Raw genomic sequence first — 103776 nt, 5'->3', positions numbered from 1 at the left:
CAATTGTTAAGAACTATGAAGGCAAGGAAAAATTGAAACATGAATCCAAGGATAAGTAAAAAAATAGCTCCTTGAGGAGCATATAGCCTTTAAGAGCAGGTAGGAAAGTTAGAAAAGTACTGTAAAACCAGGCTGCCTGTTAAGTATTGTAAAAGTGATATAAATAAAATGTTCTAGAAGGGCAGAGGAGGGAGAAATTCCCATAGGGCCAATGGGGCAATCATTGCTTCAGAGAGGAGATATTTTATACCTTCCCATATCCTTCCAGCATAGGATGCTGGACCTTGTCTGTTGTAATACTAATATCCCACATTTCTATAGTGCTCTCAGGTTTACAAAATGCCTTCTCGGAACAGCCACATGAGGTTAGGTGGGCTCAGGAGACAGATATTATATTTGCTTCAGGGAGCCACTTCGCCCAAAGGCATTTTTGTGAATTAGTAGCTCTGTATGCACCGGTTTGAAAAGGGGTGATAGAATATCTTGCCAGGGTAGTAAGATCCCAAAGAAAAGTTTGGTAGTGAAATCATGAGAGAAGCAAATGAACAAAGGCCAGGGCAGAAAAAGAGAAATCTAGATGAGGAGTGATGGGTGGAATGACTGAAGAAGGAGCAGAGGAGTAGCATTTATATAATGCTTTAAGGTTTGCATAGAGCTTTATAAATATCTTATTTGATCCTCAACTCATAGCTAGTCAATATTTGAGGTAGAAATAAAAAGACGGTTGGAGATCAAAAAGAAAACCAGGCACCAAGCTGGGGAGTGGGTGAGCAAATGCACAGGAATCAGAGCCTTGAGAAATGCCCACTTTTTTTGAATGGTTGATTTATCCCTCTCCTGTTGAAGGAGAAGATACCAAGAGGTTAACTGGAAATGAGGTAAGTATTCACAAAGGAGAAAAGTTTAAGGGAGAATGTAAAGCAGTCATTTTGGAATGATATCTAATTTTATTTCTTAATATTTTAATATCGGATTAATATCAGATTTTATTCTAGGTTACTAGCTGTTACTTTATTTTATTAAATACCTTTGCTTTTAACTTGTAGTTATCAGGCCTTCACCTTGATTCTTGACTATCTCTGGATCGTGGCTCCAGCCATCATCTATGCTTCTTTTTTTGTGGAAAACTTGAACTCTGCCCACCCCCTCCCCCAGAATCCCTGCTGTGATTTTGCCTTATTTTACTCAGCTATTAAGCCTGTATATGATGTCCTGGCAGTCTCCATAATAGGCTGCTGCTCCAGAACTCCTTTATGTGTTTTTTTCTCCCATTAGAAAGCAAACTCCTTGAGGGCAAGGAATATATCTTGCTAGTTTTTTCTTTGTATCATTAGTGTAACTGCTTAACAAATTTTCTATCTATTAAGTTTGGTTAAGCAAATGAAACATATATGGGGACTCCAAAACAGTGAGTTTTAACCGGAGGAAATACCCAAGCAGTAGTGGAGACAAGGGGAAATAGTTCAAGAACACTAGACAAGAGCGAATGACTGGAGTTTCAGAGTGGGGGTTTTGCTGGACTCTATTAGGAAGTGATATGAATTAGTTGGGAGATGTATCCAGAGGTTCTCACTGTATTTAGAAAGATGATGGAGGAATCTGGAAGAAAAAAAGAGGTTTGTAGATTGATGTTTTAAAGAGATGTTCTAAAGCTGTCAATTGACCATTGTGAATTCTACAGAGTTTCAAGTATGTAAAGCACTGTGTGTTTTAGCAGTGAGTGAATCCTGACTCCAAAAAGAAATGCTAGTCATCTGGTATATCCTAAAGAATTGTTTTACATTTGGTGGCTGCCATCAGCAATCTGTGAAGCTCTTACCATTATCATTAAGCCTCTTCTACATAGTGAATATCAATATTGTAGGACAATCAGCTATGAATGACTTGGCTATTATCATCAATGCAAGGATGCAAGATGATCCCAAGAGACTCATGATGAAAAAGACTATCCACTGCCATAGAAGGAACTGATGGAGTCTGAATGTGGATGAAGCATTATATTTTTCACTTTAACTACTAAATGATTTCTTTCTTGAATGTGTGATGTCTTTTTTAAAATCCCTTACCTTCCATCTTGGAAGCAGTACTTCTTACTATCTCAGCATAAATATATATATATATATATATATATATATATGTGTGTGTGTGTGTGTGTGTGTGTGTGTGTGTGTGTGTGTGTGTGTATAGATATAGATATAGATAGATGGGCAATTAAAGTTAAGTGACTTGCCCAGAGGTATGCCTGAGGTCAGAATTGAACCCAGGACCTCCTGTCTCCAGGCCTGGCTCTCTATCCACTGAGTCACTTAGCTGCCCTAATATCTGTCTTCTTGCACAACATGACAAATATGGAAATATATATTTTATGATAACATATATATGTATAACTTATGTTGCTTGCTCCCCGAGAAGAGGGAAAAGGAGGGAGAAAGAATTTTGGATCGCGAAAATGTCAGAAAATGAATGTTAAAAATTGTTTCTGTATTCAATTGGGAAAAATACAATAAAAATATAAAAATCATTAAACATCTTAATAACCTGGTTCACAAGTATTGTGGTTGAGAAGAACTGGCAATAGAAGGAAATGAAGGGACAATGAGACCTGAACCCTTTGGCACCATTCAGATATCACTGAGCTGTGAAATGTGATGAAGCTTCCCAAGATTTGGCCAGCCCTCTTATCCTCACAATAGTACTTGTTTCTACAGAGAGATAGGATCATAGATTTAGAATTAGAAGAGAACTTGGCAACTATCTTAATCCAGTCCTACTCCCTTTATTTTACAGTAAGGAACTGGGTTCCAGAAAAATATATACAGCTTGCCAGATGTCTACCAGCAATAAGTAGCAAAGCCCCAGGATTTGAACCTGAATCCTCTGACTCCAAATTTCACCTTCCTTTCATTGTGCTGCCATCTTGATTCATTTTTGCTATACACTGATGCCAGCCTAAAGAGCTAGAGAGCAGTTAAAAAAATTTAAACCCTTACCTTCTGTCTTAGTATCAAGTCTATCAAGGGGTAGGTAATTAGGGTTAAGTGACTTGCCCAGGGTCACACAGCTAGGGACCAGTTTTTTTTTAACTAAAGAACAGAAATTGGTTTCATCAGCCAGTAGAAGATTCATTCACAGTACGACTCATTGTCCCATCAGCAAATTGAAGTAGCCTGTTAGTAATCAGTCCTAAGATTTTGTGTAAGGACCTCAGTTTCAAGTTGGCATGGCTAACAAGAAAAACAGTATGGTAGAGTAGATAGAGAGTTATTTGGAACCAGAAAGAGCTGAGTTCAAGTTCTAACTCTCATGTGAGCATGAGAAAATTGTGTAATCTCTAATATTCCTAGACACTGAGACTTTAAAATTACAGAAAAGGTGCTGACTTATGTTAGTAGAGGGAATTTCCCCAGCAATGAATTCTCTATTCCAATGACTCTCTCCATGGAGTTGTTGAGGCACTTTCAAGGGGTCCATAAAGCCAAATTATTTTTATGAGGACAAGATGTTTTATTTCCTAATACAGTAATTACTGATAGATATAACTCAAATAAATAAAACAAAGTGTATAAAGGAGTCCTGAGGACAAATATTTGAGAACCACTACTCTATATCAGAGGCAAAATGGGTTTTTGTGAAAGCAAGTGGCAGGCCAAATTTGGCTCTCAGGCTGTAGCTTGCCAATGTCTGCTCTATATCAATAAATTCATAGATCCAACCCCTATCCTTCTAGCCAACAATCCAATGATACCTGCCAAGTTGGATGCTTTCTACAGAGATGAACAATGGCATTAGCCAACTATTACTAACATGGATGGAGCCATAGAAAAGCCCTAATTATCTGAAGCAGTGTAGATTCCCAAAGAAGAGGAGAAAGGAATTTATAACATACAGGGGTCCCAACCATTTTCAGATGAAAATATAACTGAAAGTTTGGGATTTTCCAAAAGAATATGCTGTTAGACAACACCAGTTTGTTGTACTGTATCAATTCTCCTTACCCTATTTGTTCCTGGATGACTTAGCTGTAGGATAAACTATATCAGTGATGGTGAACCTTTTAGAGACAGAGTGCTGGACCTCACCGTGGTCCCTCCCCCAGAGCACATGCATGGTATCTTCTCCCCACCCCAGAGACAGAGTGCCATGCCCTGACCCCCATTATCCTACACAGAGGAGGGAGGAAGCAATCCCATTGGGTTGTTGGGCAGAGGAGTGGGTGAAGTGAGGAATGTCCTCCACAAGTGTAGAGAGAGGAAGGGGAATGGCCTGAGCACTCTGCTCCCCTCCAGTCTGTGTGCCACCCACCTCATCCCCTGTGTGTTCCTATTGGACTGTTGGCCAGAGGAACAAGCGGTGTGAAAAGATGTTGTTAGACTCAATGAAGAGGAAGAAGGGAGAAGCTGCCCAAGTCCCTCTGCCTTTCTAGTAACAAACTCTGGGGGTGTGTGTGGAAGGTGGCTATGTACCCACAGAAAGTGCTCTGTATGCCATCTTTGGCACCCGTGCCATAGGTCCACCATCACTGAACTATATGATGGAGTTCCACCAGAAGTAACCGGGGCCAACAAATAGGGTTGTAAATCTCAGAGACTCAGGTTTCACTTGCCAAAAGGGCAACATATTGTCAAGTGAGTGGTTGGAACTATGGAATGTCATACTGTAGCAGACCATAGCAGATCTAACATGAGGCACAAGAAAGCAGTTAATGCTATCCAAGATATGTTTCTTCCTATCCATGAAATCACTGTATGAAGATTTGGGATATTTCATCCAAGGAGAGCTTTGGTGCTGGTACCAAAAAGATTTTACCAGCCTAATATAACAGTAAAGGTAAATAAGAAGTCTGAGTCCTAAGCTTGATGTGTTCAAGAGAATATCCTGCTAATGTATACTGTTCCAGCAACCCTTTGGAGATTGTGTATATAGTCTTCTTTAATCTCTGGAAAGAGATGGGAAGAATATGGCTGTTATCTTGATCATTTCACCTAGTCTGTGCAGATGTACCAAACTAGGAAGCAAGAATTTGTCTCCAGATGCTAAGTATTTCTTTATGAATAGCTTCTGTCCCAGGATCCACTATTGAAATGATGAGATCAAGCAAATTAAGAAGGTGCTAGAGTTGATGGGAATTTAGAATAGTCAAGGACTATACCTTACCATTCCCAAGAAAACTTGAAATTAAAAAAATTATAATGTTTTAATTTTTAAATAAATTTTTTTAAAATTTAAAATTTAAAAATAAAATAAAAATTTTAATTTAAATTTAAAATTAAAAAATAAAAAATTTAAAATTTTTAAATTTTAAAAATAAAAAAATTTTTAAATAAATTTCTTAATTTTTTTGCTTACTGTCTCACAAAGGAGGGAGGAGAGAAAGGGAGGGAGAGAATTTGGAACTTAAAATTTTAGAAAATGAATGTTAAAAATTGTTTTTATATATAATGGGAAAAAAGAATATTATATAAAAATAAAACAACTGTAGACAGTTTAAAATTTTTCTTAGTTTTTAATTATACATTACTGAAGATCCTGGGATCTCTAAGATTTGAACAAAAGGCTCAGTGAAGGATATATATACACACACACACACACACATATACACTGCCATTAAGACTGGCACTATAGGCTTTATTCTCTGCTTGGTGTCTGGGCAAGAAGCAAATTTACTTGATGATCTTTGCTTTAGAGTCTTGCAAACAAAGTTGGGGAAAGACACAGAAACTTACAACCAGTGCAGCTCTCGGTGAGAGATCAGCTGAAGGAAGCCTACTGCCCAGCTATGTCCTCAATTTAGAAAAACTCAGAAAAGAATGAGCAGGGGCATGACTCTTGAGTTTGCTGGCAGGAACTCCAGCCAGGAGATAGAGTACCGATAAGAAATCTCAGCATCCCAGGAAAACACAAGATAATAGAACAGTGAGTGGAAAGCTACCCTGAACCAAGTAGCTTAAAGACTGGGCAATCTGCCCGTATACAAAATAGCCCTGGAGAACAGCCAGGACCCTGCAAGGACAATACATCACAACCACCCATTGTCCACAGGGGAGTTAGTCAGACTCCCTGGAGATCAGGAGGACAAGAATGATGGAGAATGGGTCAAGTGGACTCTTAGGAGAATTATTCTGCTACTTGCAAGTGAACTCTTGGAGCCAAATGGTAGTTCTTTGGGGAAGATCTAGATTATAATTTTGATGAGGAATTGCCAATGGACACCCTCATGAAGCTCAGGCGAATCATGTGTGACTACTCTTTCACAAGGGACTCTCTGGCCAAATATCCAGGATGTGAATCCCAGAATCATCTACTTGATACTTCAATTGAAGAAGACACAAGGGAATGGAGATCATCTAGAGGCTGACTCTGGGCTGTCTGTTAGGCAGTCTTAGATCAGTGAAGGAATCAGAAGTTAAATTCCAGGAGGATGAAAAGTGAGTGGAAGATGAAGAAATGAAGGCAAAGAGTGTAGTTAGCTTTTTCTACAAGTTTCACTATAAAAGGACTACAGCTTTGTATGATAGTAGGGTCAAATAAAGTTCTTGTGGGGGTTTTTAAACCTTTACTTCTGTCTTAGTAACAATTCTAAGGAGAAAAGTAAGGGCTAGGTAAATGGGGCTAGTGACTTACCCAGGGTCACACAGCTAGGAAATGTCCGAGTCCAGGTTTGGTGCTTTATCCATTGTGCCACCTAGTGGCCCCAAAGTTGTTTTTGGGGAGCTCTGGGAACTTTTGTAGGCAGAAACATTTAAAATTTTTCTCCTTCTCTGTCATGGCTGCTACTGCTACTCCATTATTATACAACTGATACTGGAAAGGGTGACCCAAGATACTGTGTTATCAGACTGAGCCAGATCTCAATGAGTGCCAGAAGAAGGTAGAAGGAATGAAAAAAGAAACATTTTTAAGATGAAAGCAAGTTTGTTAACTATGGAGCAAGTGTTCCAGAGAGCATAGTGGAAGGGGGAGCAGATCTTGAATGGGATGTTGGAGGGTGGGTCAAGGTTGTATTGAGACAGGCTGGTAATTTGAGTGTTCAGGGCCTCCCTCAATATCCATCTTGGGAGGAGTCAAGCCACTTGACCTTCCAATCTTAGGGATGATGTGGTCTGTGCTTTACCAGGCCATTTCCCACCCTGCTATTAAGCCTATCCCCTCCTCCTTGCTTTCTACCTCTTGCTCTAAGAACTGTAACCAAGCCAACATTTCTGTTTCCTCTAAAAGGGGCATGTCATTGACTGCCTTATTGTTTCATTCACGATCTTTGTTTCTTCCCAGTCCATAACTTCCTTCCTTGGCCCTCATGCTGCCATATGTGTTTTCTCCTCAACATTAAAAGGTAAGTTCACTGAGGATAAGGACCGTCTTGCTTTTCTTATTTGTATTCTTCCATCTCAGCATAGTGTTTAGCACACAGTAGGCATGTAATAAATGCTTCCATGTCTTGAACCATTTCTTTCATGTATCCATTCATTTTCATGGAAAAAAACCAAGAGGTGAGAAAGAGTGGATGTTCTAAGTTGTTGTAGAAGACCACTCAAACTTGGCAAGAAGGGACATCTTTTCCTTAGATAATGGAGCAAAGGAAGAGAGAAGTGAGAAAAGAGGGAGAGTGATGAGGTAGCCGGGGGGAATAATGCCATGAAATCCAATCCTCTTGTCTTATAGAGGTGCATACCAGCTGTGAAGATGGAACTAACTCTCCCCTGCCCACTTTTAAGTTTAATCACCAGAAGCATATACACCCCCACTTTATACTTCTGTCAGGGGAGGTCTGTAACCCACATGCTAAAGTGGATGACAACTCAGAAATGACTGACTGCCCCCTGGGCAGTCTTAAGAAATTTTATAAATTACAATTGGTCCACATAAAGTGGAGGAAGGCACAGGAAGTGACACAAAGAAGGGTCTTTAAAAGTAATTGCAGGGGACAGCTGGGTAGCTCAGTGGATTGAGAGCCAGGCCTAGAGGTGGGAGGTCCTAGGTTCAAATCTGGCTTCAGACACTTCCCAGCTGTGTGACCCTGGGCAATTCACTTGACCCCATTGCCTAGCCCTTACCACTCTTCTGCCTTGGATCCAATACACAGTATTGACTCTAAAACGGAAGGTAAGGGTTTAAAAAAATAAAAGTAATTGCAACTTCCTGTGAGGGAGTTTTTCGAGCTGTTTTGAGGCTGTGGAGGCTGGTGGAGGATCATCTTCTTCAGAATGGACCTTGGGACTCTCCCATTTGGTAAGGTTGCTCTGAGATCTTCTCCTCTTGAATTTTGGATTGATGAGTGGAAAAAATTGACCTTCCTTTCCTGACTTCTGGAGAGATTAACACCAGATAGGCCTCCCTCTTGGAGGAGGCCTGGTGGGTGAATCCCTTACTTAATTTGCCCCTGGGCCCTCAGGCTGGGGCTTCTGGAGCCCTTCCAGAGTAGAGCCAGGGGCTAGAGAAAATATTTAGGGTGATAAGCCAGACTTCTCACTCTGCCCTCTTTCACATTTCTCTCCTTTCACTCTTTCCCTCTATTTTATAAATAAAACTGATAAAAAGTCATTTTGATTTGAGATATATTAATTTCAGCGACCACATTCTCATATATTTAGTCCAAACTTAATTTTTAACTCTTACACAGGGCAGAGAGAAATAAAGAGATTTGTGCAAGATCACCCAGGCTGTAAATGCCAGGGTTGGGGTCTGGAGCCAGTTGACCTTCCTTCCAGTCGAGTTCTCTTTCCACTATTACATGGCACCTCTTATTTACCTTTAACCCTTCATCCTCACAAACAGGCCAACCAGGACTGTTTGTTCAAGCTGTCCTTTGCAGTCCAGGACTAGTGGCTCTGACAGCCCCCTCATCAGGAACATGGACATCTGAGGGTAGAGAAAGCCACAGGGGAAGAAGAGGCTGATCTGTGGCATAAGCTTCCCGTCCTTTGCTTCTCCACCAGAGTTGGGAAGAAAGGAAGTCTTCATCATAGTGGCTTAGGAGAAGCCCACTGCCTTCCTTTGCCCACTGACTAACAAACTACAGAAGAATGAGGAGAGGCATTTTGTTGCCTCATGTAGGTGTGGTCACCATACCAGGGCCCTTCTCTTGCTGACTTTCCAAGTCAATATTTTCCCTTTGGTCACTGAGAAAATGTTGTAAATGCTGAAATGAAAACTAAAACTCAAACCAAAAATAAGGCTCATTTGCGGGTGGGTAGAATCTGGTATGTGTCTAGCCCTGAAGTTGTGTATTACTTTAAGTCCTGCCCTTGGTTTTATTTTTTAAGAATAAAATTAGTGCCATAATGGAGGGTGGCCAATGTGTCTGTCCTGAGAACGAGGCTCCCAGAACCTTTGTGTCCCAGAGAAATCTTGCTCTGCCACTTTCCCTTCCCCCCACCCCCAGCAGAAGGAAATAAATAGGGCAACTTGTTTCTCTTAAAATACATTTCTTCAATGTTAGGATCAATAAGCCAGCTTACTTAAAAGGATCCAGATGATTTCATCCTTGTAATTACAAGTTTGACTTTTTCAAATCTTCCTCAGACTCCAAATAGGCCTCTTTGTCATGCTCTGAGATTGCAATTTGTCTATGTCTGGGCCAAAGAGGAAAGAGGCAGAAGGGTTGCATGGTGTGGCAGATTGAGCTCTGGTCTGGGAGGCAGCAGGCCTGGGTTCTAATCTTGACTTAGCTATTTCCGTGCAGTGTGCCCTTGGTATCAGTTTCCCCCTTTGTAAAATTTGGGGAGAATGGGGGGCTCTGGAAAAGGTAGCATAGTGGATAGAGGATTGGACTTGGAATCAGAAAGAAGAGTTCAAATCCTGCCTTAAGTACTTACTAACTGTGTGACTTTGGGAGAGTCATCTAACCTCTGTTAGTCTCATTTTCTTCATTTGTAAAATAGAGATGCTCATAATAGCAGTTGGGGGAGGGGGGAAGCTAACTGGTGCAGTGCTAGGCTTGGAGTCAGGAAGACCCAAGTTCCAAATCAGATTCAGATACTTATATGACCTTGGACAAGTCACTTAACCTTCATTTGCCTCAGTTTCTTCATCTGTAAGATAGAGATGCTAATGGTAGCACCTGGGGGCAGCTAAGTGGTACAGTGCCAGACTTGGAGTCAGGAAGACCTAAGTTCAAATCCATTCTCAGTCACTTAACCTCCATTTTACCTCAATTTCCCCATCTGTAAAATGGGTATAATAATAACCCCCTATAATAAACCTACCAGGTTTATAGTGAGGATCAAATAAGATAATAATTATAAAGTGCTTAGCACAAAGTCAAGCACATAGTAGGTACTATATAAGTGTCAGCTCTAATTACATTATTATTACTATCATAAACTATTCCATAGGGTTGTCATGGAGAGCAAGTGAGATAATCTTTGTAAAGTACTTAGCCAACCTTGAAATGCTGGGAAAAGTGGGAGCTATAAACTCTAAATTCCCTACCAGCTGTCCCAAGATTCCTTCCAGCTCTAACACTGGACCAGTCCATAGAACCAGTGAATTAGGTCATACTTCCCCTACTGCTCGCACCCAGTCAGCATCAGTTGGTGCCCTTGTGGTGGTTTTTATTGATAACATCATGTCGCAAGGTAGGGTGGGAAGGGCCTGTCTGTGCTGCTCCTCTTCCCCTGCTGTGTGAATGGCTCCTTTGGTGAAGAAAAGTGTCCCAGTCCATATCTGTGTCCTGCACACACTCCACAGCTCAAGGCTGGTAGCAGACTTCCCAGGAATGTTGCATCCATTCATTCAGCGCAATGCTCCCGCTCAGTGCAAGGACTCCCTCCAGCAGACCATGCTCCTTCTTTTCCTGAGATACTCTGTCTGTATGTGGTCGATTGTGTTGGACTCTTCATGGCCCCATGGACCAGAGCATACCAACACCACCCATGGGGTTTTCTTGGCAAACAGAGCAGAGGGGTTTGCTTTTTTCCCTTTCCAGTAGATTAAAGTAAATAGGGTTAGGTGACTTGCCCAGGGCCACCCAGCTTGTATGTGTCTGAGGTCAGATTCAAACTCAGGTCTTCCTGACTCCAAGCCCAGCACTCTATTCACTGGGTCATCTGGTTGCTTCTACTCTTGTCCATGTCCTTCCATAAATCCTTCCCAGGGATCCACTCTATGGGTTGCACATAGTGCTTAGAACATAGAAAATGTCTCCTTTATCCTTCCCTCTCCTCCCTCATGTCCTCTCTGGAGCAGGGTGCCCATCTGTTACTCTCTTCTCTCTCACTATGTGACTAGTCCTGCTAAAAACGTGTTAGTCTGGAAGAATTATTAATCTTTTAAAGAAATAGTTTTCTGGAATAAATTGAGTTTCTTCCTCCATGAGTGGGTCAGACTGGGATGGTATTATGGCATGGAAGAGAGCCCTGGATTTCAGATGAAAGGATCTGGGTTTGAATTCTTTTAAAAAAATTCTTACCTTTTGTCTTATAATCAATACTGGGTATTGGTTCTAAGGCAGAAGAATGGTAAGGGTTAGGCAATGGGGGTTAAGTGACTTGTCCAGGGTCACACAGCTGGGAAGTCTCTGAGGCCATATTTGAACCCAGGATGGCCCATCTCTGGGCCTGGCTCTCAATCCACTGAGCCACCCAGCTGTCCCCTCTGGGTTTGAATTCTAAGAGACTGAGACTTGCTAGGTTAACTCCCTGGTCGAATATCCTGGCCATTATGACCATAGCAGCAACAGACAGCTTCAAGACATCAAGCAAGGGCAGCTAGAGAGCACAGGTCTGGAGTCAGAAGGACCTGAGTTCCAATTTGGCCTCAGATTCTTCCTAGTTGTATGACTTTAGGCAAGTCACTTAATCCTGATTACCTAGCCCTTGTCCTCTTCTGCCTTAGAACTGATGCAAAAACAGAAATTAAGGATTTTAAAGAAAGACATCAAGCAAGAAGGTCAACACAGTGTCCCATGAATGTGAGAATGCTATAAAGGAGGCATTAGAAAAGGTCTTTGGGTAAGAAAACTCTCCTGGCCTCAGAAATTTTCCTCCTAGTGACTTTTATTCATTGTTCCCAGTTCTTCTTTCTGCAATCAAACAGAACAAGTGATATCCTTATAATTAAGGTATTTAATGGAACCTGAAATCTGCATACAGAAGTTGGTTGCCCTAGCCATTGGCAGCTCTTACCTGGGGCCTCTGAGACAAAGACTAGAATCATAAAAGATCAGAGGCATGGAGTGTTCGAGCTGGAAGGGAGCCTAGAACAAGGAGCATGAAGGCTAGAGTGACCTTTAGAACCTGTCCCAAAGTCCATTGGCATGGGACTCTCTCCAGATTCTCCTGGAAACAAGAAATGACCTTAGAACACAAAATATGAGAGGTCCAAGGGATCTTAGAGAATTCCCTCATTTTACAGAGTTTATGCCAGAAGCTGTTGCCCCAAAAGGTCAGAATCCATTCTAGACCAAACAATTTAAAAATACATAAGCAGAAAGTATAAAAAGACTTAAAGACCAGGATATAAAGTAGTTTCACTGTAGTACCTCATCAGGCTGGGTCAGGTCCAGGTCAGATTTAAGGTAGGTCTAGATCATTCCCAGGTCAGGTCTGGGTCAGGGCTACGGTAAGTCTAGATCATGTCTAGATCAGGATGAAAGCTTTTAGTGGAGCAGCTTTAGGAACATGCTGCTTCTTGCCTAAAAATGTAGGCAAGCAGTTATGTCAGATGGAGAGAAATAGGGATGGCTCTATCAATTTCGCTACCTTTGTCTTTGAGGGAGAAGTGGGGCTGGCAAGATGAGCTTGGGCTGGGGGCATTCCATGCTTATTTATCAGGCCATATGATAGGATGTTGGGTGCAGAAAAGCCAGAAAACTGATGGAAACACTGTTTATCAATTCCAGGCCTGGACCTGAAGTCAGGCTTGGAGCCTATAATGAATACTTGGGATGGAAATCAGGGAAAGAAATGGAGTTGGGATGTCACCAACAGGGAGGGGAGAGAAAAACAGGTCAATGAAACAGTTTGGATTGGAAACAGAAAGGAAATGAGAGGAAAGCGTTGAATTATTCATCCTTGCTTATCGATCCATTGATTTCTATGTGCAGGTCTTAGTATATTCTCCTTGTTGTAATGCTGAAAGTGGAGAGAGCACTAAATGTGTTTGAGAACTCAAGGATATAGGAGTGTGCTGGAAAGAGAGAGACAGAGACAGAGAGAGACACACAGAGAGACACAGAGAGAGAGAGACTGACAGATAGACAGACAGGGACAGAGAGAGAGAGAGACAGAGTGACAGAGAGAGTGACAGAGAGAGACAGAGACAGAGACAGAGACAGAGAGAGAGTGACAGATAGACAGACAGGGACAGAGAGAGACAGAGAGAGAGAGAGAGAGTGACAGACAGACAGGGACAGAGAGAGACAGAGAGAGAGAAAGAGATAGACATACAGGGATAGAAACAGAAAGAGACATACACACAGAGACAGAGAAAGAGAGGGAGACACACATACACACAGAGAAAGACAGAGACAGACAGAGACAGAGACAGAGAAGTAGTTTGATTCTGTGAGGAAGGAGAGTGATGGACTTGGAAGCATTTCTAGTCCTCACTGTAAAGGAATGGCATGACCTTGAGTAAGTCCTATGCACTCTCTGGGCTTCAGTTTTCTCTTCTATAAAATGAAGGGATCTAAGCTTGAAATCCAGTAGTAAATCTCCCAATTGACTGCCAAGAACCCCTTTGTGTGCCCTTTTCCCCTTCTGTGTTAATCTCTGTCCACTTTAGTTATATCTGGTGTTCTCCCATTCTATCTGCTCTCTATCAAGTGTGCTCTCAGAAAGAACTCTATTCTCTCACTGTTCTCTCTTTCAGAGTGTTCCAGTTCATGGCACCTGCCTTGTCACTCAGAGGCTCTCAAAATCATTAGACTAACAAACTGGTGTTTGCTATTGTTATTGTTCGGTCACTTCAGTTGTGTCTGAACGTGACCCCAATTAGGGTTTTCTTGGCAGAGATACTGGAGCACTTTGTCATTTCCTCCTCTAGCTCATTTGACAGATGAAGACTTTGAGGTAGCAGGAGAAAGTCACACAGCTAGTTAGTGTCTGAGGCCAGATTTGAACTGGGGAATAGTCTTCCTGACTCCAGATCCCACATCTTATCCAGTGTGCCCTATCAATGCCCCTGTGGTTGCAATTAGCAGAAGACCTTTATTACTTTTTGTAGACTCAGACAAAGGATGGTATCAGGTAAAATTTGAGACACCGCAGATGAGGTATGGGAGAACAGAGGTTAGAAAAGAGAGGTTTAGGGAAAAGGATGCCATTATTTGCTAGAGGTAGAGGGGAGAATATTGGAGGAGATCACTATATCTCAAGTATTATCTTCAGGTCAGGGAAGTAGGAAGAAAAGAGCAAAAGATGGTGCTCCTCCTTGGACTTGGCACATCTAGGTCATGCCAAACTCTCCTTTGGTTCTGGACAGCTGTTAAGACCTCTAGAACCAGAGGAAATTATAGTCAGAATAGCAACCATCACCTCCCAAACAACTGGGTAACAACTGATGCTTCCAGATACTGGGCAGAGAAGGGGCACAACTCTGAATATGGCAACTCTGTGAAATAGGTAACAGCATTCTAGGGCAGACCTAACAACAGGTGAGCATCTCTAGGTTTTATAGGGAAGAACAGGGCCTGATTCAGATACATCCAATTGGTTCCTCACTTCTGATGTTACAAGAAAGAGATACTAGAGAATGATCAACCAAGTCTCTGTTATACCGTGGGACATGGAAGGTTCTAGGTATAGAATATTTCAGGTAAGTCAGGGAAAGAATGGAGTCTAGAATAGAGGTAGTCTTTCTCAAAAGAGAGGAGGATTAAGAAACCAGACAGGTCACCTGGAAAGCATTTGGAGAGGGATTCTTTTGGGTAGAGAAGGCTTCCTGGGTTCTTGTAATAACATCGTATTGGCAGCTCCCTCCTTCTTTATAGAGCAGAACACAGAAATTTGCACTGAATGGCACCTAAGAACACAGAATGTTATAATAGGTCACAGAATGTTAGAACTGGAAATATCCCTAATGCATAGAATGACAGAAGAAGAAACCTCAGAACATAGAAAGTTAAATTTGGAAGGGTCTTTAGAATATAGAATTTTGGAGATGGAAGAACAGAAGAACACCTCTTATTTTACAGAGGGAGAAATTAAACCCTACCAGTCAGTGACTTGTATCAGGTTCCACAGCTAGTTAGAGTTGGAATGAGGCTTAGAAAGAGCATGAAGGAAAGCAAATACATGAGATACCTAGAAGAAATTGTCTTTCACCACCTTTGCAAATGATTGTGTAATGCTTTGTGAGTGGTTCATTTCAAAAGTTTGGGGCACCTCGCCTATAAGACAAATCCCTTAGCCTGGCATTCAAGGCTTTGCTTAATATAGATTTTACCCACCTTTCCTTCCACTCTTTCCTGTAGATACTTTACACTTCTGTCAAACTAGAGGTTTCATTATTCCATTTTCCATCTTTTTCTTCTCCTCCATTTATTCAAGCCATCCCCCATTCTTTAATGACCATCTCAGTTACTACTTCCTCCCTGAAGCATCTGAAATGTCCCTACTATCCCCTTCCTGCAAGGCAAGGTATTTCCCACATTTTCCTTCTTCCCTCAACTAGGAGCTAATATGTATTATAGTTATTTCTTTCTTTGGTTTTTATCTCTGCCCAATAGATTGTGGTATCATGAAGGGCAAGATTCTTTTTATTCATCTTTATGTCTCTAATACTTAATTTCTTATGCCCTTAATATATGTCAATTGCCTTAAAATATGGTGCCTATTCAATCAAATTGCTTACCATCTTAGAGAAGGGGAGCAGGAAGAGAGGAAGAGAGAGATTTTGGAACTTAAAATTTTAGAAAATGAATATAAAAATTGTTTTTGCATGTAATTGGGAAAAAGAAATTATATTAAAAGTAAATTAAAAGGCAAAAATGAAAATAAAATATGGTGCCCAGATCTCAACCCAGACCAGGTAGGGAATGGCTAGTGCAAAGCATTGTTATCTGGCTCAAACATTTTTCTACTATGGCAGCTGCCCCTGGACTGGGGTGGGGGGTGGGGGAGGTCTGTAGTCTTGTCACAGATTCCCAGAGCTATTTAGACTCTCCGGCTCCTTCTGATTTATTTGCTGTAGAAAAGGTTGGATTCCAATTGAGATCTACAGATGGATGGCTCCTATGTGGTAGGGCTGGGTAGGGTCAGAGCCTGTCTGTCTGGGATTATATATGAAGCTACCCCACCAATGTAGTTTCCAAATAGCATCATTAATATATAGAATCAGAGGGATACTTGAACTAGTAGAGACCTTAGGACAGAGTCCATCAGAACTGTAAAATTTCTTAGAATATAGTGTTAGATCTGAGAAGGATCTTTAAAGATCATTTAAATCTCTGTTCTGTGCTTTTAAAAGTGAGGAAACCTCTGTTTCCTAGAGAAAGCAATCACTTGCCCAAAATCATATAGTAAGGGGTTGCGCCAATATTTGAAACTTGGCTATCCATCTATATTACTTCCTCCCTCCCTCCCTCCCTCTCTCTCTTTCTTTCTCTTTCTCTTTCTCTTTCTCTTTCTCTCTCTCTCTCTTCCTTCCTTTCTTTCTTTCTTCCTTCCTTTCTTCCTTCCTTCCTTCCTTCCTTCCTTCCTTCCTTCCTTTCTTTCTTTCTTTCTTTCTTTCTTTCTTTCTTTCTTTCTTTCTTTCTTTCTTTCTTTCTTTCTTTCTTTCTTTCTTTCTTTCTTTCTTTCTTTCTTTCTTTCTTTCTTTCTTTCTTTCTTTCTTTCTTTCTTTCTTTCTTTCTTTCTTTCTTTCTTTCTTTCTTTCTTTCTTTCTTTCTTTCTTTCTTTCTTTCTTTCTTTCTTTCTTTCTTTCTTTCTTTCTCCTTCTTAGTGTCAATTCTAAAACAGAAGAGGGGTAAGGGCTAGGCAATTGGGATTAAGCAAGTTGCCAAGGGTCACATAGCTAAAAAGGATCTGAAGCCAGTCAGATTTGAAACCATATCCTTCTATCTCCAGCCCTGGTGCTCTATCCACTGAACTACCTAGCTGCTGTAAGGTAAGGAGGTCCTGCTGTAATATTGTCTGACGTCATTCATTCTAACACTGTTTCTAAGTAATGGATTGCCACCTGTAATACCTTTTTGCCTAATGTGTTTCCTAGGTGGAGTGTGACCATACAGTTAAAAATAAATGTACCATTAGACATAAATACAACACCCTTTCCCCAAGTTTATAAAAAAGTATGGGCAGGATTGCTTTTGGTGTTCATAACAGTTCTAAGAGTTGGTCAGGGTAACATACTATTCTTCCAGTTTAATGAGGGAGGGACACTGAGGTCTCAGGCATATTGTCTGTAAAAATGAGGGAGTTGGACTCGATGATCTCGAAGGTTCCTTGAAGCTCCGATTCCTATAATCCTATGACCCTATGATCTTCTCCTTCTGGCTGCCACCAGCTTCTCTCTGCCAGGCAGCAGTGAGATGCTCAGGAGCTACCCTCATTAGACTGGAGCCATGAATCAGCCAGCGACTGGAGCTGTCAGCCTCCTGACCCACCCCAACCCATTCCCCCTGGAGGCATCCATCCCTTCCCCCCTCCAGCCCTTTTGATGAATTTTTTCTGCCACATTTGCTAATTTCCTGAAACACTTTTCTTCTACCTCAGGTCTACTTGACTCTGCAGTGAATTGTAATGGCCTTCCTGCTCCACTCCATCCATTTCCACTCTCCCAGCCTCCTTGAAGGTGGTGATGTAACCTCAGATACAAGCCTTGCAGAGGGCAGTTGGTGTGGCCTTCTTACAGCCTCAGGTTAAGACATGGGACATGGAAGGATTATGTTACTGGATCCAGTGTTGCTGGATTAAAATTGGCCAGGGGCTGTCCTAGGATATACTTTACCCTCGCTCCATCAGTATCCTTGGAGTTCTCCTTTATAAAAAGGGGCATATCAGGATCCACATTCTTTGGGCTGCAGAGGGCTGCATGCCTTTTTATTTAACCCCTTCATACTCTGATCAGACTATTCTACATGATGTGGCTGGCTGCTTCTTTTCCAAAAGGTTCCCATTTGCCCCCAAGTCTCCTAACTATTCAGGGATGCTGGGCTCTCGAGATTCCTCTGAGCAGCTTCTCTTATGGGAATAGTGATATAACATCAAGGACTGAACTACTTTTCCATTAATAGTCATAGAATATCACTCCACATTTTCCTAGAGTACTTTGAATCTCTCCTTTGCCCACATCTTATTCATGTTCATAGATTTAGAGTTAAAGAGCACTTCTAGTGGTCTAAGATGTTGGAGGCACATGAGAAATCTTTTTGGCTGGGAAGAGGAGAATTCCTCTTTCAAGGAAGTAAAACCCTAACATGGGAAGGCTGGTCTAGATGGGACATTATTGGGATTTCCTATTCAAGAGCCCAAAGGGACCTTGGAATACTTTCTCATCTTATTTTTAGAGATGAGGAAAGTGAATCTCAGAAATGGAAAGTGACTTGTTCAAGGTGACACAGTTAACAGCTGGCAAAGTTGAAACTGAACCTCTGGTCCCCTGACTTCAAAAATAAAGGTCTTTCCAATTCTCCTCCCTATTAGATTATAAGTGACTTGAGGGCAGTGACTATTTGTCATCTTTGTATCCTCCAGGCTTGGCATATCACTATACATGCTTAACAAACATTATCCAATGGAATTGAATCTCAGGGCAGGAAGGAATCTCTGAGGCAGCTAAGCAAGCAAGTGTGTGAGGAAGAATCACAGAAGAAGAGAGACTACACAGCATTTCAGGAATAATCTTCATTGCATTAAGAGAATCTTGATGGGGATGCATTTGTCATCCATATTTGAAATTTTGAAAATTGAAATTTGTCACTCAAGAAAATGCTTTGCAGATTATTAAGGAATTCCTTTCACAGCTCCTGTGCCATGCATGATCATCCAGGCTCTGTTCCACCCAACCCCTACCTGTTATAGATAGCAGCACTTTAATATTTGGAAAACACTTCACATATTCTATATGCAACATTGAAATATTAAATATTCAAATATTCAACACTTCTCATTCAGTCTTTACAATAGTTCTGGGGGATTAGTGCTATTATTATCCTCATTTTACAGATGAGGCAAATGAGCCTTGGTGACATCAAGGTAGCCCAGGGTACCAAGCTAGAAAGTCTTTGAAGTCAAATTTGAATTCAAGTCTTCTGGACTCTTGGCCCAGTGCTCTACTATGCCACCTAGTGGCCTCGACTGAAGTATAGTGCTACATTTCCTTATATGTTTACTTTGTATATTTTTTTGTATTTCTTTATCTGAACTTGTTCCTTCAAATAGAATTTAAGCAGGGACTGATTGACTCTTTCTTTGTTTCTTTGTTTCTTTCTCTCTTTCTTTTTTCTTTCTTTCTTTTGTTCTTTCTTGCTCTTTCTCTTTCTCTCATTCTCTCTTTCTCTCCTTTCTTTCTTTTGTTCTTTCTTTCCTTCCTTCCTTCTTTCTTTCTTGCTCTTTCTTGATCTCTTTCTTTTTCTCTCTCTCTTTCTTTCTCTCTTTCTCTTTTTCTATTTCTTTCTTTCTTTTTTCTTTCTTCCTTTTGTTTTTTCTTGCTCTCTTTCTTGCTTTTTTCTTTCTCTCATTCTCTCTCTTTCTCTACTTCTTTCTTTCTTTTGTTCTTTCCTTCCTTCCTTCCTTCCTTCTTTCTTGCTCTTGCTCTATCTCTTTCTTTCTCTTGCTTTCTCTCTTTCTTTTCTTTCTTTCTTTTGTTCTTTCTTGCTCCCTTTCTTTCTTGCTCTTTCTCTTTCTCTCATTCTCTCTTTCTCTCCTTCTTTTTTCTTTTGTTCTTTCTTTCCTTCCTTCTTTCTTGCTCTTTCTTGCTCTCTTTCTTTTTCTCTTTCTCTATCTCTTTCTCTCTCTCGCTTTCTCTTTCTTTCTCTCTCTCCTCCCTTCCTTCCTTCCTTCCTTCTTCCTTCCTTCCTTCCTTCCTTCCTTCCTTCCTTCCTTCCTTCCTTCCTTCCTTCCTTCCTTTCTTCCTTCCTTCCTTCCTTCCTTCCTTCCTTTCTTCCTTCCTTTCTTCCTTTCTTTCTTTCTTTCTTTCTTTCTTTTCTTTCTTTCTTTCTTTCTTTCTTTCTTCTTTCTTTTCTTTCTTTCTTTCTTCTTTCTTTCTTTTCTTTCTTTCTTTCTTTTCTTTCTCTTCTTTCTTTCTTTCTTTCTCTTCTTTCTTTCTTTCTTTCTTTCTCTTCCTTCCTTCCTTTCTTTCTTTCTTTCTTTTCTTTCTTTCTTTCTTTCTTTCTTCTTTTCTTCTTTCTTCTTTCTTTCTTCTTTCTTTCTTTCTTTCTTTCTTTCTTTTCTTTCTTTCTTTCTTTCTTTCTTTCTTTCTTTCTTTCTCTTTCTTTCTTTCTTTCTTTCCTTTCTTCCTTTCTTCCTTTCTTCCTTTCTTCCTTTCTTCCTTCTTCCTTCCTTCCTTCCTTCCTTCCTTCCTTCCTTCCTTCCTTCCTTCCTTCCTTCCTTCCTTCCTTCCTTCCTTCCTTCCTTCCTTCCTTCCTTCTTCCTTCCTTCTTTCTTTTCTTTCTTTCTTTCTTTCTTTCTTTCTTTCTTTCTTTCTTTCTTTCTTTCTTTCTTTCTTTCTTTCTTTTCTTTCTTTCTTTCTTTCTTTCTTTCTTTCTTTCTTTCTTTCTTTCTTTCTTTCTTTCTTTCTTTCTTTCTTTCTTTCTTTCTTCTTTCTTTCTTTCTTTCTTTCTTTCTTTCTTTCTTTCTTTCTTTCTTTCTTTCTTCTCCAGTCACTTATGCTTAGTAGGTGTTTAATGTTTGTTGAATAAATACACTGATAACATTTCTGAAATTCTTTTCCAGTCAGATAGTGTCTATTTTGACACCTTAGGGAGGTCAGCCCTTTCCTGGGTCTTTCATGGGGACAAAAAATGTTAGAGCTAGAAGGGAACGTTAAAGGTCTAATCTAACAGGATCCTTTTGGTCGTTGTTGAGACTGAGGCCAAGAGATGAGAAAGTGACTTCAAGTCAACAAACCTTTATCATGTACTTTTATGAAAAAAGCATTGTGCTTGGATTAGGGATAGAAAAGAAACAGTTTTTGCTGTTGGAGTCAAGAATACAACTGGAACATAAATAAGGAAAGTACAATAAAATAGAGGCACTTACAAATGGTAGACACCAGAAAAGTTTCCCAGAGATTTTGAGTGAGTTGAGCCTTAAAGGTAGAGAAAGATCCCCAGGGTTAGGGATGGGGAGGAGCCATTCCAGGGGCAGGGGGCCTGCTTATTCATTGACAAAAGTGAGAAGTAGAGAGTTAAGTTCAAGGGAATGGCTAAATTGTCTGGTTTGTTTGGAAGGCAGAATTCCTGAAGGGGTATGATATGAAATAAGGATTGGAAAAGTCGGGGGGACTCGGATGATGGAAGGCCTCCACATTTGTATTTCATCCCAGAGGCAATGGAGAGCTCCTGAAAGTTTTTGAGCAGAGAAGTGACAATAGTGAAAAACTGTACTTTAGAAATATTATTTTGGTAGCTGTGTGGAGGAGTGGTTAGAGAGAGGAAAGTCTAAGAAGCAGGACACTTCTTAAGTTTTATTACAGGACAAAGTAGTTACATCAAAACCAAGGGAGAAGGGAGGGGAATGGTCCGAACATCCAGGAGGAGGTTATTGGTGATTCAGGACTAATTAAAGATCAATATATTGATTTGGGATTCATCTACATAGGGATGATCTTTGAACACATAAGTAGATGGGATCACTAAAGGAGATTGTGTGTGTGTGTGTGTGGGGAAGGCCTGCCCAGAAAGAGCTTTAGGCGATAGCCACACTAATAAAGCAGGTTGTTGTTTATTTATATCAGTTGTAAATGATTCTTATTGACCCTATTTGGGGTTTTCTTGGCAATGATACTGGAATGGCTTTCCATTTCCTTCTCCAGTTCATTTTATAGATGAGAAAAGTGAGGCAAACAGGATTAAGTGACTTGTCTGGGGTCAGATTTGAACTTGGGTCTTCCTAATTCCAGGCTGACCACTGCACCAATGAGTTGTTCATTCTTAGTTTTGAAAAGGACCAGTGACAGAACGGAGTGATGACTTGCTCGTGATTTGGATTTAAGTGAGGCAGAGTCACACAAAGTCATCAGCCTCACTCTCTCTTCTAGAGTCATTGAAGTCCAGGAGTAAGACAAAAGTCAGAATGATTGGTGATGGGCCAGGATGCAATGGAGGACTTTGTGTCTTCAATGTCTAACCAAGTCCCAGGGACTCCACAAACCGCTTTCATGGACATTGGAACAAATTGTTCTCATCTGCCCATTCTGCCAGGGGAAGTCTTCATGTGCTTGGGGTAGACATCCCCCAATTCACTGATGGGTTTGAGGCCTGCCAGTTACTATCCACCTGGTCTAGCCTGCCCTCCAAGAGAGTTTTATTGGGCTTTGCCTGCTGAACATGATACAGCTTCTTGGAACTACAGCTGAGAATAGGATGGGAGATGGACATCAAAGGTGGATGAACAACCCTGAAAAAAAAAAAGAACTTGATAAACCCTCACACCAGAGGTGCTCATCCTACCTGAACATCCCACATACTCCCAGTGAAGCAGGAGGCAGACGATAACCTAGCAATAGAGCCTGAGAAGGAGCAGTCGGAGAGGTAAGGTGAGAACCAGGAAAGAACAGTGTCCTAGAAACCAAGGGAAGAGACAGTGTTCAGGACAATGGGGATGGCCATAAGTGTCAAAAACTGCAGAGAGGAGCAAGAGGAGGAAGAAGGCCAAAGATTTTGGATTTGGCAGGGAAGGGATTATCTGAAGCCTTGGAGAAAGCAATCGCATTCCCATGGTAGGTCTGGAAGTCAAATGGAGCGAGATTGGGTATTGAGCCAGGAGCATGGATGTTCCTCAGCCTCCTCTCCTCCAGTCTGGCTGGGATGAGAAGAGACATAGAACAATAGTTTCATATGATGGCACAATCAAGTAAGACTTTTTTAAGGTCAAGGTGGCCCGGTCCCAGAAGATGAGAGACTGGAAATAAAAGCCAGAGAATGATTGACAGGACAAGCTCCTGGAAGAGACTTGGAAGGAATGGGATGAAAAGCATAGGAACAGGGGTGGACTTTGCTAAGAAGAACAGCCACCTCTTCTTCATACTTGTCAGTGAAGGAGCAGAGGATGGGTGAACTTGTAGAGGGATTTCAAAGTGTAGAATAACTTCAATTCAATAATTTTTTCCAGTTAATGAATTTTTAAAAATAGACTTTAATCGATCTTTTGTTTTTACATGCTTATATTCTCCCCTCTTTTTCACTCCCAGAGAGCCATGCAAATTTTTTTTAAAAACTAGGAAGAAAAAATATTTTTTAGCAAAGAAATCATAACATTGAAAAAAACTGATGTCAAATGTCTATGCAATGTTTCTTTTCCTTAAAAAGATCAAAACTCTTACCCACTGTCTCTGAATTGATAACTAAGTATCTGTTTAAGGGCAGGAGGGCAAGACAATTGTAGTTGAATGACTCGCCCAGGGTCACATGGTTAGGATGCATCTAAGGTCCGATTTGAACTCAGGACCTCCCATGTCTAGCCACCTAGCTGCCTCAATGCAATGTTTCAAATCCAAGGACTCTGACTTCTAAAAAGGAGTAGAAGAAGGTGCCATTTTATGTCTCTTATCTGGGGCATCAAACATTGGGGCACATAGTTGGTTTATACTTTGGGGGTTTGCTCTGACAAATAGTGCTTCTGTGAATATTTACATACAGATGGATCTTTTCTTCAGTCTCTATCATCCTTGGGGTCAAATCTTGAAGAGATACTGTTGGATCAAAGTGGGATCTAAAAAATTTTTATTGTATAATACCATTGTGTCTTTCAAAAGGGCCTGATCAATTCTCAGTTAAAGATGTTTTTAACATAGCAATATTTCTCAAGTTTTTAAGCATGAATCAAACTTTGGCATTCTTGCCTTTCTTCTTTTTTTCTAACCTCTTCTTCTTTGCTTTCTTCGTATCCACATTCCCCTGACTGCCACAACTTGTTTGAATCAATAATCCTCATGGTTTATCTTTAATTAAACTAGCTCTGAAATGCTTCTTTCTCCCAAAGAACTTTCAGCATCTTGGGCTCTCCTGGCACCAAGGCTCCACCTTGTCTCTCCCACCTTCCTCTGTTTGTCTCAGTGTCCAGGCAAGCCTGGAGATCTCTTTTTTCATTCTTGGTCCATACTTGGGGACCTAAATTTGGGATCTTCCTTTCTCCCAGACCCTGCCTCTCTCCATACCTTTCTTTGTTTTTCCTTTCTTTTATCTTTCTCCTCAGTCTCCCCCTTCTCCATCTTTCTTCACCTTTCCCCCAAATTTCCCCTACCCGTTTCAGAGAGCTCTTCCACCCTTTCCTCACATGCTCAAAAAAAAAATAGCCTGAATATATACCCATTGATCCAATCAGATAAATACAGCATGTTCTAAAAAGTTTTAGGGTAGTTTTAAAACATTAAGGCATATATAAGGCACTTTGCAACCTTAAAGTCTAATATAAGGATCAACCTTTTTTTTTTAACCCTTACCTTCCATCTTAGAATCAATACTGTGTATTAGTTCCAAGGCAGAAGAGGGGTAAGGGCTAAGCAATGGGGGTTAAGAGACTTACCCATGGTCACCCAGCTAGCAGGTGTTTGAGGCCAGATTTTGAACCCAGGACCTCCCATCTCCAGGCCTGGCTCTCAATCCACTGAGCCACCCAGCTGCCCCTTCAACTATGATTACATTGAGAATATATCTTTTCTCCTTCTGCATGGAGAGAATAGTTATTGAGTAAAACAACAATCCCACATTTATCCAATGCTTTAAGCCTTGTGAAGCTCTTCCCTAACAATTGCCCTATGAGGACAGGATGTAAATATTATTGTCCTCATTTTATAGATGAAGAAACATGCTCATTTAGCTTAATTTGTCCGATCGATTATCAATTAGCTAGTACACTGACATCCAAGCTGCTCTGCTGGACATTCAAGGCCCTTCATAACTTGGTGCCACCTTTCCCAGCCTTATCTCAGGTTACATCCTTGCACACATTTTATTTTAGAGAAACAGTGACATTTGGACAGTTTTTTCCTGGACAAACTATATTAACAAAGCTGTTGCTAAAACATACATGCATGTAAATATATTTGTTTTTATATTCTTATATGATATATTTTATATTTATTATATTTATATGTACATAACACATACATACACAAACAAACAGACATATATTTAATAAAGTCAGGAATGCTGTGGCTACGTAAATGGAGAATGAAGACTTCCTTGTATCTTCTAATCTTAACTTTAGTCTTGGCTTGAATGTATATGTATGCAAAGCCCAAAAGGATCTTGGGAATGTCTAACCCAAAGTGAGACAATTGCCTGGAAAAGGAAGGCTGTGATCCTGGCAAAAACACAAGGATTGAAAACAAAGGATTTAGTCTTGGCCTGGGGGATATTTTCCCCAGTTTTTGGTTTGCTGGTTGTTGTTTTTTTCAAACTGGGTGTGGTTGTTATGAATTAAGAAGGTGTTCAGGCTGCCTTTGTCAGGAAGAAGTTTTAGCCAGTATCATACAGCAGACTGGAAATACCATGTCCTGCAAGGAGACCTGAAGAAAAGAAAACCAAAGAAGACGGTGGTCTATCTGCCTAGACGTAGCCATGAGACTATCTATCACCAGAGCAGAACAGCGGCCAAATAGAGTGGAGGCCCAGTGAGAGCAGTAAATAACTTCAACAGTGAGTGATCTTATTGGGCTGGAGATTGAGTTGTCTGTCTATAAATACACTATCCTGGGGGTAGTTGGGTGGCTCAATGGATTGAGAGTCAGGACTAGAGATGGGAGGTCCTGGGTTCAAATATGACCTCAGACACTTCCTAGCTGTTTGACCCTGGGCAAGTCACTTAACCCCCATTGCCTAGCCCATACTACTCTTCTGCCTTGGAACCAATACTCATGTGGTATTGATTCTAAGTTGGAAAATAAAGGTTTAAAAAATATGCCACGCATATTCCCTATGGGTGAATGCCTTATATATGATCACCATGGGTACCCACCCTCTCCATTAATGGTCTCTCTTTTTGTGAGAAAGTATGCCCCAGGGAAGGTTTTACTGTAACTCTTCTCATTCTGCTATTTCATTAAATATCTTTGCTTTGAACTGTGTTCTCTAGTTGAAGATAAATCATAAGTACAGGCTTGTGAAGTGTGGTTTGAGTTGATTCAAATTTGTGGAATTCCTAACACTTGGACTGATTATTCTGAGGATCCCCTGTGTGAAAGGCACTACATCACACTTGGGCCCGAACCTTTCTGTTTTCCTTCAGATTTGTTGTTTTTGTTATTTCCATTTTCTGGAATGCCCACTCTCTACCTCTTCATCTATTGAATTTCTATCCATCCTTTAAAACCCAACTCAAATGTTACCTCCTCTATGAAGCCTTCCTAGCTTAATGACCTTCAAACCCTGGGAGCTCACATTGCACTTGTTGTTGGCACCTCTCTAATGAAATTAGTAAACTCCTACTTTGTTTTGCTGAATTTTGTTTTGTTTTTCAAAATGAGTTTATCTAGGCTGAAGTGGCTCTATCTCACTATTGAGGCAAGAGAACTTTGTTCTGCTCTGGGCCAGTTTTCCTCCTTTTCAGGCAAGCTGGTGGCCTTTCCCCCTACTTTGGGGTACAGAGGAGTTACCATTTTGGTGCCAGATAGTACAGAAGCCAGACTGATGTAGCCTATTGAAGCTCAGAACTCCAGAGCTATAGTGATCCACCAGTCTCAGTCTCTTCAGTAGTATATAATACCTGGCTGGTATACATGCTTACCTCTAATTTATAGTCCATATAATTTATAATCTATATAATCTAAGTCCTCTTAGCATGAGCTCTCAAAAGCTACAATCTGGTTCAAAGTATTCTTTGGGTGTTTTATTAAAATTTGATCTCATGTGCATTCCTTTTGCAATATAAATAAGGATTGCATAGTAATTCAAAGCAAAACGCATTTAACTAAAACAGAATAGCAAAGTAAATAAGCAAAATTTCACATATACTCTTTCAAAGTTCCTTGCACTATTCAAAGAAAATAGTATATGTGTAACCCAGATAACTTACTATTCCTGAATTACTATGCCCTACTGAAAAATGTCTCTGAAACTGTATCTTGCTATGCTACACAGTCCTGCAAATGCCTTTCTTCTCTGTGCTGCCATCTGAGACTTCTTTGCTAATTTATAGCTACTAGTAGGATCTTTCCTGTAGGGGATTTATTCATTTTTTTTTTGTGAGCTAACAAGGACTGATACCTAACCATATCTCTACAGTTCTCGTGGAGTTACATTTTTGAACCTAGTTGTAAAACTTTACATTTAAAATTGTTGAATTTCATCTTATTAGCTATAGCTTGATGCTCTAGACCAGTGATGGTGAACCTTTTAGAGATCATGTGTATGCCCCTCCCCTCTCCCCCCAGATAGGAGGAAGGAAGAAGCACTCCTATTGGGCTATTGGGCAGAGGGGCAAGTGAAGTGAAAAAAATGTCCTCAGACTCAACAGAGAGGGGGAAGGGAACAGCTCTGCCCTAGTTTGTCTGCAGGAGATGGTGTTGTGTGCCCTTTATGGCACACATGCCATAGGTTTACCTCCACATCTCTAGACAATCAAGTTATTTTTGGACTCTGACCCTTTCATCTGGTGTGGTAGCCTTCCCAGTTTCATGTCATCTGAAAATTTGACAATGGCATCTATATTCTTATACAAATAATTTATTAAAGATTTAAACAGAACAGGCCCCAGCACAGACCCCTGGGTCATTCCATTGGCCCTTCTCTTCAAATATTTGAATTGCTCTCATGTGGATGAAAGATTAAACTTATTCTGTTTCTATCCAGAGGGCAAAAGTTAGGAGCAAAGGGGTGGAAATTACAGACAGTCAGATTCAGTTTTGATGATGAGGTAGAGGCTCAGAAGCATGATTTGATAATTAGGGTTAGCTATAAGGGCTCCATGATTTACCTTGAGGATGGTTCAGTTTTAAGGTAGAAGTTCCAAAACTGAGTGGATTAATTGCCCAAGTGGAAGGTCTTTAGTGTCTTGGTGGGGGTAGTCTATGCTAATGAATTGGGGCAGATGGTAATAAGGGGAGGCATTGGAAAAGGTATAGGGTAGGAGGTGGCATCTACACTGTGCTTTGAAGGAAACCAGAGGTGGAGGTGAGGAGGGAGTATAATCGAGTCATGAGGGATAACCTGACAAAGGTTTAAAAATGGGAGATGGAATACTCTGTACAGTGAAAATCTAGGAGACCAGCATGACTGTGATATAGAGCACATGTATAAAGGGGGACTGATCAATGAGTATCCAGTCCTTAGTACATATTTACAATTGCCTCTTCTGGTGGAGCATTTCCAGATGTTACTCATCTAGCAGGTTGTTAGTGATGAGGAAGTATAGAAGAGTGGAAAGAGAATTATACCTGAGGTCAGGAGTTTCAGGTTCAATTCTACCTCCAATACTTACTAGCTGTATGACCATGGGTGAGTCACTTAGCTTCTTCAGTTTCATATAAAATGTACCTTGTACCTAGCGTATAGAGTTGTAAGACTCAAATGAGATAATGTACACAAATCTTGAAACATTATTTAAATGTTTGCTGCTGCTGCTACTGTTACTATTACTACTACTACTACCACTTCTACTACTACTACTACTACTACTACTACTACTACTACTACTACTACTACTACTACTACTACTGCTACTACTGCTACTACTACTACTACTACTACTATTACTAGTACTACTACTACCACCACCACCACCACCACCACTACTACTACTACTACTATAATGTGGATCTAGAACTTAGGAGAGTGGTAGAAGCTTGGGCCAGTCTTTAGACTTGGGAGTTATTTGAATAGAGATGAAAATAGGACCCAGAGCAACTGATGAGGTCACTGAGAGAACATAAAAAGAAGAGTGCCCAGAACAGAGTCTTGGGAGATATATACATTTAGTGTGTTAAGAACAGGATGTTAATATAGCAAAGAAAACCCTAGTAGGACAAGTCACACAAGAGGAAAACTCGGAGGGGAATGACATGCCCACCAAGGGAGGAGAGAGCATCGAGGAGAAGGTGGGTGAGTCAAAAGCTCCCAAGAAGTCAAATAGAATGCTTCTTTGAACTTTGCCTTTTCCAGTGTGTCTTATTTCAGAATGATAGAATTTTAGAGCTGGAACGGACCTCAGAGATCATTTAGTCCAATTCATAGCTGATTAGGAATTGTTTGTATTATGTATCTAATAAGTCAGATTCTTCTCTAAGACTTTTTGTTGAGTTGGAAATCCCTACCTCTTAAAGTGATCTTGTTTTTGTTCAGTTGTTTGAATTGTGGGTGTTTTTATGACCCCATTTGGGGTTTCCTTGGCAAAGAGACTGGAGTAGTTTGCCATTTCCTTCTCTAGCTCAGTTGACAAATTGGGAAACTGAGGCAAACCCAGTGAAGTGACTTGCCCAGGATCATAGAGGTAGGAAGTATATGCAGCCAGTGTTGACCTCAAGAGGATGAGTCTTCTTGACTCCAGGTCTGGCACTCTATCCACTCTGCCACATAGTTAGTTGCACCCGTCCTAATGTAACTTCTTCCCTTTTGTGATAACTATTATTGTCAAGAAGTTTTCCCTTTTATTGAGCTCAAATCTTGCTGCTTCTTCTACCCACTCCCTATTGGGCTAGTTTTGACCTCCATGGCTTATCAGAATAAGCAGTCCCCTTTTTTCAGACTGAAAGTTGTTTTGATACTTGAGGACCACCATCACCTCCCACTCTGAGGCTTCTCTTCTCTGTACTAAATATCTTCGTTTCCTTCAACCAGTCCTCCTTTGTGTTTCTAGTCCTTTACCATCCTTGTCATTTCCATACTCCAGCTTGTGGGTGTCCTCCCCATCTCATCATCCTCCATTCTCTCTGCCTGTATTTAAGTATCTGATGATAATTGATCTGAACCTGAACTACAAAGGCTTGAAAAGTAAAAGAATCTGAAGTGAGAGAGAACCTGCAAAGTAAGAGAATGTGGGATATTTCCAGTTTTCTTTATGATCTCAAGAAGTCTGTAAGATAACAAAAATGTCACTTGGATCAAATACAAAACATAAAGCTTGTGCACCAATAATACATTGAATGACAGAATGGTTATGTTAAAGGAAATGATTAAAACTCTGGCTTCTCTGCAAAATTGGAAAGCCAAGGGACCCGAAAAGATCCTTAATTATTGGCTCAAAAGCTTCACAGGGGCACATGGATTATTAGCAAGACACTTTATGAGCTTCTTCTAATGCCACTTTTAAAAAGAATATATCTTATTTTACCAATTACACGTGATAAATTTCTACATAAGTTTTCTGAAATTATATGAACCAAATTGTCTTCCTCCCCCCTTTCCCTCTCCCTTCTCAGAGATGGCAAGCAATTTGATCTGGGCCATACACTTATTATCATGCATAGCATACCTCCATATTGTTCATTTTTGTAAGAGAATAATCAGATAAAACCAAAATCCCAAAATAAAAATACAAACAAGCTAAAGTGAATAAGTGTATGCTTAGATTTGCACTCCAACTCCAACAGTTTCTTCTGGATTTTTTTTAAACCCTCACCTTCTGTCTTGGAACCAATCCTGTGTATTGGTTCCATGGCAGGAGAGGGGTAAGGGCTAGGCAATGGGGGTTAAGTGACTTGTCCAGGGTCACACAGCTAGGAAGTGTCTGAGGCCAGATTTGAACCTAGGACCTCCCACCTCTAGGCCAGGCTCTTAATTCACTGAGCTACCCAGCTGCCTCCTCCTCTGGAAATTAATAACACTTTTCTTAACAGAAGTTATCACACATCTATTACTGAAAGACGAGAACACCAGAACTTCAAACATTGGCCAATCAGGTATTATTATGTACTTTACACAAAGTATTCACAGCTTGCATCACTTTGTATCATTAAAATAAAAACCAAAACATCCGAAAACAATGTATTAAACAAAAAGTATGTGCCCCAAAGTCCAGGGCTATAAAGAGCAACTTCTCATTGGTTAGGTCATTATTGAACAAGCTGTTCCAAGCTGGCGTGATGTTGACATTCCTCTGATGACCATTTAGAAGCTCTTGATTAAGTTCCACCCTCATGGCCTATGCATGTACTGCAAATGTGTACAATATGCTGAAGACGAGTGCGGATTCTAGAGTATTTGATGTCCTTGTGCTCTTTATTTAAAACAAGCCACCAACAAGATAATGTCAAAGGTAGCGCATATAAAACTTGGCATTTATCAGAGAGACAGTATAAGGCCATTATGGTTCTTCATAAAGCCATTATTTTCTCTCCTAGAGGGAACTATATATGTCTTTTCTGTGGTCTAGTTTTTATTTCATAATCATAAACTTAACTCTGTTGTCTAGCCAGACTTGTGGAAGGAAAAGGGAAAGGAAATCCAAAGAGAAGTGCAGCAAGTGAGAGCACAAGGATTACTGGGTGGAATTAAGAAAGAGCAGGTGGAATGCAAGGGTGCTCTCTCCAGCTACAGAGGAATGTTTTGGTGGTTAAGGCAAAAAACAAAACAAAAAAACTTTATTAGAGTTGTCCGTTGTCAGCAATGGTGGTGATCTTCGTGCTGGTCTTGCCATCCTGAACTGGATTGAAAGACTCCATAGCTGTCGTAACGTTCATGCCTTCTTGCACTTGGCCAAAGACCACATGCTTGCTGTCTGATCAATCAGTCTTAGCAGTACAGATGAAAAACTGGGAGCCACTTGTGTTGGGTCCAGCATTTGCCAGAGGCCAGTATGCTTCAGGATGACGTTCTCCCAGTGCCATTATGGTGAGTGAAGTCACCACCATGGCACAAAACCCCAGGAATGATTCTGTGAAAGCAGGATGCCTTGCAAGGAACCAAATCCCTTCTCTCCAGGGCTCAGAGCACTGAAGTTTTCTGCTCTCTTTGGAACTTTGTCTGCAAAGAACTAGAACGTAGCCCAGCCCAGGGGTTCCTTTTCGATGCAGATGTCCAAGTACGCATTGAATGGCTGGGCTGGGCACCATGGCAGAAGCAGAGGTGGTGGGGCTTGGTGTCTGGTGGCCCTTCAAAGAAGAGAACTCCCAGTGAGGGCATCTGCTAAAAAGCCTATATATATATGTCTTTAAAATTAAAGGGATTGATGGGGTCAGCTGGGTAGCTCAGTGGATTGAGAGTCAGGCCTAGAGATAGGAGGTCCTAGGTTCAAATCTGACCTCACACACTTCCCAGCTGTGTGACCCTGGGCAAGTCACTTAACCCCCATTGCCTAGCCCTTAACTCTCTTCTGCCTTGGAGCCAATACACAGTTTTGATTCTAAGATGGAAGGTATGGGTTTAAAAAAAAATTAAGGGGACTGGGGGCAAGTAGGTGGTTCAGTGGACTGAGAGTCAGGCCTAGGGGTGGGAGGTCCTCAGTGTAAATGGGGGACTCAGACACTTCCTAGCTGTGTGACCCTGGGCAAGTCCCTCAACCCCCATGGCCCAGTCCTCACTGCTCTTCTTCCTTAGAACACAGTAATGATTGTAAGATGAAAAGTAAGGGATTAAAAGAAATAAAATTAAAGGGATTGAACCAAAACATCTTATTAATAACTTGATGTACATGATTGACACGAACCATACGGTTCATGTCAAGTGAAGTCAAATCAACTGGAACTGCACTAAGTATGGTTCCTTCTCTCAGGAGCCTGTACTCTGATGGGAATAAAGCAAAGCATAAAAGGGAGCTGAAAGCGGGGGAGAAGGGAAGGTATCCATGCCAAGGCAGATGGGGCAAAGCCTAAAGAGTGAAGCATGGCTAATCTGGGCTCTTCCTCACCAATGGGAGGAGGGAGCTGGAGAGGAAGAGGGAGAAGGCAGCCCAGGTCTGCGGGCCAAGCTTGGCAACTGAAGCGTGGCTCCACCAACAACATTAACGGCTCATCTTCACCTCCAGGGATATCAAACTATTCGCTGGATTATTTCATACATATACAATCCTTAATATGCACCAGGGGAAAATAGAGTCTGAAGACTTTGAATTAGAACCCAGGGGTTATGCTGAACCTGTGGAGGATGGTACAATGATTCCCTCACCTATCCTGGGAGTTACGTTCCAGAGACATCTGCGACGAGTGAAAATCCGCGAAGTAGCGGCATTATAGTTCTATTATTACTTATATCTATTTTTAAGGCTTTATAAGCGCTTTCCATTCTCCTATAAACCTTTCCCACACTCTTTTTTAAAAAGCCCTTACCTTCTATCTTGGATCAATACTGGGTACTGGTTCTAAGGCAGAAGAGCAGTAAGGGCTAGGCAATGAGGGTTAAGTGACTTGCCCAGGGTCAAACAGCTAGGAAGTGACTAAGGCCAGATTTGAATCTAGGACCTCCCATCTCTAGTCCTGGTTCTCAATCCACTGAACCACCCAGCTGCCTCCTCCCACACTCTGATAAACCCTGAGTCAATCAACGCCCAGGATATAGAACATAGCGCTGTGCTTGGTCACCTTTCATACTGTCGGGGCCAATACAGAAACGTCCGCTTTGCTCTCTCGTCCTCAAACTTGTACGAGCAGTTGTGGCATGTCGTGCTGCATTTTCATTGTGTACAGTATGGCATTCATCCACCTAATCCCATAATATAGAGAAAACTCTGCAATACAGAATTAGATTCTTTTTTTAAACCCATGATACAATGAAACCACAATAAGTGAACCACGATATAGCGAATATAGCGAGGGATGACTGTACTATCTACAAATTACTCCATCTCCTTTTAGCAAGACACATTCAGCCTACAGGGGAAAGATGTGGTGAAATATATTAAGAAACTTCTGGAGGGGTAACTAGTAGCAAGGAGATAGAGCACCAGGCCTGGAGTCAGAAGATCATGGGTTCAAATGTGACCTCAGACAATTCCTAGCTGTGTGACCCTGGGCAAGTCTCTCAACCCCAATTATCTAGCTTTTACTGCTCTTCTGTGATACTTAGAATCAAATTTAAGACAGAAGGCAAGGGTTTAAACTAGAAAAAAAGAGAGAAACATTAATTTTTCTGAATTCTAGGGGAAAGAAATTGAAAGCAATTAGCGCTGATCCAATACCAGTATATATATATTTTAACCCTCACCTTCCCTTTTAGAATCAATACTGTGTGTTGATTCCAAGGCAAAAGAGCAGTGAGGGCTAGGCAATGGGGGTTAAGTGACTTGCCCAGGGTCACACAGCCAGGGAGTGTCTGAGGCTAGATTTGAATCCCAGGACCTTCCATCTCTGGGACTGGCTCTCAATTCACTGAGTCACACAGCTGCCCCCTCAAAACCAGTATTAAAGTGTACTTTTGATACTTTAAAACAGACTTGGACAAACATTCTTAAAAACCAAACATCATATAATACTAACAAAACACTGGACCTATAATAGCCTAAGGCGGCTATAGAAGGATGAACACTTCCTCAAAAGAAGAGGAGTGACAAGCATTCTTAGAACACATGAAAAATAGGTCAGAAATCTACAGAAATCCTAATAATGCAAACAGCAGATATCACTTTATCTATTCATTCATTTATTCATTCATTCATTCATTCATTCATTCATTTGTTTATTTATTTGTTTAATTTTTAAAAAATAACCCTTATCTTCTGTCTTGGAATCAATACTATGTATTGGTTCCAAGGCAGAAGAGTGGTAAGGGCTAGGCAATGGGGGTTAAGTGACTTGCCCAGGGTCACACAGCTAGGAAGTGTCTGAGGCCAGATTTGAACCTAGGACCTCCCATCTCTAGGCCTGGCTCTCAATCCACTGAGCAACCCAGCTTCCCCCCAGAAGTGGATCATAAATCCTTATACCACAAATATGGACCTAAAATATTCTCAAGGAACCAATCAATTAGCTATATTGGAGTTGAATTATTATCACCAGTCATACTGTTACTCTAAATTGCCTGGACACAATGATGACCTACAAAAACTTAAGGAACGAATTTTTAATTTGTTAAGAAACAAAGGGAAACAACTGGGTGGTTCAGAGGCTTGAGAACTAGGCCTAGAGATGGGAGGTCCCAGGTTCAAATCTGGCCTCAGACACTTCCTAGCTGTGTGACCCTGGGCAAGTCACTTAACCCCATTGCCTAGCCCTCACTGCTCTTTTGCCTTGGAATCAACACACAGTATTGATTCTAAAAGGGAAGGTGAGGGTTAAAAAAGCCCTAAACTATAAGTAAATTTGTCTCTGGTTGGATAGGTGCCAAAAAATTGATCCAAGTATTTCAGAAGAACAATGAACTGGACCCAGAATTGAGAGGCAGGAGGAGAGACCTGTCTGAGCTCATAGTTGGTAAGGGAAAGTGAGGACTAGGAGTCGAATACGTATCTCCTGACAAGTAAAATTTGGTATGGCAGGAGAGTAGAAAGAGAACCTTATAGGTAGAATATCTGTCTTGAGGGTCAGAAACTTACTCAGTTGTTCAATCAACCAACAACCATCTATTTATGTGCCCGCTGCTGGGTTAGGAGATTAAATAAGGTCAACTGAAGATTTCTGATAGAAGCACAAAGAATAATTATGAGAATAGTTAGCATCCATGCATTGTTATAAAGTTTACAAAGCATTTTATAAATACTGTCTCATCTGATCCTCAGAACAACCCTGGGAGATCCCCATTTTACAGATGAGGAAACTGAGGCATGGTGGTTAAGTGACTTGTCTAAGGTCATGAAGATTTGAACTTGGGTCTTCATCACTCCAGATCTAGCACTCTATTCATTGTGACACCTAAAGAATGAAGTGATCCTTACTCACAAGGGACTTACAGTCTAATTGGGGAGATAGCAACATTAAAAGAAATACACATACGTGCACAGCATAAAAGGGCAGCTAGATAATGTAATAGATAATATACCTGAGTTCAAATTTGACTTCAGACATTTATTAGCTTTGTGACCCTGGATAAGTCACTTTACCCTGTTTGCCTTAGTTTCTTCATCTGCAAAATGATCTGAAGAAGGAAATGGCAAATCACTCCACGTCTTTGCCAAGGAAACCCCAAATGGAATCGCAAAGAGTCAGACCCTATTGAAACGACTGAACAGCATCATATAGCAAAGTATAAAATCAATAAAGGCAAATATATAAAGTAAATACAGCTTTTACATTTTTCATTTAAATTATTTATTTATTATTTTTATTTTTAAATTCTTATTAAAATAAAAACTTTATTATTTCTTAAATATTTCTTAAATTTATTTAGATTTTAAAGTTTATTAAATTTATAAAATTAAATTAATTTAGTTATTATAAATTAAATATTTACCAAGGGTATGCTCAGCACTCTGCTAAGTATTGAAAATATAAACAAAGGTCCAAACAGTCCTCACCCCTGAAGAACTCACATTGTAATGGAGGAGACAATAGGTTGTGCAATGGATGGAGTAGGAAGATCTGAGTTCAAATCACACCTCTGGTCCTCACTAGCTTTGTAGACCTGGCTGAATCACTTAGACTCAGTATCCTCAATTATAAGAAAGATAAGTCTAATAATAACATCTATTTCACAGAGCTGTTACAAGTATCAAATGAGATAATATTTGTAGGGTACTTAGCATAGTATCTGACATATGAATACTTAATAAGCATTTTTTCATTGAAAGAATAACTTAAAACAGCATTCAGTAATTTAATTTGTGTTGTTGTTGTTTAGTCATATCCAACACTTCTTGGCCTCATTTGGGGTTTTCTTGGCAAAGATACCAGAGTGGTTTGCCATTTCTTTCTCCAGTTCATTTGACAGATGAATAATGGAGGTAAACAAGGTTAAGTGACTTGCCCAGGGTCATGCAGCTAGGAAGGATTTCCTGAGGTTGGATTTGAATTTCTCAGGATTTCCTGATTCCAAGTGTAGTGCTTTATCTACTGAACCATCTAGCTGCCCAAAAAGGGACAACTAGGTGGCACTGTGACTAGAGCACCAGGCTTGGGGTTGAGAGGATCTGGATTTAAATCTTGCCTCAGACATGTCTTAGCTGTGTGATCCTGGATGAGTCACTTAACTCTGCAAAAACAAAAACAAACAACAACAAAAGAAGTATATATAAGAGATACACAGAGGAAATGGAAGGTATTCTTAGAAGGAAGGCACTAGTCACTGATGGGAATGGGAAAGGTCTTCTGCCGGAGGTGGGATTTTGTGGCAGTTAATTAATAATAACCGAGGAAACAATCAGAGCTCATAGCAAGGCAGGCATAATTAACGGGTCAGTGGACACCCCAGTCAATCCAAGGACCCTGAATACAGAGTAAGACAGATTTTTATGTATTCAAAACAATTAATCAAATAAAACCAATTAATTCTAAGAAAACAATCAACCAGGATACAAGCCAGGATACAAAATTGGGTAATCTGATTTCTAATTGGAGGAAAGATTAGGGACTTTCCAAGTTGGGAGGAGGAAAGAGTGAGTTTCAATCGAGTTAGGAGGGGGACCAGTAGGTTTCGGGGTCTTTCTATTCCCAGAATTGAGATATGCTGATTAATTGCATCCACCTGCATCTATGAAACAATAGATGACTTATACTAGTTTCTCATGGATGATCTGCAGAAAAACAAGATGTGGGAGAAGACATGTGGCGGCAAAGAGTTGGATGCAGTCAGTGTTCATGAGTTAGAATCTGACTGATTTTCTTGATTCCTACACCTAATCAACTCCATTAAAAAAAAAAAACAACTTTACTTTCCATCTTGGAATAATTACTATATATTGATTCCAAGGCAGAAGAGTGGTAAGGGCTAGGCAATGGGGGTTAAGTGACTTGCCCAGGGTCACACAGCTCGGAAGTGTCTGAGGCCAAATTTGAACTCAGGACCTAGTCTCTAGGCCTGGCTCTCAATCCACTGAGCCACCCAGCTACCCCCAATCAGCTCCATTTTGTAACTGGCCTTTGTTCTATCTCTTCAAGTGATTTTTGTTTCCTTTTAAACTTAGAGTGACAACTCTAAGACAGAAGGGCAAGGCAGAGGCAATGGGAGTAAGTGACTTGCCGAGGGTAACACAGCTAGGAAGTATCCACTCAGCTGCCCCTATCTCATCCCATTGAACTGTTTACAAGGAAACCAGGGAAACGAGGAGGGAGGAAGTACATAGTGAGAGCATTTTAGGCATGCAGGCTAGACGAGAAGAAAGATGGTGTGTTAGTCAGAGCTGAAGCAAGGTCTTAGACTCTAAGCCAAAAGTTCTTTTCACCATATTAATTTCTTCTCAAGCAATTAAACTAGGAGTTTGCTGACTTACTCTTAAAGCGCCTTCCTTGCGCCAGGCCTTGATGTCTTCTCTGACAACCATCCCTTCCCCATTACACCGGTGCCCAATTAGAGATAAGGGTCATGTTGGAGGGAGCATCCTGGGGTTTTCTAGAAGCTTTGGGAACACAATGATTTTCCCTGTATGGGCAGGCAGGAGAGGAAGTTTTCCAGTTGGGCTCTCATGTGCTCTGAGAGGCTGGGAGAGACCACTTCTACCCAAAGCTATCCTCCACCACTGGTCGCTTCTCTAGGTCCTCCTTTGGAAGACTGTTCTCAAAAAGAGAGGAGGGAGCAGCTGGGTGGCTCAGTGGATTGAGAGTCAGACCTAGAGCCATGGGGTCCTAGGTTCAAATCTGGCCTTGGATACTTCCCAGCTGTGTGACCCTGGGCAAGTCACTTAACACCTATTTTCTAGCCCTTACCACTACTACCAATACACAGTAATGATTCCAAGATGGAAGGTAAGGGTAATTAAAAAAAAAAGAGGGGAGGTCAGAAGGCACTTTTCCCACTGTTTCCCTGATGTTGGCCTCTGGGAAGCAAAGCAGTCTTTGACTTTACAGGGCAGCCTCACTGGGCTCAAATGAACAAGGGGTCATGAATGGTGGTGTGGGAAGAGGCAGTGGGCTTGGCCTTCTAGTCAATTTATTTTGGGCAAAAGGTAAGGATACAAGTGCCATTCTACCATGAAATCTTTCAGGGCTCATCTGCTGATGGTCTGTGGTTCCGGATCTAAGTCCTGATATTTCCACCTCCCAGCTTGGGCAAGGACCAAGGTCCATTTTCTGGTCATCAAATGGGGTAGGCATGGTGATGAGTTAAGTCATCTCTATGGACCCTTCTTCTCCTGGCCTTCTCGCAGACTCTCCATTGACAGATATGGAACCTGGTGTCCTGAAGTGGCCAAAGTCCGCAGCCCTTTAGGAGTTAACTCTTTTTGCAGGTGAGTTTGCTGAGTTGCTGCCAAACGAGGACTAGTCACTTAAAGCTGGATGCAGCTAGTGACAGTGGCTATCTTCCGCTGACCAAGGTCCGATCCAGGGATCTGCCATTGGCAAGGAGGCCAGCTCGGATGAACACCCACCTCTTGCTTTTTATTTTTATTTTTAATTTTTTTTGCCAGCTCCCTCTCCCTACCCTTCTCCCCAAGTGTCTCATTAAGAGCCTTGAGATTTATCAAATTGACGCTGGTGGAATGAGCAGCCCCGAGTAGCCCTGAGCAGCCAACAGTGTGGTTTGTTTCTCCTCCCTGGGTTACTAATGGAATGACAGCTCACATTCTGCATTTGGTCTAATTGGACCTTCCCGGAGCCTCCTCTCCTCTCTCCCAGGCATGGATAATTACAGCAGCTAGAGAGAGGGGAGGGCAGAAGGCACTTCTCCCAGTGCCTGCCTGACATTGGCCTCTGGGAATCAAAGCATTCTTTGACTTTAGAGGGTAGAGCTAAGCCCCATTGGGCCCAAATGGACAAGTGGGCATGAATGGAGGTGTGTGAAGGGGCAGTGGGCTTGGCACTCAAGGATTTTTTTCCCTCCCAGCTCTGCCACTAACTCATTGTGAGTATTACCTCTTTGGATCCTAGTTTCTTTAGCTGTAAAATGGGGGCAACAATACTTGAATTACAAGCCTCTGAGGGCTCTAGATAATGCGTGTAAAGTGCTTTGAAATCTTTAAAGTTTTACAAAATGCCAGCTATCATTTTCTCAGAAGGGATGTATGCATACTTTCTGGTTTCATAGTATAAAAAGAGTTGCACTTGGAAATTGGGCCAGGGCCTGAGTCCCAATTCTATCCCTTGCCAGCTGTGTGACTTTAAACAAATCACTCTCCCTCCTCGGACAGTCACTTCCCTTCTTTGTCAAATTGGGAGAATAATCCTTGTTCACCCTACTTTGTCAGGCTATGGTGAGGGAGCTAAGTAGAGGATCCTAGATACAGAAGGAAGAAAAATGAGCATTTACTAATAAGCACCTACTATGCATGAAGCACAATGCTAAGTGCTTTAGAAAGATGATCTCACCTTAATCCTCACAAAAGTCCTGGGAGACAGGTGCTATTACTATTCTTCTTTTACAGTTGAAGAAACTGAGGCAGATAGGGCTTGTGTGACTTTCCCAAGGTCACACAGCTAGTAAGTATCTGAGGCTAGATTTGAACTCAGGTCTCCTTCCCTCCATGGTGGTGTTTGCTCTAGTGCAGGGTTGGTGAATCTTTTACCAGTTCAAGTGCCCAAAGGGCAAATTCAAGCTGTCTATGAGCCCCCAATTACTGGAGAAAGTCCAGGGAGAAAATACATGCTTAGGGTAATTGGACAGAGGTGTGGGACATGCAAAAAATATCCTCTGGCACTGAGAAGAGGGGAAATGGAGCAGCTCCCTGAATGCCAGCAGTGCATGTGTCCCATAGCTTCACCAACGACGTTCTGGTGCAATGGACAGGTGAGTTATTATTGCAATTTGGCTCAGGATTGCACTGGGACTGGAAGTGAGAGAAGAACAGCTATCAGTGAACGTCCACTTCTTTTCCCTCAAAGGAAGAGCTTGATGGAAATCTAAACTATTAGAAATATGGAAGGGACCCTGGAATACTGAATATTTAGAACATGGATTGTTAAGAACATTGTTATTAGAACCAGAAAGGACCTCAAGACACAGGCTGATAGTATAGAGAATGTCAGAGCTAGAAGTTAAGAACACTTAATACTAGAATCAAGAAAATGTTAAATGGGAAGGGGACCTTGGAGATCCTTTCTTCTTTCTCTCTCATTTTACAGATGGGGAAATTGAGGCCCAGGAAGAAAGTAACTTAAGACACTAAACTTTAGGAAAGACCTAGGTGTTTCTGGCCTTGTTCAGCAGAGGATGAGATAATGAGAGGCATAAAGACCTGAGTGTGGGCCTCTGGAGGAGGCTGTCTGAAAAACAAGTGAGTGGAATGGCCAGTGAGAGGATGAAAGGGAATAGAAAACATCACAGAAGCCCCAAAGTCAGCCTGGAGGTGCCTGAGAGGATTGGGTGGACCAGCTAATTAGCAATGACACCATCAACAAGGAATTAATGAAGACTCAGATTGGAGAGGTCCTGAACCCATTCTGAAAGGCCTGTCTTGGTCGAGGAAAGCAAGGAAGAGTTTTTAGAACAATGAGATGCTGGGGAAGAGCTCAGGGCTTCTCCTGCTGAGTGGGAGGGGGTCAGATGAGGCTGGGACCTCTGTCCGTCACCAGCCTTCTTAGGGAAATGCCACCTCCGTCATGGAGGCAAGGCCAGTGGGTCTAGAGGCAGGCAGGAGGGCAGGTGGCCCCGGAGCCCGTTGGGCTGAGCCATTTCAGGTAAATGGATTCCCCGAAGCCTTTCTGGGTTTCAGGAAAGACAACAACAAGAGTCCATTAAGCTTCTTACATCAGACTCGTTCTCTCTAAGGGCTGGCCCTGGGCGGGAGCTTCGGTAAAAAGCTGCCTTATTAGTATCCCACACTGGCCCTACAGGGGATGGAAACCACATATTAGGAGAGAGTGAATTGTACTCTCTGTGTGAGGGAAATTGGGAGCGGAGGAGTGGGACTGAGCCAGGGACACGGTGAGGCTTCATTTAACATAAGAAATGCTTCTGGGCTAGCAAGTGAGTGGACCTATGACCAGAGGAATTTCTAGGGAGCAGCAGAGTCTCTTGGAATGGATGGATGGGATCCAGAATTGTCTCTAGGAGGTACAAGGCTAAAGACCATCCCCTCAGAGTTCAGACTTAAACGCTTTTAGAACTGGGAGATTTTACAGACCATGGCACCAAGGTCTTATTTTACAGATGGGAAAACTGAGGCCCAGAGGTAGGGAGTGACTTGTCCGATGTCATACTTTATCAGTGGTGGTCTAATTTTTATAAATTGTTTTTCACTGGATAGAATACTGAGCTTTGAATCAGGAAGATACATTTTTCTAAGTTCAAATCTGCCCTCAGACACTTCTTAGTTGTTCTTAATCCTGTGATGGTAGGTACTGCACGTATTGCTTTCCCCATTACAAATGAGGAAAACTGAGGCTCTGGGCAGTTTTCATGACAGGCCGCCCAGGTCATGAAAATATTAAGCACCAAAGCTGGGGTACAAACCCAGCTCTCCTGACTCCAACTCTATCCCTCTTTCTACTATCCCACTTTATTATTATTTGTGGAGTGAATGCTGGCTGTGGCTAGGACTGCTCCCTACTCCCCCAAACAGGATTATGAGGTGGCCAGGCTTCTTGCTGGGGAGTGTATATATGACTCTGTTTAACATCAGCTGCTCAGGCTACTCTCTTCCTTCTTACTCTATCTCCTAAATGGGTATCCAGAGAGAAAGCTGATGGACTCAGAGTATCAGATGAAAATATCTTCCAACCTTCCTTCCTTTTCCTTCCTTCCTTCCTTCCTTCCTTCCTTCCTTCCTTCCTTCCTTCCTTCCTTCCTTCCTTCCTTCCTTCCTTCCTTCCTTCCTTCCTTCCTTCCTTCCTTCCTTCCTTCCTTCCTTCCTTCCTTCCTTCCTTCCTTCCTTCCTTCCTCTCTTACCTTCTGTTTTAGAATCCATACTAAGTATTGATTCTAAGGCAGAAGAGCAGTAAAGGCTAGACAAGAATTAAGTGACTTGCCCAAAGTCACACAAGCTAAGAAGCAATTGAGGCCAGATTTGAACCCAGGTTTTCCCATCTCCAGGCCTGACATGCTATCCACTGAGCCAACTAGCTGCCTCCTCTGGGCATTTTCACTGGCTGTCTCTCATACATGGAACAATCTCCCTCCTCATCTCTGCCTCCTGGCTTCTCTTAAGTCTCACATTCATTCTAAAAGGAGCCTTTCCTGTTCCTACTTTATGTTAGTGCCTTCCCTCTGTTAGTGATCTTCCATTTATCCTGTGTGTGGCTTGTCTGTACACAGTTGTTGCATGGCGTCTCTCCTATTAGATATGAACTCATCCAGGGACCTTTATTGGGGAGGAGGCGGGGAGGAGATTGTCTTTGTGATACTAACACTTAGCACAGTGTGTGGCAGATAAGTAGATGCTTAATAAATGCTTATGGTCTTGACTCTCCAAAGCTCCCATTGCTCATTGGGCACACCTGTAGGACAGTCCTGCCCTGAAGCTATAGAATTTAGAGCTAGAGGGGGCTTTACTGCTCATAAAACCACCAGTTGATAACTGGGAGGGACCTCAGGGGGCAGGGAGTGCCTAGAGCTTTGGATCTGGATACAAGACAGACCTAAGTTCAAATTCTGCCTCAGACACTTACTAGGTATATACTATTGGGCAAGTTACTTAGTGAAGATGCTCAGTCTCAGTTTCCTGATCAGTAAAATGGGGATATTAATGGTACCTATCTCATAGCCTTGCATCCAGTATAAATGAAATTTTATATATAGTTGTTATATATTTCATACAACTTGTGTTTGTATGTAACATATGTATATATTAATATGTAACATTAAGAACATAATTGCATATCATATATAATTAATAAATGCTTGCTGACAATAATGCTTATTGCCTTAAAATCCTCTCTGACACAGTCTAATATATGATCATAGATAATCACTTTACTTCTCTGTGCCCTCAGCAATTCTCTGAGACTATGCATTAAAGATGAGTTGCTAGTCTATATCAGAGAAGGATGGGACCCTCCCAACAGGCTGATCACATGCCCATTGAGACCATTCCATGGCCTCCATTTTGGAGATCGTTAATGAGGGCCAAACCCTCCCCTCTCCCATTTTTAACTGTTTAATTTTTTCTTATTTTAGTTCATTTTCAATGAACAAATATTTATTTTTCTGGAAAAAAAGGAAAAACAAAAACAAAACAGATAATGAATGTGCATAGTCAAGCAAAACAAATTCCACATTGTCCATGTCCAAAGAGGTATGTTTTATTCTGAATCCTGAATCCACCACCTCTCTATTGGAGTGTTTTATCATTGCTCATCATTTTAAAATTATGTATATACATATGTATATATATATATATATATGCACACACACATAATCTTAAACTCTAAAGTGTCACAAGAACTAGCTATTGGGGGGGGCAGCTGGGTAGCTCAGTGGATTGAGAGTCAGGCCTAGAGACGGGAGGTCCTAGGTTCAAATCTGACTTCAGACACTCCCAGCTGTGTGACCCTGGGCAAGTCACTTAACCCCCATTGCCTAGCCCTTACCACTCTTCTGCCTTTGAGCCAATACACAATATTGACTCCAAGACGGAAGGTAAAGGTTAAAAAAAAAAGAACTAGCTATTAGAGACATCTAGGTGGTTCAGTGGGTTGTGTAATAAATAATAATAAGGGACTATATTGATTGGTAATTGATAACTAGAAGATCAGGCAGTTATATTCTTTCTTTGGTCTTTCCCTCCTCCCTCTACACCTCCCTTCCTCCCTCTTCCTTCCCTTCATCTCCCTCTTGCCTCCCCCCTTTTGGTGATTCTCCTTCTGATTTCTTTAAATCTACTCAGGGATGAGTTTATGATGTGTCATATGAAATACTCTTTCTCTTCTCTATCTTAAATAAGGGGTTTATTTGGGGAAGACCGGAAGGGATAAGGAATGGAGATAAGAGGGTTGAGGATTTCCCTAATACTACAACGAGTCTTAGGTTGGAGAATGTTGGAATATACTTCAATTGAGAGAAATGGCTGATAGGTCTGGAAGTCCAGTCACTATCATCAACAGAGCAAGTCAGAGAGATATATGGACTGTTGTCCTTCTTTCTTCTGCCTTCAAAGTCTCAAGACCACCTCCTTTCTGTCTTCAAGGTTAAAGACATAACCCTTCAGTTTGTCTCTTCTCTTCTTCCCTCTTTCAAGGCAATCAGGGTCCACCAAGCAGTTGGTTTGCCTCTAACTGTTTCTCCTGGTAACATTCCAAATCAGAATGCATTCATTTGACTGACAGGTCATCAGTCTCAGCTCTTCCATGCTTTGTTACATGCTTTTCCAATCTCTCTTCCACAAATCCAAATGCAACTAGCATTTTTTTAATGAGACTTACCCTTTAGATATATATTTTATTATATTTCTAACTATCTCATTCTTAACCTTGTACTATATTAAATATTCCTTTACTCTCCCAAAACAACTTAATCTATCTTGGCTTTTCTCTGTCTACCTAATTCTATGCTAAGTTTGGGCATAGGAAAGTGGTTTAGGTAATAGGGATTTTATACATGAACATAGTTTTTTGAATATAATAACAAATCATATAACAATCTTAAACAATTTCAACAGAATTTTGAATATGTAATTGTCTTATCTTCTAATGTCTATAAATTCAACTACATAAAATTTTCTATTACTAACAATTGCTAATCTAAAACCATAATGTAATCTAACTTCTATATTTAAGTAGTTTTATATCTGTCCCTACTTCCCTAAGACTTTGAATAAATTTTCCTAAACTGTCTCTATCGTTAGTCATTAGAACATTAATAAATTATTCTAATATAGTTAGTTTGTTAGTGCATTAGTATTCACATATGTACATAGGTTGTATCTATACAGATTTACATATGTACAAATATAATGTTGTTCTTGATTTCTATGCAATCATATACAAATAAATTTCTGTCTGAATTTTCCACAGAAATTTATATATCTGTGAATTTTGTGTTTTGCAACTAAGCCTCTATTGTATACTTACCATGAGATTTCTTCCTTCATTGTATTTCTGTGTAGCATGTGTATGTATATATGTGATGTTAACATGTATGTTGCATTCTTACATAACCTCATGATCACAAGTCCAAAATTTCCAAAGTCCTTCCATGTCCTTTGATGTTGATTGTAGAAAACTACGTGTCTTGATCTCTCTTCATCTGTGCAGCATGCCACTTTTTGTCTGTTGTCGTTCTTAATTGTAGTCCTGTGTTCTTTACTATTCAGGAACATACTGGAACAATCAGGGACATGCATGTGTGTAAGGTTTTTACATGTGCATGTATGTAAGATTGAAATTTTCATTGTGCATGGAAGCAAGCCGAGTTCTTCATGAGTGCTTGTCAGATTCATTAGTTATTCTTCATGTGTGGAAGTAAGCTTTCCATATGATCATCTTCATGAGTGGGTGTATGCACAACGTATAATGCATACGTTCTTAGATTTTTTTAAGAATATGAATTTGAAGTTTTCTTATCTTTCTGATGTTTGAATTTTTCACAAAAGGATTTATTGTTTGCTGTCTTTTAGGTACATCTTGGAGATAGAGTTTGGATATAATGTATTTTATTTGATGATGGAGTTATGTTTTCATTTGAAATAATTGTTACTTTCTTTGCTGTTACTATGGTTGGCAGAGACTTTGTATAGATTACGTGGAGACTTTTCCTTGGTGCTAATCTTTTAAAATGTACATTTTCTTTTTGTCTGTTACTGACTATATTTCTTTCTGGAGCTGTTTTATTTGCTTTTGCAGAGCTTGTCTGTTATCATTTTAACATGTGTGATGTTCTCTTGTCTGAACTCTCTGTTGATTCGTAGTCTTGTGTGCTTTCCTTTCATAGGGACTTTTATTGACTTTTGTTAGAGCTAGTCAACATTATGGGTGTGATGCAATTTTACACGTGAAGCCTGGAACCATGGATCTTTTTGATCAGCCTTTACAGATGTTGGGGTTGTCATTACGACCGCTGTTCGACCGATCCATCTTGGTTCTGTAGGAGATTCTCTATTAAAGTTCTTGACGCAGACCTTATCACCTGGTTTTTTTATCTTATGCAATGAAAAATCTAGTGGTATTCTTTGCACAAGCAAGCCCAGTTTTCTTAGTTCATCTAGTCTACCTTGTATCTGTTTTAAATACTCATGAAGTACACATTCCCCTTTTAACATGGACAAGTCTGATGGCTTTACTGTCCTACCATGTCAAAGTGGCTGACCATATAGCATTTCAAATGGTGATACATGCAAGTCAGTCCTAGGTCTAGTTCTTATGTTGAACAAAGCAAGAGGCATAACATCTGTCCATTTTAAGTGCGTTTTCTGAACAGAGTTTACCTATTTGTGTCTTCAATTCTTTGTTCATATGCTCAACCTGACCAGAACCAATATCTTTCTTCCACAGTTGAAAGCCAGGCCTCAAGACAGGAGGTCCTGAGTTCAAATTTGACTTGAGACACTTTCTAGCTATGTGATCTGGGCAAGCCATTTAACCCCAATTCCTAGCCCTTACCTCTCTTCTGCCTTGGAACAAATACTTATCTATTCTAAAATAGAATGTAAGAATGAAAAAAAAAAGAATATGGGATACTAATTTCTACAGATGAGATTCTGAGGCACAGAAAGAGGAAATGACTTTCCAAAGCCTCAAAATATAGCAACAGAGCTGGGATTTGAACCCAGGTCTGTGATTTTAAATCCAAAAGCCTCTCCAGAGGTCCAGAACTCCTGGTCAGGGATACCCTAACCAGATTAAGATGTAATTGGGAAACTATTTTAAATACAAATAAAAATATAATACAACATAGATAATGTTAGTTTGTGGTGTTCTGAGTCAATATGCTGACTGACAAGGTCATTTGAATTTGATATCACTGCTTTGTACTATATTTCACTGCCAAATTGGGTCTGATTCTATGTCAGCCCTTTCATTTTATAGAGGTTGTCCCGAGACAACATATGTAAAGTGTTTTTCTAACCTTAATGAGCTGTATAAGTGCTAGCTGCTCTTATTATTGTTGTATATTATTATTTTAGCAGCTAGGTGGCATAGTGGATAGAATGCTAGACCTCAAGTCAGGAAGACTCATCTTCCTGAGCTCAAATTTGGCCTTGGACACCTTCTAGCTGTTTAACCTCAGGAAATCACGTCACCCTGTTTGCCTTGGTTTCCTCATTTTAAAAAATGAATTGGGGAAGGAAATGGCAAACTACTACAGTATCTTTGCCAAGAAAACTCCAAATGAGAGCACGAAGAATAGGAAATGACCAATAAGTGACTAAATAGTTATTACTATTATCATCTATCAAACAACAGCTATTTTCATTAGATTTTTAAACATTACGCCAGCCATCAGGCTCTGCATGTCTTGCCCGCAAGGCAGCATGGTGCAGGAAAATTAGTCAATTTGGAAGCAGGATACCTGCCTATTCCTTCTTGGATTAAGGCAAACAGAGATTAAGTGACTTGCCCAGAGTCATACAGCTAATATATATTTGAGGCTGGATCTGACCGCTGACTGTACCCCATTAATGTTTTGTCATCTTCATTATGGAGGGAAGCATTTATACTACTATGTTCCAGCCACTTTGCTATTTTTTGTGTGCAAATATTATCTCATTTGATCCTATAGGAGTAATGCTGTTCATTGCAATTAATCTGACTTCAAACATCTCTTAGCATTTTGTATATATTGTAAGGGTTAAAATAGGGGTTTTGACAAAATATAAAAAAAACAGCTTTTAATAACTCAAGTTTTAATGAGAATATAGTAGAGTTGTAAATTAATATTATCCCTTTAAGCCAGAGAAAAGAAAATTTCTAGCAGCTTTTAACAATTATCAATTTGGTTTAATTAAAATAGAGATAGTAAAAGAATATAGTAAAATGTATATAGTAAAGGAAGGAAATATAAGAAAGAGGTAGAGAAACAAATTGTTCTGATGCTTATACTAGTTCTCTTATAACTACCTATAACTGCCCATAACTACTATCTAAAGCTACCTATATCTACCTATAACTGCCTATAACTATTGCTAATAACCGCCCCATAAAGTTCCAACCCAATCCACTCAATCAAAACCAACCCAATCAGCGTTTAATCCAACCCCAATTAGATCTGTCAATAAAAACCAGCCACCTTCCAAAGAGTTCAAGGAAGGGGAAAAAACTCAACAACCCAAACCAAAAGTCAAAAACCCAAAAGCCAAAAAGTCCTCTAAAGGCTAAAGCCAAAAGCCCTCTCAGTAAGCTCAGGCCCACTTTACATTCCAGCAACTAAATCCTAACCACACCACCAGCAACCAGCCCCCAAAGACCAACTCACGCCCAGCAGCCAACTTCCCCGCAACTGCTAGCCCTAACTCTCAGCATCTGACCAACCTAACTGTCAGCAACTGACCACTCAACTTACTGATGCTTGGCCCCTTTTATAACCTCCTTCTACCTCACTTCCTGTCTCTATGGTTTCTCCTTCCTGACTCTATGGTTTCTACTTTCTGTCACTATGGACTGGTTAATCCCTACACATCTCTATGGTAAGAAGACCTCCAGGTCCCCTGTTAAATTAAAGAAAGGGATTAAGAATTCCCTTTTACAGTATTATTGTTGCCTCATATGTTGTTCTGTTGGGTTTTCTTCATCCTGGATCAGTTCATATGAGTCTTCCCATGATTCTCTGAATCCTCGCATTCTTGATTTTATAAAACTCTGGAATTTTCCATTATATTAACATGCTACAATGTGTTCAGCTATTTGGGGACCCCCTTACCAAAAAGTTTTCTTATTGGTGCTACATGATGATAATTGTACTATTAGCATTGTTGATTAAGAAAACACAGAATGTCAAAAGATCCTTTCTACCAGTGATGCTTTTAACTGAATTCATATTTTATTCATCATAACATTATCTAAATACATTTGAAAAATAGTAGTACATATGCATCCATTAGAGCTAAAGATAAAATTACAGTACTTGGGGGAAGCATTTTTGAACCCCTTATAATAACTCTTGTATTTTATGATGTGGGAGGGTGGTTCCTGCCCCTTCCTGTCCCCCTGCCCCATCCTATGATCTTCAGAAGCCTGAACCTCATTGTTTAGGAACAATTGTTTAGTGCATGATGAATTGATGTTCTAAGAGCCCTTCCAATTTTAACATTCTATGATTTTTATGAATCATATTTCCATGTACATTAGGGCTTATTGCTATTTAAAATAGCCAACATTTATATGGCACTTTAAGATTGGGAAAGTGACTTGGATATATTTTGACATTTCATTTTTACAACAACCCTATGAGATGTCACAACAACCCTTCAAGGTCAGTTTTCCAAATATGATAATCCCTGCTTTATAGACTTTATAGACTCTCTGTGGTTTTTAGGACTCCTACAAAAGAATTTTGTTTTTATGAATCCTTCAAATGATTGGCTAACATGACAGTAAAGGAAATTAATAATTGTTGGAAGGGATGTGGCAAAATTGGGACACTAATACAACTGCTTGGTGGAGTTGTGAATTGATCCAACCATTCTGGAAGGCAATTTGGAATTATGTCCAAAGGGCTTTAAAAGAATGCCTACCCTTTGACCCATGCACATCACTGTTGGGTTTGTACCCCAAAGAGATAATTAGAAAAAATACTTGTGCAAAAATATTCATAACCATGCTCTTTGTGGTGGCAAAATATTGGAAAATGAGGGGGTGTCCATCAATTGGGGATAGTTGAATAAATTGTGGTATCTGATGGTGATGAAATACTATTGTGTTGAAAGGAATAATGAACTGGAGGATTTCTGTATGAACTGGAAGAACCTCCATGAACTGATGCAGAATGAAATGAGCAGAAACAGGAGGACATTGTACACAGAAAGTGAAATAATCGAATGTAACAGACTTTGCTACTAGAAGCAATGCAATGATCCAGGACAATCCTGGGGGACTTATGAGAAAGAACACTATCCACATCCAGAGAAAGAACTGTGGGAGTAGAAATGCAGAATAAAAACATATGACTTATCACTTGTTTACATAAGAACATGATTTGGGGTTTTGATTTCAAAAGATTGTTCTATTGCAAAAATGAATAATATGGAAATAGGTATCACGTGATACATTTGTATAACCCAGTGGAATTGCTTGCCAGCTCTGGGAGGTGGGAGGGAAGAGGGGAGGGAAAGAAAATGAATCATGGAAACATGGAAAAATCTTTTTAAAATAAATAAATTAATTAAAAAAAAAGAAAATGCTCAATTTACATATCTCCCCCCACCCCAAGAATCCTGCAAATGCTAATGCTTTACTCCCTGATTCCACAATCAAGACAAACTGATGGTCTCCTTATTCTTCACTCTTGGTATGACTTTTCCCACCTGTGGGCCTTTGCACCTACTGTCTCGGCACTCTCTTCTACCTCATGGAATCCTTCTCAATCCAAATACCACTTTCTATATGAAGTCTTTCTTGATGCTTCCCTTCTCTCCAACTTCTTTTTAAACACCCTTACTTTCTGCCTCAGAATTGATATCAGTTCTAAGGTAGAAGAGTGGTAAGGGCTAGGCAATTTGGGGTTAAGTGACTTTACTAGGATCACACTGCTAGGGTGTATCTTAGTCCAAATTTGAACCTAGGACCTCTTGTCTCCAGGTCTTGGCTCTCTATCCACTGAGCCACCAAACTGCTCCTGTTCCTACCTTCTTGTGACCTTTCTCTTAAATCATCTTTTTTTTTTCCTATTTGAGTAAGTTTATTTAGAACATTTATTTAGAACTTATTTAGAACTATTTAGAATTTAGAACATTATTCCTTGGTTACAATAATCACATTATTTCCCTCCCTCCCCTCCACCCACTCTTCCCACAGCCAACGCACAATTACATTGAGTATCACTTGTGTCCTTGAGCAGAACCGATTTCCATGTTGTTGTTTACACTAGGATGTTCATTTAGAGTCTACATCCCCAACCATATCCGTTCGACCCATGTATTCAAACAGTTGTTTTTCTTCTGTTTTTTTACTCCCACAGTATTTTCTCTGAATGTGGATAGTGATTTTTCTCATAGGTTCCTCCAAGTTGTTCAGGGTCATTGCATTGCCACTAATGGAGAAGTCCATAACATTCGGTTGTACCACAGTGTATCAGTCTCTGTGTACAATGTTTTCCTGACTCTGCTCCTCTCACTCTGCATCAATTCCTGGAGGTTGTTCCAGTCTCCATGGAATTCCTCCACTTTATTATTCCTTTGAGCACAATAGTATTCCATCACCAACATATACCACAATTTGTTCAGCCATTCCCCAATTTAAGGGCATCCCCCCATTTTCCAATTTTTTGCCACCACAAAGAACGCAGCTATGAATATTTTTGTACATGTTTTTTTCCTTATTATTTCTTTGGGTTACAAACCCAGCAGTGCTATGGCTGGATAAAAGGGCAGACAATCTTTTATCGCCCTTTGGGCATCGTTCCAAATCCAAATTGCCCTCCAGAATGGTTGGATCAATTCACAACTCCACAAGCAATGCATTAATGTCCTGAATTTGCCACATCCCCTCCAGCACTCATTACTTTCCTTTGCTATCATGTTAGCCAATCTGCTAGGTGTGAGGTGATATCTCACAGTTGTTTTGATTTGCATTTTTTCTGATTATAAGAGATTTAGAACACCTTTTCATGTGCTTATTGATAGTTTTGACTCCTTTAACTGAAAATTGCCTATTCCTGTCCCTTGCCCCTTTTTCCATTGGAGAGTGGCTTGATTTTTTGTACAACTGGTTTAGTTTTTTATAAATTTGAGTAATTAGACCTTTGTCAGAGATTTTTGTAATGAAGATCGTTTCCCAATTTGTTGCTTCCCTTCTAATTTTGGATGCTTTAGTTTTGTTTGTACAATAACTTTTTAATTTGATATAATCAAAATTATTGATTTTACATTTTGTGATTTTTTTTTAGCTCTTGCTTGGTTTTAAAGTCTTTCCTTTTCCCAAAGATCTGACAAGTATACTATTCTGTGTTCACCTAATTTGCTTATAGTTTCCTTCTTTATATTCAAGTCATTCACCCATTCTGAGTATATCTTGGTGTAGGGTGTGAGATGTTGATCCAAACCTAATCTCTCCCATACTGTCTTCCAATTTTCCCAGCAGTTTTTTTTTTTTATCAAAAAGTGGGTTTTGGTCCCAAAAACTGGGATCTTTGGGCTTATCATAGACTGTTCTGCTGAGGTCATTGACCCCAAGTCTATTCCACTGATCCTCCATTCTGTCTCTTAGCCAGTACCAAATTGTTTTGATAACCACTGCTTTATAGTACAGTTTGAGATCTGGGACTGCAAGTCCTCCTTCCTTTGCATTTTTTTCATGATTTCCCTGGATATCCTTGATCTTTTGTTCTTCCAAATAAACATTGTTATATTTGTTTCTAATGCAGTAAAGAAGTTTTTTTTTGGTAGTTCAATGGATATGGCACTAAATAAGTAAATTAATTTGGGTAGGATTGTCATTTTTATTATGTTAGCTTGTCCTACCCATGAGCAATCAATGTTTTTCCAATTGTTTAGATCTAGTTTTAATTGTGTGGAGAGGGTTTTGTAGTTGTGTTCATATAGTTCCTGTGTTTGTCTTGGCAGATAGATTCCTAAATATTTTATATTGTCTAGGGCGATTTTAAATGATATTTCTCTTTCTAATTCTTGCTGCTGAAATGGGTTGAAGATATACAGAAATGCTGATGACTTATGCTGGTTTATTTTGTATCCTGCAACTTTGCTAAAATTGTTGATTGTTTCAACTAGGTTTTTGGTTGATTTTCTAGGATTCTTTAAGTAAACCATCATATCATCCACAAAGAGTGATAGCTTGGTCTCCACACTCTCAATTTAAATACCTTCAATTTCCTTTTCTTTTCAAATTGCTAATGCTAGTGTTTCTAGTACAATGTTAAATAATAGAGGTGATAATGGGCATCCTTGTTTCGCACCTGATCTTATTGGGAAGGCTTCTAATTTATCCCCATTGCAGATGATGTTTGCTGATGGTTTTAGATATATACTGTTTATTATTTTTAGGAAAGGCCCTTCTATTCTTATGCTTTCTAGTGTTTTTAATAGGAATGGTTGTTGTATTTTATGAAAGGCTTTTTCTGCATCTATTGAGATAATCATGTGATTTTTGTTGATTTGCTTGTTAATATGGTCAATTATGTGGATGGTTTTCCTAATATTGACCCATCCTTGCATTCCTGGTATGAATCTTACCTGGTCATAGTGAATAACTCTCATGTCTTTTTGCTAGTATCGTATTTAAGATTTTTGCATCTGTATTCATTAAGGAGATTGGTCTATAGTTTTCTTTCTGTTTTTGATCTGCCTGACTTTAGGATCAGTACCATGTTTGTGTCGTAAAATGAATTTGGTAGAACTCCTTCTTTGCTTATTCTGTCAGAGAGTTTGTATAATATTGGGATTAGTTGTTCTTTGAATGTTTGATAGAATTCATTTGTGAATCCATCTGGACCTGGGGATTTTTTCTTAGGGAATTCTTTGATTGCTTGTTCAATTTCTTTTTCTGATATGGGGTTGTTTAGGTAATTTATTTCTTCCTCTGTTAGTCTAGGCAATTTATATTTTTATAAGTATTCATCCATATCACCTAGATTGCCATATTTGTTGCCATATAATTGGGCATAGTAGTTTTTAATGATTGCCTTAATTTCCTCTTCATTAGAGGTGAGGTCTCCCTTTTCATCTTCGATACTGTCAATTTGGTTTTTTCCTTTCCTTTTTTTAATTAGACTGACCAGTACTTTGTCTATTTTATTTGTTTTTTCAAAGTACCAGCTTCTAGTCTTATTTATTAAATCAATAGTTCTTTGACTTTCAATTTTATTAATTTGTCCTTTGATTTTTAGGATCCCCAATTTAGTCTTCATCTGAGGATTTCTAATTTGTTCGCTTTCTAGAGTTTTAATTTGTATGCCCAATTCATTGACCTCTGCCCTTCTTAATTTGTTAATATATGAACTCAAGGATATCAATTTGCCCCTGAGTACTTCTTTGGCTGCATCCCATAGGTTTTGAAAGGATGTCTCATCATTGTCATTTTCTTCAGTGAAGTTATTGTTTCTACGATTTGTTCTTTGACTAACTGGTTTTGGAGAATCGTATTATTTAATTTCCAATTAATTTTTGATTTACCTCTCCATGTACCCTTACTAATTATTATTTTCATTGCATTGCAATCAGAGAAGGTTGCATTTATTATTTCTGCTCTTTTGCATTTGTTTGCAATGTTTTTATGCCCTAATACATGGTTGATTTTTGTGAATGTACCATGTGCTGCTGAAAAGAAGGTATATTTCTTTTTGTTCCTGTTTATTTTTCTCCACGTCTACTAACTCTAATTTTTCTATGATTTCATTCACTTCTCTTACCTCTTTCTTATTTATTTTTTGGTTTGATTTATCTAGTTCAGATAGAGGAAGGTTCAGGTCTCCCACTAGTATAGTTTTTCTATCTATTTTATCCTTGAGCTCCTCTAGTTTCTCCTTTAGAAATTTGGATGCTATGCCATTAGGTGCATACATGTTGAGTACAGATATTTCCTCATTGTCTATACTGCCTTTTATTAGGATGTAATTACCTTCCCTATCTCCTTTAATTAGATTTATTTTTACTTTGACTTTGTCAGATATCATGATTGCGACTCCTGCCTTCTTTTTATCAGTTGATACCCAATAGATTTGGCTCCATCCTCTTACTTTCACCCTATGCATATCTACCTTCCTCATGTGTGTTTCTTGTAGACAGCATATGGTAGGGTTTTGGATTCTAATCCACTCTGCTATTTGCTTGCGTTTTATGGGTGAGTTCATTCCATTCACATTCAGAGTTATGATTACTAGCTGTGTATTTCCCAACATTTTGATTTCTACTCCTGGTCCTGCCTTTTCTTCTTTCACGATTTCCTTCTACACCAATGTTTGTTTTTAATCAGTCCTCCTAGTTCCCTCCCTTATTTTACTTCCCTTTCTACCCCCTACCTTCTTATTCCCCCCCTTATTTTCCCTGTAGTCGTTCTAAAATTACCCCCCAACCCTCTCCCTTCCTTGTACAGCTTCCCCACCCACCAGTCCGTTTGATACCCTTCTACCCCCCTATAGGGCACACATCTATTCTCTGCCATAATGGATTGGATTGTTCTTCCCTCTTTGAGTCAATTTCAAAGCACATAAGAGTTGAGTATTTCCTATCTCCAACCTCTTTACCCTTCCAGTGTATTGATGTTTCCCCCCTCCTGCCATGAGCTTCTTTGTGACATATAAATTTACCCCCATTTGTTTCTTTTCCCATTTCTTTTAGTATTAACCTTTTTTAGCTCTAGTTGCATATATATATACACATGTATATGTATTTATGTATGCATATATCTATATACCTATTTGTGTCTTGTCCTTTCATCCTATACAGTTTGTCACCGTTCCCTCTAAGTGTAATTCTTCTAGCTGCTCAGGTGATAACAACAGTTTTTAAGAGTTGCCAATGACCTCTTTTCTTATAGAGATACATATCATTTTAACTTATTGAGTCTCTTTAAAAAATTTTTGTTGTTTTTGTTTTGTTTAGTTTTTCTTTTTTCCCTCTTTTTAAAATTACCTTTTGATGATTCTCTTGAATTCTGTACTTGGACGTCAAATTTTCTGTTCAGGTCTGGTCTTTTCTTTGCAAATTCTTGGAATTCTTCTATTTTGTTGAATGATCATACTTTCCCCTGTATGAATATTGTCAGTTTTGCTGGGTAGTTGATTCTTGGTTGTAGATCAAGTTCCCTTGCTTTCTAGAATATCATATTCCATGCCTTTTGGTCCTTCAAAGAGGATGCAGCCAGAGCCTGCATTATCCTCATTGTGGTTCCGTGGTATTTGAATGACTTCTTCTTGGCAGCTTGTAATATCTTTTCTTTAGTCTGATAGTTCTTGAATTTGGCTATAACATTCCTGGGTGTTGTCAGTTGTGGATTAAGTACAGGAGGTGATCTGTGGATTCTTTCAATCTCCACTTTTCCCTCTTGTTCTAGGATATCAGGGCAGTGATCTTGAATAATTTCCTTTAGTATTATGTCCAGGATTTTTCTTTTGTCATGATCTTGTAAACCTTAAAATTTCTTAGACTTATAAATGTTGGAAATTTCACTGTTGGGAAATTTCATACTTGAAAAATTTCTTACTGATAGTGGGAACTCTATTAGAATGTGAACCCCATTGGCATGGGAGGTTCCTCCTCCCTTCTTTTTTTAAATTATATTTTATTTGATCATTTCTAAGCATTATTCATTAAAGACATAGATCATTTTATTTTCCTCCCCCCCACCCCCCCATAGCCGACGCGTAAATCCACTGGGCATTACATGTTTTCTTGATTTGAACCCATTGCTATGTTGATAATATTTGCATTAGAGTGTTCATTTAGAGTCTCTCCTCTGTCATGTCCCCTCAACCGCTGTATTCAGGCAGTTGCTTTTCCTCGGTGTTTCCACTCCCACAGTTTATCCTCTGCTTATGAATAGTGTTTTTGTCTCCTAGATCCCTGCAAATTGTTCAGGAACATTACACCGCCACTAATGGCTCCTCCTCCCTTCTTAAGATTACTTTAGGACAGAAACCTTTTGCTGAACAATGGAAAGGGCTTTGACCTATGCTTAAACATAGAACAGGAAGTTCTTTGAGTCATGATTGATTTTAGAATTGATACAATAGAGATACTTGGAATGACAGAACCAGGTCTTGGAAATTACAATCTACACCCTACTCAGTCCTAACAGGATTTAGGAAGGGCTGCAGCATAGATCAAAATTTAATTATTCCAATCTCCACCCTACTCAGGGTAACAGGATTTAGGAAGGGCTGTAGCAAAGGATCAAGATTTAATTATTTGAGAATATGGCCTTCAACAGACATGTGCAAAGCCACAGACCTCTGGGCAGTCCTGGGTTAAGGTAGAGCCACCATTGGCACAGGGAAGACATGGACAGTGATTGGTAGATGTGAGAACTGAGGGGAGGGAACTTGGATGGTTTCCTTAAAGATAGCGGGGTCTGAGGACTAGGGTGGTGGGTTGGAGAGGTTGTGCTCTGAGAAGCTTGCTGAATTGAAGCTGTCTATTGTCATTTCTTTCTTCTTTTTCTGTTGTTTGCTCATATTTACCCCTTCTTTGCTCCCTGTATTTGTCTGTGCTCTTGCTCCTCTCATTTTTTTGGGTTTGGGGTTTTCTGTCAGTCTCCTCTCTTGGAGCTTTGTCAGATCTCTCAGTGCAATCTCTGGGGGAGGAGTGTTGGGGTTGAGGTTCCCTGAACTTGGGAGGCTTTTGGTTGGATTAAAGTCCAGCAGTTAGTGAGGGAAAGTGTTATAGCTTGGGCTTCCCTGAGTTCTGAAGACTTTTGATGGGATTAAGTTCAACTGAGTTGGACTAGATGTGCCCTGAGGCCAAAACCTCCTGAAAGACTGGAGCCAAATGGAAGGTCTTAGCCACCCAGGCTGCCAGCTCTTTGATCTCTCTCCAGCTTCTTCCCTGCTGCCTGTTTTTGATGCTCTGAACTTGGCACAGCCCTCCCCACAAGGTACACCCTCTAGACCAGCACCTTTGCCTGCCCAGAGGTTCCTGCTGCCTCTGGGGGCTCAGCACTCTATGTGGGAAGGGGGAGGGGTCCTGGGACCTTCCTTCTGCCTTGCCCTTAAACCTGAGTGTTCTCGGATTCTGGCTTTTGGGGGTGGGCATACCTTTTGAATTGAGTCTAGCAGGAGGGTTCCCAGGCTCTGTCTTGTTGTTAGGTTTGATTTTCAGTCCCCTGGGAGCATTTGGTTTGTGATCGGTAAGGAAGGAAGGGTTTTCAGAGGTCTGAACTATTGCTGCTCCTAAGCCACCATCTTGACTCTGCCCCTCTTAAATCATCTTAAATTTAATTATCTTATAATTAGCCTTTTCATATTTATGCAGTATGTTATATATACTTGGTATCACCCCCATTAGAGTATAAACTTGAGTGGGGTTTGTTCTATTCCATATGTTTGTATCCCCAGTGTATAGCTATACCTAGTATAGAGCCTGGCACACATAGAAGGTGCTTAATAAGTGCTTGTTGGTTTTGGTTTATTGAAAAATATTGTAAAATGAGTTAATATTGCTTTCTTGTAGAATAGAATATGAGGAGTTCCAAAAGTCTTAGTGCCATTTTAAATTTGTATGTTAAGGCAGCTTGAAGTGGCACTAAAACTTTTAGGACACCCTATATAGGACACAAGGTACATTTGTTCATTTATATACAGGTCTGTTAAAAAACAAGGTTTTGTTCGGATCTTCTAAGTTTTGTGTTCACTCAACAACATCTCTCTATCATCCAGGGACTTATATGGACAAGTAGTAGGTACAATGGAGGGAAGGGATCACTGGGGTTGGGATGTTTCGAGAAGACTTTATAGAGGAGACAACAAATGAAGTAGGACTTGAGATATGGGTAAGATTGGAAAGGCAGAAGGCATGGAGGGTCAACCCAAAGGCATGAGAAGTTGATGTTGAGTGGGAAGGAAAGGTAAGGTTGTATAGATAAGGAATAAAATCTCACCTTCTATAAAAAGTCTTTACCAACACCCTAGAGTGCTAGTAGTGCCTTTCCTCTGCTGATTATCACTAATTTATTTCATACAGAAGATTGTTTATATAGAATTTGCTTGTTGTCTCCCTGTTAGACTGTGAACTCTTTGAAAACATACTTTCTTTGGGTCCTCAGCTCTTCACACAATGCCTGGCACATAATAGGCACTCAATAGATGCATTTTTAATGTTGACTACTGGTAAAGTTGGTTTAAAGAAAATCCCTACTACTACTACATTCCAGAGTTAAGATTTGACGTTACAGATATGGGAGGTCGTTGAAATTTCTAAATGAAGAAAGGAACATAAATTAATTATAGACCATCAGATCTGGAAGGAACACTAGAGATCATGTAGTTCAACTTCCTCATCTTACAAAAGAGGAAACTGAGGCTCAACAATATGAAGTGATTTAACTCAAGGTTGCTCAGCTGGTGAGTGTCAAGGTTGGGATTAGAGCCCAGGTCTTCTGATGTCAAATCCAAATGCTGTTTGATTTGTAGGTTCATAGTTCATCGTGGATTTAGAGCTGGAAGGGACTTCAGATGTTATCATTTTTCAGATAAGGAAACTGAGGCCAAGAGATGTTAAATGAGTTTCCCTCTCACAGGTAGCCAGTGGCAGAACTCAGCTCTTCTTCCTTCAAATCCAGTGTTCTTTCCCATATATGACACTGCCTCCCAAGGTATATAAGACACTTTCCATATTTATATGTGGTTCTTTGGGAGACCTGGAGGTATGGATGCTGTAACACCCCCTCTGTAGATAGTGCCTGGGGGGTATGTACCCCACTAAGTCACAGTGTGTGTGGGTTTGAGGTTTCCTGGGCATCTCAAAATTTGTGGAAATGTAGTGAGGGTACTAGAGAGGGAGAGCTGTTCGTCTCCTAAGAATAAGCTATAGAGAACCCAGGTTATAGGAAAGGGGGCAGGAAGTTAAGTTTAGTCAGGAGCAGTTGCTGCTCTGGGGGGGGTGGTGGTGTGATGACACAGCATTTGGGAGATACCCTCTGCCTAAGGGAACTATAGAAATGAACTAGTCCCTTCTTTCATTTTATAGAGGAAGAAATTGAGATAGCAAGTGAGGTCAGAAACCAGTCATATCTATCCTCAAGAACCCCCGGTTCTTAGTTTCTCCAAATGTTTCTGTTGATAATTCTTCTCCTCTTCAGAGTCTACTTGGATTACCTCATTCTAAGCCTTAGGGACTAGACCTCAAGGAGTTCTTTTGACTCTTTGGCTAGTTTAGGCTTGAGCCAAAGTCAGTAGCTCCACCAGATTCAATCCTTCTCTCCATGCTGATATTGAACTTGGTTCTGGTTTTGGATCCTGGTCCAAAAAGCCACTTCTTTCTCCTTCAGTTTTATTCCTACCCTCCGTTCTGTGTCCAGTACCAGGTACATCTCTTCCTTCCCATAGAGTGGCCACTCCATCAGGTCATAGCTGTTGGGGTCCCTGGAAGTGGGAGAGAGTGGCATTGAACATCAGGGCAAGGCAAAGCTTTTTTTTTTTTTTCTGGCAAGCCCCCTGCCCTCAATGCCCAACTTTTTTACTCACCCTGTGCGAGCAAAATTGGTCCAGTATTTCATCATATCTCTGCTGAGTTGCTTCTCTATTTCTGTAGCATATACTGAGGAAAGAGTCAAGAGTGGTGTTTAGGACAATGGGGTCTGTTTATTTTTTTCACACTATTTAATTTTTTAAAGTATTTTTCCATGGTTACATGATTCATGTTCTCTTCTTCCCCTCTTCTCTCCTCCCTCCCAGAGCTGACAAGCAATTCCATTGGTTTATACATGCCTTATTACTGGAAACCTATTTCCATATTTTTTCATATTTGTAATAGAGTAATCTTTTAAAACCACAACCCCAAGTTATATGCCCATATAACCAAGTGATAAATCATGATTTTCTTCTGCATTTCTACTCCCATAGTTCTTTCTCTAGATGTGGATAGCTTTCATTTCCTTAAGTTGCAAGGGATTGTTTTTGATCATGGCATTGTTATTAGTAGCAAAGTCTTTTACATTTGATCGTCCCACAATGTTTCATTTACTGTGTACAATATTCTCCTGGTTCTGCTCATTTCACTCTGTATCAGTTTGTGGAGTTCTTTCCAGTTCATATAGAAATCAAGCATTCTTTATAGCACAATAGTATTCCATCACCAACATATACCACAATTTGTTCAGCCATTCCCTAATCGAAGGGCATTCCCTCATTTTCCAATTTTTTGCCACCACAAAAAGTGAGTTTTTAAATATTTTTGTGTAGGTCTTTTCCCTTATTATCTCTTTGGGGTTCAAACCCAGCAGTGCTATGGCTGGATCAAAGGGCAGACAGTCTTTTAGCATCCTTTGGGCATAGTTCTGAATTGCCTTCCAGAATGGTCGGATCAATTCACAACTCCACTAGCAATGCATTAATGTCCCAATTTTGCCACATCAATGGTATCTGTTTAGATGCTGGAAGAAGGAGAGTATCCAGCCAGTGTTCTAAAGCCAATGATCCAGCCTCATCCACTGGACATGTATGTGGGCCTGTGAAGTATAATTTGAGATGTACCTTCCAAGACATTTTCTCCTTCCACGAAATCTGCATGAACTCTCCTTCCCCCATCCCCCTGAGTATGGAACCATGCCTCTAGTTTAAAGTACTTTTCTCTAGAAAGGGATCATGTTAAAATGAAAATGTGTCACATGGGATAGGAAGTCCTTTAGAATCTTAGAACTATAGACTTTCAGAGTAGGAAGGGAGAATGGCATCATAGATTTAGAGTTGGAAGAGACCCAAGAGGTCAAATCCAAGCTGCTCATTTTACAGATAAGGAAACTGAGGCATGGAGAGGTTAAGGTACTTGGCCAGAGTCACAATCTAATATCTGAGGCAGGATTTGCACCTAGGTCTTGTTGTCTGTATGTTCACCATTCTCCCCACTGTTACCTATCTAGTCCAACTGCCACTAGGAGCATGAACCTACATGCTTGACATGATTTTCTGGCCTTCACTTGAACAAGCAAGGAGATGGGGAACTTACTACCTTTCAATAATAATAGTTAGCATCTGAGGTCTGCAAAATGCCTTACAAATACTACCTTATCCCCATAATAACCTAAAGTGGTATGCTATTATTATTATTCTTGTTTTACAGATGAGAAAACTGAGGCAGTCAGTGGCTAAGTGACTTGGCCAGGGTCACACAGCTAATAAATGAGGTCATATCTGAACTCAGGTCTTCCTGACTCCAGGCCCAGTTTTCTATTTACTGTACCACCTAGCAGCAAAGGGCAGTCATTTATCTTCTCATCTTCCCTGCCACTAAACTGCATTTCCGTTTACTCAAGGTACTCCATCCCTAACTTGCTCACTCAGGCTCAAATAGGTCCTTTCCCCCTCCTCCTCCTCAAAATTTACCCAGGCTAGTTGAAAGCCACTCAAAGTCAAGCTAAGACTTCTTAGGAAAGCAGAATCAATCTGATTAATTGTTCCATGATAAGAATTGTTACATTCTGAAATTTTTATTTTTACAACTTCCACCCCTTCCTCCCAGTTTTCTACTCTCAGTTTAGCAGAAAAATGAAATACATTCCTTTCCCATCTCATCATTCTTCATATCTTTGAAGAAGTGGTTGTGTCCTTTACTACATCCTCTCTTCTCCAGATTAAACTCCTCGAGTTTCTTTAGCTGATTCCTCTACAGTGCATTCTCTAGACCTCTGCTTGTCCAGGAGGACTTTTCTACCACCCCATCTTTGCCCCCAGATGTTACTGACTTCTTGCTCAGATCATTTCTCATTTAACATAATTTTAAATATACATATATGTCTTTATTTCTATACATATCTTGTAGGTACCTAATAATTTTCATGTTGTCTCCCCCATTAGAATGTGAGTTTCTTAGGGGGAAAGTTGGATGGCTCAGTGTATTGGGAGCCAGGACTAGAGACAGGAAGTCCTAGGTTCGAATCTGGCCTCAGATACTTCCTAGCTGTGTGACCCTGGGCAAGGCACTTAACCCCCATTGTCTAGCCCTTACTGCTCCTCTGCGTTGGAGCTAACACACAGTATTGACTCCAAGACATAAAGTAAGGGTTTTTAAAATTTTAAATCAATTAATTAATTCAATTTTTAAAAAAGAATGTGGGTTTTTTGAGTGCAGGGGCCATATTTTTTGCTTTTGTATCCTCATGCTTAGCACAATGCCTAATATTTAATAAATGTTTATTTATTGATTGATTTTTCACCATCCTTGTTGCCTCTAGATTGTTCATATCTGTCCTAAAATATAATATTCAAAACTAAATAAAATCCTTGAGTAAGGAGTTGACAAGGGTAAAGAACAGTTAGTTAGCTTATCACTTCTCTTACTCTGCATACTCTGCTATCCAAGATCAATTCAGTCTGAGATCACATTAGCTTCACATCACATCGACTCATTTTAGCCCCCTCTGTCGTATTATCATGGAACAATTGATCAGATTGACTCTGTTTTCCTGAGAAGCCTTAGTCTGACCTTGAGAAACTTTGAAACAGGGTGGGTATATTTTGATGGGAAGGAGGGGAAAAGGACATAGCCTGAGTGAGCAGGCTTGGGATGGAATACCTTGAGTAAATGGAAATGTAATTATAGAGCATGATGTCTTTGGTGGCAGGGTAGGAGGATAAAAGAAAAACCTTGCCTGATTTGGAAAAAAAACAACAACAACACGGGGTGTGTCAGGAAACTGGAATTTAAAAGTAACTTCCTCTTGTAAATTTTTTACTTTGGGTCAATCATTTCATTGAAGATCATGAGATTGAGAGCTGGAAGGATGATTTCAGAGATCATCTAATCTATCTCCCTTATTTTATAGATTAAGGAGTTGAGACCCAGACTGAGGAAGAACACAGTTAATTAGTGACAGATCTGATTTTAGCTCATGCCTGAATACTCCCCCCTCTTCTCTTCTCTGTTTACTGGATTCCTTGGCTTTCTTGAACTCCCAGCTCAAATCCCATCTCTCTTTTTAAAAAATCCTTACTTTCTATGTCTTAGAACCAATTGGTTCCAATGTGGAAGAACAGTAAGAGCTAGGCAATGGCGACTAAGCAACTTACCCAGGGTCACACAGCTGGGAAGTGTCTGAGGCCAGATTTGAACCAAGGATCTCTTACCTCTAGGCTTGTCTCTCAGTCCACTGAGCTCCCCAGCTGCCCCACTCAAATCCCAACTTTTAAAAGAAGCCTTTCCTGATATCCCTTAATGCTAGTACTTTCCCTCTAATCACTCTCAATTTGGCCTAGATCTCTCGTATTTGTATAAAGTTCAATTCTTATGTTGTCTCTCCCATTAGATTGTGAGTTGAAAGAAAGCAGCTTATCTTTTGTCTTTCTTTATATCCCAAGCATTTAGCACAATGCCTGGCATGTATTTTTTTTTAAAATTCACTGACTGGCTATTCAACTTCCTTCGGTAGGCCTTAGTTGACATATCTGTCAAATGAAAGGACAAGATTAAATAATGTCTAAGGCTCCTCTAAGAACAACCTATGTTCTAAGGTTCCTTCTAGTTCTGACATTCTCAGTTCTAAAATTCCTCTCTGCTCTTATATTCTATGCTCTGGTTCCTTCAAATCTAACTTTATGTGATTCTACATTTCTGTTTTTGTTGGAAGACAGGCAGGAGAGCAAATTGTACCACGTGCCTCCTTCCTTCCTTAGGATACTTGGTAGGGCTACTTTCTTCTGTCATCTTAACTACATCTCTCAGCCACTACCCAGTCAATGAGCTTGTAGGGATGGTTCTGAGAAGAGTAGCCATAGATTCATTGTTTTTCTCTCTTCAGGGATTCATTTAATTGTGGGTATCTTTACCAAGGTCTTCACTGACTCAGAACCAGGATATAGAAGGGGTACCCATGCAAGAAAATGAGGCTGAGTTCCCAGATCCCAGGGAAGGGGTGCCCAAATTTTCTCTTATCACTATGATACCTACTACTCAAACAAGCCCCTATTCCTTCCAGCCAACTGGCAATGGATGTTATTCCTGGAGATAATGAATAATAAGGATATGTTGCCATGCAGATAAATGGCTCAGTGAATAGAGTGCCAGGCCTGGAGTTGGAAGGACCTGTTTTTAAATTTGGCCTCAGACATTTCCTAGTTGTATGACCCTGGCCAAGTCATCTAACCCCAGTTCCCTAGCCCTTACCGCTCTTCTGCCTTGGAATCTATGTATCGATTTTGAGACAGAAGGTAAGAGCTTTTTTTTGTTTATTTGTTTGTTTCTAATGGATATATCACCTTTGGAGAGATGAGTCCCAAGAATGAATCCAATCTCATCACCATGGTCAGCCACATCACTTCGGGGTTTGACAAGGAGTCTAGAGTTGATATGATGTGGGAACTCATAAAAGTAGACAGGAAGACCAGCATCTGCCAGGATAAAGACCAAATAAAAATCTCTTACATCTCTGTGAGGCTTTAAAGTTTACAACCGGTTTTCTCACACTGACCCTGTGAATACCAGTCCTTCCAGTAACTCATGTGCAAAGCTCAGAGTCATCCTCACCTCTCATTTGATGTCAATGATCACATCCAATCAGTTTCCGAGTGTTGGGGATTATACCTCCACTACACCCAAGATCTTTCCCTCCCTCTCCTCTCATGTAGCTGCCTCCCTCTTGAAGGAAGGACCTCATTCCAATCCCCTACTGAGGCATAGCTCTGACCGTGTCATTCTGCTGTGCAAACATTAGAGGCTCCCTGGTGCTTTGAAGATGGCTCTCCTGTTTGGCATTTAGGTTCTTTAAAATCTGACTCAAATCTATTTTTCAATTTACTTCATATTACTTCTCCTCACATAGCCTATGATCTGACTAACCTGGCCCAACCTGCTGTTCCCCAGGCCCAAGATTCCATTTCCCATCTCTAGGTCTTTATATATATAAATGTCTGTACACTCTCTCCTTATATCAGTCTCTTCGGGGAGTAAAATAATGATAGTTAACATTTCTATAGTTCTTATTATGTGCCAGGAACTGTGCTAAGTGTTTTAAAAATTATTATCTCATTTGATCTTCAAAGAATCCTGCAAGTTAGAGCTATAGTTATCCCCAATTTACAGATGAGGAAATAGAGGTAGACAGAATAAATGACTTGCTTGAGGTCACCCAGCTAGCAAACATCTGAGGCTGTATTTGAATTCAAGTCTTCCTGACTTCAGACCCAGCCAGTGCTCTAACAACTGCATCCCTTAGCCGCCCTTTGGGTTCTTGGCCCATTCAAAGTTCAGTCTCATCCCACAAGAAGCCTTTCCAGATCACCCCAGTTGTTAGTGCTCTTCCTGACCAGGTATAATAGATAGAGTGCTGGGTTTGAAGTCAGGAAGACCCGAGTTCAAATCCAGATTCAAATTCTTACTAAGTGACCTAAGCAGGTTACTGTTTAAGCCTGTTTGCCTCAGTTTCTTCATACATAGGAGCTGGAGAAGGAAATGGCAAATCATTTCAGTATTTTTGCCAAGAAAACCTCAAATAGGGTCACAACAAAACCAGACATGACTGAGCAACAGCAAAATATTTTGCACTTACTTATCTATATCCATGTTATTTCCCTCCCAGCAGAATTAAACTCTTTTAGAACAGATATTGTTTGCTTTCTGTCTTTTAATACCTAGCAGATTTCTTTGTACATAGTAGGTGTTTAATAAATGTATATTGCATAAAGAAAGAAATATAAATAGTACAAATATTATCATCCCCATTTTAGAGAAGGACTCTTGAACTCATCAAGGTTGAGATGAAAGTTGCTTGATTTGCTGGAGACATAGAGTAAGTAAGTGTTAGAGAATGAACCAATCTATTGTGATTCCCCAGTCTAAGATTTTTTTTTCCCCGCAGTATCACATTGCCTCTTGAAGAAAGGGGCCAGTGGCATGGGCAGCTATTCCATCATAGGTTTCATAGTCATACCCATTGAACTCTTCCACCACTAATACCCTATCCATCTTTTAAGACCCAACTCAGGCTGTCTTCTATGACTTTGGCCATTTTAGCTCACAGTGATCTCTGCTGACATTTCTAATAATACCTACACAATATATCACTCATATAGAACTTATCACATATTAAAACTGGACATGACCTTAAAACACATGGAACATGGAACACAGTGTTAGAGTTGGAAGAGTTCTTTGATCATAATTGGGAGGGTCTTTGGAATAAAGTTAGAACTCAAGTGTTAGAAACTCTAACTCTAGAATAAATTCTAGAATGTTAGAAGGTAGAATATTAGAACTGGGAGGAACCTAAGAGCAGAATGTTAGATCTATAAGGCATCTTTGAATATGGAATATTAGTATGTAAAATGTTGCCAGAGACCTGAGAATATAAATTATTAGACTATGGGTGATGAAACGGATAAAAAGACATTAGAAGAGAGAACATTCATATGTGAGAAAGACCTAGACCCATGTTGACAAACCTATGGCACATGTGTCAGAGGGGGCTGCTCTCTTCCCCCTCTCCACCATGCCTGAGGACATTTTTCACATTATTTGCCCCTCTGCCCATCAGTCCAATGGGAGCACTTCCTCCCTCTCCTGTATGGGGTAAGAGGGTACATACATGCAGTGTGAGGGTGCAGTTTGGGCAGTCTTCAAAAGGCTCACCATCACTGACCTAGACTATTAGGTTATAGATGATGAAACATAGAAAAAGACCTTAGAATGGAGAACATTAGTGTATAAAATGTTGGGAAATGTTAGACTATTTGGCTATAGATTACAAAATGTAGAAGTGAATATAGGATTCAAAATGTTAGGGTTGAAGATGACCCTACAGATAATTCAGTCCTGTTGGCTCAGTTTGAACATCTTGAAATGGAGGTCTTGCCTATAGCAGTAGTACAGTGATCCCTCACCTATCATGGAATATAAGTTCCACAGACCCCTGCGATAGGTGAAAATCTGCAAAGTAGCAGCATCATATTTATTTTATTATTTATATATATTTTAAGGCTTTATAAACCCTTCCCACCCTCCTATAAATCTTTTCCACATTCTTATTAACCTTTCCTACACTCTTATAAAACACTGAACCAATCAGCACCCAGGATATAGAACACAGTACTATGGTTGGTCACCTTTAATTCCATCAGCCAACAGTGTGCTGTGTACAATCTCATGTTGCCAAACTTGCACAAGTGGTAGTGGCATAGTGAATCAGTAAAATCCCATGATATAGAGAAAACGCCATAATGCAGAATTAAATATTAAAAAAAAAAACCATGATACAGTGAAGCCACTATAAGTGTACCATGATATAGTGAGGGATGACTGTAATTTGAATATATGTCTAGTCTCCTATGGTGGAGGAGGCATGCATGCAAGACAGAAGCTGAGGATGGATCATCTGTCAGTCAAATGAAAATTCCATTTTGGAATGTTATCGGGAAAAGCAGTGGGAACCAAGACAATGGCTGAACTGGGCTTTTGGCTTTTGGTTGATGGTGGTGACTGAAGCTGGAGGCTTTTGCTAGCTGGTTGAGGTGAAGGAAAGAAGAAGGGCAGGGGTCCTCATATCCGTCTGACTGACTCTGTTTCACAATTGTGACAGAATTGCCACTACTCTCAATATTCTCCAAACCAACCCCCCCCCTGTAGAGAATAGGGATATCCTACCCCTCTTACCTTATCCTCCACCTTTCCTATTTTCCTCAATAAACCCTTACTTGAATTAAAGAAGAGAAAAGAGTAGTTTCTCTAAAGCATCTTAGTTCACCCTGAGTGACTTAGAAGGAGGCTGAAGAAAAAGGGGGAGGGGAAGCTGAAAGGCTTCTGAAGAAGGAAGAAAATGGGAGGAGGGTAGATAAAACTTGATCCATTAATTATTTAGTATACATCAATATACACCCCCTAAATTATCATCTATTATATTCCCTAGCTTCCTCTCTGAGGACAGGGACTCCTTCTGCTAATATATATGTTCCCACTCCTACACCGACTTCTGCCAGTGCCAAGCACTGGAGATTATATTCATTGAAAATATTCAGTGACTAAAGTGGTCCACTCTGGGCTTCTCTTGGGCCAGGTAATTGTTTTAGGGGTGGGGGTCACCTCTGTGATGACGTGCTGTCTGAATAGCTGCTGTTACAAAAGTTGCATCTCCAGCTATGTTCAGGACATCGTTTCGAGTAATAATTTTTCGTTCAAAGTTTCCTTGGTACTCCTTAAAATCTCCCACATACTTATTCATCAACTGAGGAATTTGGTTCTTGGTGATGTTCTGTAAGGACAAATGAGGGGGAAGAGGGTTAAGATAGCCTAGGACTAACAATTCTTCCAATTTCCATTGTAGCCCTTCTGCAAGCCATTTTTTAGACCAGTCATTGTCAGAATAATCCACTTTCTGCCTAGACGGCTATATCAATTCTTTGTTCAAACATCTTCACTAGCTCTCTAATGACAACTAAGTAAAGTTCAAACTTCTTGCCTGGCATTCAAGGCCTTCCACAATGGGGCACTGCCCTACCTTTCCAGTATGATCCTATATCATTCTTTTCTCAAGGGTCAAGTTGAGATGGATTACGCTGAATTTCTCCATCTTTATGCATTAAAATGATTATTTCCTGTGCTTGGAAAGCCTTCTTTCTCCCTTTTTTGTCTATGAATTTCTGGTTGTCTTTTAAAGTCCAGATGAAGGGCTAGTTCCTCCCGGAAACTTTCCTAGATCTCTTTGGTTGGAAATGACTTTTTCTTCATTACATAGTCTTTTTTGGCACCTCTCCAATTCATTCATCATGTATTATTGCCTACTGCTTTTATCTGTTTCCTGACAGATAAGAGAGAGACCTAGAGAAATAGTTCAGAAACACTGGCTAAATTCTCTACGAAGAATTTATAGAAGGCCATGGACAGGGATTATGCAGTATGATGTAAGCACAGAGGAGCCAACATCTTTCCTGGAGGAGGGACTAACCACATCCAGGAAATCATGGTTCTTCCAAGTACTGAAATTCATAATTATCTGAGTATAGAACTCTGCAAGGGCAGGGATTATTTTATCTATATTTGTTGTCTTCTCCAGTACTCAGTACAAGGCATTGTGCAGGACAGAACACTAATACACGTTCCCAGTATCATAGATATAGAGGCGGAAGGAGCTGGCTTTGGAGATTATCTAATCTAACCCTCTCATTTTACAGAGTGAGGTCCCGGAAGGCTAAATGACCAAGGTCACTTAGATAGTAAGAAGAACTAAGGTTCAAACCAAAGTCCTCTTGACTCCCAATTCTTTGATTTTTCCATTAACGAGGTCCTGATTGTTACAAATAAGAAATCCCTTGAAGAAGTCACATAATTCCAATTTGCACTGTCTATTTCTATTGAGTTGGATTTTGGATCCATTGAGTTTCCAGTGAATGTAAGACTATCTGGAAACTTGGGTCAAATTACTTTCCTTCTGGAGAACTAGGAATCAGTCTAGAGATGACCATAGTCTACAAAAATCATAACTAAATTGCGTGAATTCAAATACATGTAATCGCTTTAGCAACTACCTAACACCTACCTATATACCATGAGGCATCTCCCAAGGTTATTAGATTTACAGTGACCAAAGGGAGAATTTTCAAGGAGTAGGAAACAAACACTAATTAAGCACTTTCTGGTACAACACGCTGTGCTGAGATGCTTTACAAATATCCCATTAAAAGGAGAGAATGAATTGGAACGGGGCTGTCTGATTAGTCGATGCTGAAGTCATCTCTGCCCTCTCCCTCCTCCTTCTTTTCCTTATGTCAATGACTGCCCAAATTCGACTCCTTCTTAATTGTAGAAATGCCCAGGTTAAGTCCAGCCTTGACATAACCTATGGTTGGTTGGGAAGCCCTGCAGAAGGCTCATAACATTTAATGTTGGACAAGACCTTACAGACCATTCAGTTCAGCTTCCTCAGTTGACAGATCTAGAGAAGGGAAGTGACTTGTCCAAAGTACTCAGTTCTCTGACTCCAAATCCCAGGATTCCTTTCCCTCTATCAGACAGAAGCAGGTAAACTTCTGTTACCCGAGGCCTCAATAAGTGGAAGGTCTCTAGACTGATTCCTAGTTCTCCAGAAGGAAAGTAATTTGACCCAAGTTTCCAGATAGTCTTACATTCACTGAGCTGTAACAAGAAGCCCATCTCATGGGATGTTCTATCACCAGGAGAAGGCGCCCTTAGGCCTCCCTGCCCTCATCTTGCCTCCTTCCCCCAGAGCATGGCTTCTTACCAGGATCAAGCAGAAATCCGACAGCAGTCTGATGACTTTGGATCTAGTCATTGTCAGAGGGTTGAGTGAAACCTTCATGATCTGAGGAGAAAATGGAATCTCTCAGGGGACCACAGATATGCTGTATATACAGAGGCATACAATGAGGGCCAAGTCAGACAAAGAGATTTGAGATGGGGTCTGCACATTTTATGAGGGAGTGGGAGATCCTATGGGACTCTAAGTTTTCTGTGTTTTAGAACAGACCTGGGAGAGGTTTTAGGGATCATTTCTAGTGATAGGATAAGACCATGTAGTCTGACTCTTTCATTTTAGAGAAACAGGAAAGAAGTCCAAGAAGGCAATGATTTATCTAAGATCACACCAGTAGTAAGTAACACAGTCAATGTTCACTCCACCTCCAAACACACACATATACACACACACACACACACACACACACACACATACACTCACACACCCCTTGCCCTATATAGATGTTTTGGTAAATATTTAACAACCAACTCTTCAGAAAAAGAAGGGAAAAAAGGTACATGCATCACACTTTAAGTTTAATCTGCATTGTTAATATTTTCCTCATCACTCACAAATCTGGACAACCAATGGAATAAACCATCAAACTCTAAATTGTAACATTTGCCAATTTCAGAAGTGTAAAGTGTTTCCCATTGAAACTTTAACAGTTGAAGGTGCTGCTAGGTGGCTCAGTGGATTGAAAGGGGTCCTGGGTTCAAATATGACTTCAGACACTTCCTAGCTATGTGACCCTAGGAAAGTCACTTAATCCTCATTGCTTAGTCCTTACTGATCTTCAGCCTTGGAACCAATATATAATATTGATTCTAAGACAGAATATAGCATGTCATAGATGCAACGGATCTTAGAACACAGCTTCTTAGAGATGCACGGGGCCTTAGAACAAAAAATGTCAGAAACACAGGGGATCTTAAAATAGGGAAATTCAGAGAGGCAAGGGAGCTTAGAACACAGAATGTCATAGATGCAACGGATCTTAGAACACAGCTTCTTAGAGATGCACGGGGCCTTAGAACAAAAAATGTCAGAAACACAGGGGATCTTAAAATAGGGAAATTCAGAGAGGCAAGGGAGCTTAGAACACAGAATGTCAGAGATGCAAGGATCTTTAGAATGCAGCATGTTAGAGACACAAGGAATCTTAGAACAAAGCATGTCAGAGATGTAAGGAATCTTAGAACACAGAGTGTCAGAAGCCAAGGGGGCCTTAGAACATAGAATGTCAGAGATACCAGGGACCTTAGAATATAGTGTGCCAGAGAGGCAAGGGAGCTTAGAACACAGCATGTCAGAGACATACCTTCAAATATAGCATGTTAAAGATTCAAGAGATCTTAGAATGTTAGAGACGCAGGGGACCTTCGAAGATAGCATGCCAGAGATGCAAATGATCTTAGACTTCAGAATGCTTGAAGGCAAGGGATCTTAGAATACAGAATGCCAGAGACACGGGAGACCTCTCTTAAAATATAAAATATCAGAGCTAGATTTAGACAAAGAAGGTGAGAACTGGGAGAGATCTTGGAGGTTACCCTTCTCAGCGTATACACGAGAGAAGTGAGGTTCAGAGGCAGGAAATAACTCATCCAAGGCCACACATTTAGTAAGAAGCAGATGGGGGCCTGAAACTCAGATTTCCCGACAGTCCAGTCTGATTTCCACTAGACCAAGGTGCCTTCAGCAACTTTGGACTTGGCTAGCTTGTGAGGTTGGAGGGAACTCCATCTCTATCTCTGTTTTCTTACTAATCCCACTGTGGGTTATGAGGTGTCAGAAGTAGACTCAATGGTGAAGGCTTAGAGCCTCCTTCCCTTCTCCCTCCCCCTCCCTCTGGGTCCCCTCTCCCGACTCTTACATAAGGGAGAAGCCAGTTGAACTCGAGCCTGTTCACACCCAGGAGGTAGGGGACCTGTTGGAAATTCCCTTGAGCCAGAAGCACTTCAGGGCTGTCGGTGAAAACGACATTATCCACCACGGCGGGTACAAACCAGATGGTCTAGGAGACAACTCAAGTTTAGTCCTTGGCAAAGGTAGAGATAAAGCGCAGCTCCTATTTCCCCAAGTCCTTCTGATCAGAATCAATAGGGTTGGCCACTCAGTTTGCAGTCCACTAGTGCCCCCTGGTGGGCACAGCTTGCTCTAGCTAGCACGTGGGTGACGAAAGGCCTTCTGGGAGATTCTCTGTATCCCACCATCCCCAACATCTCTACTCCTGCCTGAAGCAGCCAACGTAAGATAATGAGATCTATAGCTGGAAACACCTCGTCTAGTCCTACCTTCCTCTCATTTGACAGAAGAAGAAATACAGCTCAAGAGGGCGCTCGACTTGCCCAAAGTGACAAGGGGAGTGTGTGGATTGCCCTGGAGGTCTGGAGAAGTCTCGAAGCATGTGCAGGTATTCCCTGCCTGGTTTTGGTCCAAACAGCCATGTAGAAGCTTGGGAGTACACCAATTTCCAGTCATATTCAATGGAGGGGCTGGAATATGAGGTAACCAAAAGTTATGGAGCTACTGGAAGAATGGATGATCCAGGGATTGCAGAGCCAGAACTGAATGGGCATAGAAAAGGGGCAAGGGAAGCACCCCTTAAATGGTTCTCTTTTCCCTTTGTGAGGTTGACAAGACAACTTCATTCTGCTCCCGAGGACTCAAGAAGGAACCGCAGCCCAGGCCCCCATTGGGAGCGCATTGCTCCCTTGATCTACTTCTTTCCTAATCTTAGGGGAATCAGTAATCTACAATGGAAATTTCTAGGTGACCTGGTGAATTGGGTACCACCAGCCATCCCATCAGAGGTTCCATCACTGGATAAAATTGAATGGACATAGTACCAGTGGCCCTCAACAGCGACAATGGTCAATGGCTGTGGAAGTAGCTGTAGATCCCAGTCACTCATTTTGCATGCCCAACCCCGTCATCATGTCTTCCAACTCTGCAGTCAATGTGTAGACTTTCCATCATCCCACAGTAATGACTCCTCAGGAATACATGACCAGAAATGGGTTTATTCCAGGGTTCTACATATATAATCGCTGGGACTGGGACCAGGCAGGGAATATCTGTGCAGCCTTCAAGGACTAGCCCTGGGTAAGTCAATCCACCCTTGTTACATGCATACACACAGAGTTTATGTGTATGTACACATATAGACACGTGTACACACAAATGTGTATATATGTGAACATGCATGAATAAATATATTTTATATGTATCTCACCATATGTATATACATACACACAGCTATGAACATACATAAAATTATATAAATATATACACACATTTATTATACCAGAATTACTATGCATATATACATAAACATATATAGGATATATGTGTATGTACACGTGCCACATACATACACATGTATATCTATACACATCTATATGTATAGATACACGTGCATATATGTATGTATACATGTGTGAAGACAAGTGTGTATGTGTTTATTATGTGTGTGTGTACACACATATAAGGGCAGCTAGGAGGTGCAGCAGATAGAGCACCAGATCCAGAGACAAGACAACCTGAGTTCAAATCTGGTCTTAGACACTAACTGGGCAAGTCACTTCACCCTTTTTTTGCCTCAGTTTCTTTAGCTGTCAAATGCACTAGAGAAGGAAATGGCAAATCATCCCACTATTTTTACCAAGAAAACCCCAAATGGAGTCACAAAGAGTTAGATAAAACTGAAATGACCAAATAGCAAAAAATACATGTATAGACACAGACATGAAAACATACTTTAGTCAAGACAGCAGCCTTTTGATGGTAAAACCTCTAAGAGCCACACCAATGATCTGGACTGAACTCTCTCTCTCTCTCTCTCAGGCCTACCTAGGAATCTCTGCAAAGGAATACTTTTTGCATCTGGCCTCTGCCTCATACAACTTGGGCAAACTCAGGAGTCACCTTAAGGTTTAGAAGTCACAGCGACGTACCTCCAGAGAGTTAGTGCTGTGGTGCAGTTCGAAGAACTTCTGTGGGTGAAGAGAAGACAAGGTCAAGGAGAGTTATGAACAGGTTTGGGGACTAGACTGAGACAAAAAAGCAGGATGGTTCAGATGGGAGATTTAAGGGAGAATGCCCAGCCCAACCTGGTGAAAAGGAGGGAGGGAGCCAAGGAAAAGAGGAGAACTTCCTTCATTACTTCCAGTCTTCAATCTTAAACTGTTATGGCACAGGTTTGAGTCTGATTCATTTACTCTGGATGAATTGTGGGTAATATGAGTACTGGGAGAAGGGGAATATAGGATTGGGGGTGGCTAATTTCAGAGCAATGAGAAAGAGAAGAGAGAGACAGAGTCAGAGGAGAGACAGAGAGAAACAGATAGAGAGGGACAGAGACAGAGTGACAGTCAGACAGAGATCAGAGACAGAAAAACAGAGATACAGGAGGAGAGAGAGAAGCAGAGACACAGAGAGAGACAGAAACAGAGAGAGACAGATAGAGAGGGACAGAGACAGAGTGACAGAGTCAGAGATCAGAGGCAGAAAAACAGAGAGATACAGGAGGAGAGAAGCAGAGACAGAGAAGCAGAAACAGAGACAGAGTGACAGAGTCAGATAGAGATCAGATACAGAAAAACAGATACAGGAGGAGAGAGAGAAACAGACAGATGGAGAGGGACAGAGACTGTGTTTGCTACTTAGGTCTCCTCCATCAAGTCCTCTGACCCTTAGGGTCCTTAGCTGTCCTTTTCTTGAAGGCAGGGAATATCTCTTTATCCCCAGGGTATATAGTACCTGACACACAGTAAGTGTTTATTAAATAAAATGTTCTAAATCTATGGTCTACTAGGAGGTCTTTTTGGGGAAAGGGGATGAAGACGATGTCCCAGGAACCATGGATCCATTGGGGATGCCAGGAAACTCCCAATGAGTTGGCAAATCTTGTATGCCAGCCAATAGGAAGGGGACCAGGCTTAGGTCATATCTTTGTGAGTCCCATGACTAAGGCTGGGACATCCATTCAGAATCAGCCCTTGCTAAACTAGATAAATTATTTTCCTTTCCTTTCTAAGAAAACCTAAAACTGCTGGGAAAATTGGAAAACAGTGTGGGAGAGATTAGGTTTGGATCAACACCTCACACCCTACACCAAGATAAACTCAGAATGGGTGAATGACTTGAACATAAAGAAGGAAACTATAAGTAAATTAGGTGAACACCGAATAGTATACATGTCAGACCTTTGGGAAGGGAAAGACTTTAAAACCAAGCAAGACTTAGTAAGAGTCACAAAATGTAAAATGAATAATTTTGACTACATCAAATTAAAAAGCTTTTGTACAAACAAAACCAATGTAACTAAAATCAGAAGGGAAATAAACTGGGAACCAATCTTCATAACAAAAACCTCTCATAAAAGTTTAATTGCTCAAATTTACAAAGAGCTAAACCAGTTGTACAAAAAATCAAGCCATTCTCTAATTGACAAATGGGCAAGGGATATGAATAGGCAGTTTTCAGTTAAAGAAATCAAAACTATTAATAAGCACATGAAAAAGTGTTCTAAATCTCTTATAATCAGAGAGATGCAAATCAAAACAACTCTGAGGTATCACCTCACACCTAGCAGATTGGCCAACATGACAGCAAAGGAAAGTAATGAATGCTGGAGGGGATGTGGCAAAGTGGGGACACTAATTCATTGCTGGTGAAGTTGTGAATTGATCCAGCCATTCTGGAGGGCAATTTGGAACTATGCCCAAAGGGTGATAAAAGACTGTCTGCCCTTTGATCCAGCCATAGCACTGCTTGGGTTTGTACCCCAAAGAGATAATAAGGAAAAAGACATGTACAAAAATATTCATAGCTGCGCTCTTTGTGGTGGCAAAAAATTGGAAAATGAGGGGATGCCCTTCAATTGGGGAATGGCTGAGCAAATTGTGGTATATGTTGGTGATGGAATACTATTGTGCTCAAAGGAATAATAAAGTGGAGGAATTCCATGGAGACTGGAACAACCTCCAAGAAGTGATGCAGAGTGAGAGGAGCAGAACCAGGAGAACATTGTAAACAGAGACTAATACACTGTGGTATAATCGAATGTAATGGACTTCTCCATTAGTGTCAATGCAATGTCCCTGAACAATCTGCAGGGATCTATGAGAAAAAACACTATCCACAGAGGACAAACTGTGGGAGTAAAAACACTGAGGAAAGGTAACTGCTTGACTACAGGGGTTGAGGGGATATGACTGAGGAAAGATTCTAAATGAACACCCTAATGCAAATACCAACAACATGGAAATGAGTTCGGATCAAGGACACATGTGATACCCAGTGGAATCGTGCGTCGGCTATAGGAGGGGTGGCGGGAGGGGGGAAGGAAAAGAAAATGATCCTTTTTTTTCCCAATGAATAATGTTTGAAAATGACCAAATAAAATAATGTTTAAAAGGGAAAAAAAAGAAAACCTACCATTTCATTAGACACTCTCAGGATCTCTCTCTCTGGCTTTGACCTGAGGCACTGAACCAGGGCCTGGGTACTGTTGGTTTCACATTTGGCCACTTTAGCAATTTTCTATAGGTGGAGAGAGCAAGAAGTTAATATTTGCCCCTGGTTTCATCAACCTTCTCCTGGGTCTCCCTGGTTCCATTGCTTCCTGCTAGGGTACCTGCTTGGGCTATGAACTCAATTTCTATGGCCGCTAAAGAATCCCTAAAGGATAGCTGTCTTCCTGGAGCAGGAGTGACCTTTAATCTATGGAACAGATTCATTATTCCCTACATCCCAGTCCTTTGGGACATATAGCCCCAAATTTAGCTGATGTGAGGTTGAAGCCCTGAATCAGTCCACTCTCCACCCTCTTATCCTATACAGAGCCAGGATCCCTTTTATGAAGCCAGGTTCTTGCTCTCTAATGAAAGGAAGTAAGATGCAATGGAAAGAATATTACATAGTCAGGAAACCTACATTAGCTTCTTGCCCTTGATACACTTTTGGGTAGGGAACATCTCTTATCTATACTTTGTGTCTCTCCCACTGGTAAACATATGGCTAAATATTTGTTGTATTTGTGTGACAAACTAGTTACCAAACTTCTCCGTCTGTTTCTTCATCTGTGAAGTCAGGATATGAATACTCATAATACCTGCCTCACCAGATTTCAGTGAGCTGAAAATGTGAGCTATTTAGATTGTTAATGACAACATTTAAGTGGAAATGTCTCTAGCAGCCCAAAGTAGCTCTGGGTTTGGCTGTCTAGGGAATTAGGAGTTAATCACCAGAGGGCTGGGAGGAACTCCCAAACTATTGGATTGTTGAGATTCAAACCAGTCTAGGGGCAGAAAAATGTTCTAGAGGCATCATCATCTATTCAATAAGTCCAAAATAGAACTAATCACCTTCCTCATTCAACCCCTCATTCTTTATTCCCCTACTTCTATTGATGGTATCATCATCCCCTAATTATCCAGATTCCAAACTTCTTTGACTCAGTTAAAATCCCATCCCATCCCATCATCTGTATGTAACAACTTCTCCATGAAGCCTTATTAGAAAATATCCTTTTCCCCCATTTTCCCAGGGTGCTTTGCCTGGATGTTACTTTGAGCTTGACACCATTCAACTTTGTATAATTATTTATTTATTTATTTAAAAAACCCTTACCTTCTATCTTGGAATAAATATTGTGTATTGGTTCCAAGGCAGAAGAGTAGTAAGGGCTAGGCAATGGGGGTCAAGTGACTTGCCCAGGATCACACAGCTGGGAAGTGTCTGAGGCCAGATTTGAACCTAGGACCTCCGATCTCGAGGCCTGGCTCTCAATCCACTGAACTATCCAGCTGTCCCCTGTATAATTATTTTTATACACACTGTATTTCTCCTTTTACATTTTAATTAAGCTTTTTGAGGGTAGTAATTTTAATTTTTCATCTTTGTATCCCCAGTGCTGAGTATAGGACCTCACATAATGTCAAAGTTTAGGCTTGGGTGGGACAAAGCCCTGGTTACCCCATCTTAGTTAAGGATGGAGAAAATTTAAAAAGGTGCTCAATTATAGAAGATGACAAGTATCGACATGTAGGGCTGTTCTTCCTTTTCCCTAGGTCCATGTTGCTCAACTGATAGCATGTGTGTGTGGGATGCTGCTCCTTTCCCCCTCTCTACAGTGCCTGAGGACATTTTTTTCACATCACCCACCCCTCTGCCCAGCAGCCTAATGGGAGCACTTCCTCCCTTCCCTGTCTGGGATAAGGGAGCAGCTCACATATAGTATGAGGGTACAGATGAGGCACTCTGTCTCTAAAAGGCTCACCATCACCACACTATCATATCTCAGGTATGGTCCTTTTTTACCCAGATTCATGTTGATCTTATTCTAGGCACCTTTTCCCCTGCCCCAAAGCATCAGTCCTTTAGCAATGAAGAAAATATTTCCTAAGATGAATTTCCTTTATTCTTCTCCATATCTATCTTATGACTACACTGTGAGGTGATAAGTTCCACAACCTCTTCTTTCCTCCTAGTCTTGTCCCAGATGGAAAAAAAATCCTAGTTATACCTAGGAACAGATAGTTGGCACATAAAGATATTTGCTACACATTTTTTGGACTTGTTAAATATGGACATTTGTTTTGCTCAACTATACAAAAATGCTATTTTTCTTTTTTCATGGAGAGATGTAAGGAAGAAAAAATAAATGTTGAAAAATATGATTTAAAAATGTTTGTTGAATTAAATGAAAGTAGTACATCTTGGCAGAAGGACCAAGGTTCTTAGCCTGATTCTTTTTCTACACTTGGGGTTCTATAAAAGTTACTAAGCATGTCTGTGGGCCTTAACAATGGCACTCTCCTTTAGGGGGAAGGGTAGTCCTTATTGGTCACTCTCAGGGTTTTGATTTAGTGCACTGACCTTGGCAATCTTCAGGGGTTCATAAGAGATGAAGATCTTTATGAGGGCTGTTCCACTCTGAGAGATGGCCCGGTGGAAGAGGCCCTTGGACAAAGGAGACAGAATCTAGAGAAACCCAGAAGGAGAAGGCAACAGATGGAGATGTTATTGTAGAAAGATCACCGAATTTGGAGTCAGAACATCCAGGTTCTGTTCTGTTCTATGACTTCAAGTAACAACTTCTCTGAACTCTCGGCTATAAAGTTAGGGAGTTAGACCTCTATGGTCCTTTCTAGCTAAATATTGTAGGTAGGAGCTGAGAGGTTGCATGATGACAGAGTGATATCAGAAGGCTGAAGATACCATTTCTACGGAAGCATTTGTGGAGGCATGGCAGTGGGCATGAATATTCATATGGAGATAGTCATAGGAAGGTATATCTGTGGGCAAGCCTCTTTTTCTATGTCACCTTATATCTTTGCACTGGCCTAGTCCAATAAGGCCCATCTTTATAAATGCTTGCCAGTGTTCAGAAGGATCTGCTTGAAAATAGATCATATGTCCACCAATATGCAAAAACATAATAAAATTGTAGGGCCATTTCTCAACTTCTTTCCCCCAACTTGAACTCACAAGTTAGGTTTCCTGGATGGATGGGTATATGGATGTGTGTGTGAGACTACTACAAGATTCAAAGTGCTCTATGGACCTACATTTTTACAATTATAGCTCATGAGCCCCCATTGGTGTGCTTACTTTTAATAGTCAACCAGTAGAGACACTTGTTTCACTTCAAAGACTTTTGCTTAGATATTATGGTAAGAAAGGTAGCTACAAAATAATCTCCACATAAACCCAGTACACACAGCTTCAGTGGGAAGAATGGGTACATTAATAGAATAAAAGTAGAGAGTCATCCACTTGGGAAACATATGTTAGCCAAGTCAACTCATGCTGCTAATGCTATTGATCCTTGGTGTTCTTTCTCTTCTCAGAATGTCCTCATACCATTTCCTCTGAGTACTGTTATTCTTCTGGGAAGGTTGCTCCACTGTCCTTCCTGGACTTGCTCCTTACAGATTGGGATGTTTCCTGCCAGGGAAAGTGGGAGGAGAAGAAAGAAATCCCCTCCCTTTACCAAGAGAGGAATGATTCCTTCTCAGACGCTGGGTTCTTCTTATATATATATGACTTTCTTCTTGACTCCCAAAGTTCACACTCCTCAGAACTCTTTCTTGATTTAACTATTTCCTAGAGAGTTATTTGCTTTTTAAAGGAGTGAGGTCAATTTTTTGGCTTGCCAATAGGTATTCACTCCAGTTCTTAAGAACTTCACAACTTAAAAAAGGTTAAGAGTATAGATACATCTTTGAACTTTGTTGAAGACCCTGATATTTTATTGTCTGCTGCCTTCCTCTTACCATCTGTAATTACAACAACTAGACAGGAGGGGAATCACTGGACCACCTGACCAATCTGCCTCTACTATAAATCATAAATTTATTTTTGAAAGGACCACTGAGTTCTAGTCCAGCTATCTCCTTTTATAAATTCAGTAGAGTGAGACCCAAGAAGTTTATGTGACTTGCCCAAAGATACACAGAGAGTAGGTATCAAAGGCAGAATTTGACTCCCAAACTCCAATTCCCAAACCAACGAGCTTTCCACTATATCACACTGGGCACAAGAGCTAGAAATAATGCTTAACCTCCTTATCCCCCTCCTGTGGCCTATTTCCCATCACCCCACTCACCAGCCCTGAAATAGATATGGCTCCTGAGGACTGGCCAAACAGGGTCACAGAGCTGGGGTCCCCGCCAAAAACTGCGATATTCTCTTGCACCCAACGTAGAGCTGCTAACTGGTCCAGTAGTCCCCAGTTCCCTCGGGCATGGGTATCCCCTGTGCTGAGAGTCAAAATCCACTCAAAGTGTGGAGACAAGCCTCTGCCTCCAGTACAACTTTGCCACCGTCCTCCAGCTCTGCTGGCCCGCGTGGTCCCACCCCCACTTGACCCCATTTTCAAATCACTATGTACCACATGGCCCCACCCTTAGTCCTAGGCTGCCCATCTCTGTTGGACACCCCCCCCCTTTTCCAGCCCCCTTCTATGGATTCCTCCCAATTCTTACCTGAGGAAGCCCAGTATGCCAAGTCGATGCTGGATGGAAACCACCACCACGTCTTCAAGGGCAGATAGCACAGAGCCATCATAGGTGGAAGCTGATCCCACCACGAAGGCACCACCAGGAAACCAAACCATCACCTACAGAAAGCCAAGCATACAGTTGCCTCTACCTACCCAGATGTTCTGCCATACTGACCATATGGCTTTCGGTCTATACTGTTGAGGGAGTATCTACATCTGTGAATCCCATTAAAGTACCAAAGCAATACCATGGAGCCAGCTAAGTGGCACAATGAATAGAACACTAGACCTTGAGTAGAGAATACCAAAGTTCAAATCTAGCTTGAGACACTTAATAGTTGTATGATCCTAAACAAATCATTTCACTTCCATTTGTCTATTTCCTCATCTGTAAAATGGGGATGCTAATATTTACCTCAAAGGGTTGTTGTGAGGATAAGGCAAGGTTTTTGTAAAGATCTTTATAAACCTTAAGGCATTATATAAATATAAGCTATTATTATTACCTCTTCTACTACAGTTCTCTAGTGGAGCCATCATCTTATCAGAGAATCCCACTCTCTACCCTGGTTTAGTTCCTAATCCGTCCATGCTCTTTTATTCTATTTTATTTATTCATGTCCTTCCACAAATCCTTCACTGAAGATATAGCCGATCAGGTGGAGCTTTCCTTAGATTTTTTTTTTCATCTTTAGACGATCGTACAATCCCTTGATCTTGTTTTGTGACTGGCCCATGAACTTTTCATACCTGCTTTTGATGAGGATAGCTAGGTGGCATAGTGGGTAGAGTGCCAGATGTGCAGTCAGGAAGACTCATCTTCCTGAGTTCAAATCTGGCCTCAGACACTTCCAAGCTATGTGACCCTAGGCAAGTCACTTAATGTGGTTTGCCTCAGTTTCCTCATCTGTAAAATGAACTGTAGAAGGAAATAGCAAACTACTAGAGTGTCTTTGCCAAGAAAACCCCAAATGGGGTCATGAAGAGTCAGATATGACTGAAAATGACTGAATTTTGATAATACCTTTTCTAACACCTCTCATACCTATATCATTCCATGTAATCAGCCGTAGACTCCTAATACCTACTGGCTATCTATCCATTGCCTTTGAGGATCAATTGCCATCAGTTTTATTTTTTGGAGCTGGTGATTGCATGATTGGAAACTTCATAACACTCTTGGTGAGAATAGCTGTTAAAAATGGGGTCCCAGCTCATTGCTTTTTTTAATTAGCTGCCAGTAAACTTCTTAAGGACAGAATCTGCTTAGGTTTTTTTTTTTCATATCTCCACTTTTTATTTTTGTGTTTTTAAATGTTAAAAAACCCCTTATCTTCTTCCATCTTAGAATTAATACTGTCTAGCTCCAATTTGCCAAACTGCAACTTAATGAGTGATGTTAGTTTTAATAGAAATAAAGGGTTTTTTTCTGTTTCATTGGTATTCCATTGGACCTTCTCTGTTTATATTCTTGGTTGGAAAAATTAAAGTTAATAAAGATAAAAAAAAAAAGAATTAATACTGTGTATAGGTCCCAAGGCAGAAAAGCAATAAGAGATGGGTAATGGGGTTAAGTTACTTGCCCAGGGTCACCTAGCTGGGAAGCGTCTGAGACCAGATTTGAACCTAGAACCTCCCATCTCTAGACCTGGCTTTCAATCCATTGAACCACCCAGTTGCCCCTTTCCCCCACTTTCTAGCACAGACTCCTATTGAGGGCTGGTTGAATGAATTGAGTATATACATTGATGGACTAATTCAAAGGGTTCCCCAGTCACTTATGCCGCATGTAGAACCCAGGCAATGGTTGGTCTTTTGGACTTCACAGCCTGGAGGGGGATGTATTGGATCCAATATAGGTGGCCTTGATTCCCAAGCAGGAAGAGTAGACTGCAGAGAAGGGGTAGAAGGGAGCCATGGCTTAGATGGAAGCTCTGAGAGAGCCCTTAAGAAGAACTGTAATGAGCTGGTGCTGTGATACAGGGAGAGCTGGGGGGATCTGTGAGAGCCTGACCAGCATAGGACTGACCACTTGGGGACTTCTTCCATGGCTGACATGATTGCTATTCCCTCTTCTGGTTAGCTCGGGGTGGTAGCTTCTCTGTTTTTCCTCTGCTGTATTTAATTTCAATTCTATTAACCTGCAATAAAATCATACTAGCCTGCAGAAATGCTAAGCCCTGCGTGTAATCGATGTCAAGCTTACAACCAGGGAGAAGATGCGGAAAAGAATTCTCTTCATTCAAGGGAGATGAAAGATTTGACCAGCAGGAGATGAGCTGGAGACTGGCACGAGTCTGGTGGCACGTGAATTAAGGACTTTGATAGTCCTGAGCCAATAAGAGTGGCAGGCTGAGTTGGGGCTAGCTGGGGAAGAGGGCACTTTGATTTTTCACTTTTTAAAATGAATTAAATTAATTAAATGAATAATTAAGAGGATTAGATTAATTTTTTATCATCACTGTCAGTGATAGTGAACTGGCAGTTTTGGCACTTAACGGGTTACTTCCTCACTTCTAGTAAAAACCACAGGCACTTCCTGAATGTTTATTGTACCTGGGGCCAATGTACTAGGCACATTCTGCAGATGAGAAAACTGAGGCCTAGGGAGAGGAAATGACTTCTTACTCAAGGTCATTTTCCTTCCAGATTGGATTAGATTTCAAACTTTCTAGGTTCCAGGATTTCTTAGAGGTTTGAAATTCTGTGTCCTAGAAAGTTTGAAATCTAACCCTGTTTCAAAAATACTAGGTTGGGAAATCCCTTTAATCTGGAATGTTTTATGATCTGTGTTTGAAGAATGGCAGCTGAAATCTTTCAGGAAGCAGCCTTATTTGCCCCCATCATCCCCTTCTCCTCAAGAGGAGGGTTAGTTGCAAAAGTGAGTAATATGGAAATAGGGATCAAGTGATAACATTTGTACAACCCAGTGGAATGGCTTGTCGGATCTGGAAGGGGGGAAGGAAAGAAAATGAGTCATGGAAACATGGAAAAATATTATAAAAATCAAAATAAATAAATAAATTTCTTTAAAAAGGAGAGAGAGAGAGAGAGAGAGAGAGAGAGAGAGAGAGAGAGAGAGAGAGAGAGAGAGAGAGAGAGAGAGAGAGAAGAGTTAGCTAGACAGCTAGGTGGTGCAGTAGATAGAATATGTTTTTGGAATCATTAGAAAGTTCAAAACCTGTCTCAGACACTTACTGGTTGGGTGACTCTGAGCAAGTCACTTAACCTCTGTTGGCCTCAGTTTCCTCAACTGTAAGATCAGAATAAAAATAGTACCTTCCTCCCAGGGTTAAGGTTAAGTGACTCGTCCAGGGTCAGCCAGCTAGGAAATATTGGAGGCAGGATCTGAATTCAGGTCTCCCTGACTCCAAGTCTAGGAATCTTTCTAGGTCATCAGACTACTATTTTTGTTGAAGGAGATGTCTAAGTTGGGAAGAGCCAAGAAGTAGGGGCGAAAGGTGACTCACCGGTAACCGAAGTTTTTCCTTCTGGGCATTGGCTGGTGTGTATATGTTCAGATACAGGCAATCTTCCTGGAATCTCAGGAGGACATGGGGTTTTTGGTTTGAAAAGTACAGGTTTGTGATTTGGCCCCAGGACGGTTGGAGGCACCTGAAAAGGAGAAAAGGGACTCAAGTGCTTGGGGGACAAAGAATACCTGTGGAAAAGCCCTCTGCAGAACAAAAATCACTACCCACCCTCCTCAGATCCTCAAGGCTCCTCTCTTGCAGGGAAACCTTCTCTGATCATCCTAGGACCCAGGATTCTTTCTCAGCCCAGCCCAGCCCAGTGCCAGCCCAGAAGTATTAGAAAACTCAATTATGAGCTGTTCTGGAGAGAAGATCTGTATGGTTAAGGAAACATGGCCCAGGCCATTAGGGAGCTTCCTTAATTAGCTAAATTCCCCCCTGGTTAGCTGCAGCTCTGCTTGAAAGTGGGGGATAGAGCCAGGTGGTCTCCCCTAGTTCATTCTCACCCCTCAACACCCCTGAAAGCTAAAGTTGAGAATCTCACGCAGGAGGGAAGCTGGTTGCATATCTTAAGTCATCCCAAGATTCAGGAGGCTCTGGGGGAGCAAATCTCAGTTTTCCCAAAGGGGGTTTGGCAAAAGGAACCCCCAGGTAAACATTGATGATCGTTTTTCCCACGTGGCTCTGCTTTCCCTGGAGGATACCATACTTCGTGACTGCCACAGGTCGGCCTGAGTTCCCTAGGGAGTCAAGGAGAGCAGTTTAGAAGGAGAGGAAGTATACTGGAGTGTACTTGAATGACTGAGCTTGTAATCAAGAGACTAAGTTCAAATTCTGCTTCAGACAAGTACTAGCTGTTTGATCGTGGGCAAGTTTCCCTCTCTGAGCCTTGATTTCCCCAGTGGTAAAGTGGAAACAATTATCCTACATCATAGGTTCCTTAAACACTTTGAAAACATTAAAGTGCTCTCTAGAAGTTTGAATTATTTTTATTTTTGTGATTCTGGTCAAATCACTTCCCCATCCCTTGTGAGCCACAGTTATCTCCTACACATAAAATGAGGGGTTGGATTTGATAATTTCTACGGTTACTTTTGGTGGGGTAGCCAGGTGACACAGTAGGTACAGTGCCAAGCTTGGAATCAAAGACTAGTCTTCCTGAATTCAAATCTGGACTCAGACACTTACTAGCTGTGATCCCAAGCAAGTCACTTTATCCATTATGCCTTAGTTTCCACATCTGTAAAATGAATTGGAGAGAGGGAAGCTAAATGGCTTAGTGAATTGGGAGCCAGGCCTAGAGAGTGTGGTCCTGAGTTCAAATTTGGCCTCAGACACCGCCTAGCTGAGCAAGTTCATGTATTGATTTTTTAAAAATTTAAGTCCTCACCTTGTCTCTTAGAATCAATACTGTATATTGGTTCCAAGAAAGAAGACCAGTAAGGGTTAGAAAATGGGGGTTAATTGACCTGCTCAGGGTCACACACCTAGGAAGTGTGTAGAAAAGGGACTCAAGTGCTTGGGGGATAAAGAATACCTGTGGAAAAGCTCACTGCAGAATGAATTTAGTTTCGTTCACTATCCATCCTCCTCAAATCCTCAAGGCTGCTCTCTTGTAGGGAAACCTTCTCTGATCATCCTAGGACCCAGGATTCTTTCTCAGCCCAGCCCAGAAGTATTAGAGAAAATTCAGTTACCAGCTGATCTTGGGAGAAGATCCAGGTGGTGAGGCCAATTTTGAATCCAGGACCTTTCATTTCTAAGCCTGGCTCTCAATCCCCTGAGCCACCTCTGCTGCCCTCTCCCCCACCCCCCAGCACAGTTTTGATTCTAAGATGGAAGGTCAGGGTTAAACAACAACAACAAAAAAGAGCTGGAGAAGGAAATGGCAAACCACTTCAGTATCTTTGTCAAGAAAACCCCAGTTAGGGTCACAAAATGATCCCTGCCATTAACAACAATCAACGACAGCCACCTTTACTTTTGACCCTGTGATCTATAAACAGGCAACTCAGAAACATTCGGATGCTAGAGTTGTTCAGTGTAAAATGTCCTGGAATATTGTCTCTGTTGCTTTAGGAAGCGTTTGCATGTGTGTACACACCCCCATACATACGCGCTCTCTACCCCTTAGCCAAATTGTGAAATAGGCTGGGCTGACTTTGAGAAGCCTCCATTCCTTCTCACGTAGCACCTTGAATCAAGGACTTGAAATCAGAGATTCCTGGTTCAAAGTCCACTTCTGGAGTTTATTAGTAATGGGACCATGGGCAAAAATCCCCCCTTCCTCCTTTAGTATTTCCTTAATATATATTTTAAAAGTTTTAAAAATAATATTCTGTTTTCCCCAATTACATGTAAAAATCATTTTTAACATTAATTTAAAAAAAAATTAGTTGCCTCCTACTTTTCCACCCCCACTTCCCATCTCACTGAGACAAGTAATCTGATAAAGATTTTACATGTGCAATCCTGTAAAATATTTTTTTCATATTTTGTGGAAGAGATGTCAAAGAAAGTGCAATGTAATATGTTTTGGTCTGCATTTAGACTCATGGGCAAATTTCTTGACTTCTCTGAGCCACAGTTTCCTTCTCTGTAAAACAGGAATGGCAATATCTCACAGAGCTGTTGTAAGGTTTAAATGTAGACCAATTCACAAACCTTAAAGTACTTTATAAATGTCAGTTATGATGGCCAATGCATGCTAAAGCATAATGCTCCTCCTTGCCCCAGACTCTTTGGGTCATTCTTGGCTGTCCAAGGAGTGCCCAGTCCCCATGATGCTCTCCTCCTAGACCTACCTTTCTCAGGAGTGATCCCCACTTTCTATAAACTAAGCCCAGATCAGGGGATGGGACACTGAATGGGTTATTTCCCCTTTTATGATAATAGACATTTCCTGAGTGACCACAATATACAGGTCAATGTCCTGGGCACATTTTCTGGGTATGAAAACTGAGACCCAAGGTAGCTATGTAACCCAAATAATAAACACTAGAGGTGCTATCTGAACCCAAGCCCTCTGACACCATGGACAGCCCTCCTTTCTCTGTATCACCATTGCCTGGCCCCTTCCAACTTGAAATCCTATGAGATCACTTTGGTCAGTGGCTTAAAAACAACTAACATTATAACAACCCTGTGAAGTAAGTAATACCATAGGTATTATTTTATCCCCATTTTTCAAAGTAATCAAGATCATCAAGGAAGAGCAAGCAGCAAGACCCAACTCTCCTCAATATGGTAACCCACCATCCCCAGCCTTCTCCGAGGGACCAAGGCCCCACCTAGTGACTGGAGCAATGGAGGGTGGGAATGTTCTAGTTCATCTGCCACCCACTGTTGCACTGATGACTTCCAAACTCTCACCACTGGTTACTCCTCTCTCCTGATATTGTTACTTCTTTGTTGGCTGCCTAGGAATGAATGACTCACAACCTCCATCCTCTTTAGCCCTATACCTCCCATGAGCCTTCTCAACTCTGCCTACTCCTTCTACTAGACACTCTGGAATGCCTGTTCTATAATGAAAACTTTTCCCTTCATGACAGACCTCTTCTTCTTCTCATAATCCTTCCATCTATCTGCACTCACAGAGACCTGGCATCTCTCAGATGACTGTATCCAAGGCTATTCTCTGTCACACTGACTATCCCTTCTTTTATAGTAATCTTCTCTGCCCCTTCATGCAGATTCTGGAGAGAAAATCAGAATGTTCCTGGATCTCTATGACTACTTTCAGACTCTTCCTTTGTTGTTCTTATTAAGCACCCTCTACTCCTCTGAAGTGTACTCTATTAAAAATTTTTCCAAGATAGAGACTATGGTGATTATTGTCTATTGGCCTCTAGGTCATTCTCTCTCCTTCTGGGAGGATTTCAGTTTTTAGTTCATGATCTTACTCTTCTCCCTAACTCTTGCCCTTATAATTTATATTACTGCTTCCTCAATTTTTTCTGAGGTTCCATTGAATTTATCAGGTTGGCAAAGCAATGAAAAAGCTCAGTGGAACATGAATTGGAGTGGGGAGAGACTTCCTTCCTTCCTTCCTTCCTTCCTTCCTTCCTTCCTTCCTTCCTTCCTTCCTTCCTTCCTTCCTTCCTTCCTTCCTTCCTTCCTTCCTTCCTCAAACACCCTAACTTTAGGGCTTCTCAAATCCCAATACCTACTCCTCCAGATGGAAACTTAGGCCTCACCCTAGATATCACCATTATTCACAAATGCTCCACTTTCCATGATCAAAAATTTTGATTCAAAAACCCATGATTCCATCCATCCTTATGCTTTCCCCCTCCTTCATCATTCTCTCCTCTTCCAGTCTCTCCATTAATCAGCACTTTCTCAGGCCATCATCCTTGCTCTAATTTTATGATCCTACACTCTCAAATTAGATCCTATAGTTAATTAATTCAACTCCACACTGCCCTCTTTTCTTTGTCCCCAACTCCCTTGCCAATTCCAGTCCGTGGATTACTGCCACCATCCTCTTCTCTTACTCATGTACTACTGATGGAATGGGAGGAAGTCACACAAGTAAGCTGACTGGGCACTCTACAAATTCCTATTATCCAATCTCAATTGCCATCCTTTTATTCCTCCACAATTGATGCCCTATCCCACTCCCCACAGAAGCTGTTCCATAGCTCAAACCACTCATACCTCACCCTCTCTCCATCCTCTCACCTGAGGATTCTGCCTCTGACTTTACTGAAAAAAAAAATTAGTCAATTCTCTTGAGCTCCCTCTTCCTCTCTTTTCTCCATCTCAGGACTCCTTAGCATCATGCCCCACTCTTTCTTTTCTTCTATCTTTTTGGCAAAGAACTGGCCCTTCTCCAGGGACTTTTTGGTAAACTTTTTTTAACAACTAGTTCCTGGGGCTGGGGTGGGGAATGGGGATAGTAAGTATCTATCACAGACGTTTAAGTTCAATCTGCATTCTTAACATTTTATCCATCTCTTTCTTAAGTCTAGACAATCAACAGAAAAATAAATCAAGTCCTGATTTTTAGCACTTGTCAGTTTCTGAGGTATTAAGTACTTACACTGAAAATTTAGGCTCTCACATACCTCTTCCCTTTTTGGCAAGACCATATCTTGTATTCGTGACCTTGAACTTTTCCCCTTCCATTTTCCATAGCCGATTGTCCCCTCAATTAGTAACCCCAATCTTTAGTCCCTAATCCTTCCTTCCCTATTACCTTCAAACATCCTCATCTCCCTCATTCTTTTTTTTTCTTTTAAATTAAAGCAAACTCTTTACCATCCATCTTAGAATCAGTACTAAGTATTGGTGCCAAGGCAGAAGAAAAATAAAGACTAGGCAATAGGGGTTGAGTGACTTGCCCAAGGTTACACAACTAGGAAGTATCTGGGACCAGGTTTGAACTCAGGATTTCCTTTGTCTCCAGACATGGTCTTTCTTCTCTATCTATTGAGCCACCTAGCTGTCTCTTCATCTCCTCCATTTCTTTCTTTCTTTCTTTCTTTCTTTCTTTCTTTCTTTCTTTCTTTCTTTCTTTCTTTCTTTCTTTCTTTCTTTCTTTCTTTCTTTCTTTCTTTCTTTCTTTCTTTCTTTCTTTCTTTCTTTCTTTCTTTCTTTCTTTCTTTCTTTCTTTCTTTCTTTCTTTCTTTCTTTCTTTCTTTCTTTCTTTCTTTCTTTCTTTCTTTCTTTCTTTCTTTCTTTCTTTCTTTCTTTCTTCTGCTTCTTCCTTACCTTCTGTCTTAGAAATAATACTGTGTATTGTTCCAAGGCAGAAGAGCAGTAAGGACTAGGCAATGGGAGTTAAGTGACTAGGCCAGAATCACACAGCTAGGAAGTGACTGAGGCCAAATTTAAACCTTGGACTTCCTGTCTCTAGGCCTTGATCTCAATCCACTGAGCCACCCAGCTGCCCCCTCTTGCTTTTCTTCTAATTTTAGCTGAATTGGTTTTATTTATACAAACACTTTTTCATTGTCATAAACTCTTCCCCTATCCACAGATTTAATAGGGAATTTCTTCCTGGATCCTCTAATTTGTTTATCACAATCAACCTTGAAAACTCAATCTTGTACCCATTTCAAGTTTATTTTAGTATATGATGTGAGATGTTGTTCCATACCTAATTTCTGCTAGATTGCTTTCCAATTTTCCCATCAGTTTTCATTGAATAGTGAGAGATGGAATCTTTGAGTTTGTAAAAAACTAGACTAGTATTCTTTTGCTGTTCACAGATCAATTTCTCTATTTCCTGCTCAGTTCCAAATTATTTTGACAATTACTGCTTTGTGGTATAGTTTAAGATCTGGCTCTGCTACGTGCCCTTTCTCCCCATTTTTCTTTTTAATCAATTCCCTTGATATTCTTGACCCTTTGTTCCTCCAGATGCGTTTTGGTCATTCTTTGGTAGTTTCATTGGTATGGTATTGAAACTTCTTAACCCTTTGTAGTCTGGCTTCCAATTTCGTGGCTCAATTGAAACTGCTCCCTCCAAGGTTATCAGTACTTTTAATAGTCAAATGTAAGGTCCTGTGTCTTTTCAGTTCTCATTCTTCTTGATCTCTCTGCTTCATGATACAGTTGATCCCTCTCTCCTCCTGGATGTTTTTATTTTATGTGTTTTTATGAAACTACTCACTGGTCCAGTGGTTAGAATGCTGAACTTGGAGTCAGGAAAACCTGCGTTCAGATCTAGCCTAGCTATTTGACCCTGGGCAATTCACTCACCTCTCAATCTCAGTTTCTTCATCTGTAAAGTGAGTAAAATGAGTATAATAATGAGACTTGCCTCCCAAAGGCTGTTGCAATGATAAAAATGAAATACTATTTGTAAAGTTCTTTGCAAATCCTAAAGTGCTATATAAGTATTTGCTATTGTTATTTTGTTCCCTCCTGGTCCTTTTTACACTTGTCTTATCATTCCTTGATCTCTTTCCTTAGCCTGCCATCCATATCATATCTTCCTCACTGGAGGTATGTTCCAAGGCTCTGTCCTAGGTCCCCTAGGTTCTTTTTTTCTCCAAAGTGTCAAAGTCAAGTAGAAACTGATCTCTGTGGCAGCATATTGACTTAGATAATCACAGATTGGGGGCACCTGGGTGGTTCAGTGGATTGAGAGCCAGGCCCAGAGATGGGAGGTCCTGGGTTCAAATTTGACCTGAGACACTTTCTAGCTGTGTGACCCTGGGCAAGTCACTTAACCCTCATTGCCTAGCCCTTGACACTCTTCTGCCTTAGAACCAATACACGGTATTGATTCTAAGATGGAGGGTAAGGGTTTAAAAAAAAGAAAAGAGAATCACATATTACCATTATCTACCATGCAGTATATTTTTATTTATATTGCTAAACTTTTCCCAAATTACATTTTAATCTTATTCAGTACATGGGACTTTTGCTGGCCATAAACCCTAGGGGGTTGAGAATTTGATAACTCTGCACACTGTTTTGGTAATCTCACCCATGGGTATAATTATCATCTCTAAGCAGATGACTCATAGATCTATATACCCAGCCCCAGTCTCTTCCCAAGCTTTTGTCCTGAATCATCAATGGATATTGTTCATGTCAAATGAATAGTTCAAGCTCAATATCTCTAAAACAGAGCTCATTGTCTTCTATCCATCCCCATGCAAATCCCCTCCATTCAACTTGTCTATTTCTATTGAGGGTACTGCAACCCTTCTAGGTTCCCTGGTTCATAACCTAGATGGAATCCTTGACTAATCCAAATAGTTGGAAATTCTTGAACCCCTAAAAAACTATGTTACCCAAAATTCTTTTCTGTATTACCCAGAATCCTTTTCCCTTTTTCTGTGTCCTCATGATGATTGGTATTTAAGGTTGCTGTAACTCCTCCCAAATTGCTCTTCTCTGGTGAGCAGGCTGGGTTGTTTAGGTAGCTTTTAGTCTAGTTGTTATTAATAAAACTTTTAAAATATAATACTTAGTTATTGAATATTAATTTTAAAATCTACACTATTCACTCTCCCTCAAGAAATATAGACAATCTGTTGCCAAATCTTGTCATTTCTATTACTACAACTTCTCTCACAATTGACCCCATCTTCTCCACTACCCTAGCTGATGGAGTAGTTGGTTGTTCCAACTTCTGGTGATGTTCATTTCCCCTGGTTTCCCATGGGAGGAAGGGGACTGCATCTCCACAGTGGAGAGGAAAGTATTGGACTTGGACGTGTAGATGTGGGTTCTAGTCTCTGCTCTGCTACTTACTAGCAATATTCAGATAAGCAAATGCCTCCCTCTGGGCCTCCATGCCTTTATCCATCAAATGAAGGAGTTAAGACTAGGCATTTCCAACTCTGAAATCTTCTGATCCCATGGCCTGTGTTTTAATTCTCTCTCTCTATCGACTTTGGGACTCTGAATAAGTAATTTTATCTCTTTTAGTCTCAATGTTCATCTGCAAAATGGCCATAAGTATGCTTTTACTACCTAAGGAAAATGACTTCTAAATCTTCAAGTATTTGATCACATGGGTTAATGGGGATATGATTGGGAATGTAGACTCTAAACCATCACCCTCGTGCAAATATCCATAATATGGAAATAGATCTTGATCAATGACACATGTAAAACCCAGTGGAATTTTGCATTGGCTCCAGGAGGGGGGAGGGAAAGAACAAGAATCATGTAACCATGGAAAAATATTCTAAATGAAATAAATAAATCTTAACAAAATAAAATAAATAAAAGTAAAAATATTCAAGTATTATAGAAAAAGGGGAACTTTTTTTGGAGGAGAGAGAATGGGACAAACTATCAGGATGGCAGGGGAGCCAGTACAGGTTTGTATATCTAAAATCCCTTCTAGCTAGGCAATTCAACACTGTGTTTAATAGCAAGGTCAAGTGTCAAACTCAAATAGAAACAGAGACCATTTAGCTGTACATAAGGATGCTTGTGGACTGCATTTTGGCTTAACTTTAAAATTTAATGTTAGATAGATAGGCCTGGATAGAGCACCAGGCCTAGAGTCAGAAGGACCTGGGTTCAAATTTGGCCTTAAACATGTATATACCTATATGACCCTGGGCAAGACACTTAACTCCATTTGCCTTTGCCCTTCTGTCTTAGAGTTGTTACTAGGACAGAAAGTAAGAGTAAAAAATATTGAGAAGTGGGCAGCTAGGTAATTCAGTGGATTGAAAGAAAATGAGGTCTAGAAATGGGAAGTCCTAGGTTCAAATCTGGACTTAGAGACTTGCTATCTGTATAACCCAGGGCAAATCATTTAATCCCCAGAGCTTAACCCTTATCCCTCTTGTGCCTTAGATCCAATACACAGTATTGTTTCTAAGATGGAAGGTAAGGCTTTAAAAAAAAAGAATAATAAAGAATGAGACAGATTTTTGTACATAACTAATGTGAGAATTTGTTTCTCTTGGGTAAGCATGTTTATTATTCATTCATAACAAATCAGATGCATTATGTTATTATATTGCATGTTATGTTATAAATAAACATCTGTTTGAAATGAATACTCCATTTTTAAATTTTCATTCAATAAAAATGTCTAAAATGTCAACAAAATAAAATGTAATATTATCTAGGTTTCATTATACTTCTATTTTGCTAAATATTTCCCAATTACATTTTAATCTGGTTTGGGCTATACTTAGGAATATTCTGGGCCTCACAAGGCTCTGTGTTTGGTATATTCATTTTTTATATACTTCAATCTCTTTTCTATAGTACATATCCTATGATCTATATCTATATCTATATATCATGTTGAAATATTAAGACTCCCTGGATTTGGAACCAAGGGCCTTGAGTTGGAATCCTAGATGGCTCCCTGGATGACTTTGGACAAGTCCTTTAAAACTCTGGGATACAATTACCAGGACCCCAAACCCAGGAAGGACAAAATACAAATGAGTCAGCAGTTCAAATGAATGTAGGGCACAAGAGACAGTGAAATACGACCTTTCCTTTCTCATTCTCTTCTGGTTTGGTTTTCTCCATAAATGGGTTGATGACCTGGAGTAACCTGATTCCCCTATGAGAGTGTGCTTCCCCTACTGTGGGGTTAAGAATACTTGTACTCTTTATCTCATGGGGTTTTGAGGGGTTCAAATGAGTTACCAACAGTGGCACGTAGTCATACAGTACTGGCAACATCAGCTACTACAATTCTTGATATTTTTTATATTAGATAATTCAGTCAAAATTTTAGGATCTTCTTAGAGAACTAATTTGTCGATGGCTTCACACAAAAGGGTTTGGTAGATTTTAAGTGACCTAACCTGCGGCCAACAATTTAAAACATTAGCCTCTCCAGAAAACACAGAACTCTAACTAATATGGTCTTTCATGGTCAATTCTGCATTTCTTCTAACTGGTGGAAACAAGCATACAGCAACCACAACAAAAAACTTGGAAGGTTTCTTGCTAAATTGTCAGGGGCTTCCAGACCTGGACTTCCATTTGCTGGTACCCATAGCTGCCAAGTTGTACCTACTTGACTGACCATAAATAGTGGCACTCTTGCTCTGGAGGGCTTTCCTAACTTCTTTGTTGCTTTGCTCTTTGGCCGATGTGCTCAGATGGCCTGCTTGGCTGTCTGGGCACCACCCTCAAATATCCACAGAAGCTTGAGGCTAAATGTGAGGCCACACTTTCTGTGTGTTTTGTTTTGTTGTGTTTTTCTGCTATAGAGTCATGGGCAGAACTGGGAGAGAATTTAAAACACAGAAGGTTTCAACTGGAAGGCGTACTAGAAAATAGACTCTTAGATCCAGAAGGGAAATTAGGACAGAATGTTAGAGTGAGAAAGGGTCTTAGAATAGAAAAATTCCAGAGTTGGAAAAGGCACCAAACAAAGGCTATCAGGGGCAGAAGGAATATTAGAAAAGATAATGTTAAGAGTTCTAATAGTACATTAGAACACAGAACGTCAGAACTGGAAAAAGTATTAGAAAATATTTTTAAGTTCTAATTGGAACTTAGAATGATAAAACTGGAAGGAGTATTACAAATTACATTTAAGTACTAATTAGAACATAGAGTGTCAGAACTAGAAGAAGTATCAGAAAATATATTTAAGTTCTAATTAGAACTTAGAATGTCAGAACTGGAAGAAGTATTAGAAAATATATTTGAGTTCTAACAGTACATTAGAACATAAAATGTGAGGGCTAGAAGAAGATTAGAAAAATACAATGTTGAGTTCTAATAGCATATTAGAACATAGAATGTCAGAGCTGGAAGGAGATTAGAAAAATATATTAGAATTCTAGTAGTATATTAGAACATAAAATGTCAGAACTGGAAGGAGTATTAGAAAATATGTTGAATTCTAATGGCACATTAGAATATAGAATCTGAGAACTGGAAGGAGTATTAGAAAACATATTTAAGTTCTAACAATACATTAGAACATAGAATGTCAGAGCTAGAAGAAGATTAGAAAAATATATTAGAATTCTAGTAGTAGATTAGAACATAGAATGTCAGAGCTAGAAGGAGATTAGAAAAATATGTTAAGAATTCTAGTAGTGGGGGCAGCTGGGTAGCTCAGTGGATTGAGAGCCAGGCCTAGAGATGGGAGGTCCTAGGTTCAAATCTGGCCTCAGACACTTCCCAGCTGTGTGACCCTGGGCAAGTCACTTGACCCCCATTGCCTAGCCCTTACCCCTCTTCTGCCTCGGAGCCAATACACAGTATTGACTCCAAGATGGAAGGTAAGGGTTTATTAAAAAAAAAAAAGAGAGAGAATTCTAGTAGCATATTAGAACATAGAATGTCAGAACTGGAAGGAGAATAGAAAAATATAATGTTGAGTTCTAATGGTACATTAGAACATAGAATGTCAGAGCTAGAAGGAGTATTAGAAAATGTGTTTGAATTCTAATGGTACATTAGAACAAAGAATGTCAGAGCTGGAAGGAGTATTAAAAATAGATTATCAGAGCTGGAAGGGACATTAGAACACAGAACACAAGAATTAGAAAGGGCAGATTAGAATTGGAATTAGAAAATTATAACTGGAAGGAGGATAGGAAAACAAATGTTAGAGCTAGAAGAAGCTGAGAACATAGAATATTAGAGAACATTAGAATGTTAGAGAAGACTATCACAGCTGGAGGACAAAGAAACTATCTCCTATGTCCCTGGTTTTGCAGATAAGGAAACTGAGGTCCAGAGGCCCAAGATGGCATTGAATACGGACAACTACCTTGCTCTTTCCTCTTCTCTAGCTGACTGTAGGAGGTATGGAAGTGTCTTACCCAGAAGAGCTGGGAAGCAGGTGGTCAGGCTTATCAATATTAGCAGCAACATTTTCTTGCTGATTGAATCAGGATTTGACCAAGTGTTTCCAGCTGATGTTGGTAGAGCTCCAGGAAAGGGGTGGTAGAGTCCATCCAAGGAAACACTGGTTGGAGATCCAGCTCTTGTCTGCCTTTTATTACCAGAGCCAGCAAGATCTTCTGAGTAAACTAGAAAACTCCGCCCACAACAATTCCAGTCTCCTCCTTTGGTGGTAGAAGATGTCAACATATAGTTGAGATAACCAGGGAGCTTTGAAAAGAGGCCATAGATGAAGTTGAAAACTTCTTTTATTGTCACTGAAAACAGTCTGCTTAATGGGCTATTTTTCCCTTCTGGCCTGAAAGTCTTCTTTCTTCATTCCATTCCCCACAAATCCCAATAATAACAGTTGAGATAATAGAGGGCTTTAACGTCACAAAGTGCTTCTTTCACATACATTATCTCACAGAAACCCTGTGAGGCAATAAGGGCATTATTTTTTTTTTCATTTAAAAAACCCTTACCTTCCGTTTTAAAATCAATTCTGAGTATCTTTTTAAGTAAGGCAATTGGAGGGTCACACAGCTAAGAAGTATCTGAGGTTAGATTTGAACCCAGGACCTCCCAATTTTCAGGTCTGGCTCTCATCCACTAAGCCACTTAGCTAGCCCCTAAGGATGTTATTTTAACCACTTTACAGGTGGGAAAATTGAGGCTCAGACAGCTTATGTTATTTGCCCATAGTCACGTCACTAATATCAGAGGAGGTATCTGAACCCAGGTTTCTAGGGGACTCCAGATGAATTGTTTTTCCCTTTTGCCCTGTGGCTTCCAGTCAGATTCTTAAGGCATGAAGGGACCTTGCAAGGTCATTTAGGTTGAAAAGAGCAATCCATTCCAAATGGGAGAGAAATCTCTCTTGTTTTTAGTTAAGGACTTCCTTAGAAGGAAGACTGGAAGACTTCTTGGTTCTCAATTTGGCCCTTAGTAAATCCTTCCTTAGAGTTAGCCCAAGTCCTTCATACTTTGGTGGAAGTCCATTTTCCTCTTGTTGTCAATAAATAATATCTCATCTTTATAACATTATTTATAATAATAAAAAATTAAAAATTATATACACACAAAGTTTAATAACATCTGTAATAAGCCTAACAAGGGTCAGCTAGATAGCACAACGGATAGAGCACCAGGCTTGGAATCAGGAGAACTTGAGTTCACATTTGGCCTCAGACTTCCTAGCTGTGGGACCCTGGGCAAGTCACTTAACCCTGTTTGTTTGCTCTTCTGTCTTAGAGTTGTTACTAAGACACAAAAAGGGTTATAAAAATAACCATAACAGTCAAGGGGGATATGGTTGGGAATGCAGTCTCTAAATGATCATCCTAGTGCAAGCATCAACAACATGGAAATAGATTCTGATCAAGGACACATGTAATACCCAGTGGAATTGTGCATTGGGCTATGGGTGGATGGAGGGGAGGGAGGGAAGGAATATGATTCTTATAACCAGGGAATAATGTTCTAAATTGACTAAATAAATTTTAAAAAGGAGTATTGTCATGAAATCGAAAAAGGAAAATAAAAGCTTTAAATTCTGTCATGTAAAATATGAAATGCCCGAGAAAATAAAAATCTGAGCTTCTGAGCATATTAATTTATTAAATAACAAAAACTAACTCTAACAGAGAGATAATAATAATAGCTAGCATTTAAATTATTATTTACAAAGAACCATACAAATATTGTTTTATTCTCACAATAACCCTGAGGTAGGTGTTATTATTATCCTTCTTTTACAGATAGGGAAACTGAGGCTGAGGGAGGTTAAGTGTCTTGCCAAATAGCTCACACAGCCAGGTATCCAAGGCAGGATTTTAACTCAGTTCTTCCTAGCTCCAGGATCAGCTTGATACTTAGCATCTTAAAGTTAGAGATGATATTATCATCTCCATGTCATAGATGTGGAAAGAAGCTTAGAGAGTTTAGGTGATTTGTCAAGGATTACACAGTTAAATGTCCGAGGCAGGATCTGAACACTAGTCTTACTGACTCTAAGTTTTATCTCCATCTCATCAATTGTCAAGCATTTATCCAGGCACAGGTAGGCAACTCAATGGATAGAGAGCCAGGCTTGGAGACCAGAGATTCTTGGGTTCAAATGTGGTCTCAGATACTCCCTTACTGTGTGACCCTGGGTAAGTCACTTAACTCCCATTGTCTAGCCCTTACCTCTCTTCTGCCTTGGAACCAATACTTAGTATCAATTCTAAGGTAGAAGGTAAGGATTTTTTTAAAAACCAAGCATTTATTAAGCTCTTTCTGGGTACCCTGAAAAATGCACTCTACTACACTATCTCAGCAGAAATGGAAAACAGAATTGCTATTCTCTTCTATCTGACAATCATCCTTCTTGATTATGAAGCTGTGTTCAGCCTTCTCCATTCACCCCAATATAAATCATCATGACTCCATAATCAAGAATAGAAGATCAAGTCAAGAATGTGTTAGCCTGGAGCTTTTTTTATGTATCTCAGGCCACAGTCATGCTACCACCTCTCTGGGGGCTCAGTTCTCAGTTCCAACACTGTGTGATATGAGGACTTGGGGGCTTATACTTATATATAAGGAAAGCTAGTGAGTAACTGGGCTACTTTTTGAAGGAATCAAGGAGACAAGGACAGCAAGTGGTGGTGGGAAATGAGCAAACCTCACTGATGCCATCAATTCTGAAACTAGCTCAGTTCCCTTTCTGTTCAATTATGGGTCTGATCCAACTTCTGTCTTTTGAGAAAACTATTCATTGGTGGGAATTGGGAGAAACTCTTATAGCATTGTTCGAACCTAGCCCTGCGTGGCTGGGAAACTGCTTGGAGACCCTTAACCAAAGACCTAGGCTACGCTGACCAGGAACTCAGGCAGCCTGAAAGACTGACACAAGGAATTTTCTCATAATTATATATCTCAAGCAACCCATATACCTTATCTAGAAAGTGGCCCCACACTGATCAATCAGTGATTGTTTCCATGTTCCTTTGGTTGTTTACAGACATTTGTGGGGAGTAGGATGCTTCCTTTCTTGATTTCAAGAAATTATACCTACTCACTCTCCCCCTTCCAGTTTGGAAAGCCCCTAATCTTTCCTCCAATTAGAAATCAGATTACTTAATGTTGGGTTGTTTCTTTTTAATGAATTGACCTTGTTTGATGAATTGTTTTTAATATATAAAGGCTTGCCTCCCACTGTATTTGGGGTCCAACCCGAAACTGAGGAAGGGGCCTGGTCCCAATTTATTTTGAACCATTACCTTCCGTCTTAGTATTGATTCTAAGGCAGAATAATAGTAAGAGCAAGTCAATGGGGGTCAAGTGACTTGCCCAAGGTCACACAGCTAGGAAGTGTCTGAGGTCATATTTTAACCCAGTACCTCTGAACCTGACTCTCAATCCACTGAACCACTGAACCCCCCTACCCTGGTCCCAATTTGTAAGGCAATTTTCACACATTATTTAAGAAATTGATAGATTCAGAAGATTGAATTTGTGTTTCTTCAATGATTTATTTCATCTTCCACCTGCCACAGTTTTTTTTTTCCTTTTTAATCTAATCTCCCTATGAAAGCCTTAGTCCTCTTTCCTGGGACAACTACTTGGAGTATGGGACTTTATCAATCTTTCCCAGCATTCTAAACTTTTTGACTGAAGTTTATAAGCAGTTTTCTTTTTCCTGGCTGGCTGCATTTTCCCCTTTAGGAATATTTCAGGGTAAAAGAATCTGCCAGAAAAAAAATACTAAACATGATCCAAGACAAAAAATGTTCCTACATTTACAAAAAACCAAAGCGAGACAAAGTAACAGGCAATGTAGTAACTGCTAGATAGTAATTGCTAGTAGTAGTTGCTAGACTTTGTTTTCTTCAATTTGCAATAATAAAAAGGCTAGATTAAAACTAAAAAAGAAAATGACCAATTAAATCTCTTGCAGATTTCCATCAGATGTCACATAATTCAACAGCAAACTATTTAGGCATCCCCAGAACTACTAGGGGCCTCCTCTGATCCCACTCTACCAAAAATCTATCCAAGGGGGAACATGCACGTGCCTTATTGCTGCTGGAGCCCAGTCTGTTTTCCTCAGTCATTTCATTTCACCCACTATGCTTTAGAAGCAAGATCTTCTTCTGATACCAAATTTCAGGCTCTTTTGGGGTGAGGTTCGGGAAGGTCCACACAAAGAAATGGACGTCAAATTTAACTGGGATAAGAAATGCCCTTTACAAATGCAGGTCGTAGAGTCAGAGATTTAGAGCTGGAAAGGATCTTAGAGGTCATCAAGTCTAATCTTTTCATTTTATGAATAATGTGGAAATAGTTATCAAGTATATTTGTACAACCCAGTGGAATTACTTGTTGGCTCTGGGAGTGGGGAGGAAAGAGGGAAGGGAAAGAAAAAGAATCATGGAAACATGGGAAAATATTTTTTAAAAATATAAAAAAATTTAAATAAAAAAGAATTATCATTTCATTTTATAGATGAGGAAACTGAAGGACAGAAAGGTTTACCTAGCTTGTAAGCACCTGAATCAGGATTTGAATTTGGGTCTTCCAGACTATAATTCTAGTCTTCTGTCTTTCAGATAGCTCAGCACCTGCCCTGCAATTTAGTCTTAATGAGTTGCCTGGGGCACTGAGAAGTTAATTGACTTGACTAAGGTCACTTAGCCAGTATGTGTCGGAGGTAGAATTTGAACCCAGGTCTTCCTGCCACTATACTCACTACCTCTCTCTTTTTGTTATTTCTTGGTACAGCAGGAAAAACACTGTATTTGCATTTGTTTTTGGAAGAGAAAAATATAATCTCTTTCCTTAACTCCTTGCTTTTTAGAGAGATGTGTCTTGGCCTCTATTAAAATAAGGAAATCTTTATCCTCAGCTCCAGAACTGGCCTAGATTGAACAGATTAGAGGGGCAGCTAGGTAGCCCAGAGAATAGAGTTCTAGGCTTAGAGTAGGGAGGACCCAAGTTCATATCTGGCCCCAGACACTTCCTAGCTGTATGACCCTGGGCAAGTCACTTAACCCCATTTGCCTAACCCTTGCCCTTCTGTCATAG

At 40.4% G+C, this 103776-nt stretch overlaps 1 protein-coding gene and 1 pseudogene across 1 annotated transcript; both read right to left on the bottom strand.

The window, feature by feature from the left end:
- Positions 1-31620: 31620 nt before the first annotated feature.
- LOC100019670 (peptidyl-prolyl cis-trans isomerase A-like) lies at positions 31621-33202 on the bottom strand (annotated as a pseudogene).
- A 25937-nt stretch (positions 33203-59139) lies between these two features.
- Positions 59140-98986, bottom strand: CES4A (carboxylesterase 4A). The gene is made up of 14 exons (XM_007477111.2): positions 98646-98986; positions 86954-87149; positions 86407-86551; positions 82920-83053; positions 82541-82694; positions 80809-80913; positions 78367-78471; positions 75882-75920; positions 73799-73939; positions 71908-71988; positions 69753-69921; positions 65939-66070; positions 61214-61286; positions 59140-61111 (listed from the first exon to the last, which is right to left on the bottom strand). Exons 1-14 carry the CDS (start codon positions 98914-98916, stop codon positions 60937-60939), a joined length of 1920 nt encoding a protein of 639 aa, XP_007477173.2. The 5' UTR covers positions 98917-98986; the 3' UTR covers positions 59140-60936.
- Positions 98987-103776: the final 4790 nt, after the last annotated feature.

Source organism: Monodelphis domestica, chromosome 1 (assembly GCF_027887165.1).
Source record: "Monodelphis domestica isolate mMonDom1 chromosome 1, mMonDom1.pri, whole genome shotgun sequence".
In the NCBI taxonomy this organism is placed as follows: domain Eukaryota; kingdom Metazoa; phylum Chordata; class Mammalia; order Didelphimorphia; family Didelphidae; genus Monodelphis; species Monodelphis domestica.
Note: the sequence above shows the minus strand (reverse complement) of the source record. Positions and strands in the feature narration are given on the sequence as shown.

What these genes read in the sequence shown, in the direction of transcription:
- CES4A (XM_007477111.2), bottom strand. Translation starts at nt 98,916, where the DNA reads ATGTTGACATCTTCTACCACCAAAGGAGGAGACTGGAATTGTTGTGGG. An exon ending in GGCATACTGGGCTTCCTCAG is followed by an intron (nt 82,695 to 82,919) that starts GTAAGAATTGGG and finishes TTTGACTCTCAG; the next exon opens with CACAGGGGATACCCATGCCC. An exon ending in ACAGCACTAACTCTCTGGAG is followed by an intron (nt 73,940 to 75,881) that starts GTACGTCGCTGT and finishes GTTGTCTCCTAG; the next exon opens with ACCATCTGGTTTGTACCCGC.